This window comes from Eumetopias jubatus, unplaced genomic scaffold (assembly GCF_037043125.1).
Source record: "Eumetopias jubatus isolate StellerSeaLion01/CBP00866 unplaced genomic scaffold, mEumJub1_p1.0 scaffold_16, whole genome shotgun sequence".
Lineage (NCBI taxonomy): Eukaryota > Metazoa > Chordata > Mammalia > Carnivora > Otariidae > Eumetopias > Eumetopias jubatus.
The window spans coordinates 76,481,712-76,625,213 of record NW_028274822.1 but is presented as its reverse complement, the minus strand read 5'-3'; the positions used below and the strand labels follow the sequence as shown (position 1 = coordinate 76,625,213).

General features: G+C 46.9%; 3 protein-coding genes, 1 non-coding gene and 1 pseudogene across 8 annotated transcripts; 4 read left to right on the top strand and 1 right to left on the bottom strand.

The window, feature by feature from the left end:
- The first annotated feature begins 84,929 nt into the window (after window positions 1-84,929).
- TRNAN-GUU (transfer RNA asparagine (anticodon GUU)) lies at window positions 84,930-85,002 on the top strand. The gene has a single exon. It is a non-coding gene; the product is annotated as a tRNA-Asn (tRNA).
- A 6,478-nt stretch (window positions 85,003-91,480) lies between these two features.
- Window positions 91,481-97,134, top strand: FICD (FIC domain protein adenylyltransferase). Its single transcript, XM_028116520.2, has 3 exons — window positions 91,481-91,565; window positions 93,035-93,387; window positions 94,328-97,134. The coding sequence occupies exons 2-3, from the start codon at window positions 93,087-93,089 to the stop codon at window positions 95,401-95,403; spliced, it is 1,377 nt and encodes a 458-aa protein (XP_027972321.2). The 5' UTR covers window positions 91,481-91,565; window positions 93,035-93,086; the 3' UTR covers window positions 95,404-97,134.
- Window positions 96,377-132,890, bottom strand: SART3 (spliceosome associated factor 3, U4/U6 recycling protein). 4 transcript variants are annotated; one of them, XR_003611312.2, is made up of 21 exons: window positions 132,558-132,890; window positions 123,867-123,993; window positions 122,671-122,775; window positions 119,478-119,662; window positions 118,262-118,367; window positions 117,038-117,162; window positions 113,336-113,491; window positions 112,465-112,603; window positions 111,893-112,000; window positions 111,389-111,466; window positions 111,204-111,262; window positions 110,171-110,280; window positions 106,848-106,960; window positions 105,421-105,497; window positions 104,624-104,792; window positions 102,026-102,480; window positions 101,335-101,487; window positions 100,317-100,507; window positions 99,320-99,569; window positions 97,313-97,406; window positions 96,377-96,882 (listed from the first exon to the last, which is right to left on the bottom strand). XR_003611312.2 is itself a non-coding variant. In XM_028116518.2 (19 exons), exons 1-19 carry the CDS (start codon window positions 132,870-132,872, stop codon window positions 99,395-99,397), a joined length of 2,946 nt encoding a protein of 981 aa, XP_027972319.2. In that variant the 5' UTR covers window positions 132,873-132,890; the 3' UTR covers window positions 98,506-99,394. The 4 variants fall into 4 exon arrangements, 2 of the variants coding, with proteins under 2 accessions (XP_027972319.2, XP_027972320.2); XR_003611311.2 differs by lacking the exon at window positions 96,377-96,882 and having other exon boundaries at window positions 97,096-97,406; XM_028116518.2 differs by lacking the exons at window positions 96,377-96,882; window positions 97,313-97,406 and having other exon boundaries at window positions 98,506-99,569.
- LOC114219235 (small nucleolar RNA U3) lies at window positions 99,680-99,792 on the top strand (annotated as a pseudogene).
- A 1,342-nt stretch (window positions 132,891-134,232) lies between the features above and the next one.
- Window positions 134,233-141,326, top strand: ISCU (iron-sulfur cluster assembly enzyme). 2 transcript variants are annotated; one of them, XM_028116674.2, is made up of 6 exons: window positions 134,233-134,427; window positions 136,200-136,313; window positions 137,191-137,301; window positions 139,220-139,298; window positions 140,786-140,894; window positions 141,066-141,326. In XM_028116674.2, the coding sequence occupies exons 1-5, from the start codon at window positions 134,314-134,316 to the stop codon at window positions 140,869-140,871; spliced, it is 504 nt and encodes a 167-aa protein (XP_027972475.1). In that variant the 5' UTR covers window positions 134,233-134,313; the 3' UTR covers window positions 140,872-140,894; window positions 141,066-141,326. The 2 variants fall into 2 exon arrangements, with proteins under 2 accessions (XP_027972475.1, XP_027972474.1); XM_028116673.1 differs by having other exon boundaries at window positions 134,234-134,427; window positions 140,786-141,326.
- Window positions 141,327-143,502: the final 2,176 nt, after the last annotated feature.

The following is a 143,502-nucleotide window of genomic DNA, read 5'->3' as shown; positions in this document are numbered from 1 at the left end:
CATGAGATCGAGCCCCACATTGGGCTCTGTGCTCAACAGGGAGTCTGTTTAAGATTCTCTCTCCCTCTGCCCCTCCCCACCCCGCTCTCTCTCTTTTTCAAATAAATTAATTCATTAATATCTTTAAAAAAAAAAAAAAGACACCGGGGCGCCTGGGTGGCTCAGTTGGTTAATCGTCTGTCTTTCACTCAGGTCATGATCCCAGGGTCCTGGGGTCGAGCCCCCTGCTACTCTTTCTCCCTCCGTCCCTGCTCATGCTCTCTCTCGCTCTCTCTCTCTCTCAAATAAATAAATAAAATATTTAAAATAAATAAATAAAAATAATACATTTTAAAAAATAGAAAGGAGATTAAAAAAAAAAAAATGACACTGCTCTGTCCTCAGACCCACCTCAGCTCCCTTTATGAAGCTGTTGAGACTGAGTCCCATACCCTATGGGCCAAACAGACCCCCCCAAACACAGACTTTCCTTTCGAAAGAATGACCTGGATTCAAATCCCCTCTCTGCCACTCCCCAGTTGTGTGATTGGAACAGGGTCCTTCACCTCAGCTTCCTTGGCTGTGAAATAGGATGAAATGATCAATTACATGGGGATCAAGAGCAAACTTGGGTGACAGAGTGACCCTAGACTGCCACTTACCAGCTGCAGAACCTTGGACATGCTGACTTACCTGAGCCTCAGTTTCCCCATCTGTAAAATGGGGGACTCATAGTCCCAACCTCATAGGGTGGTGCTGAGGATCCCGTGAGGTAATATAGGAAAGGGCCTGAGCCCAGGGCCAGGCACCTGAATAAGGGCTGCCATTAGCATCAGTCCCAGAAGTTCCTGTCTGCCACCATCATGTTTGCAAAGGATCTTGGAAGATGAAGAGCTGGCCTGAGAAATAGGGAGGTCTGCCCAGCTCCCTTCTCCCCAACCTAGGCAAGATTTGTGACCTCCAGGAAGGGGTGAGCTGCCACCATCAACCCTCTGGGCTCTTTGGAGGTGGAAAACAGTGGGAAACTCCTTGATTTATGCAACACTGAAAGGGCCTGAGGGATGCTCACCCAGTCCTGGCAATGTGTCACATGAGTGGATGATGCACTGGGTGGCACTTTCAGGATTTCTGAGTCAGAAGCCATTCTGATAGGGGACAAATATCCTTGTGGTTGTAGCCCCCTGAGCTCCCTGGGCTGGTCTATTCCCCCTGTATCCATTAGCTACTTATTGAACATTGAGGGTGAGCCAGACCCAGGACAAGTCAGACAAGGAAGTTCCCAGCCACCACGGGCTCAGGCATGGGCTTCTTTTGTTCAGAAGCTAATCACTTTGGGGCTCCTGAGTGGCTCAGAAGGTTAAGTGTCCGACTCTTGATTTTGGCTCAGGTCATGATCCATGATCTCAGGGTTCTGGGATTGAGCCCCGCATTGGGCTCTGCACGCAGCGAGGAGTCTGCTTGTTCCTCTTCTGCTCCTCCCCACCCCCTGCTCATGCTCTCTCTCTAAAATAAATAAAGTAAATCTTTAAAAAAAGAAGAAGCTAATCACTTTGGGGAAACCAAGGCAGCTCAGTGGCTCTAAGGCTTCTGTCTCAGGACAACGTGGAGAAAGCTAAGACTCCCAGTGATGTCCTGGGAAGAAAGGGTCCAGAATGATCAAACCCTCCCGCCTCGGGAAATACCAGATAATTCCTCATCACTAGCGCCTCATCTCCCTGGCAGAAAGTTCTGGTGAGGAGTTAGAGGAAGGAAGCTCTAGATCAATGGTTCTCAAACCTGAATAAACATCAGAATCGCATGGAAGGCTTTGTAAAACACAGATTGCCCGGTCCACCTCAGAGTTTCTGATTCAATAAGTGTGGGGAAGCACCTGAAAATGTGCATTTCCAACAAGTTCCTAGTGATGTTGCTGCTCTGGTGACCCACTTTGAGAACAACAAATGTGGATGAAAGACAAGAAAAACAGGTTAAAATTATAGCCTTGCCATTTCCTGGCAGCGTGACCTTACAAGATCTCCTGGGCCTCTCTGAGACCCAGTTTCTTCATTTTAAAATGGGGTAAATAATGTCCACTTGGCAGAGTTAAGATCAGGGGCAATAAACACTGATACTTAGTAGGTCCTCAATAGAAGGACATCCCAGGTGACAGTTTCCTCAAGATAGATTTTTTTTAGAGAGAGCACAAACCGGGGTTGGGTGGAGGGGTAGAGGGAGAGAGAGAATCTTAAGCAGATTTCACACTCCAGCGTGGACACGGGGCTCAATCTCACAACCCTGAGAGCATGACCCACGCTGAAATCAAGAGTTGGACGTTCAGTCGACTGAGCCACCCAGGCGCCCCCTCCAAGATAGATTAAAATTTTTTCATTGAAAAATGAAGACCACCACCAACAAAACAGCCTCCTGGAATTCATTTTTCTGAACCAATGGTTTCACAGAGCAGTGTTCCATGAAGTCAGAAGTGAGAGCCAGGGACTGCAGAACTCACAGGAAACTCTCCGACATCACACTTAGCAGAATGGATGCCCAAATTTGTCTATGCACACAAAACAGTGTTAACCTAAAGAGTCAATTAACTCCCTGGCAAACAGGCCGTCTAACCCCAGGGCACCCAGCGAGGGCCTGCCTACCCCAACTGCCCTGAGCGCTGTGGGAGCAAATCTTCTAAGTCCTTTTCTCTCTAATGCCGGCGTGATTAAGGACAAGATGTGTCACAGAGCTTCTCAATCAGGGGGTAACTCCATTAACAATCCTCAGATGGCAAAACGTCATTGGCCATGTTTTCCTGGGCAGGGAGGGCCCCAGGTAAATAACACCTGCACTTCATAAGCCGCAGGTAAATGATGTTCTGTTGCAAGGTCATCTTTTATTACAATGGCAAACCCGAGCTCTGGGCCTCAGTTTGATCTTCCCACGCTGATGTTGTATAATGCTAATTACAACAGTCTGAGGCGAAATCAGGAACAGGGCTCAAAATGGGATCAAGAAAGGCTGGGATTTGGACAAGCTGTAGGGACCGAGCTAGGAGGGCAGGTCCACTTCAGCACCACAGACAGCGCCAAGCAGCCCTGCTTCTTTGGGGGAAAATTACTTGAATCTGTGTGAGGACCAAGGTATATATTAATAGTAACATTCACACTGTAGTCTAAGTCAGGCTTCCCCAACCTTGGCACTATTGACATTTTGGGCCAGATAATTGTGGAGGGCCGTCCTGCACAATGTAGGGTGTTTAGAAGCATCCCTGGGCTCTACCCACTCCACCCCCAAGTTGTGACAATAAAAAATATCACCAGCCATTGCCCGATGTCCACAAGGGGGACAAACTCATCCCTCTTGAGAACCACTGATCTAAGTGAACAGCACTCCCTGGAGTTGTACAGTGTACATCCATGTACCTCTGAGACATAGTCCCAATCCTCAAACTGCCTCAAACAGGACTTAAAGAGCCCTCTTCTCTCTTCTGGTAGGAAGTGGTAAGTGGGTTAAAAAACAGGTAAGCAAGTAAAATAAGTAAATAAAATAAAGACTGTAATAAGTGCCATGAAAAAAAAAACAGGGGGTGTAATCAAAAGATAATGAGAGAACATGTGCATTAGACAAGGGAAGCCTCTTACACTGTCGGTGGGAAAGCAACCTGGTGCAGCCACTGTGGCAAACAGTCTGGAGGTTCCTCAAAAAAAATTAAAAAGAGCTACCATATGACCCAGCAATTCCACTCCTGGATATTTATTCGAAGAAAGTGAAAACACTAACTTGAAAAGATATACACACCCCCATGTTCACTGCAGCATTATTTACAAGAGCCAAGACATGGAAGTAACCTAGGGGTCCATCAATGGATGCATAGATAATAAAATGTGGATAAGAAAATTTTATATGTATAAATAAAATAAATTATTATTCAGCCATTAAAAAGAGTGAAATCTTGTCATTTGCGACTGCATGATGGACCTTGGGGGTATAATACTAAGTGAGGGTATAATACTAAGAGACACCGAATGACAAACATTGTATGGTCTCACTTATATATGGAGTGTAAAAACAAAACAAAAAATAAGTTCATGGATACAGAGAATAGATGGGTGATTGCCAGAGATGGGGGGTGGAGGGTGGTAGAAGAAATGAGTGAATACAGGGGGTCAAAATGTACAAACTCCCAGTCGTGAAATAAAGTCATGGGGATGTGATATACAGCATCGTGACTATAGTTAATAAAACTGTATTGTGTGTTCAAAAGTTGCTAAGAGAGTAGATCCTTAAAGTTATCATGAGAAAGAAAAAGATAATGGGAGAACATGTATCACTTTAAATAAGGTGGTTGGGAGGGGCTTCTCTGAGGAAGTGACACCTGAACTGACATCTGAAGGATGAGAAGGAACCACCTGTAGGACTACGTGGAGAAGTGCATTCCAGGCAGAGGAAACAGAAAAACCAACAGCTCAGATGTTGGAAAGAGCCTGTCATGTTTGGGAAATTGTAAGGAAGCCAGTGTGGTTGGAGCAGTGTGAGGAGTGTGAGGTGAGGGGAACAGGAGGTAATGAGGCATGAGCAGGAGACAAGGATCTGACCATTCAGAGTCTTGGCAAGCAGGTTGTATTTTCAACTAAATCCTTGGGGGAAAAAAACTAAGTTTCTAATGAAAGTCTCCCCCACCTGCCCCTGTGTCCTAAAACTCATGGACATAAACCTCAGGCTTTCTCCACTGTGGACAGCTGCAAGAGCCATAGGCCCAGCCCACATTTGCAGCTGAAGGTGAGGCCAGTATCTGTTGGACTGCTCTTCAGGCTTTTATTCCCCCTCTTCTTTTCCGAAAACTAGCAGTGTTTCTTTTTTTCTTTTAAAAGATTTTATTTATTTATTTGACACACACACACACACACAGAGAGAGAGAGAGAGCACAAGCAGGGGGAGCAGGAAAGGGAAAAGCAGGCTCCCCACCAAGCAGGGAGCCCGACATGGAGCTCGATCCCAGGACCCTGAGATCATGACCTGAGCCGAAAGCAGACTCTTAATTGGCTGAGCCACCCAGATGCCCCACTAGTAGTGTTTCTACCACTTATGAAAGGTCCCCATATTTCTAGATCAAGGAGATGCAGCACATTCCACAACATCCAGGCAACAAGGTTTGCCCACCCTTAAGCATATATCTTGCCGTAGATTCTAAGTTGCTAGTAAGCTTTTGAGAGCATCTTGTAACTTAGTAAGATGGTAGGGTGTGGGGAAGGAGAGATAAAATAATAATTTCCTGAGAATAAATCCTAACATAATCTAGTTTTCCTGCCTGGATCTTTGTCTCTTCCCCCAGTGGCAAACTATGCTAGCCACTCTCCAAGATGGCTCTTGTGTCATCCTCTCCTATGCTGAATAGGGCTGGCCTGTGTAACCACCAGGATACTGCAGAAATGACAATGTGCGAGTTCTAAGGTTAGGCCATCTAAAAAAATGCAGTTTCCACCTTGCTCTCTCCTAGATCACTCTTGGGGGAAGGCAATCTATTCTGTGGCAAGGGTCCTGAGGGGATCCTGTGGAGAAGTCCCGACGGCAAGGAGCTGAGGTCTTCTGCCAACTGCCAACACCAACTTGCCAGGGACATGAATGAGCCATTTTGGAACTAAACCCTCCTGCCCCAGTCAAGCCTTCAGATGACTACCAGCCCCAGCTAACATCATGACTGCAACCTCATGAGAGACCCCAATCCAGAACCACCCAGCTAAACTGCTCCTAAATTTCCAACCCACAAAAGCTGCAAGAGAATAAATGTTTATCATCATTTTTTAAAAGATTTTATTTATTTTTTTGAGCAGGAGAGCATGAGTGGGGGAGGGGCAGAGGGAGAGGGAAACAAGCAGACTCCCCACTGAGCAGGGAGTCCAACATGGGGCTCAATCTCAGGACCCTGAGACCATGACCTGAGCCAAAGTCAGACACTTAACTGATGGAGCCACCCAGGTGCCCCAATGTTTATCATTATTTTAAGGCTAAGTTTTGGGATAATTTATGGAATGGCAATAGAGAACTAATACAAATTTCCCAAAGCATGTAACCCATTTCTTGGAACAAACTGAGGCTTAATAAAATAAATACCTGATGTTATTATTACTAGAAAGGAGCTTTGCCCTTGAACAATACAAGACGAATCATCCTCCTCTTGCACATTACTATAAGCATCAAGAAGAAATAGGTGTCATCTGCAACATTCTGCCTGGAAATCTCCTTATCTAGATCACCCAGTAGATTACATGCATTATCCAATTTCCATGTTACCCCAGGGGAAAACATCATACTAAACTCTCTGCTACTGTAAGAAGCACCCCCTTCCCTCTGACTTATCATTTATTCATGCATGCACTCACTCATCAAATCATTAACACTGTTCCTGGCAGAGGGAACAGCACATGCAAAAACCTTGAGGTGACAGTGGGCAAAGCTTAGTGAAAGTGAAGACACTCTGCCTGAATCAGAGAGCATAAGGGGCTGCACAGAGGCGGAGAGAGGAGGAGCCAGATCCTGAAGAGCCTCGTAGACCTTTAGTAGAAGTCTGGGCTTTATCCGGGGCAGTGGGGAGCCATAGAAGAGACTAAACAGAGGAGAGATAGATGCGCATCTTAGGAAGACCACACTGGCGGCAGTGTGGAGCACAGTTGGGGGCGGGGAGGAACAGTACAGACCCAGCATGATCACGTAAATGTGGTCAGCTTGGAAGGGTGAATGGCTGGAACAGTATGGCAAGGTGGACAGAGGTTCCTGCCTTCAACAGCCATGGAGAATCAATTAAATTCTTGGCTGTAATTGTTTTTATAAATGAAGGCATAAGCAAAGGGGAGGATGGAACTGGGGACTTTGGCCTTATGTCGATTTTCTTGTGTTCCCCCTCCTCCCAGGGCTCTGCCTGGAGAGGCCCAGGGGACAGGCTGGCCTGGGTCACCCAACTCCCTCCAGCCACATGGCCAGGAAATAATTGCATTCACCTGCTTCCCAAGGCAGCCGACCCAGATGAGGAAGACCCAGAGGCGGGGCAGCCCCAGTGGCTAGAGGTGCTCCTGAGTTAATTGAGAGCACACGGGATGAGCCACTGCTCTGTTTTCATCTCGATGGATCTAATTAGACAAGCAGCAATCATGCTAAATGGACTGGCCCGGCAGACCGAGGCCACAGCTGGATGCCTGGGGACCCAAGCACAAGGCAGATCAATCTCTGCCAAGATAATTGTCTTTCTTGAAAGAGACCGGGGCAGGGGTAGGGTGGCTGGGGCTTGTTGGGCACATGCAACCGGGAGAAATCGGATTTCCACGGACTCAGTTACAAAGTCATACCATAGTTCACCAAGATCTACGGAGTCTTTCCAGAGCTCCCACTGGGGGCCAGGCACTATGCCTGGTGCTGGGGACACAGCCTATAAGACAGACATGTCCCTGCCCTCCTGGAGATCACATTCTAGCAGAGTGACAAACGTCACAGCCAAAGGATCACACATGAGATGAAATAATCATGGCCAAGCGGCGAGGGAGATTTCCCAGGGCCGTGAGGAGGAGACCGACTGCCTAGTATGCACACATTTTAACTTATTCAATCATTACAACAACCCCATGTGGCAGGTTTTATTATTGGCAGTTCCATTTTGCAGATGAGGAAACTGAGGCCCAGAGAAAGGAAGTGACTTCTTCAAGGTCACCCAGCAGGGAAGTGGCAGAGCAGGGATTTAAAGCCGATGCTCTGGCTCTAGTATCCAGATGCCTAGCCACCGCCTGGCAGAGGGCTGTACAAAGGCCCTGCGGTGGGAAGGAAGGTGAGTGGTAGAAGAACTGCCAGGAGACAGGGGACTGGAGGGCAGAGATGGGGGGAGGGGCAGGATACAAGCTGATGCTAGGAGGAGAGCTGGTGGAAGTTGGGGCCAGACCACTCAGGCTCTGTGGGTTGTGTCAGGGACATATGTCTTTATTTTGAGGGCAATAGGGAGCCACAGAAGGGTTTTCAGCAAGGGAGGGATGTAACCAACTTTGATTCTTACCCAACCCAGCAGAAACAGAAGGTCCAGAGCAGGACACACATTTGACAGATGAGGAACCTGAGGCCAAAGAGATAGGCTGACTCAGGATGGGAGGATTTGGAGGGACCACACCAACTGGGTGACCTTGGGCAAGCTCCTTGACCCCTCTGGGCCTCCACTTCCCTATCTGTAAAATCGGGACATAGGGTGATCATCAAAGACCATTTTAGCTCTGACCTCCTAAAATCACTTGGCTTCTTTCTTTCTCTTTGCGTTCTTCCTTCTATCTAATGGCATACAAAATCCCCACTAAGCGCTAGGCACTGTGCCGATTCCAGCCCCATCACTGACCATCACCTGCTTCTTTCATGTCCCTGCATTGTGCCCCGAATACAGGGGGTACCCTGCACCTGCCAAACTCACCCAGGACTCCCACCTAATGCCAGCCCCGTGCCACCCGCTCCAACAGCTGTGGCCACAGCAGGCCTTCCGTCTCCACTCTGGGATCATTTTTCCCTCTGATGAAAACAGATGGAGAGACTGGAAGGAAACATAGCCCAGACCCCACCCTGGGATGGGAGGAGAGCCAGAGCTAATTCCAACACCAGCTGCCTCATTTGGGCTCCAGGTTCTAAGGCCAGCTCCCCGGAGACTTTTCCTGCCTCTCCGCAGGCCATGGGAGCTCAGATTTCATTTCCTTGAGCTCTGATTGCTCCAAGCCCGGCTCCTCCTTTTGCTGGCACAGCACCATCTCCCTGGCAGGTGCACGGAGAAGCCTCGACTCAGCTCTTTCTCTAAGGACTTCAAGATATGGACAAGGCCCAGCTGCCCTCCCCTCCCGCAGACCTCCATCCGCCCCAAGATCCAGGAACCACGGCCTCCACTTCCTCTGCAGACCCAGTTCAGAACTAACGCTGCTCAGAGGACAATTTGGGACAGGAATTGAGAAACAATTATAAACAGTTTAGAAATGTACAAGCTCCTCATCCCAGGAACATCTTTTCCAGAAATGTCTCTCACAGAAATATTTGCCCTTGTATAATCATGTATCTGTAACTCAAAAATCCAAGAGGCTTTGAAAACTGAACATGTTTCCGTAAGTTTGGAGCCAACACTTGGCTTGACAGCAAAACAGGCCCTGAACTAACGGGAGGCTATCTACAGTGCTCACTGTATCCCACTTAGTGGGGATATTTATGGGTTTCACTGAAGAATTTATCAGTGTGTTTGATTCTAAGGTGCCGCCCCAAGCCCTGCTAGTGGTATCACGTAGTGTGTGGGCTATACGTACCCTGTAATTTGTCTGAAATCCAAAACTCCTGAGTCCCAAAGCACGGGTAGCCCCGGACGGTCTGGATAAGGGATTTGGACCTGCATTGGCAAAGAGTGGAGACAATCTAGAAATCCACCCACGGGGCACAAACAAACACCTGGGTGTCTGGACAGTGGAATAGCAGTAACAACAGCAAGATCACAGCAAAACTTTCAGACCGGACCTGTCATTACTCCCATTTTGCAGATGAGAATACCGAGGCTCAGTGAGGATAGGTCACTTTCTCAAGGAAAAGGACTCTGCTGTGGAAAGAACAAGGTGGTGCTGGCGTGGAAAGAATGCGGAGATACGGCCAAACCGCCTTGTTGATTTTTTTTTTTTTTTTTTTTACGAAGGCAGGTTGTCTGACAATACAGTAAATCCATTACATATGTGTGCGCACATAATCCTATACATATACAATATTGTGATATACGAGAGCAGTTTTCTGGGTCAGTTTGGCCAGGCTACACTACCTCGTTATTCAAAACCAAACCTGGCAGTGGTCTAGGTGCTCTTGTGAAGGCATTCGCTTGTTTTATTTTTCTCCTTACTCTATTTATCCATAACAAAATAAGGGCTCTGAGAATAATTATTTTTTCTTTTAGCAGCAGAACTCTTTTTCATTTGTTTGTTGCTCCACATTTAATCTTATGTGGAATGCCGTGTCGGCCTTTGTTTTTCAAAATGGTTCTCCCCATTTTAGATCCTGTGGGGAGCGTGTCAATCAAGAGACCTTCCCCTCCCTAGGCTCCAGGGTGGCAGGTGTCCCAAGCTCAGTCTGTTGCTAGGAAGGTATTTTGTAGATGTCACTGAAGTTCATAGTCAGTTGATTTTAAGTAAAGGGGATTAGCCTACATAGTCTAGATGGGCCTGATTCAATGAACTGAAAGGTTTTCAGAGGAGAACTGAGGTTTCCCAGAAGAAGAAATTCTACCCATGGATGGCAGCTTCAGCTCTTTCTGGAGGGTTCCAGCCTGCTCTTCCCAATGGCCTGCTCTATGGAGTTCAGACTCACCTAGCCAGTCCCCACAATCACATGACCAATTCGTTGCAATAAAGCCCTTGTCGGAGATCTCCCACTGGCTCTGTTTCTCTGGTTGAACCCTGACAGATACTCTGTGTGACTGAACATTTGCCTCTGTGTCTCAACTCCTCCCACCCGTGGAGTATATCCGGCCCCTTGGAAAATACTTGAGAGGGTGCGCCCCCATCTGAATGTTATAAGTGGGCAGTCTGTGCAGGGCCCTGTGCCAAGGGTTGTCTCAGTCCCTTCTGACTACCACCCTGTGAGGTGGGTACTATGATTAGTCCCACTTTACAGAGGAGGAAGCTGAGTCTCAGAGATGAGAGGCAATTGCCCCAAGCACACACAGAGACACCTATGACTCTATTCTGCCTGACTTCAACACATGTACTCTTTAACTGCCAATTCACCAGCTCAGAAACATCTCCCTAGACAAAAGAGGGAGGGCAGAGGCGGGGTTTTGACTGCCCCCCTCCAACTAGGTGATTTGTAGACAAGCTGAGAACAAGGCAGATGACCAGGGCTTGTATTTCAAGGTGGGGGCAGTAGCTACATTCATCAACTAGCTTTGTCTCCTGCCTGCCCTGTCCCTCAGCCTCCAAAGAGGGCCATGCTAGTGGCCATGTGTCCAGAATCCTGAAACTGACCCCTCTCCCCAGACAGCCAGCAGCAATGACAACACAAATGAATTGGCAATGCTCCATACAGCACCAGCCTCCGATGGATTAGTGAAGGGTCAGGAGCCCTTGCATGGGAGAAAGAAAGCTGGACGAGGACCCAGGACACCTAGCTTCTAGCCTGATTCCACCCCAAAAGAGTTGTGTGACCTTGGTCATGTCACCGGACCTCTCAGAGGCCAAGACTGGGAGAAAGCAAGAAGCAAGCACTTTTATACTACTGAATCTTAAGACTCTACCATCTCTGTCTCACAAATGAAGAATTGGGCTGGGAGGTCCCATGACTTGTTCTCCTCACACAGCCAGTAATTGGCAAAGCTGAAATGCTAACCTCAAGTCACTGACTCCAGAGCCCAAGGTTACAGGGCCCCTGTGCAATTCCATGGGCCCCAGAGGAACTTCAAGGCAGCAGGAATTCTGGGCATATGTGAGTCAGCTTGGCTCATTTCCCTCTGAGTGGAGGGTTTATTGATCTCATTGCAGCTACAGAATGGTCCACAGTTGGAGAATTACTAAACAAGAAAGCACAGCAGCTTCTGATTTATGAGATGCATGGAACCATACCAGGCAAGCCAATCAACTGGCAGACATTTGCATATTAATAAAACCTCATAAATAATGCAGAAGATGACAAGCAGGGTTGATGCTTGCCACCAGGCAGCAAGCAAGTTCTGGCCCTTGGAGCAGGGGTTCTCAAACTTGAGTGTGGGAATCGCCTGTAGAACTTCTTATGATGACACCTTCAGGGTGTCCATTCAGGAAGTCTGGGGTAACACTCAAAAAGTCACATTTCTAACCAGTTCCCAGGTGGTATTGATGCTGCTGCTGGTCCAGGAACCACATTTTGGGAACCACTATTCTAACGTACTGCTGCTGACCCCTCCTTCCCTCCCTATCAGGAAGGGACTGACCCCCACCCCCAAACCCTGCGATGCCAGGTGGAATCCTAGATCTGCTGCCCACAAGCTGAGTGACTCCAGGCAAGTTCTTGAAGTCTTTGGTCCTTAGTCTCTTTGTCTGTGAAATGGGACAATAGTGCCCACTCCAAGGAGCTTCTGTGAGAACAGAAGGAGAAGAGGTACAGAAAGTGCTAGCCCAGGGCCTGGAATGTAATAAGAATAAAAAAACAAAAAATGACAGCTTTTACAAAGGAAATGTCCAGCTATGACTCACAGTTTTTTGACTATTATATTACTGTTTTAAGTTTAGAAAAATAATAATTCCAGACATACAGAACAATTGCAAAAATAGCACCTAGCACTTTTGTGTACTTGGCAGACACCAAGTGCTCAACATTAATTTAGGGACAAGTCAGCATCATGTATGTCCTGATATGATGTACTGAGAAGGATACAATGTCAATCTATGATATTTTCCCCCCAAACGTACAACTTGAGTCTAATCACAAGGGAACAACAGACAAATCCACCCAGAGGGACATTTTGCAAAGTAACTGGCCTGAAATCTTCCAAAATGTCAAGGTCATGAAAGACTGAGAAACTGCACCAGACTGAAGGAGCCCAAAGAAGCATCAGGAAAGTAATATTGTACATAGGGGCGCCTGCGTGGCTCACTTGGTTCAGTGTCTGACTCTTGATCTCAGCTCAGGTCTTGATCTCAGGGTCATGAGTTCAGGCCCTGTGTTGGGGCCTTTAAAAAAAAAAAAGTAAAGTAATACTGTACATATGTGTATATTTACATATACATGTATACCTTTAGAGAGAGAGAGAGTGATACATGTATACCTTTAGAGAGAGAGTGACAAAGCTAGTATGGGAAAATATTAACATTTGGGAAGAGCATGGGGAATTTGTCACAAAACACAGTGATGACAAGTTGCCATGGACCTGGAGTTACTATAGAATGAATCCCGAGGTCAAGCAAAGCCAGATGCATGGGAGCCCATGGGTAATGCTCGGCGCTGCTGTCTTTATGGTTCTCTTTAAATTTTTTTTTTAAGACTGACTGATTGATTTTAGAGAGAGCAGGGAGTAGGAGCAGAGGGAGAGGGAGAGAGACAATTCAAGGGGACTCCCTGCTGAGCACGGAGCCCTACGCGGCGCTTGATCTCATAACCTTGAGATCATGACCTGAGCGGAAATCAAGAGTCAGATGCTTCACCCACCCAGCCACCCAGGCACCCCTCACGTCTTTACAGTTCTTATACGTGGGCTATTGCCTCCTCGTATTGTCAGCTCAAACACGGCCGTGACAGCATCTATGCATCTAACACAGCCCCAGGTAGGCAGCAAATACTCACTGAAGTCAATTCAATTAAACTGGTATTTATGGAGCAGGTGCGGGCCTGGGTGGTGGGTGAACAATGGTGATGAGGACAGACACTGCACCTCTGTGCACAGCCCATGAGCTAGAGGGGAGCGTCTTCAGCTGATAACCTACCTCTGATCTGGTTAGACTGTGCTCACTCCAGTAACCGGCAAGTTGGAGGGTGGAGTATGTCACTGTTTTCTAAGATTTAAAGGTTCTTTGGATGGGGGTGGAGGTGTGGGGCACAACACACTGACAGTCGGAGAGATGAAAGGCAGAAGTCTTTGTTACTACGTCTCCAAATGGGGAGAAGCTGTCACACACGGCTACGTGGGGAGTTGCACCCAGAGGCAGGGTAACAGTAGGCTGGAGCTATAGGAGCTTATGTGTAGCAAGGAGGGTTGAAGGTAGCTAGTTTCCAGGCTCCCTGTGGGTTGTCTGATTTGAATAATTTTGTGGGCTCTGGGGCATAGAGGTGGTCCCTAGTTGTCTGGTACCTGGCCCTGGCATGATCAGTGCAGGTGCATGGTGACCCCAGGGCATGAAGCCCAATAAGGGAACTGGTCGGAATGTGAACTTAATTATCTGCTCACAAGGTGAGCTGTTACTCTGAGAGTATCACAGGGCCTGAAGGAACAGCCATGCCCTATCTCTAACCCTTCCTCACCATGGAGCATTTGCTCTGTGAGTGGATTTCAATTTCTTTCTTTCTTTCTCTGTCTCTATGTCTGTCTCCCTCTCTCCCTCCCTTCCTCTCTCCCTCTTCACCCCAATCCACACGTAATGAACACGTGCCATCCAGGCGTCTAGGCACTATTCCTGTTTGAGGAAACACCAAGAAGGGGTGGCTGAGCCACACCCCCCACTATAAAAACTTACAGATGGAGGACAGTTCCCTTCCCACCAGCACACACCTAGAGAATGGTCTCAGGACTAGAGCATGGCCTCGAGACTTGACTTGACGGATCATCTGGCCTTGCCTCGGCTTTGAATCTTGGAAGAGAGGCGCAACTGTCCCAAGAGGCAGTTGGGTCAAGAGCCCATTGGTTGGCATCGTGTATCCATGGTATTTGTGCCACGTGTGGCCCCCACAAACAGGTCATCTCAGTAGCTGATCTTTGGCTGTCCACTATCTCTCTTCTCATCTGGACCTGCAACCTTCCCACCAATTCAGGGAGCAGCCCAATGCCCTTCCAATAAATTTATTTTCTGTTTAAGGTAACAAATGTCAACTTCTGTCTCTTGTAATCAAGATGCCTAGCCTGTCCATACGAAGAGTTGAATTTCTGGAGGTTAAATATATGGAGTGACTCCAGTAAAAGTCCTGGAGGAACCCCTCCCTCAAGGTGTTGGGAAGTCTGGGGTGAGGTTTTCTCCACTTTGCCATTTCTCTTCCCATGGAGATACTCGTTCATGAGCCCCATGAGCCGACTACTTTCCAGCTGTTAATAATTATGAGAAACCTTTATTGAGTACTTAATTATGCCAAGCACTGTCATAGTGGATCCTCATTATTCATAGATTCTGTATTTGAGAATTTGCCTACTTGCTAAAATGTATTTGTAGCCCTAAAATCAATATTTGCAGTGCTTCTGTGGTCATGCAGAGTAGCAAAAAATTTGAGTCACCCAACATGCATGCATGTCCCCAGCTGAGTTGAACGAGGCGACACTCTGCCTTCTTGTTTCAGGTCTCGTGTTGCAAACAAGTATCCTTTTCACAGTCTGTTTACTGTGACGTTTTTGCATTGTGCTTTTTGTCGGTGATTTTGCTGTTCCGAATGGCCCTCAAGTGTAGTGTTGAAGTGCTGGGCAGGGTGCCTCAGCGCAAGAAGGTGTGATGTGCCCCAGGAAGAAAACACACATGTTAGACAAGCTTCACTCGGGTGTGAGTTATAGTGTTGTTGGTCATGAGTTCAATGTGAATGAATTAACAACATATATTAAATGAGGTATCATTAAACAGAAATACACATAAGAGAAGGTTATGTACTAACTGATTAATGAAAATTTTGTAACCAGGGGCTTGCAGGAACCTAATCCTGTATTTCCTCCAGGAGCAATTGTTCAGTGTCTGAGTGTTCATAATGATTTACAGAACATAACTACTGTGAATAATGGGAAGTAAGTTCATGAGAGCATATGTTTGAGAAAACCTGAAATGCACAATTCTGACCTCTGGAAGAGATTGAGAAATCTGCACACAATTTAGCGCTTTGCAAGACACCAAGGGAAATAAGTGAGGAGGAAGCCCCAGACTATAGATCACCACCCTCAATAAGGAGACTAGGAAGAACTAAGACCCCTTGAGTCCATGGGGGTATCTGAGTCCCCAAGGAAAGCTCCATCCAGAGGATACATTTGCCACACACATGAACACAAGGAGCTACTGACATTAGGGGTCTGTTTTAACAGCAGCCTCCAGACCAAATGTCCATCTGTGCTCTGTGGTCCGAATGATCCCTAGCACTATCCATACGGCCAGGTCTGTATCCTGGAGCCCTCTAGGGGGAAGATCATTTCTATGTTTCTCCAGATGCTCCTGACTTTTCTCTCAGCTGCTGGAATACCACTCAGATGCCCATTTCCTACCCCTTGCTAGGTCATTTGCTCTAAAACCCGTAGCAATGGAGTCTTACTGCCAACAGCAAGAATTAGTTCTGACCCTCACCCAAACCACCACATCTTCTTCTAAGCCCTGGTTCATCCAATTTATGTTGGTTGGATCAGGACCTGGGTTGAACATCTGGCTCTACCCATCAATAGCTGTGTGATCTGAATGAAGACATTTACCTTCTCTTGGCCTCCATGCCTCATCTACAAATTGAGATGGGGTTGGAACAGATGCTTTCTAAAGTCGTTGCCAGGCGAGTTCTACAACTTGTCTTTTTCCATAAATTCTAGAAGTTACTTAAATACCAATGCAGATGGCCAGTAAATATTGCCCTTCTGTTGAGGAAAGAAACTTCGAGTAGGGCTGGAGAAAAGAGATAACATGGCTGCTGACATATATTTCATGCCCTCTAAACATTCTTTGGCTGATGGATTGGCCCACTACACAGAAAACTGCAAAACAAGCCCTCTTTATGGCTGACAGTCAGGATGTGGAATGCAAAAGAAGAGGGGGATCATCTAGAATACAAATGTCCTCTTAGATTAGAAGGCAGGAGTCATGTTAGAGTTTCTTGAAATGATGATGAGAATGCAGCTTAATTCAGTTCAATTAGTGCTTAATGTTCTATTTTGTGAGCGAGTCACTTGCATCAACTAATAAATGAAGTAGATCTCTAACTCAAGGTTTTCAAGATCCCAGGACTGATATTGCCTTATGCCAGATTTTGTGACTCAAAAATACCAAATCCCAATAATCCAGGACCAAGCAAAGACTGATGAGTGAATGAGATCAGTCTCATTCCAATTTTGCGATGGGTCATCTGTCTCCCAGTGCATGACCAGAGACAGTAACTTATGGCTTCCTTGTTGCCTCTTTGATCTCTCAATTCCCACCACACTTCAAAGTAGTATGAAGCCCACCTGTATCCAGGGAGGAGAAGGTTTACAACATTGTGGGTAAGCTCTGGAGTCAGACTCCTGATGGGTTTGAGTCCCATCTCTCCTCACTCACTCTGTGGCCTTAGCCATTTTAAGGAACTTTCTTTTTTTTTTTTTTTTTAGATTTATTTATTTATTTTGAGAGAGTGAGAATGAGAGAGAGAGAGAGAGTACATGAGAGGGGGGAGGGTTAGATGGGGGAGGGTTAGAGGGAGAAGCAGGCTCCTCGCTGAGCAGGGAGCCCGATGCGGGACTCAATCCCGGGACTCCAGGATCATGACCCGAGCCGAAGGCAGTCGCTTAACCAACTGAGCCACCCAGGCGCCCCTTAAGGAAATTTCTTAAGCCTCAGTTTCCTCATCCATAAAACGAGAATAAGAGAGGGAAGCACCTTCCTCTCCGGGGGTGGAGAGTGGTATTTCTCAACCGCACCTGAATCATTTGAGGACCTTGTGAAGTGAAGATTCTAATTCAATAAAGCCCAGAGCTCTCTTTCCGGTGTAGCAGAGCTAGATCTAACCATGCCACAAACAACAACTATAAACTCTGAACCAAATACAAAAGGGCAATTACCTTAGGTCTCTGGAGAGTAGGAGGAAAACAGGGAGATTTCAGAGGGAAGTCCAATCCTGGGAAAAAAAGGGACTAGCATTGGATGAGTTTCTCATTTTTGCTGTTTTTGTCTGAAGGCAGGGCCACAGCTGTGGTCCAGCGCAGGGCAGCTAAAACTCCCATAGAAATCTTGCCAACTTTCTGACCTGAGGGACTGGCAGATGCAGGACAAAGCAGCCAGGGTCATAATGAGGGACAATCCTAGAAAGGAGAGAGCAGAGAAGGGGGACCCCAAGTTCTGAGTATAGGCTCAGTCCGAATCTCTAGCGGACCCCCAGATTCTGCAAGCACAAGAGAGACTGATAGCAGCTTATAACCGCTTCTAACGGATCAGCCCTATAGCTGATTTTAACTGCTGTCCACACAGGTGAGATAGTTTGCAGTGTAACACACTTAATTATACCTGCTAAAACAAAAACAGCAGCACTCTTTGGAGCAATATAACAGAATCCATAATCTCACAACAAAATATTCACAACATGCAGGGTAAAATCCAAAATGATTCGACGTGCAGAGAACCAAGAAGATGTGACCCATTTTCAAGGAAGGAGATAATCAATAAAAACCAGCCCTGAGATGACCCAAATATTGGAATGATGTGACAAGGAGGTAAAGCAATTATTATAACTAAGTACTCTCATGTAAAGAAAAATATGCTCATAATGAATGAAAAGTTGGGGGATCTCAGTGGAGAAGTAGGAAATATGAAAAATAACCAAAAGGAAATGTAAAAACTGGAATACACAAAAAAGAGGCAGTGAATCTGAAGATAGATAAACAGAAATTATCCATTCTTAAGAAGAGGGAAAAAAGATAGAAAGAAAATGAACAGCCCTCAGGGACCAGTGGAACAAAATGAAAAGATTTAAAATAAGGGTAATTGGAATCCCAGAAGGAAAAGAAAGAGAAATTAAGACAAGAAAAAAAATATATATATATATGACAGAATCTCAGCTCTTTCTATAGCTCTACCGAATCACCCATTTGGGAAGAAGAATGGGTGATTCAGTAGAGCTATAGAAAGAGCTGAAATTCTGTCTTTCTAACAGAAAATATCTCCTAGTTGATAGTGATGGTCTGTCCACACTTTGAGTGGACGGGGTCTAAACCTGCACTGTCCAACAGAATGTTCTGCGTTGGTAAGAACATGCTATTTCTTCACTGTCCAATATGGTAGCCACTAGCCACACAGAGCTATTGAAAACTTGAAATGTGACTAGAGTAACTGCAGTACTTAATTTTAATTTTAGTTAATATAATCCTAAGTTTAAAGAGCCACATGTGGCTAATGGCTGCCATATTGAAAGGTACAGGTCTAGAGAATGCAATAGGATGGTACTCATAAAGAACTCACATGATGCCCAGCAACCTCCTCATCATCAAGATCCATCTACTTCACTGCCCAGCTCAGTGTGCTTTCCTCCTAACAGCAGGGGACAGGGCACTGGTCCTCATGGCCCCCAACTCCTTCTACCACCTGGCATAGGTTTGTTTTCGTTTTGTTTTTGTTTTTGGTTTGGGGTTTTTGTTTCATTTTGTTTTGTTTTTGTCTCTTCCACTGTTTTCATCTGGTAGGGGTTCTGCTTATAAGGTTAGCCCCCTTTGAAGGAGCTGGGACCACTCACTATACATACTCCTTGTACTTTAAAGGACTCTTTAGCCCTTCTGCTGAAATGGCCTGAGGTTGTTATTCTTTGCTTGAAGATCGGTGGAGACATGACTGCACCCGGGCTTTGGGGAGCACTTCTGTTCCATCTCCGCTGCGATCTTGTCAGCTCTCACACCCACTCAGCCTGCACGCTTGCGAGGATCAAGCCTGGATGTGAATGTCTATTAGCTTTATGGGGAGGAGAGAAGATCATCATAATCAAGCCATTTCTGTACAATACTGGAGCAGAACTGCTGGGAGTGCCTCTAATTGGCATGTTCCCACTCCAGCTGGAAAGAGTGCAGAAGGAAGGAGGGAATGCAGAGTAGCAACATTCCCCTTCCCCTAGAGTGGGAAGAGGGGATTATCTGGAGGTTACTTCCTGGATAATATTCCCGATAACATCGACCACAACTAACATTTATTGGAGGCTTATTCTGTACCAGGCAACATGCCAAGCGCTTCATAATCCCTAGCTGCTTTAATCTTAATGGCACCCTCATAAGGGAGGTTCTATTATGAACCTGACTTTATAGACAAAGAAGCTACACCTCAAGGAGTTTAAGACATTTGCCCAAAGGCACACAGCTAGTGAGAGGAAGATCCGAGATTTGAACCCCAAGCTGTCTCCGAGCTCTATATGCATACCCCACTGTGAAAGTCTTCCAAAGGCCCATGATAAGGCTTCTCTCCTGGAATCTTCCATTTCAGTATGTGGAGGGGGAATCCAGCAGCCTCAAGTGCTAACCCATAACCTGTCCGGGGTTTTCATTCCTGGCTGCACGTTAGAATTACTTGAGGGGACTTTTAAAACATATCAATGCCCCAAGCCAACCACAGACCAATTAAATTGGAATCTCTGGGGGAGGGACCCCAGATCTCAGTATTTTAAGCTCCCCAAAGCATTTCCCATTTGCAGCCGAGGAAGAGCATCGTTGGCTTACAGCCTGGGCTCTGACTGCTCACGGAGAAGGTACAAAAGGCCAAAGGACCCAGCAGAGAGGCAGCCAACACGAGAGAGGTGTAATGTGTAACTACCAAATGGTAGTTGCCAGCCCAGGCTGACTCCAGAAGCCCCTCTCCCGGGCTCATCAACATCATCATTGTATAATCCCGACGTCTCTTTATTATCCGTGCATAATGGAGCCTGACAAGGATTAAGATGGGGATGTAATAATGGAGGTTAATTGGGAAGAGGATTTCTCTGGGCGTATAATTACAGTCACTAAATGCCCAAGGTTAAAGATCCTCTTCCTGCATCTCATCAAGATGTTTAGGAAACAAAGGGAGAGGGGAAGTCCTAGGTGACAGCTGTAGCCACATTTCCCAGGACTGCCTCTGGCAGAAGTCTAGAAAACCAGCACTCCTCTGTGGGGTGTGGAGCATTCCGTGAAGGAGCCAGAGGGCCTTAGTGGCAAGAGTGGGGGATGGGACAGAGTCTATGTACTCTAACATGGTCATTCTGCAGATGGAGACAATCAGCAATCACTTCCCAAGCTCCTAAAACAGCTGCCCCAGACCCCCAGGGCATCCTGTGCATCCTAGGAAGGCCTCTATGGTGGACTTCTGCTGGGTGTTGCCCAGGTGGCACCTTTCCTCTTCATCTACTACCCGCATCTTCATTTTTTAAAAAGATTTTATTTATTTATTTATTTTGAGGGTGAGTGAGAGAGTATGTGGCATGGGGGGCGGGGAGGGGCAGAGGAAGAGAGAGAATCTCAAGCAGACTCCACAGCAAGCGCGGAGCCTGATGTGGTGCTTGATCTCATGACCCTGAGATCATGACCTGAACTGAAATCAAGAGCTGGACGCTTAACCAAATGAGCCACCCAGGTGCCCCTGAATCTTCATTTTTATACCGGGATCTCTCCCTGCCCCATTCCCAGTGAATGCAGTTCTTTGGGAGCTGTAGATTAAAGTGCCATATCTTCTCTTGGCTGAGCGGCAGGCATGTGACCCAATCTGGACCAGTCAGCCCTCTCGTAGGTATCTGAATCTGAAGCAGAGTGAAGGCACATTGGAAGAAGGTAGAGCTGATACCTAATTACCACCAAGCCCTGTATTGGTTTCTGCTGCTGCCTGGATCCCCTGGGTGCCAAAGCTTTTTTTTTTTAATATATTTTTTAAAGATTTATTTATTTTTATTTGAGAGAGAGAACGTGCACGCGAGTGGGGACAGGGGTCAACGGAGTGGGAGAGAAACAGACTCCCCGCTGAGCACAGAGCCCAAAGTGGGGTTCAATCTCTTGAGCCTGAGATCACAACCAGAGCTGAAACCAAGTCAGACGCTCAAACGACTGAGCCACCCAGGCGCCCCCTCAAAGCTCTTTTCATTCCTGGAAACTGTTGCTCACCTATTGCTTGGTTCTATGAGTTCTTCCTATCAATCAGTTTTTGCCCAAGCTAGCCAGGAGCTCGATTATATGGTGTCTAGTATTTCATAAGCCAGAGCCTTCTAACAAAGCAGTAGAGTAGCCAAAAAGGCTTTCTTTCCATTGTCCCACGGCTTTGAACTCATAGCATGTGAGAAGGAGAGGGGGTTTTACTGACCAGCTCCCTCCCTGCTAGATTAATCCTGTAGTACCTGCCAAGTCATCGTCCAGCCTTCTAGTGGCAAGTCCTCGGCCTCCTGATGAAATCTGCTTTAATGGGTTTTGACCAGCTCTGCTGCTTACCAGCTGTGTGATTTTGGACAAACCACTTAACTCCTCTGAGCCTCAGTTTGTGTGCGTTATACTGTGGTGTGTTCTAAATGAGATAATGTATTTACAATGCTTTGCACGTGGTGAGCACACAATTACACACAGTTACCATAACTTGTATGGAAATGAAATCTACCTAGTCCCAGAGCCACCACTTACGGCCTAGAATCAACAGTCTTTGACAAGGGAGACACTTCTGGCTCTGTATGTAGCTAAGAAGACAGACCCAGAGAGCCTCAAGAAATACCCCCAGATCACACAGCAAACAACTATGGTGCACAGCTTACCTTTCATGGTCTCTTGCTAGCTGGCTGGTCTATGAGCCACACCTCCAATGTTGTCTCTAGGGACCAAAGGAAGCGCCAAAACCACCGAGACAGTCAACAGTCAACAAACAGAAAATTGTTTCTTGTGGCAGGAGAAAGAAAAGAGGAAATTATTTGGTCCAGTGCTCCAGATCCCATCTTGAATGTGTCCATCACCTATCACCTCGCTGGGTAATTGCACACACAAGTTACTAAGTTACAGCTCAAATTAGATGCTGTGCCCTACATTTGGGAAACAAAATAATTCACTCTGCTAAATCTGGCATTGGGATTCTGCATTTATAAATCCAGCCCAGCGTAGGATCCAGAACAAATAAAACTCTATTCCCTGGACAGGTTCAGATGAGGCATCCATTCTTAATAGCAACCCAATTAAAGCTCCCTACCATCACAAGACTTGTGAAGGGGCAGCGAGGCATGTCAGAGATCTCAAACTCAAATGCCAGCAGAGGCCAGGCAAGTAAGAGCATTGAATGAAGACTTCCAGGCAGTACTATAGCAAACCAAAGGGCCCATGCGTCCTCTAGAGGAGGTCACTACTAATCAGCCAATAATTGCCACTTGGGGAGGGGGGGCACGTTCTGGGCCCGGGGGCTGTCAGTCTCAGCTCCGTCCCTTCCCAGCTGTGTGACCTAAGTCTAGTCACCTAACCTCTCTGTGACTCAACTTTCTCTTCCACAAAATGGAGATGATTGTAATAATGCCTACCTCTTCGGGTGATTATAACAACTAAATGAGTCAATCCATCAAGTACTTAGCACACTACCTATCCCATAGTAAGAACTCAATAAGGTTGGCTGCTAAGATGAAGTCGATGGTTTTAAACAAGAGATTCTTGGGGCGAACAGTGGGAGCAAGAGTATTCAAGCTATTCTCAACATAGAGAGGCTAATGGCACGGAATTAAGAGCAGGTTGACGAATGACTTTCTTGTTTTGGCTGGAATGCTGGCAACCCCAAAGAGTCACACTGGCACTTGCTGTCTGATCATAACCTTATTCGACTCTTGCTTATGGCCTTAATTTACTACAATTTGGGCAACTAATTAAATCTTATTGTACACAGTGGATTTACTGAGCAAAATATTTGGGGATGGAGTAGCAGGATTCCTAGTGACAGGAAATTTGGATGCCAGTGTTCTAAGACCAGAATGTAGATCTAGCTGTGATATCAAATAGGCCTAAATCCTGGACTTTGTAACAATATTCAAAAGGAAACTCACTGGTTATGGATGGAAAATGCTGGTGAACAAACTATCCATTGTGGAAACAGAAGATCAGGAGAAAGAAATAAGCATCTATCCTGCTTCTCCTAAAAGAACCGCACCTCACGCTAGCCAAATAACAGATGATACTCCATAGATATATTCCAGATGATAAATGGGCACAGAATTACAGAATTAGAATATCACCCTTTTGCAACCCCTATAGAACTAATATATCTAGGTACTGAGCATCAATAACTACTATACTCTCTCTCTATCTCACACACACACACACATAACTGCTATGAAGTAGGCTTACAAAAAGAAATGAACATAAATCTGATAAAACCTCTAGATCCAACCACCCAATGCATGGAGAAAACAGAGAGCAGAAGGATACTTTAAAGAACCATAAAAGTACAGTAAAATCAAGACAGGGAGGACCCCGTAGGAAAAAGAACTGAGTTTCTTCAATAATAAACTGCAAGGATAAAAAAAAAAGTTACAGCAGAGAGATCTATGGATTTAAAAACAACTTAAGAGATGTATCAACCAACCACAATATGCGGACTTTATTCGGACCCTGCAGTGGCAGAATCATGGCCTCCAAAGATGTCCATTTCCTGATCCCTGTGTCCTGTAAATATGTTACCTCATACAGAAAAAGAGGCTCCATAGACGTGATTAAGGCTAAAGCCTTTGAGATGGTGAGAGTAGTCCGGCTTATACAGGTGGGTCCACTCTAATTATGAGTCTTTGAAAGGGGAGTCTTTTCGGGCTATAGTCAGAATGAGATGTGACAACAGGAGAAAGGTCATAGAAATAGGCAAGGAAACAGATTCACCCCCAGAGCTTCAGAAAGGAATACAGTTCTGCCAAGGCCTTGATTTTAGACCTGTGAGATCCGTGTCCGACTTCTGACCTCTGGAACTATGAGATAATTAATTTATACTGTTAAACCACCAACTTTACAGTGATTTGTTACAGAAGCAATAAAAAAAAAAACTAATACAGGTTGTTCTGGAGCATGAATTATGTTATAGAAATGGTCCCGCCTAGAGGCAAGGATCCTGGATTTTATTCCCCTGTGTCAGTCTATCATTAGCTATCAACTGTTCCCAGGTGCCAAAGAGGTTCCTATTGGCTGGAGTCAGTTCAACAGAGAATGAGGCGGCCATGAACCAGGCAGCCAGCAATCACAGCACCTGGAAGATGGGTTCACCAGCCCATTAAAAGGACCTGAGACGGACAGCAACCCTGCCTATTGCAGTCCACCCCTTTGAACTGTTCTGATTCATTGCGTGTCACATTAAGTTCATTCCATGTAGGCACAGCCTCTACAGAACTCTGGTTGGTCACAATTTGGGAGAACTTTTAACAAGGGTGAGGTTAGCAGGATGAACTAGAGCCCCCACTACCGAAGCTGGTCTCGACACCAAGCTAATACTCACTGTCTCTCTTCTCCACCCCTCATTCTAGGTTGCCCTCCCCTGTTAGCACTTCTGCTGGGCCGAGTGGCCAACCTAATGGGGTGACACAGACCTTCATCCTGAAGAGTCTGAACCCCTGGTTACCAAGCCCTTAGCAGGCAGTGGCTGCTTACTGCCCATTTTCAATTACAGTTAGGCATGAGGGCATCAAGAGATGCCCCTGGTGATCCAGCCGAGCAACAAGAATATGCTTCACTATGTGAAGCATATTCTTCACATAGTGAAGCATATTAGGGAGTGAAGCATAGGGAGCCCTACCTCCCCATGGTGATCAGGTCAAGTACTTCTGCTGGGATGGTGATTTTGCCTTCTGGTTTGCCCAAAATGCCCAGGTGGCAGACGTTGTTTTATGTTTATTGAGACTCTTACTGTGTCCCCTGATGGAAGCTGACCCCCTCTGGAAACTAGGACCTCTAGAGTCACAGCACCTGGGGACAAATGCACAAATCCTCCAAGTAGATCACTGGGAGTTATGGAGGGTAAGGCAATTCCTATTTTTACCTCTTGATTCTAGAGCCATATATTCTACCTCTTAGTGACATAGCAACATATAATGGCCATTGATTTAAGGAATATTCTGCATCCTAAGGATAGTGTGACAACCTCGCCAGGTATCATCTCCACACTGACATATCAGCTATGCCTTCCAGAGCCATTCCACTGCTCTAACAGATACAACCACTGCCGGGTCATGTACAGTATGGTAAGACCAGTGGATTCTGCGCCCACTGCTGCATCATTTTACCCAAAGTTGTATTTTGGAGTATCATATGATGGTACATATATATGAATCCTTAAACAGTGCTGCTGGCTGAGGTCCTGAGAGCAGGGAAGGCAAACACATACCTAGAATATATGTCAATTCCAACCATGATGTCCATGATGTAATGGTCTGATATAATCACTTCGTTACAAAGTGATGTGGTTTATGTCCTGAAGGGATGATACTGTACTGGGGACATAGCATCATTCTCTGTTGTGGGCAGGTCCTTGGCAAGAGGAATCTATGCTATTTGGTCTGTGTGCAATCCCTATCTCTGCCACCATGCCTATTCCACTGTGCAAGCATCAGGCAGGCCAGGGATTGAGGAGAGCTGACATCTACTGACTGAGTCACCCTGTCCGTATGATTTTTTTAGTGTCTCTTTTGCAACAGTTAACGTCAACATACAATATAAGAACCCTCAATGCCTGGTGCCTGCTCTCATACCTCTATCTACATGCCTTATTCATAAAACTCTTTACCCCATTTTCCAAAATTTCTCCTCCTGGGCCCTTGACCACTCAACCAAACTGTTTGTCATTTTCTACGATCCCGTGTATATTCTCCACTTGGGCCAATTCTGTCTTCACCCAGAGTGAATGGCATGGTATATGCCTGAAGATTGCCCACTGGGAGGAGTTCCTCTCACCGGCCTTTTAGAACCAACCCTGAAAATGGTGGTAATGCTGCCAACTGTCCGTTTTTGGCTTGCACACACAGACTAGGTGAACCCATTTGTGAGCTAAGCTTATTCCTCTTCCATCAGCTGGAAGCTCTCCATGAGGTCACAGACAAGAGCTGAGGGACAGGTGCTTGTACAACGGTAGTGAATAAATGGGAGTCCTGGCCACATGCCCATGCAGCTTGTGTTCCCTAGACCTGTGTGAGCCCAATCCAGTATGTACGACCTCCACTTTACAATGAACTGCTGCTGGGTCCACCTAACCTTGGGCCCTTGTGGGTCTGACAGTACCCAGTTCCTGATGAGCCCAGCAGCTTCTAACGGCATGGTCATTTGGTATCATGTGGCCGCACACTCGGTTGTCACCAGAGCCCAGCAGCATGCTAGGCGCTGCTTTGCAAATGGTGTACACTTCCATGTTTTAGATGGAGTACAGGTCTAGATTTTAGATGGTGTATTTGTTTCCAAGGGCTGTCGTAACAAAGTACTGCAAACTGGGGTCTTCAAATAGCAGAAATGTATTCTTTCACTGTTCTGGAAGCTAGGAACCCAAAATCAAGGTGTCAGGACAGTTTGTTCCTTCTGGAGGCTCTGAGGGAAAAACCACTCCTATGTGTCTGCCAGTGTCTGGTGGTTGCTAGTAGTCCTTGGTATTCCTAGGCTTGTAGATGCATCCCTCCAATTTCTGCCTCTGTCTTCACATGGTATTCTCTCCCTGTGTGTTTGTGGGTGTGCCTCCAAATATGCCTCTCCTCATAGGGACACAAGTCATTGGATTTAAGGTGCACCCTAGTCCAATATGACCTCATTTTAACTTGATGACATCTGCAAAGTTCGTATTTCCAAATAAGGTCACATTCACAGGTACCAGGGTTTAGGACTGCAGCGTATCTTTTGGAGGGGTCCAGTTCAACCCACTACCAATGGCAAGGCCTTACTCCACACTCCAGCATCCTTCTCTACCAAAGATGCCTGTAGTTCAATGATATCTGCCAGATCATATGGCTCAGACAGCAGGGCTGCTCATACAGCAACCTGGACCAACTCCAGAGCCCTTTCTTGCCCTGGGCTCCCCTTTTAAAAAACTAGCAGCCTTCTATGTCATGCAATAAACGTGCTGGAGAATTATTTCCCAGGGCAGAATATTCTGTCTTCAAATACCCAAAGAGGCCCACCAAGCATTGTGCTCCTTTTTCAGTGGTAGAAGGTGTAAAGTGCAGTTACTTGTCCTCATCTTATGAGGGAAACTACTGGCCCATTTGGATCACTGGACCCCTGCCTGAAAGCTTCACTGATATGGCAAGCTCCTGAATTTTAATAAGCTTTCTCTCCCACCTTCTGGAGCAAATCTGTCTTACCAAGGCATCCAGGGTATTTACCACTTTTTGTTCATCAGATCAGATAAACTCACCCAAAGTCATCAATATAGTAGACCATTGTAACATTCTGCAGAATTTCTAGGTGTTCCGAGTCCCTTTGGACTACATTGAGGCAGAGAACTGGAGACTTAATGTAGCTCCAGGGAAAGGAATCTATCTGTTATCTGTCCCACGTAAGTGGAGACTGCTTCGAATTCTCATTCCTGACAGGTATTGAAAAGAAGGCATTCACCAGATCAGCAACTGCACATCACAGCAGAGGCTGGGATACTCTCCTCCAGCAAAGATCCTGCAACCAGCCCAGCAATAAGATCAGGGCTGCTACTTGACTGCATTTGAGATTATCCAGTCATCTGCCATGACTACCTGGTCTTTGCAGGGGCCAGACTAATTAATTAGAAAAGAATTGATGAGACCCACACTTGTGCTTCCTATAAATCCGTGGGGGCGGTATTTATTGTCATCTTCCCCCTAGATTGGAATATTTTTTACTTACTCTCTTGGCTGGGAGAGAGCAGTTTCAGGTGCCTTCCACCTGGCCTTTCCCACTACAATAGCTCTTATTTCACTGGTCAAAAAACCAATGTGAGTGTGAGAATCATGCCAACAATTAAGTACATTCATTCATTGGATTGGATTTCTTTGGATTTCTTTCTGGAGACTCTGGGAATGGATCTGCTTCCAAGCTGATTCAAGTTTTTGGCCAAACTCAGTTCCTTGTGGTTGTACAACTGAGGTCCTATTTACTTGCTGGATGTCATTTGTCACTCCTGGAGGCCACCTACATTTTTTGTCATGCTTTCATGTAGCCCCTTTCTAGCAATGGCAGAAGGGGGCCACATGCTTTGAATCTCTCTGACATTTCCCTCTGCCTTCGCTCCTGCCCCCAGCTAGAGAAAGTTCTCTGCTTTCAAAGGTTTATGTGATTAGTTTGGACCCGCTTGGATAATCCAGGATAATCTCCCTATCTTAAAATCTGGAATCTTAATTACATATTTAAAGTCCTTTTTTTAATGTAATGTAATGTATTCCTAGGATCCAGGGATTATGGCATAGACATCTTTGGGGGGTTGGGGGAGGCCATCATTCTGCCTACCATCCCAGTATACAAATACCTGAGTAAATAGCCACAGGTCATTCTTCTGGGGAAGAACTAGGTAAATCACTACTGTACACACTGCCATGATGTTGCATGTCCTTTCTCAGAGAGACTCTGTCCTCCTTCTCAGTCTATGGGAACTAGTTTGGGAACCAGTTTCAAGCATGGAAATGAGGATCATGGTTTTCCTTGGGGATAACTGACTTCAGTCTTCTGCTCATCCATTCTTGATCTTCTTTGGTTACGAATATATAGCAACACACTTGTTGGCTGACTCTCTGTCCTGCCCAGGAACACCATGCTCCATCAGCCGTCTCCATAGACCCCAAAAGATCAAGCCACCCTGGCTGCCATTCTGGCTTGCTGCCCATGACGGTCATTGTGCCCTCCTTGCTTCTGATGGTTAAATGCTGCCATGTGGCCTCTGCCACACCCAAATCCCATCATTCCCATTTTAACCAGGATACCAGCTGAGGCAGCATCTCTGCCAGCCCCGTTCTCAGAGGACGCCACCACCACGGAGCTTCCCAATGACCCCAGTGCTCCCTCATCAGCATATCCCTTATGGCCTTGGTAAAAGGAGGGTCCACCAGACCTCTCCAAGGAATCTAGTCAGCTGGTGATTTTTCTGGTCTTAAGTAATAGATCCCCTCTAGCACTTCCACTTCTCTGAGCCTCTGGATCCCTTCCTCTACTCTGTTATCTTTAATTCATTCAACGTAAGCCAGTTTTCTAAGCCTCCCAGCAGCGAACCAGGACTGGCGCCTGAGGCACTTAACAGGAAGTTAGATTCTATTTAACAGGCCAGAAAGAATGCCCCATACAAACAAACTCTCTTTCTATCTTGCCCCCTTGATCCAGCACCCTCAGGAGCTGCTCCAAACCTCTCTCCCAATTCCAGGTTCTGCAATTCCATTGGAGTTTATTATCTCTCATCCCTTAGCAGATCCACCAGCACGTCTGTGGTGAAGCCATGCTGGTACTTAACCTTTCTTACAGGTCTGATGACCAAATGGGGAGGAGAGGCACGTGCTGGGAAGGGAATGCATTATTCTATAGTCAGCTGTCTTGTTTGAGTTCTACACAATCTTCAAGCAAAGGAAAGCTGGTATCTTCTAGGAAAGGGAGGTGGCTGCTTCTGCAGGCTCAGAGCTCAGGAAAATCAGGAAATTTGAGGCTCTCCAGTGCCTCTTCCCAAATATCCTCACCCCAGTTCCCAGGGTCTCCCACCCTCCCTACCAGGGCACTGACTTTGACGTAGCAGACCTGCCAGTGCTGAGAGGTCACCTTTCTCTGAGGTTCAGTAACTTTCACGAGTGAGTCTTTTGCCTGATCTTCAGCTCGGTCCTTTTAAATGTTCCCAAGGAGCTGCTCTGACTCTCACGTTTGGCTTTAAATTACAATGAATAGATCAGAGCCTGTTGTTTTCTCTGTTCCATGAATCCAGCGATTCAGTGGAACTTATCAAGAGCCACTCACCCTTATAATTCTTATAGTATTTTCCCCGTGTCTTTTTTTTTTTTAAGATTTTATTTTTAAGTAATCCCTACACCCAACGTAGGGCTCTAACTCACAACCCCGAGATCAAGAGTAACATGTTCTACCTATTGAGCCAGCCGGGCACCCCTACCCCATGTCTTTCAAATGCCAGGGAACTTCACAAGTTACCGCATCTCCTCCTACCATAACCCATCCCAGGTCACCACAGGTGCATCTTGGCAACTATCCTGCTAGACACCAAGCCAGAAACCATCAATACTCCTCCTACCACCAGTGATGGGTTTCTCTTGTCCCTTAAGGCAGCAAGTGCTCCAAGTCCAGAATCCCATGCTTAGAGTCGGTTTCCTAGGGCCACTTCTAGTCCCAACTATCCTAGAGTGGACTCTTTAGAAGCGGAGCCTGAGCCAGGTATTTGCGCAAGGGATTTATTAAGGAAGTAAAGGGACTGAGGGAGGCAGCATAGGGCAGGGTGCGGGGGAGTTAAGCAAAGATGTGGTCTCAGCTGGGGAGAGACAACATCTCTCTATCCCACAGGGATAGAGAGCATGAGTTTGTCCCACCTTGATCAGTTCATGACAGGCTGCCAGCTGCCTCCGTGGTCAGAGGCTGACCTCCCAGGGGAGGCAGCTCTCATCCAACAAAGGCAATTCAGTGGAACATGGGGCAGCTGTGAGCCATCAGCTGCTAACAGTCACAGCGGTTGGGAATGAGTATACCCAGGGAGGCGATGAAAAGGGGTTTACCAGGCAAAGAAGTGGAAGGGGGATAGATATTTCAGGCAGAAGGTAGCTTAAGAATTATCCTGTGTAGCAACTATGTGCCTTTCTTATTTAAAAAAGTATTTTTCATGCCTATTTACTTCATTTGAACCTCACAAATATAAACCCTGTGAAAGAGTGTTGGCATTATTACACACAGCGGCATGGGTGAATCTCAAATAATTAACGTGGGATGAAAGGAGGCAAACAAAAGAAGCACATACCATATCATCCTATTTACACAGCGTTCTAGAAAATGCAAATCAGTCAACAGTGGCAAAAAGCAAACCAGGTGGCTCCTTGGGAGGAAGTGGGGAGCCCTCCTAGGGAGGGCAAAGAGAGAGGACAAAGGGGCACAAAGACACTTTTGGGGGTGATGGATAGGCTATCTTGGTTGTAGTGATGGATTCGTGGGTGTAAATGTGTCAAAGTTCATGAAATCGTACACCTTAAATATGAGGACTTAATTGTAGGTCGATTGTACCTCAATAAACCTGTTCTTGAGATACCCACACTCTCACCCCCTCCTTTGGGGGGGGTCAAAGACAGGAATCGCTAAAGAGACTATACTGGTTAGGGCCTCCTCCAGAAGCAAGTCACAAAACCAGTGTTAAGCTCTAAGGGAATTAACTGGCCCATATGTGCCCCTGGTAGGAAGGGCAGGGGAGGGGCTGCCTTCAGGATGCTGACTCCATGCTCACTCTCTCTCCCCCCTCCCCCTTCCATCTCTGATTGCCTCTGCACTGACAGTTGAATTTTCTCAGACTGGCTCTCTCCATCACATTCACAGCAAGCCAGCAGCAGCTCCTGGGTGCACAGCCCCTGTGGCTGTGAACCATGGAGAGCTAGGTTCTTCTCATCCTTTCCTGCCCCCACACGGTTCCAAGGGAAGAGCTCTGGTTCACTGGCCTGGGTCACGTGCCCACTCCCAGACCGATCATCCGCTGAGGATGGAAGAAGATGACCTCCCCCTCATCAACTCCATCTCAGTGGGTGGAGTCAGGGAGGAGGAGGAACAGAAGCCCCCAGAAACCTCTGTCTGGAGAAAAAGAATGCTAGTCAGACAAAGGAATAAACGTCCGCTACAAGAGGGTGCAGACACCATGGCCAAAGAACCAGACAAAGTTAATGTACCCGGTTGGGCCTCAAACCTCTGATCTTGACTGTATCCCACCTGGTCACCAAATCAATGAGCCAACAAGCTAAGCTGCCATACAAGTGATCTCTCTCTCTCTCTCTGGGCAGGGGGTCCCAGGACCCCATGAGAAGTGGAAGAGAAAGCCCTCGGCTTTGGGTCTTCCAAGAAGCAGATGCTAAGAAAGGATTCAATGTGTAATTATTGAAGGAAATGCCTGTCAAGGCTGAGGGAAGGGAGAGCAAGGCAGACAGGAGAGACTTCTGGCCGAATTCCAGATCCAGTGCCTATTGGAGGAGGCAGGACAGCAAGGACCGGATCAGCAGATGCCTGTGCCAAAACTGTCTCAGCCAGAAAAAAATGGGGAGTCCTTGAGCAAAAGTTGCCCCCTGCAGGGTGTGGGAGACTGAAAAACAGTCCCCCAAAAATGTCCACATCAAATCCCTGGAATCTGTGAACATGATCGTATTTGGAAAAGGGGTCTTTGGAAATGTGATTCAGGATCTTGAGACTGGGTGGGGGGGTTATCCTGGATCTCCAGGGGGGCCGGAAATCCAATGACAAGTGTCCTTATAAGGGAAAGATAGAGGGAGGTTTGAGACAGACAGAAGAGGAGCAGACACAGAAAGAAGAGACAGAGATGTGAAGATGCGGGCAGAGCATGGAGTTATGTGGGCACAAGGAACGCCGACAGCCATCAGAAACCAGAGAGGCAAGAAAGGCTTCTCCCCTAGAGCCTCCTGAGGGAGGATAGCCAACACCTCGCCTTCGGACTTCTGACCTCCAGGATTGTGCGGGAATACATGTTGGTTGTTTGATGCCACCAGTTTGTGGCAATTTGTTGGCAGCCTCAGGAAATGAACGCAGAGCGTCCCATGTTGAGCAGGACTGGCCGGGCTCTATTACTCCGTGTGCTCAGTCTTTGGCTAGGAGCACTGGGGAGAAGCACAGCCTGGCACACACATCATGGTGGACCCACAGACGCAGCAGTGGAAGGCTGTGGGTCAATGGCGCTCCCTCAGAGGGAGGTCTGAGCGGCAAGCCTCTGCAGCCACCACGGAAAGCCCGCACAATGTCTAGCACACAATAGGTACTCAGCTCTATTGTTGGATGTTGACTGTAGACTAAATGAACACTCATTCTGTCCAGACAGTGCAGGGCAGCCCAGTGGGTGAGAAAAACAGGGAAGCAGATTTTAGCCTGGTGTCATGATAGCAGCCCACACTAGGTAGGAACGATCTGCCATGCACCGTTTTTGCATTTACTTATATGCCATGCACATAAACACACATGTATGTACCCATGAATACGTATGTATATACACACATATGTACACACACACACACACACAGTTAAATCAGTGTAAACTTCATTTAAACTTCACAGCAGGGGCGCCTGGTGGCACAGTTGGTTAAGCAGCTGACTCTTAATTTCAGCTCAGGTCATGATCTCAGGGTCGTGAGATGGAGCCCCACATCAGGCTCTGCACTCAGCTGGAAGTCTGCTTGAGAATTCTCTCCCTCTCCCTCTGCCCCTCCCCCTGCATGTGTGCACATGCTCTCTTTCCTCCTTACAGACAAGGAAGTCGAAGTCTATCATCCTTCCGCCACACAAAGAATCGGGGGCGAAGAGAGGAACCAGTCACGGGGAGAATGTCTTTAGGCTTTAACTCTTACAACACGAGCAGCAGTAGCCTTTCATGGCCACCTTCCACGTGCCAGCCTCTCTACCAATCACTTCACGTACATCGTCTCCATCTGCACCATACCCTGGGGAACAGACATGAGCACACCCATTCTACAAGCGAGGAAACAGAGAATCTTGGGAGTTTAAGCAACCTGCTTCTACGTGGCAGAGCAGGATTCAAACCTAGATCATCCCAAGTCCGAAGTCTGTGCTCAACCATGATGTCATACTGCCTTCCCGAGGCGGGCAGGAACACGGAGTTCAAAGGAGCAATGCTCTGGTCAGCTTGTGCTAGGCACTTACTTCAGTCACTTTAAGGCCAAGGATCCCCTAATCGGTACCCAGTGTCACCAGGTTTAGGCTCCCGCCCCCCCTCAAAGCCCCGTGCATCCTTCCCCTCCGTGGTCCCCGAATCCCCTGGCCAAGACTTTGGTGTTGGCTGTCCCTCCTCAGGGGCCTCAGGAATGATTAGGAGGGGGTATTGTGAGGAGAGAAGCAGCAGAGGATTCTCTCTGGAAACTTGAGTCTTATATGTGCGAGAAAAGTAGTCTCTAACAAAGAAGTGGAAAAGGAAGACAGAGACACAATTGTCCTTGATACCGGGGTTGGAGGATGGGCTGTTGCCAGGGCAACAGGGCATCAGACAGCAGAAATCACTGGCTGTGCCACCTATGTTGAGAATCACTGTTCTATAGTGTGATGGGGAAAATCCTGCACTTCGTATACTTACCAAAAGAGAAAGACGGTCACAACATTTTAAGTGAATATCATAGGTTGAAAAAAACGCCATGGATACTTTATTAGTTAGGATTCATGGAGTAGTTTGTGACCTACCCAGTACCATTCCATCCATCCCCTTCTTCCCTACTCCTTCCTTCCTTACTGTGATTTCGCACTATTGAACAAGTATGTTCGGCTCCAGAGGATGAGATAAGATTTGTCTAAGCCAATCACAGCGTGCCCATTTCCCCTCTTCCAGCAATTGGTCTGGACATGGGCAGGTCGCCCAGATCTGACCAATCAGACATAAGGGAAGTCTGCTGAGAGGCTTTCAGGAAGTAATCTTCCCTCTGCCTCCCAACAAGAGAGGTACATGTGAGAAAAACTCCCTTCCTGCTCTAGTTGTCTCCTCGTCCTGGTTTAGGACACTATCGTCTGAAGATGTGATTCTTGGAGCTGCCGCAGCCATTTTGTAACCATGAGGGGATTTACTGCCCATACTCCAGGGAAGGCAGGAAAAAAATATAGTAAATACCTATGCCTTTAATGACAATGAACCACCCCAGAATTACTTTCCCCCAGCCCTCTTGGTAAATAAATAAATGTCTTTATGTTTTAAGTTACTGTTAGATGTCTGGGTTGCTTGTTTGTTTTTTCCTGCCACTTGCTGCAGGATTCTTGGCTGCAAGTAACAGAAACCCTTTCAAGCACTAAAAAAGGTAGGTTTGTCATCAGGATAGTCAGAGAACACAAGGGCACGATAGGCTGGATTATCTGAGTCATCTCCTCTACTCTCTCACTGCAGACCACTCTCAGCTTCCAAGCCTACACCACAGTGCACCTTTGCCCATTCTAGACACCCCCCTGCTCCACCTCAGGGACTGGCCAGTTTGAGGCTGGAACTGCTTGACCTCCATTCCATGTTCCCAGGCGAGGCACTGACTCGGTGTGGGTCAGGTGCCCACGCCTAACTTAATCCATCACAGCCAGGACTGGGGTCATGCTCCCCAGGCAGAGCTTCTGGGAGCCTGCCGTGGAGCAACATGGATAGGAAGATGGCCAGTTGCTAGGATGGGAATGGTACCGCTTGGCAGACAAAAAAAAAAAAAAAAAAAAAAAAGCCCGCTGAAAATTCCAGAAGACTTACACACCAAAACTTAACAGTGTTTTGCCTATGTGTGGTTGGGTTATAACTTTTTCTTCTTTACGCTGCAGTTTCTCACGTCCCCACAGCAAGCATGTAAAAGGAACCAGCCAGGTCTGGTTGCACCATTTACCGAGATGCATGACTTCCACTTTCTGAACCTCTGCTTCCTCATCTCTAAAAATGAGCACCATCCTCCCTACGTCAGCAAGTGGCAGGGAGGATTCAAGGGGCTATATCAGCTCATCAGTCGCATATACTGTAAGGTGGGAGGCGCCTATATATTTGTGTTTATACGCTGAATATATTTGTTTCTCTTATCTCCCCTACTTGCTGCTAGCCCCCGGGGAGCAGGCACCAATCCACACAGCGGTTTCCTGATAGTGCTTGTATTGGGTTGAATAGCGTCCCCCAAATGCCCTGTGCACCCCGCACCCGTGAATGTGTGACCTTATTTGGACATGGGGTCTTTGCAGATGCTGCCGAGTTAAGATGAGGTCACGCTAGGTTACAGTGGGCCCCAAATCCAACAACTGATGTCTTTATAAGGAAAGGGAGATGCAGGAACACAGACGGACAGGAAAGACAGAAGCCGAGACTGGAGGGATGTGGTCACAAACCAAGGAACACCAGCGCCACCAGAAGCTGGAAGAGGCAAGGAAGGACCCTCCCTTCGAGGCTTCAGAGGGGGGCGTGGCCCTATCAACCCCTCGATTTTTGACTTCTGTCCTCCAGAACTGTAAGGAAATAAATTTCTGTTGTTCCAAGCCACCTAGTTTGGGGTGATTTGTTAGCACAGCCCTAGGACACTAATAGAGTGCTAACATGGTACCTTGCCCATGGTCGATTCTCGATAAATGTTTATGAGTGAGTGTGTGAGAGAATGAGTGAAATGAATTAGAAAAGGAGTCTGACAGGGCTTAGCTAAACACCTGTGCCAGCCTCTTTGGCAACCACAGCTAACGTTCAACGTTCTCTCCCAATCCTGATCCATTCATTCGTTCATCATTTAGCATTCATATTTCTTAAGTTCCTAACTTGGGCCAGATACTAGGTACTGAATAGCAACCCCATTTTAACCAGAGCAAGGATTTGGTAACTGGTCTCTTTTTCAGTCCCCACCTCCCCATGTACCTGTGTTTTGATCGATGACTCCCCAGAAGCCACCCAACCGGGCTTGCACAATAAAAGGAGAGAAGAAAATTTAATAAGATTCCAAATTGCCTTCCCTTGAATTCAAATTGCTTCATATATTATGTTCATGATAACTACTGTAGTCCCTATTTTTTCTTAACACCCCCCCCAGTTCCTTTCTAATACAAGACAAGTTCTTGTGTTAATGAATTCTAGACTTTCATTTAATAAATGTTGTGTGGGAAGCTTCATTATTTGCAACTTCATCAATCTAAAGCGGACACATAAATGCCCTCTTTCTAAGTACCTGGGATCAATAGAGCATGATTCTCACGTACTTGGGCCCTATGCACTGCCACCAAGAAGAATTCAGTAATTGAAAAGACCTTATGAATCAATACAGCCAAATTGAAAACTCCAAGAGAACTCCACATCATTCACTGAGGCGCTTGTTAAGACTTCTCTTTACTTTCAGAGGGGGACAAAAAACAACACTGGAAAAAGGTTGAAGAGGGGGCAAAAGAAAACAGATATTTCTATTCAATCCTAATCACCTGGCAGAGGCGGTGGAGCTCCTCCTTAGCATGTGGATTTAATTTAGCTTTGATTACTTGTCTTGATTAGCCTTTTTTTTTTTTTTTTCTGTCTTTGCCTCTATTCAAACATAAGGTCTCTCCCCTCCCGACCACGTAGGGATGGCTTCTGAGTCTTCTCCAGGGAGGCACTGAGAGAAAGACAGAATTCCAATGCTCACCAGTAAACCTGCCATATAACAGGTACTCAGTAAGTGTTGCGGGGACGCCTGGGTGGCTCAGTCAGTAGAACGTCTGCCTTCGGCTCAGATCACGATCTCAGGGTCCTGGGATCAAGCCCCACATTGGGCTCCCTGCTCAGTGGAGAGTCTGCTTCTCCCTCTCCCTCTGCTCCTCTCCCACTGCTCATGTGCGCATGCTCTCTCTCTCAGATAAATAAATAAAATTTAAAAAAGTGTTGCGCATTTCAATTGAATGGCATTGAACCAGCGACCACTATCCTACAGTCTTTAAAGAACCAGAATAAAGCAGAACCCCTTTCTCTCTGTTCCCTTGCACACACCCCTCGCCTGATAATTCTCTACCATGGCTACAAGAGTTGAACGAAATTTATGTTGAGTGCCCACAATGCAGCTAGGTTGTTTCCCCCCCGCCCCCACCGCCATTTACTTCCTGATTGTGTGAGAAAATCAACTTTAGTCATTGTAAATTACCCACCCTGCAGGTCAATAATCTGTCAGTTGATGGTGGTGTCTAGATGTTTGGATGTTTCAGAGATGCCTAAAACACAACCTGCACAAACCTAGACTGACCATCTGCATCCCTACTCTGAACCTCCCCCTACCCTTCACTCAGGAAGTGGAGCCTCCATGTATCCATGGGGTTGAGCCATTCCCCTGTTCCCCCTCCCCACATCCAATCCACAGCCAAGTCCCCATGTCTACGCTCCTTCCCGAACGTCTCTGGATTCCATCCACCTCTCCCCATCTCCATTACCACCACTCCACAGCACACCCGCTCTTTCTTATGTCACTGCCTCCTCCTGGATCCCCCCTCTCCATTCCTGCCCGAGGGATCTCCCTGAAACTCCTGTCTATGTCACATGCCTGTGCTAAAACTGATGATTTCCTATTGATTTTTGGATTAAAGACAAATTCTTTACACTTTATACAGAAAGATCTGGTCCCTGCCCATCTTTCCTGCCTCATGTTGTTCCATCCCTTACCCCCTCCCCCAACCTTGCTCCTTGCCCTGCAGCCACACTGGCTACCTTTCTGTTTCTCAGACAGCCCCTTCCTCGCTCAGGGCCTTTGCCCTTCCTCCCACTCTTCTACTTACTAAGTCCTACTCATCCCTCGGGTCTGTTTCATTGTCCCCTCCTCGGAGGACCCTCCCCTGACCCCAAAGAGCTAGGTTTGACTTTATTATGTATTGTTGAAGACTCCCCCCTTTTCCTGATTTTATAACACTTACCACAAGTATAGGTACAGTAGTCCCCCATCCTTTTTCGCAGTTTCAGCCACCCGCGGTCCACTGTAGTCCAGAAATGGACGATCCTCCTTCTGATGTATGCTCAGAAGGTCCATAGTAGACTAATGCTATGTCATGGGGCCTACGTCACTCACTTAACTTCATCCCCTCACAGAGGCATGTTATCATCTCATGTACCACAAAAAGGGTGAGCTCAGTACAATAAGACATTTTGAGAGACTACATTCACAGAAATTTTTTTTCATTTTTTTAAAGATTTTTATTTATTTATTTGACAGAGAGAGACATAGCGAGAGAGGGAACACAAGCAGGGGGAGTGGGGGAGGGAGAAGCAGGCTTCCCACCGAGCTGGGAGCCGATGGAGGGCTCGATCCCAGGACCCCGGGATCATGTCCTGAGCCGAAGGCAGACGCTTAACGACTGAGCCACCCAGGCGCCCCAACATTCACAGAACTTTTATTACAGTATCTTGTTATAATTGTTCTATTTTTTTTTGTATTGGTCGTTGTTGTTAATTTCTTAGTGTGCCTAATTTAGAAATTAAACTTTGTCATAGGTATGTATGTTGGTTGTTAAAAAGAAAACCACAGGCCCAAAGTGGAGTCATTCGGGCCAAGTCTCCAAACAGGGACTTGATATCTAATTGCACTTCCAACCTCCCCCAGAAATGAAGTTCTAGTCAGGAGTTTTCTGATCCACACTAACGAGATCATCTGTCACATGGGCCCTCTCCATTCCTTAAAGGAAGATGAGGTGAGCCACCTGATAAGACCCACTGCCCTTCTCCCTAAGGGAAGGTCATCTTGCCTGGACCAATCCTTTCTTTTCTTTTGCTAATAACTTCCTTACCCACCCTCCTTTCTAGAAAAATTTTCCAGTGTGTACAGCTCCTGGGAGCTTCCTTCTCCTTGCTAGACAGAATGTTGCCTGATTCATGAGTCACTTAATAAAGCCAACGAGATCTCCAAATTTACTCAGTTGAATTTTGGTTTTTAATAATGCATATGAACAAACATAGTGTATATATAGGGTTCAGTGTTATCTGTAGTTTCAGGCATGGTGCTTGGCGGGGGTGGGGGGTGTCTCAGAATGTATCCCCCACAGTTATTGGTACTACTGTGAGGGATTTTTGTGTAATTGCTTGTTTAGATAGTTTTTGTCTAGCTAGACTGTAAGGACCATGGGGCAGGGCCCCCTTCTCTTGTGTTCAGCACCTGAAGAGTTTAAGACTCAACAATATGTATGGCTTCAATACATAAATGAACTTGTTCCTGACAAATTGAAAAGAATGTTAATTATCAAAATATACTCATTATATGTTGCCAGGGCACCTGGCTGGCTCAGTTGTAAAACTGAGGGTCATGACCCTGATCTCAGGGTCGTGAGTTCAAGCCCCATGCTGGGCATGGAGCCTACTTAAAATTAAAAAAAATACACACACACACACACACACACACACACATATACACACACACACATATATATATATATTCATTGTATGTTGTTCAAATTAAAAAGCAGTGGAAAAGGGGCGCCTGGGTGGCTCAGTCGTTAAGCGTCTGCCTTCTGCTGAGGTCATGATCCCGGGGTCCTGGGATCGAGCCCCACATCAGGCTCCCTGCTCGGCGGGAAGCCACTTCTCCCTCTCCCACTCCCACTCCCCCTGCTTGTGTTCCCTCTCTCGCTGTGTCTCTCTCTGTCAAATAAATAAATAAAATCTTTTAAAAAAATAAAAAATAAAAATAAAAAGCAGTGGAAGGTACATATAGAAAAAGACTAGAATAATATATACCAAAAGGCCAAAAAATTATCTTCACTTGGGATAGTAGGATTATGGACCATTTTAGTGTATTTTTTGGTTCTTCCTATTTTCTGACTTTCCAGCGATGGACATGTATTATTTCTTTAATAATAAAAATAATAGTTATTTTTGTTCTTTAAAAATCTTTTTTCCTAATCTATCTACCAGTATGTGACGGCACTGGCTGGCAAGCGGTAAGGGTTTATCTACAAGGCTTAGGGCAAACGTTCAACGAGAAAAATATTGACCTTACAGGGGCTTTGGTTTACTCAGACATGAGGGGGTCAAAATATCTTAGCTGGGAATTAAAAGTCTGGGTTCAAGTCCCAATTCCTACCCTTACCTTTTTTTTTTTCCTCTTTAAATTTTTTATCGTTATGTGAATCACCATACGTCATTAGTTTTTGATGTAGTGTTCCATGATTCATTGTTTGTGCATAATACCCAGTGCTCCACGCAGAACGTGCCCTCCTTAATACCCATCAGCAGGCTCCTACCCTTACCTTTCTTGAGCCTCAGTTTCCTCCAGCATAAGATGAGGACAATGAACCTCCCTCACAGGAGGTCTGTGTGAAATGAAGTAATACAGGTCCAAGTTCATGGTTGGGCTACACAGCACTAGCCAGATGTTAACCTTGAGGTAGGAGGCATTGTTTGTAATGGTTAAGAAGGAGCAAGATGACAGTAGGTGGAGGCCTAGCCCAGCCGCCTGCCAGCTGTGTGGTCATCATCAAAGCAGTTCATCCCTCAAGCCTTTGGTTTTCACATTTATAAATGGGGTGATGCTAGTTCCAACTTCACAGGGTTATGGTGGGGATTAAGTGAGGTCATGCATCTCAGGTCCGCAGTGCTGTGCCTGACACATGTGCATTTTGTATGCTAATGATTATTTCTTATTCATTTCACCGTGTTTCCACCACCATTTCACTCCCACCCATTCCAAGGCAGCGGAACTCACACCCGTAATCCTGACCTATATACCTGTCTTCTGCTTCTGATGGCAAAACCACCAACTCAGGATGTCCCTGGGGCCCTCAAAGCTCTTACCCATTTGCTCTGCCAAACCCACCAGCAGCCAAGCCCCTGGAGAAATCATGAAGGTCAAAGGCCAAAGAACACCACCCACCCTCCTGAGAGCCATCTTCCAACTCACCTCAAATACAGCTCGGAAAGGAACCCAGTCAGTAGCCACAGCTTGGGTTATGCTAACTACACCTTCGGCCTGAGGACTCGGAGCAGGAAAGGAATTGCAGTCAACCAGGTTCTCCCAGACAAAAAGAACCATGGTTTGGGACAGTGGGAGGGAGTGAGATGGTGGGTGGAGTCCAGAAAAAGGAAGTGGTTTGGGAGTTGAAAAAATAAAGGAAATCCAAATTAAAACATCAAAAGGATATCCTTTTCGCTAATCAGATCAGCAAAAACAAAGTGCTAGAAATTGCCCTCCATTGACATTGATGGGGTAGAGTTGGAAGTTACCGTGACGAACACATAAATGAGCACCACCTATCCCAGGGCAACAGCCCACTTCCATCAAAATTCCAAACGTGCATAACCTTTACCCTCCCAGCTCTCAGATGAATGTTTTGTACAAAAATACCTGCACAGATATGTATGGACAAGAGTGTGCATGAAACACACACAAAAAGCTAGAAATAATTAAAGAGCCATCAACAGGGACATGGATCATATTCCATTGGAATATTCCATTGGAGTGTCAAGTATCTCTTTTAAAAATGAAGTAGATCCTAGGTGGCCCAGTCGGTTGAGTGTCCGACTCTTGGTTACTGCTCAGGTCATGATCTTGGGGTCATGGGATCGAGCCCCGCATAGGGCTCTGCGCTCCAGACTGCTCGGGATTCTCTGCCTCTCCCTTTCCATCTGCCCCTCCTCTGCTCTCTCTCTCTCTCCAAAAAAAAAAAAAAATGAAGTAGATCTTGCGCTCACAAGACCTATTCCTAAGTTACAAAAAGCGGGTTCCAGACTTGTAAGTATTATATGATAAGTATCATTAGAAAGAAAGAAACACAAAACTGCATTTAGGACCATGCACATAAACAAGTTGTAAACAGAACAAGTTAGGGGTCCCTGGAAAAGAAAGATGAGAAGAAAAGAAAAGAAAAGGAGAAAGATGAGAGAGAGCTTTCTTGACATAAGAAAAGTCATATTAGGCCCCCACCATCTTGTGATCTACTTGCCCAAAGAGCATTTCTTACAGAATTTCCTGGGTATGTTGAAATTGCAGAACAGACCCCACAGATAATGCTTTTAAGGGAGGTGGGGAGGTTGGGTAGAAGGGACGGTGGGGGTGGGGGGATCAGTGTTAAGAATAAACAGCCACTGTCAGGCTACCTCCTCATCACATCAAGACAATAAACCAGAGGTACTAAAAGTGCTGGTTCAAATATAAAGACTGACCTGAGGCACATTCTTGAGTCATCTCTGCAGGATCTAAACCACTCTGAGCACTCAGAGGCCAGACCAACTAAAGCCAGAGAATTGCTGATGTTGACTTCTACCTGGACTCTGTCACCTTAAGATTGACTTTTGCCCCAATTCCCTGCTGAAGCCCCTTCAAGAATATGTACGCTCTTAGCTTAAAACTTCCCTAGCTTTGTTGTTCGAGGAGACACGGCTCTGGGAGATAATCCTGCTCTTCTCCTTTACTCGTTGCAAGTAAAACCCTTCCTTTTCCCAGTCTTTGGCTAGGTTGTGTCCTTTGACTTGACAACTCACCAAAAGGGGAATCCAATTTTGGGTAACAAGGTGTGCAAATGCTTGGGAGAAATCCTGCCAGAGTGTCCTCCACACTGTTAAAAAGTGGGTACCGAGGGATGAGTAGGTGGAGCGCAGGGGATTTTTAGGGTAGGGTATCTGTATGATACTAGAATGGTGGATACGTATCATTTTAAGTTTGTCCAAACCCCCAGAATGTACACTACCAACAGCAGGCCCAAATATAAAACTATGGACTCTGGATGATAATGACGTGTCCATGTAGGTTCATCAATTGTAACAAATGTCCCACTCTGGTGCAGGATGTTGGTACTGGGGGAGCCTGTGTGGGAGGGGTGGGGGGCATGGCATACATGGCAAATCTCTGTACCTTCCTCTCAATTTTACCATGAACCTAAAACTACTCTAAAAAATAAAGTTTGGGTGCCTGGGTGGCTCAGTCGTTAAGTGTCTGCCTTCAGCTCAGGTCATGATCCCAGGGTCCTGGGATAGAGCCCCACATTGGGCTCCCTGCTCAGCAGGAAGCCTGCTTCTCCCTCTCCCACTCTCCCTGCTTGTGTTCTCTCTCTCACTGTGTCTCTCTCTGTCAAATAAATAAATAAAATTTAAAAAAAAATAAAAATTTTTAAAAAACTAAAAATAAAGTTTATTTAAAAAATAAAATAAATACGAAAACATTTTTAAAAAGTGGATATCTCTTGATAGAGGGAAGAGAGGAGAGAGAGGACTTGTGTTTTCCATCCTATACAAAAAAAAAAAATACAGAAATAAGGGAGGTGATAGTTTATCAGTTGAAAAACCTCCGCCTTCTAACACCATCTCCCATCCCTGCCACTCTTAATGAAAAGATAGATGTAAGTCCTGATTTTAAATATTCAGAAGGCTTTCAGACATATGCCTTGCTTTGTCTTCTCTGCCTGCTTCCCTTGCCTAAATCTGGTTGGCATCCAATCCATGAAGGCCTCCCTGTGGGGCTATGCTCCCCGTACAAGGGGCCCTAGGCACAGAGAAGGTCTAGGCAAAATTTACACATGACGCAGTTACAGTCTTGCATAATTTCCCACTTGTGTCTTTTTGTAAACCTTGATTTAAATTTCGTTCCCTTAGCACATTCCCTTAGCACATTCTCTACCCTTCCAGATATTTCTGCAAAGGATATTGTGCTCTTTAAGACCTTCTGGGTTGCAAATAAGAGAAACTAAATTAGCATAAGGTGGCATTTATTATAAGTGTTCAGTAAATGTTTTTTGTTGCTGCTGCCGCTGCTATTATTTAAGACAGGACTTGGCTGGGTTTCAGGAACAGCTGGATACAGCAACGGTACACCATCAGAAATTTCATCTCCCTCCACTGCTCATCTCTGGTCCCATTTCAGACTGGTCTCTTTGACTCGTAAGTGAAATCCAAGTCAAACCAGCTTTAGCAAAAAAAAAAAAAATTGAGAGGGGGGCACTTATTGGCTCATACAACTGTGTCTTCAGGAACTCCTTCACACAGGTGCTAAAACTATGTCAATTACATGCTCATCCAGGAAGACAGTATGGAATCAGGCCTACCCAACCCACATGAACTAACAGTGAGGTAAGGGTGGTTTGTGCCACGGCAAATCAGGGTATTGTCACCAAAAAATGTAGAAGAGATGTTAGGTAGGCAGAAACTACACACATCCAACACAGCTCATCTCTGTCCACATTCCTCTCTCTGTCTCTTGTCTCTGAAAACTGGCTTCTTCAGACACTGATCTTTATGGTAGGAGATATGGCTGCCAACAGATCCTAAATCCACGTGGCCTGACTCTCTCAATCCCAAGCCTAAAAAAAATCTCCATGAAGATCTTGTAGTAGTTATCTGCTGCTGTATAACAAACTATACCAAAACTGAATGGCTTAAAAGAGCAACCACATTTATTATCTCATGTAGTGTCTGTGGGTCAGGAATCCAGGGGCAGCTTAGCACTGTGGTCATGGCTCAGGGTCTCTCCTATACCAGAAACCATTTGAAGGCTAGACTGGGGCAACAGAATCCATTTCCAAAATAGTTCATGCCCATGGCTGGGGAGTTAGTTCTGGTTGTTACAGCTTTTCACCACATGGGTCTCTCTATAGGCTGCTGGAGTGTCCTCAATCAGTGGCAGCTGGCTTCCCCCCAAGGTGAGTGATCCAGGACAGAGAACATCTGTCCTTTTTATGAACAGCCTCAGAAGTCACATACCATCATTCTATTCATTAAGAGCAAGGCACTAAGTTCAGCCCATACTGAAGCGGAGGGAAATTAGGCTTCACTGTTTGGAAGAAAGCGTATCAGAAAACTTGTGGATATATACTGAAACCACTAGAGAGCTGATTAGTCTTTCTTGGGTCAAGTTTTCCCCCTTGAACTAATCAACTGTGTCCAGAGGCAAGGTCATGCTGTAACATGGCTGTTCCTTCTACAATTGTGTGGCTATGGATGGGAAAGAAATTTCTAGAAAAAGGAGCTGCACAACCAGAGAAGAAAGAGCTCTTTTCCTCCAGCTCCAGAGAGAAAAATCCCAGAGAAGGTTTCTGATTGACTCAGCTTACATCACATGCCCCGTTCAAGAGTCATCCAACATAGTGGTCAGGGGGCAGAGTCTGGTGCCACAATAAGGGAATGGAGGAGGGCTCTAGAATGGTCATGCACGATAGTGTCTAGACCGTGTGACTTTAGGTGAGCCGCTTAGTCTTTTTATGTCTTAGCTTCAACATCTCTTAAATAGGAATGAGAAGGCCTTCTGTATAGAGTTGCAACAACTATTAAATTGGGTGATATCTGTAAAGCACAACGTTTAGCCACATGAAAGTCTATTAAATCCTTACTGCTACAAGTCTATAAAACTTACCTCAAACTCGCATTTTTAAAAAGTAATATATAATTGGAAAGTCTCAGGGCCCACTCGTCATTTCTAATTCTCTTGGTTCTTACTTCTTCACTGCGGTTGACTTCTTCCACAAGCAGGCTTTCCTCATGAAAGCAAAATAGCTGCAGCAGCTCCAGGCCTCATGTTTGAAACCCACACAATCCACACCCACACAAAGCATGTCTTCCTCCCAACAGCACAAGCAAGGATCCTGACGTTCACTCTGATTGGACTGACTTAGGTCACATGTCCACCTCTGAACCAATCAGTGTCCAGGACAACAGATTGTGCGGATTGGCTTAGGCCAATCAAAATCCACCCTGATGGCTGGGGTAGAGTCAGTCTTCCAGGAGCACAAGGGACAGGTGGGGAGAGGAGGAATAAAAATCAGGTACAATTAGAAAAGAGGGTAAGAGAGAATGGATGCTGTAGGCCAGGGTTGGCTGGCTGGCGAAATCAAGCCCACTGCCTGTTTTTTTTTTTCTTTAATAAAGTTTTATTGGAACATAGTCACACACGCTGTTCTACATGGTCTATGGCTGCTTTTGTGTCACAACAGCAGGGTTGAGCAATTGCCACAGAGACCGTGTAGACCACAAAGCCTAAAATATTTACTTTCAGGCCCTTCACAGAAAGTTTGCAGACCCCTGCATGTAGGCAAGCATACAATTTCCATTGCAATAGTACTCAAAAAATTTTTTTATTTCACTCCCCTCTCCTTTTTTTTTTTTTTTTTTTTTTTGAGAGACATCGTGACAAACCAGCAGAGCAGGCATGTGTAGGCAGAAGAATCTTCCTAGGGTCCATCAACTCCCACCCCATTGGCAATGACTAAACACGAAGCCACAGAATTCACATCAGGCAGAGGACTGGGTTGAGAAGAGCTTTCATGGCTGCTGGAGCGTACAGACTCTGACTCCATTACCCATTGCAGAACTTCACCACTCAAAGATCAATGACACAGCCTAGATGATGCTGGCAGCCCACGGGCTGCAGATCCCAATTTTTCCTCTATGATAAATGAGTAGCAATCTCCAGGAGCCCTAGTCTGAAATACAGACCTAGTTAAATTACTTTATCGCCCAGCTGAGAGATGGCCAGCTTGGAGAAGAGGTACTCAGGCAGCATGCTAACTAGAATCAACATCAGCACACAGGCCCTTTCTTGGAGCACCAGACTCTCCTCCCTCCTCCTTCCCAACAAAGCACAGAACTCCACCCTGCAACTGGCCTCTGGTAGCCACTCTCCTGCCACTCCATTGTGAAAAAAGACTGGGCATCTGTAAAGAATATGCTCACCCTACATGCACACGTCCAGCGAGATCACCGCTTGCATGCTGTTGAGTGGCAGAGAACTTATACATCATGGTGTCCTTGCAGACACACTTGAAATGCTGGTATATCAAGCTTAAAAGAAACTTCTAGAGCTGTGGCTAAGTGCACAGGTATCAGAGAGATTCAGAATAGGGTTCGAATCCCAGCTCCTCAATTCACTATTTATCACGGGCAAGTGTCTCAATTTGGGATCACTTAGAAACTTCCTCTGGGACAAGGGTTCAAGTGCAAGTAGTTGACTTAGAAGGTGACCTCTTGAAGCACCAGCAGGGTACTAGGGAAGAGATAGAGCCAAGCAGGTGTATATTAAGGAAGCTAACCCAGGTGGGCAACTGGAATTGAATTCTGCTGGGGACCCTTGGGAGCCAGTGCTGAACACTGCCTCAGTGGTAACTCACCCAAGGAGCAAGGGAGCTGCAGTATTTATGTAACAACTCCTCCTATAAATCATTATTTGAGGGCTGCTCCTGGGGGCATTAACTCCCTGCCACTTCTGGCCTGCTATGCATGGGGACCCTGGTGATCAGTGAGATCCCTTGGGCAAAAAGCTGCAGATTCTGGGCATTGGTTGGAAGTCCGGCCCATGAACCCTGAAATGGTAAGACCCCAGGGAGTAAGTGCAGAGGGGCACCAACAGCGTACACCTCAACAAGCAATCTAAATGCCCTGTTTCCTTATCTGTAAAATGTAATAATACCTAATATCACGGTCTTGCTTTGAGGGGTAAAGGCAATACCACAAGTTACAAGAGTCAGCACAGTGCCTGCTGCAAGTACCCATCCAATATGTGGCAGCTCTCTTTACAAGCCCCAGGTTGCAAAATCAAATATGCAATGAATGCCATGCTCAAATTTCTTAATCAGTGCTGACAACCTCCCCCTCCCCCCCCGTCCACCAACAGACACACACACACATACATCCTATGGGGTTGTTGAGAAATTCAATCTCCATATTTTGGGGTGGTCCTTCCACCTTTCTAAGGTGGCACTGGAGTCTGAGAGGCTTAACGTGGGGCTCAGGAAACAAAGGACAGACCTCCGGTCTTCAGTTCCCTGTGTGTGGCTGATGGGCAATCACCCAGCTCTACAGAATTGGCCACAGAAATCTTTGTGCAGACTGAAAGCCCCAATATCCAGGGTCCATCTTCCTTCGGGGTATCCAGTCATTCCACACCACCCCATCCCAACCACCAGTGGGGTTCCAGCCATCCCCTCAGGATCCTGCTGAGCATCTTGGCATCAGCAGAGTGCCAACCAACGCCCTTCTGGCGTTGAGGAGTCTCCTCCCTCCACTCTCACTGCTTATCTGCTGTTCCCCTGCTCCTCAAAGGCACTTGTCTCCCTGTCTTTCCCTTTGAGACATCGGCATCATTTGGGCTGCACACCATCGTTGAGCTATGAATGGAGACAATCTGTGACAAGCAGTGAAATCAGAGCCCTTCACTCTCCTACAGCAACCCTGAAAGCTCTCATTAACCCAGTCCTCTGCCTGATGTGAATTCACAGGCTTTGTATGTAGGTCATTGGCTCTAGAGTAGCTTTTGACTCCCCCTGGGACAGTGGTGCCTGAGGACGACTACTTACCCAGTTTGTCACAATGTGTAACAAGACAGAAGAGGAAAAAGAGAAGGAAACATTTATTGAGTACCAATGGTTGCAGACATTGCACATCTGTCTGTCATCCTCTTTCCCCCTTTCCTAGCAGTATCCAGTACAGAGGAGAATTGACAAATAACTCCCCCCTGCATTCTGATTCTTTTCCTGTAGCAAAACAAAACACAAATTAATATCTCAATGAATTATCCTGCCTTATAAAACTTTGTGCTAAATCAATTATCATCTCATGCCAAATTCTAATATAAGCCAGTAGCAAGGGCCAATGATCTAGTGGGGAAAGAAAAAGCCAAAACTATAAATTCTATTCATTTGGGGTTTGGTTGGGGTTTTGTTTTGTTTTGCTTTGCTTTTTTTTCTGTGAATCTGAAACAAGTTAATTTCGGTAAAGGAGAACGCCTAGTATACAGTAAGTACTCAATACATGTTCAGTCCAGCACAGCAGATGTGACATTCTGGAGACACGTTCACACCTTGAGAAACAGAATTGTGTTATTTCTCTGGGAGTGGCCAAATGTCTGCTTCTCAAAACAAACAAAATAGTGATTCTTCCCCAAGGGGATGGGAGAGTGATCCAGGAAAATATCACCTTGCCTCCTCACCATCAAAGGTATCAAATGCATGAAAATTTAATACAGATAACTTGCATCTATTTGGGACTTTTAGCATTTCAAAATGGTCTCACCTCAGTTGCTATATTATGCAAGACTTCACAAGTATCAGAAATCTGACTCACAGTAATTAAGCCTAAAGGGGAATTTACTGACTGGTATAACCTGGAAGTTCAAGTGTGGCTTGATCCAGGTACTCACAAAACAGCATCAATACTTGGTTCTTTGCTATTTTGTACCTCTGTGTTGGCTTCACTCTTATGTTGGTGCTTCTTCTCCCCACCCCCACCCCCCCAATAACAAAATGACTAACGGCAGCTCCTTGCTTACATCCCACCAGCTAGAGTGCCCAGCAGAAAAACAAGACCGCAGTATCAGGATCTCTCGCCTCAGTCCTGGAATGCATTCTGATTGGACCAGCCCTGCAGTCATGTGCCTCACCTGAGCCAATCATTGTGCTGGGGGAATGCGGTGTGTACTCTCTGGTCGGCCAGGCTTCATGTTAGAATGGGACTAATCCAAACCCCACTGACTCGAAGGAGAGCTGGCTCCTCACTATATATCAGAGTGATGTTACCAGAAGACGGGAAAGGTATGCCAGGCTGGCATGCATAACGGATGCCCCTGCAGCAGCCACAGTTACCATGTAATTCTCAAGGGGGCCTATGATCCCCAAAATGATCATTTGGGTTTTTTACTCTTTTTTAATCTCAAAGTCATACATATTCACTGTAATAATTACTTTTATTTTATAGATGATCTGCCCACTGTCTTTTCTTCCAAGGTCCATTTACAGGCCCAGGGCTCATTTTCAGGATCGTCCAAACTCTTCTACCGTATGCATTAACCAAAGCAACCAAAGAGTGTGCCTCATCCCTCACTCTCACAACCCAGGAAAAGCAAACTTCAGGAAACCACCCGCAGCCACCTGGAAGGGAACTGATCGCTGAGCCGGTAACTCTGTGTTGGGTTAATGCAGCAGTCACCTGGGCTCTCATTAAAAACAGTGGATCCCTAAGCTCTACCCCACACACTGTAAAATCAGACTCTCTCAGACTGTGGCATCCAGCCTCCAGGATGGTCTCTGGTGATTCCTGCCTCCCAGTGAATCCCTGGTACTTGCATCTCATGCATAGTCCCCTCATCCTTGACTAGGCCTGTCCTTTTGTCTTAGTTAGCTTGGGTGGCTATAACAAAAATGCCGTATGATGAGGTTGATGTAAACAATAAACTATTTCGCAAGTTCTAGAAGCTGGGAAGTCCAAGATCAAGGTGCCAGAGCTCACTTACTGGTTCAAAGATCACCACCTTTTTGCTGTGTCTTCACCTGGCAGAAAGGGGCAAGGGAAATCTCTGTGGTCCCATTCATGAAGGCCTTCATGACCTACTCATCCCCCAAAGGCCCCACTTCCTAACCCATCCCATTGGAGATTAGGGTTTCAACATATGGACAAACACTCAGTCCATAGCACCTGTGTAACCAGTAGGATATTGTGGAAGCTGACTTCTGCAGCTAGGTCATAAACTACATCACATCATCTACGTTGCTCTCTCTTGAATCACTTGTTCTGGGGGAAGTTGGCCACCATGTCATGAAGATACTCAATCAGCCTTCTGGAGGCTTCTGTATGCTGAGGACCTGCGTTCTGCTGACAGCCATGTGAGAGAGCCACCTTGGAAATGGGTCCCCCAGCCCCAGCCAAGATCTGGCCCACACCCTGACTGCAACCTCATGAGGGACCACATGCCAAAACCAACAGCTAAGATGCTACCTGATTCCTGACCCTCAAAAGCTATGTGAGGCAAGAATTCATTGTTGTCTTAAGCCCCTGGGTTTTTTGTTTTTTGTAATTTGTTAGGTAGCAGTAGATAGTTACTGTACAGAGTGAGCCCAGAGTCTGCATTTTTTATCAGCTTCCTGGGTAAGTTAGATGCACATTTGTCAAAGCCACTGCAGCCCCAGGATGTTCCTGCAGCATCGTATAGACAGTGACATTGGGACTCTCCAGGGAATTAGGAAGCAAATTATAGTCCACCCCCAAATTATAGGCAGTGATGCAGAGTACACGGCTACCTTATCTTTTTTTCAAGGAGGCCCAGTATGATATCGTGACACACTGAATGAAAAAGCAGTTAGCAGATACTATGCCATCCTATTTTTGTTTTACAGGTAGTATTATTATGTAATCCCTCATGCCCCAGGAGTCACCAACCTGGAAATATGTAATCAAGTCTTTAATTCCTTAGAGTTCCCTTTACTCCTAGATTATCAGGGCACAAGCCCGCAGCAGCCCAATTGCTTAGAATTAGTCCCAGCTGTGTCTAAGGGTTCCCCGAGAATCTCTTCACGACTGAGTTCAGGAATGAGTCCACACACCCTTTGACCTTGGCCTCCTGCTGTCCCATCTCTGTGTTCTGCTGGGATGACTCCCACCCCTAACCCGGGAGGCAAGATGCTGTTCCCCCACCCAAATTCCCCACACAGCCCTCAAAAATATCCAAGTGAAACCAGGCTGTAGGGTTGGTTTATTTTTACACACATGTAATACATGAAAATTCCACTGTAAAATTTAGTTTGAAGGGGGGATGGGGCAGGTAGTGAAGGTAATAGTGCCGAGTGGTTCAAATCCTGACTCTACCTCTTAAATCGGCACCGTTGACTCATTTCTTTGCTGTCCCCCTGCCCTGCACGATTCCAGGGCCACAGCTCCTATTGTTTTCTATGTATATAGCACCCCCTGGAGGTGTGCCCTTGTCTCTGCATATAAAATAAAGGATCATAATCATAATTCGTAGGGTCGTTATTAGGATGGAACAGGTTAACTCATTCAAATAAAGCCCTTCAACAGTGTGTGGCCCAGAGCGAGCACTCAGCACGTGTCACCTGATATTTTAATTGCCATCATTAGTTTCCACATAGACTCCACACACAGAATTCTACTGCCCTCCTTAGAGGTCACCCCGCTTATTGTGTAAGCGGGCACACTTGCAGAGTTGTCTGTGCACTTACATACATACGGAAACATGCTTTTGCATTGGTTTTCTGTTTCCTGAATGAATGGGACCGCTCTCTACGGATCGCTCCCCAGCACTGTGTGAGAGAGAAACATCCACATCCACATGTATGGATCTGCCTCACTCTAATGGGATCATACCATGGTTCGTCTAATGGTCCCTAAGAGATGGAAACCTAGCTTATTCCCAGTTTTATGCTATTACAAACAACCCCTTTAGTTCGATGCTGCAAAGAACGTCAATACATGTCTCTTCGTCCATCACACCAGTATTTAGACGAGATTCCTAGAAGTGGCATATGGGGGCCAAAGGGGATTTGCATTTCAAATGTTGACAGATCCCCAGACTGTGAAACTACAGATGGCAAGATACGAGGAGAGACATAGTAACATGGAGATTAATTTTGAACCATTGTTAAGAAAGTTTCCTCTCTTGGGGCCACCTGGGTGGCTCAGTTGGTTGGGTGTCTGCCTTTGGCTCAAGGTCATGATCTCAAGATCCTCGGATCCAGCCCTGTGTCAGGCCCCCACTCAGTGGGGAGTCTGCTTCTCACACTGCTCATGCTCTCTCTGTCTCTCAAATAAATAAATAAAATCTTTTTAAAAAGAAAGAAAGAAAGTTTCCTCTCTCTGAATCGTGAAGAGAACACGACATCTAAGCTCCATGGCAAGGAGCTTGCTCACTTGGCACTAAAGATGCTCTGGGGGGAGGGGGTGGTCTCTGCTCCTTCAAGTTCCCACCCAGCTCCTTCTGGGCCAAGATAGGGAAGAAGACTTCTTGCCAGTAGACCAACAACACTTCCCCATGAACCAGAGGAACATATTCCCCATGGAGAAGTCCTACCGTGGCGTGCAGTGAGCCTCACGGCCCAAAGAAGACAGCCACGTTGCCTGGCAGGACACTTCCAAGTGTGTCTGTTGAGTGTTATACATCACCACTGGGAGGGAGACCAACACTGGAGACCTGGGTCCTCCTTACCAAACTCTCCCTTTCACCTCAGCCTCAGGTGAGGGGAAGATCAAACCCGCACATCCCTCCTGCCACCATCTGGCCCTCAGTCCCCAACACCGGTGAGCAAAGGCTTAGAGGAGAATACGCACACCATCTGCCAAGAGCAAACAGGCACATTCAGGCCTGGGGCAGCCCACCTCCAAGTTTGGAAACAGATTTTTCTCCAACACTGCAGGGGCACGTTCTGCTAACACACATGCAGTTTGCATTAGGTTCTCCTGAGAATACTTTACAGCCCCGTCTCTGGCTTTAGCATTTGGCTTTCAGGTTCTCCCCAAGAACTGTAGATAGATATTTTTCTTATTTTCTGTTCACCAAGTGCTCACACGCAGAATCAAAGGATGTTCCTTCTCAAAGGTAAACTCCAGTCTCCTGCCCAGAATGCAGAAAATATAATGTAATGTTTTAAAATTAGGGTTTTCCAAGTGTCCCTCCAAAATGTGCAAGTTGACTCTATTCCAGGATCCCTATTCAATATGCATTTATATTTTTCACTCCTTCCACCATATTTCCTGAGCGCACTACACGCCAAACATCAGCGAAGGTGCTGAGGACCCAGAAGTGGGAAAAACAAGCCAACATTCCCCAAGGATTGACTTCCAGGGCATGCAAACATAGGGGGAGAAAAGCCTACAAAATATTTTTAAATGATAATGGTTATCCTGAGGTTTGTGAAGACAGCAGACCCTTTTTTTTTTTTTGATGTTTTGTGTTGTTTGAAACTTCTCTGTTTGAAAAAAAAAATCATGGTTTAGAAGAATATCTTTGTGGGTGTGTGCTCACAATCTAGTGCTGCATAAAAATCACTGACTACAGAAGAATATGCAAAGCACTATTTTTGGTAGTATGGTGTGCGTGCGTGTGTGTGTGTGTGTGTGTGTGTGTGTGTTGCTAGTGGAAATTTGTGACTGGAGGAGTTATAAAGGAATCTGTTATTTCATTTTCTTTGTGCCCGTGTTGAAATCAAGAGTCATGCACTGAGCACACACAGCTCTTATGAATGGGGGGAAATGTTATTGAACACCAGAATGGCTGCCCAGCCCTAAGCTACTCTATCTATCGGTCTATCAGAATGCCAGAATGTCCTCCATTAGAGTCTCTCATATGATTAAACACTGTGTTCATGGAGGAAGAGGAATAGCACGCTGGTCTCCGGGAGAGCTAACACTGTGAGGTGAGAATGTGAACAAGCGGATGGAGAAATGAACTGTTGCTTTGGAGAGCAGGGAGGTCTCCCCGGGCTTGGTGAGCTGGGACAGAGGGAAACCGATGGAGAAGTGGAGACCAGCGTGGCCAAGTAGGAAGGAGGTGGCTAGCCTATGGGGAGGGGGGGGGACTCCTGTCCATGCCCCTCCACCCACCCCTACCACCCCAACACCTAAGAGTTATTCTGGAAGCGAGGTGAGCACGAATTAGCAGACTGATGAACAACCTGTTCGCTGCAAGGAGAAAGACATCTATTTGTGAGAGGTTTTCTCAGGAGTGAACGGCTCCAGTTTCAGAAGCTCCAGCTGGGGTGACGTCACTGTCCCCGTCACAGCTGCCAGAGCTGAATGTCACAGCAGCACCCAAAGGACTCACTCCCCCATCTATCTCTCTTTCTCACTGTATGTTTTCATCCATGTCCTGTTTGGTACCATCCGACAAGAGGAGAAGGGGGTCCTCAGAACCACAGCGGGAGAGCAGAGGGGAGAGAGGGCCAGCCAGCAAAGAGATGGATCCTTCCCGATGGAATCCTGCCAGGCACACGTCTGCTCTACTGCTTCCCGCACTCTGGTTGTTCATGGGACCTGCACCCAAGTGTCCCTCAAAGCCTCCCTCTGCTGGGACACCGTGATCACGCCCACCTAGGGGCAGGGGGTAGGTTATGGGGGCTGAGGGTGTGATTTAGCCAACATCATGGAAGGAGTCGGTAGCCGAGAGGGCGACAGGCCAGATCTCTGACATCACTTCACTCAGCCTTCCTTAAGGCCCGTTCCTCCTGCCGCCCCCACCCCGGAATCTGAGGGCCAGTAATTGTAATCATCCAGGGAAGCTTAATATGACAATAGCACTGCACCCAAATTAAGACAGACAAATTCAAATCTATCACCCTTACCCCAGTCCTAGCAACCTGTCAGCAAGTCTTGTTGGCTCTTCCTTCAAAATATATTGGGGATCCAGTTCCTCCTTTCCACGGAGGCCCCCCGAGGGCAAGGCACCAGGAGTGGGTGGCCGAGTGGGAAGGAGGCGGCTAGCCTCTGGGGGGAGGCGCCTCACTGCTCTCCCGGCTTCTGCAGGTCGTTCACACACAGCAGTGAGAGTCCTGTCTTGAAAACATCAGTTGGATCATGTGTCTCTTCCAGGCTTGGAGCCTCCAGCAAATGACTTCCAGCGGCACTTAAAATAGAACCTCCAGCTCCATCTCCTGGTCTACGAGGTAGGACATGATCTGCCTGCTCGTCCGACCTCATGTCCCACAGCATGGCCCCCCTCGAATCCTATCCTTCCTACTCTTGGAAAGCCCCCGCTCTCCCTCCACCCCACCCCCTGGGCTTTGCACTTGCTGGTCCCTATCCCTGAAACTCCCAGCCCCTAGGTGTCTGCAACAGCTGGCTCTTTCTCCCCCTTCAGGTCTCGACTCAGACATCACCTCCTCCAGGAGGCCCTCGCCGAGTCTGTGTAAAATCCCCCGCCCCTAGTCATTCACACCTCATCAACGGAGCCATTCTCTCAAAGAATTTCTCACCATCTGAAATTACGTTGTTCACCTATTTGTTGACTGTCTGTCTTCCCAGACTACCACACAGACACCACTGGGGCAGGGCCCAGGTCTACTCTGCTCAACTACCCAGTACACAGTAGGTGCTCAATAAATACCTGAGAAGAAAGGAAGGCAGGATGGGGGAGGGCAGGAGGGGGGGAAGAGAGAATGGGAGACCTGCCTAAGTTCCTCATGCCCGTATCCATGCTGCAGCTCCAAACACTCAAGTAAGAGTCAGCTAACCCGGGCAGCAGGCCCAGAGCCATTCCCACCCTCCATCAACACCACCACAGCGGGTACTGTGTGTCGCTTGACATGAGCCCCCATGAGGCCGGTCATGGCTATTCAGAAAAGCCGGGGCCTCTACTGATGAAGTGAGCCGGGACTCGGCAGCCACTTTCTCCAAAGCTTGTACCATCACTGAGAATGCTTCTCTCTGAGTCAGGTTTAGGGCTCTTACCTTTATTATTAACATTATAGGGTATAATAATAGGTCTGCGAAAAATAGCCAACATCTATAGAATTCTGCCTCCCAGCATCTGGCCCTGACCTTGGGTCCTGGGGTACAGAGGTGCCCATATCACAGGCTCAGGGGTCCACACTGAGCTGGGGAGAGGATCCGTTCTGCCCTGTGTGGAAAATCCCTTCCCCTTGCTCTGCAAGGAGTAGGGGCCCAGGTCAAACCAACCATGGATGATTCCCCCTAAATCCCACTTTCTCCTTCTGGCAAGAAGAAAGCAATATTGATTCTGTAGGCTCTGGGGATGGTAAATTTGCCCCTGTCAGGCAGGCTCTGCCAGACTGGGGAGAAAATAAACCACTCCAGTACCTAAATCTAGTAAACCGGGGAGAGGTGGCAGCCAGGATTGCCGCAGGGAGGGGAGGTAGGGGCCGGGAGAGATTTACGGGGCACCAGCAGGAGAGAAATGTGGGTGGTTGAGCCCATTCTTCTGTCAACCCCAGATTTATACACTCCAGGCCTAGTGCACTGTCCCCATGGGACCTCGGGGACCTTTTGGCCTCTCCTCCTAGCCTTGGGGAGATTAATGATACAGAGAGGAGGTTAGTGTTGGTGTATCACTGTAGGTGTGGGTGTGGGTGTGCCTGTGTGTGTTTGGATATATGTATGAATCATGTGTCTTTGTGTGTTGGCCTCAGTGCGTTTGTGTATTTTGTGCGTGTATGCGTTCGTGTTTCTCTTTGGCTCTGCCTTTCAAATATATGCTATCAGTATCCCTTTCAAATACCCTTTTGGGAATTTGCTACGAGGTCCATGTTCCCCTCCTCTACTGGACATCATGAAGCCTCATCTTCCTTTCCTGAATGTCGAGGCACCATTTCCCATGCTGACCACAGAGCAAATCTTGGAGGTGGTCTTGGGTTGTATTCAGGGATAAATGAAAATCTGTGTTTGCCATATGCCAAGAAAATGAGATGGGTGGTCTCAAGCCTCTATCTGGCGAATACCCTCCCCCTTCTTTCCTGTAAGTCAGTTCTGATTAGAGCAAAGCTTTTAAAACCCTCTGTCTATAGTCTTTTTTTTTTTTCTTTCAACGTGCAGCCTTTCAGTTCTCTCTTCCTCTGCCTCATGACCTGGACACTACATAATGAGAAGGCAGCATCAGAAAATGCAAAGCAGCCTGAGTCCTTAAATTATTACATGAAGGAACACCACCTAGAGGGTCGACTAACCTCCACCAGAATTCATCTAGGAGAAGTAAAGCTTTGTTGTGTGAAGCCACAGAGACTTCTGGGTTTGCTTGTTACTGCAGCATTAGTGGGCTTATCTTGACTAATATATCCCTGGTGAGAAACACAAAAATACTTTGCAATATGCTGGACATATTTTCAAGATCCTACTCACCTCCGAAACATAAAGATCCTAACCTCTTCGGGCACCTGGGTGGCTCAGTCAGTTAGGCATCTGCCTTCAGCTCAGGTCATGATCCCTGGGTCCTGCGATCGATGCCACATTGGGCTCCCTGCTCAACGGGGAGCCTGCTTCTCCCTCTCCCTCTGCCACTCCCCCTGCCTCTGTTTGCTCTCTCTCTCTCTCAAATAAATAAATTAAATCTTAAAAAAAAAAAAACTAGCTTCTTATGATTGCATGGCCCTAATTCTTTCCCCAGTCATACCACTGGAATCTCTACAAAGATGAAATCTCATCCTGACATTGCCAACCAACCCTCCAGAGGGTTAGGAGATAAGTCTAAAGATACTGTCAGGCCCTCCCAGAATGGTAAAGCATGAAACTGAGGGTTGTTTTTTGTTTTTTTGTTTTGTTTTGTTTTTTACTGTGACCATGAGGCTTCTATATTTACTACCCACCTCAGAACTCAGCCAACTGCATGTCACCCTGCGCTGGGCAACTGTTCCCAACCCAATCCAAACCCCTTCTCTCCAGAGGCCTTTCTATGATCAAGACTCTCCCAGTTAAGGAAATCACTTTGAAATTAACCAGAGAAGAATCCCCAGAAGTGCCCCTTGGTTTCACGCAAGCCAGGTGCCTGGAGGGGTTTATCCTGGCTCTTATCCAGCTAAACTGGTCTCTCATATCTAACTGGAGTGTCAGTGACCTAGGTTCAAATCCCCACTCTGGCATGTCCTAGCAGTGTGAACTCTGACAAGTTTCTTAGCCTCTCTGGGCCTCAAGTCCCTCATCTGTAAAATGTGGACCATAAGAATACCTACCATAGGGTTACCTTGAGGAATTACAGAACATGAAACTAGGGCGCCTGGGTGGCTCAGTTGGTTAAGCGACTGCCTTCGGCTCAGGTCATGATCCTGGAGTCCCTGGATCGAGTCCCGCATCGGGCTCCCTGCTCAGCGGGGAGTCTGCTTCTCCCTCTGACCCTCTTCCCTCTTGTGCTCTCTCTCATTCTCTCTCTCTCAAATAAATAAATAAAATCTTTAAAAAAAAAAAAAAAGAACATGAAACTAGTTCTCCAAGCTTAAATGAATCAGAGTAGCCCTTTGTGTAAGCAGAATGGGGAAATACACTGTATTCAAAAATCCTTTTCCTCCCTGATCTGGCAAAGTGTCAGTATTTTTGCCATTAGAGTCACCAGTTTGTGTTAGGATATTGCGTCTAGAAATAAACTTGACCTGAGAAAACAGCCCTTTGACTCATTGTTGCTCTCTAGCTAAGCCTGGCTTCTCGGGTGTGTCACTGCTATTGAGAATGGGAGACAATGAGACAGGGGACGAGTGGATTTTGATGATGAGAAGGACAACCCGTGCTTGGGCATTGCTGGAGAAGCCCTGGTTGAGTGATAAGAAGCCCCAAGCACTAAAGAGACAGCATGAAGGCAGGGTATGAATCATATCTCCACTTGAGGCCCCTGTTTCTTCCTGCATAAAAGCCACAGGATGCATTGAGAGTCTAAAGTGGCTGCACACATTTTAAACTGTGGTGGACTTGTTATCACTGCTATCGCCATAACCATTACGATCCGCCCTACCCACAAACGTCCTTCTAAGACCACCCCTCCCGCAGTGCTCCTCACACCTTCTGCTTCCTGGAGCCCCAGACTATGTAGCTGGATGAATCAAAACCAACACTCTCCAATTTCCGGTCTTCTCCTGGAATCGTTGTTTGTTCTCCAAGAGGGTGGGCTTTAATTCCTTTGTAGGTGAAAGCCTGGCTTCCATTCCCTCTCTGCTGTCATGGAAACCGGGGCACTGGCAACTTGGCACGGAAACAAGAACGTGGCTTTCTTCTTTCACTGAGCAGAGGAAAGGCTGAGACAACTTCAGCGCAGGAGGAGGAGAACTTACAGTTGATTTGATCTCCCTTTGTGAAGGAACAGCCACCCAGAAGTGCCAACAGAAAGAAGGTGCCACCCAGAGCTACTCACCCACGGAGCCCTGGAACTGACTTCAGAACCATGGAAAGCTCCCTAAGACTTAAAGGGTAAGCGAGGAGGCTACAGCATATCTTGACTTCTACAGAAAGCAGAGTATTCAAGATGGGGACTGGGCTCTGTTTAAGAGTGCCAGAACCACAGAGAGGAAATGTGAAGTATCATTTAGTTCCCAGTTCCTAAAAGTGTGCTCCGAGGGCCCCGGCATCAGAATCACCTGGAGCACTGTTCCTTCTGACACCTGAATCATTTTCTGCAGGGCGGAGCCCTAGATTGTGCATTTTAACACATTGTCTCAAATAATTCCGATGCACCTCAAGGCTTGAGGCCAAGTGATCTAGTGCCACACTCATATTTTTCAGATGGGAGAATAGGCTAGTCAAAGTGAAGTACATTGCCCCAGTTCAAACAGCAGGTTGAAACGAGAATCCATGTGTCCCAATTACCAAGATTTCTCTAAACCATCCAGCACTGCTCTGGGTCCCACCTCAAAACCCTACCCTAAGTATCTGTGCTGATGGCTCTGGCAAGCACATGAGCAAATCAGGCCTGTGGTCATCTCTCTGAGAGTTCTCTTCTATGACACAAATTCTCCCAGGGAAACGCAAATTGTCTTACCATCATATTCATATCCCTGGAACCTAATGCACACACAGTTGCTCAGTACATGTTGGCTGCACTAACTAATCGATCCATGTACTAATGGATGGATGAACTGCTCAACAATGGGGTGGGATGTCTCTTTAGTGCTGCTATAATAAAAATATACATTTATTGAGCAAGCCTTATATGCCTATTACAGGGCTAGAAAATCAACATTCATAGGCCCGTTGAGTTTGCACAACAACCTAACAAGATAGGCACTATTACTGTCCTCAGTCCAAAGATGAAGACATACAGCTTAGAGAAGGTTAGTAATTTACCCACAGGGCACAGAGCTGTGGCAGAGCTGGGATTCAAACCCAAGTGTACTGAATCCAAAGGCAGAGTTCCAAGCCACATTTTCTGGACACATCAGGAAAAAGCAGTTGTCCTTATGAATGCACTGGGAAGAAGGTGAAACAAAAGACCGTCCAGGCCCCTGTGATGTGTTTGGTCCCTAGCTAGAGCCTCTGCTTGGGTCTTACCAAAGAGAGGTTAAATCCATCCATCCATCCATCCATTTCTTCATTCTGCAAACGTTTGTTGGCCACCTCGTATGTGCCAGGCCCTGTTCTAAAGACTGGGGTAGAGTGGTGAACAAGATAGACAAGGTCTCTGTTTAGTTAAGGGAGACAGCACACAAAGAACTAACGGACCCTGTGATATCAGGCCGCGACGAGGGCTCCGGAGAATAGAGCGAGGCAAAGGGGATGGAGAGTGCCCGGAGAAAAACAGCCAGGAGAGCCGCCGACGCACAGCAACGGTGTCTGCAAGAACCCCAAACAATGAGCTAAAGAATAACAGGCCAGGCAGCCCACTGTTCAGATCAGAACCACCCAATCTTCTCAGGGATTTCTCTCCACTGAACCAGGCTTACGTCATCTTGTTTTTTCTCTTTTAACAGAATCACTGCTGCATCGATAGGACTCGAACCTGAGAGCTGGAGGCTGTGACCGACGCTCCATCCCAGGGCCTGGCCTGGGCCTTTCTTCTGGCCAAGACAGCACTGCTGGGAACAGTAGGGCTGGCTGGAACGGACGCTCGGGGCTCAGAAAGAAGAACAGAGGCCTGTCCGTGGACAACTGTCAGCTGGGACTCTCTGGAGACAGGGAAGAGAAACTTTTTAAATCTAACATTAGGAATAAAAGGGGACATGCAAGGGTGCGGAGTGTTTTAAAGAACCCAGGGTGGGGACAGGCCAGGACTGAGGAGAGACCTGAATGAGCAGCAGGAGGCTCTCAGGATGCCCGCTTCCTCTCCACCTCTGCCCCTCAGGCTCTTTCTCTCCCGGCACGTGGGCTGTCCAGTTTATGTGACAAGCTATAGGATAGCTGTCTACAGCTCCCGACTTTTATTGTTTTGCTCAAAATCATCCTTTTGACACTAAACCTTCACAGTCCCAGTCTCAAAGAGAAGAGGTTGGATTTGTCCCATCTGGGGCTAGGGGCTTCCACTTTGGCCAGTCAGCTCTGGACAGGGAGAGGGGAACTTCATTGAACAATTAGGGGGAACCTGTGTATCAGAGAAGCAATGGGGGAACTGTTTTCAGGAATAACAGAATCAGTGAGAGCTCTGCAGAATCTCATAGCCTTGCCGTGACAATTATACATCCCAGACCCTAAAAAACAAAGAAAATGCATACTCCAAGGGCTGAGCAATGTGACCAGGGAAGAACTTGGGGTCCATCCTTCATGGAAGCCAGTGATGGGGATGAGAGAGTTAAGTCAAACCCACAAATTTTGAAAAGCACCCAACTTCCACTCAGTAGTCATTGAAATGGCCTCCATAAAGCTCTGAGGCAAAATTATAGATCATCATTTTAATTGAGTGCAATTGGCTATACATTAATATTCATGATTATTAGAGCAGCTAATTTTCCTCTTTACAGAAAGTGAGTGGGGGATCATTTCAGCTGCTACTTACTTTTCCTCCCTTAGATTTCTGTGGGGGAGGGTGAAAGAATAAAAGGCATGGCTCTTGAAATCAGCCGTCACTTTCTGAATGTTGGGTAATTATTAAAGATTTTTAATTGCTCTGACCTCTTAGAAGGGGACTGGAGAGAAGCATCTTATGAATATAAAAAATACACACATCCATGAGTCTCCAGAAGTGGCTCCTTCGGCTAGATGAAAGCAGATTGTCTAAATGAGAATCCTATCCATTCCTCAGCCCTACTAACCTGCCAGGGCTGATGGTAACAACGACAGAGATGACAGTAACAGTAACGATCGCCATCAGAGCCCAAGTAGGGTAAGGACGGGAACCGCCTGAGGGCTCAGCCAACATGGGCTAGGAGAGAACAGGCAGGGTGACAAGGGCGTCCCTGCAAAGGCAGGGGTGGCAGCCTTGACAGGACAACTGTTTTGTCGGCCAGACAATTAAATCTATTGAGGATAATGGCAGCCAGATTTCTCATCATCAGAAGGGAGTTAGATCAGAAGGGAGAAAAAATCAGGATGAACTCTGCCGTGACAGATTAGAATCAGAGGTATCAACGTGACTTTATGGTTTTCAATATATCGGGGAAAAATCTAGAAACAAATACAGATGTAAACGTGTATATGTGTGCGTTTACACAGGTGCACACACATGCGTGCACACGCTCGCACGTCCCCTAGCTCTGTCCCTGGAGGGGCTCTCAGCACTGTGACGCCCCAACAGCAATACACACAGCAACACCAAAATCTTTACTTCTAGATATTCTGCACTAAACTGACCCAGGGCCCCCTTGAGAAATGGCTGATTCCAGGGCTGGTGCAGGGAGAGTACAGGATGAGCCTAGAGCATCTTGCTTTGCCAGAACGCAGCACAGTGCGCAGGGTAAAATGGAGTTCATATCAAGGGACACAGAAGGCAGCTTTAGGAAGGGACTCTCACTGGCCAAAAATGAGGCAATTGGAGCACTAAAATAAATGATGAGAGTAATGGATTAAATCCACTGAGTAAAATAGCAAGGAATGAGTTCTTACTGATATGAAATGAGTGAACGAATGAAGTATTTGGTCATGACATGTACATAGTTTCAAAGAACCTTTCCACAAAAACACTAAGAGGGAGAGAGTAACTTCACAGCAAAGAAACTCGGCAGAAGCCACTTTAGTCACTGACCAAAGTGAACACACCAGTAAGGGGACAAATGGAAATCACATGCCACCTGGCAGGATTCAATGAGGACACAGCATCGCTCATGTGCCAGTCCTGCCAAACATGCACAACCTGAGCTAATCTTTTTTTAAAAAGATTTATTTATTTGAGAGAGAGAGAGACAGAGAGAGCATGTACATGCACACGCAGAGGAGGGAGGAGGAGAGGGGCAGAGGGAGAGGATCTTAAGCCGACTCCCCACTGAGCGTGGAGCCCAATGTGGGGTTCGATCTCACGACCCATGAGATCATGACCTGAGCCGAAACCAAGAGTCAGACAGACGCTCGACGGACTGAGCCACCCAGGGGCCCCACAACCCGAAGCTAATCTTGAGGGAAAGTCAGACAAACCCAAACTGAGGAACATTCTACAAAATGATGGACCTGTCCCCTTCAAAAGATTGAAGAATGCTTGGACTGAAGGAGACTCAAGAGACGGGACACCTTCAGGCACCCTTCTACTACAAAGGACATTATTGAGACAACCAGCAAAACTGGAATGGGGTCTGAGGATTAGAGGTTAGTAATGTATCAGGGTTAACATCCTGATCCTCATAGTTTTATTGTGATTATCCAGGAGGCTTCCTGTTTTAGGGAAATAAATTCTACTATATTCAGGGATGATGGGTCATCAGGTTGGCAGCCTTCTTTCAAGTGGCTCTGGGGGGAATAAGTTACTTGTATTGAACTTGCCGTTTTTCTATAATTATAGTAACTACCAATTTGAGTGCCTACTGTATGCTGTGCACTTTTTTCCTTTCTTTTAAAGATTTTATTTATTTATTTATTTATTTATTTATTTGAGAGACAGAGAGAGAGTGAGAGTGGGGGGCCGAGCAGCGGGAGAAGGACAAGAAGACTCCATGCTGAGTGCAGAGCCAGACGTGGGGCTCTATCCCAGGACCCTGAGATCGCAGCCTGAGCCAAAATCAAGAGTTGGACGCCCAACCAACCGAGTCACCCAGGCACCCCTGCCATGCACTTTTCATCACTCTGTTTCTACCTTACAAATACTCTTAGAAGATATTTCTAGGTTCCTTCCCATTTTACAGATGAGGAAGCGGAAGCTCACGGAGGTTAAGCATTATGCACAAGACTGTGACTTCTTTCATTCTACAAGTACCCACTGCATCTCTGAGGGCTGTGCCAGGCACTGGTACATATAGCAAGGAATAAAATAAGCATGCCCTACCTTCATGAAGCCTCCAGTCTAGGAAGGCTATAGGCAATAACCAGGAAAGCAAACAAGGAAACAGTTCCAGGAGGTGACGAGGGCCATGAAGGTACCAACAAGAGGTATGAAGGAAGGTAATGTTGGGGAGTAAAGGATGATGAGCCAGGTCATGTGGGCCTTTATAGAACTCAGATTGGATTCGAAATCAATGGGAAATCGTGGACATGATTTATGCAGGGGAGTGACAGGATCGGATTCATATTTTAAACGAACTCCCTGATCGTAGAGAGATATTAGATGGAGCAAGAAGAGGAAATGTAGGGGCTAAAGAGCTGCTAAGTGGCAAAGCTGATGTCCCCCTGGCCCCACCAACATCTCTCTGACCTCACTCTCTTGTCACTTAGAGCAGGCACTCTGGGTGCCCTTCCATATTCTTCCACACTTAACATATCCGGACACTCTGGCCCAACTTCCAACTGCCATGCCAGGTCCAGCTCCTTGCCTTGGGCTTTCTCCAGCTTTCTCCAGCTGCCCAGGGCAGGTCAGCAGTGCCTGGAATCAATGCTGTCCACGCCACTTGGGAGAACATCCCTCCAGTGATGATTTGTTAGAGTTAGCAGATAAATACCACAGCTCCCTGGCTCAGGAAGAATTTAGCAAAATGAGCCACTTCATAGCAACTGGGGCAGTCCATGTTGCATAGAGATTAAAGATGGGGGGGTCCCTCTGGAATTAAATGAGGTCTGGGTTCTAACCCCAGTTCTGCCACTTAGTGGGAGATGGAAGTGAGAGGTGTGTAGGCTCCTTAAGCTAGAGCCGGTGACGATCCCCCTCCTTTATGTTGCTGGAACATCTTCGGTTTTAGGTCTTCCCGACAGGGAGCACCAACCAGCAATGGCCAACAGAATTTTCTGCCATACGGGGAGCATTCTTTATCTGTACTATCCAGTATAGTAGCTACTAGTCACATGTGGCTGTTGAGTACTTAAAATCTGATTAATACAGTTGAAGGACTGAAGTTTTTGTTTTGTTTTGTTTTGAGGAACTGAAATTTTCATTTTACTTCATTTTAATTAATTTGAATGCAAATAGCCACATGTGGCTAGTAGCTTCCATATTGGGCGGTGCTCTCTACAGGCTGGGAAAAACGCTAGGGCACATCCCGCTGGAATGGGCATCCGCACCCAGCTTCCGAGCTCTCCGGAGAAAGGCAGCGGGTGGGAGCAGCAAGCCACACATCCAAAGACACGTGACCCCCATCCTTGGGTCCCCAGGATCACCTCCTTTGTTGTGTCTACACAGTGCTGGTTTCTTTACAGAGATACACGCGAATTTTCATGAGAACATACAGTGCTAAACTGCATCTCTCTCTCTCTCTCTCTCTCTCTCTCTTTCTCTCTCTCTCTCTCGCCTCCTGACACAATTCTCCCTCTAATAAGATTTTCCCCTGCTGGCCCATTTTCGCAGCAGCTGTGCTAAAAAGCCATCTTCTGATTGAGCTGCGACTTACGTAAGGGAAGGGCGGGAAGCCTGAGGCAGGAAGTCAGAGGGACTCAGGTCTGTTTTCTCACCTCTGGGGACAGCCAGGTGATATAATCCAAAGACCATTTCCCTAACTCCCACTGCGAGGCCAGCTGACAGGCACCTGTCGGGGCCGCTTGTAATCAACAACGTTGCCAACGGGCCGCGCCTCGGCCGTGGGACAGGCAGGCCTGGGGCCCTTGCTTCTCTGGAGTGAACTTTCTGTTGCCCTTTAGGAGGAGTGAAAACAGAGACCCATGTCTTGAGAGAAGCTGGGCGGAATTTATTCTCTCATGGGAGATTGTGAGAGGCACATTGGTGGTCTGAAAGCTCTTCAGGCGAGCCGAGCAGAGGGGATGCTTTTCCTTCTCCCTTCATCCTCCAGCCCTGGTCTCTGTAGCCCCCATAGGTCACGGACTCCATCCCTTTCTCGCTGCCTCCACACCATAGACTCCAGCCCAACCAGCAGCTTCACCTCGCAGCTGGAGGATTGAAATCACCTTCTGCGTGCCGCCCACCCCGCAACTCCCAATCACGCCCTACACAGAGTAACCACCGGTGGGCAGGACAGGCCCTGTCCCGGGGCAGTAACAACCAATCCCCAAAAGTTAGTTACTCAGAACAATCAGGGTTCAGGTCTTGCTCAGGTTCCATTCAGCTAGGACATCGGCTCCACGTCCCCACATGCAGGATGCCACCACTGCCACACACAGCGCGCCCCCCCCCCCCGCCCCCGCCAGGCCAGGCTGGGACAGAGGTCAGGAGGCTGCAGAATCTCTAAGGGGACAGATCACCACTTCTGTGGATTGCATTTAAACAGTTTATGTCCGGAAGAAAACCGCGGCACACACACACAGGGACATGCCCTCCCTGATTTAGCAAGTGGTCTATTCCTTCTCCCCTGGGGCCAAGAACGGCGACAGGGAGTCCTCAGCCCTGACTGAGGTTTTGCTTTATAGTTGCTAGGATTGTGGAAAGGAGGTGTTTGTGGATAGGCCTCACTGATCTTTTACTGTTGAAATGAAGATTTCACAGCAGGAGCAGAATCATCTGATAAACAGGGAGGAGAAAACTCCCTGACCTTGCCAGTGCGTCTTTCGCCCCCTCACGGGCAATTTTCCTGGCCAGGAAGAGAATAAAAAGGTGGCTCTTTTTTTTCCCCCCTTAAAGCAGCGTGAACCAAAGCAGGGGCCTGAGTTCCTGAGCTTCTCTCTAATATGGGAAGAGGAAGGCAGTGGGGGCAAGCCAGGGGGCCAGGGTGTGGGCAGTAATCCCAGTTCCGCCAATTAACATCTGTGTGTGATTTGGCCTCGGTCTCCCCATCTGTAAAATGGGCATACAAATAAGGTTGTTTGAGGATTAAATGGTAGGGTGAAAGCAAGGTGCCTTGCATACAGGAGGCGCTTGATATTAGGAAGAGTTTTTACAGTTGGGGGTTGCTTTGGCTCTTGATGTGTCTGCCCCATGCCTCTACAAAGCCCTGATTTCTTCGTGTTTCTCGCTGAATCCAGCAGGGGTTGGACGTACAGCTCAGTACCATTCCCAGCGCTCCCTCTCTTCCTTGATCAGTCTTCAGACCAGCCTTTGAGGGAGCTTTTCGGTGCAAATTAGGCCCTGCCCCTGTCCTGGTTAAAATTTTTCAGGGACCCCTGCATTCCAGGAGATAATGAATAAGTCATTAGCACCTGTGGCCACGCCCCCCACCTCTGCCACCCCACTCCTGCCCTCCCCACCCTCTGACCCGCGCCTCCAGCCAGGCTGAGCTCTCTGCCCTTGTGAATTTTCCAGACTCCATCCTACAAGCTGCTCTCTGCTTTCCTCCCCTCTGCCCCTTGGTCCACGGCCGCCTATTCTCCTCTTCTCTGTCCTCACCTCCTTGAGGGCAGGGGCCTTGCCTGCCTCCCTCCCTGCCATGCCCCAGGGGCCTAGGATGGCGCCTGGCACAACAATAGGCACTCAATTACTAAAGGGAATGAGTGAGTGAATAAGTGGGCTTCTCCTGCCTCCGTGGTATCTACAGAATGGGTATTACAAATCGAGCATGGCTGGCAGGAAGAGGTAGCGCAGACCAGGAGACACCCTTAAGGACACTCACCCCAGAAATGGAGGTGATGGAGAAGAAATCAGGCACAGACCCATGCTACAAAGTGCATGGGCCTCAGAAACGCTCTGCTAAGTGAAAGAAGCCAGACACGAAAGGCCACAGAGTGTACAATTTCATACATATGAGCTGCCAAGAATAAGCAAATCTGTCAAATGGAAAACAGATGAGCAGATTAGCAGTTTCCAGGGGCTGGGGGAATGGCCTGGGGAGGGGAGGGGGGTTGCTAATGGGAAGTGGGCCTCTCTTTGGGCTGGTTAACATGTTCTGGAATTAAAGAGTGGCGATGGCTGTACAACCTAGTGAGTATACTAAAACCACTCAATTTTACACCTTAAAAAAGGCAAGTGTTATGACATGTGGATTATAGCTCAATAAAAAAGATGATAGATAGATAGATGGATAGATTTTTTTTTTTTTAAGTCACACCAGCTCTTTGTCTGCAGTTGATGGTGATTGGTATGTTGAGATCCTTATGCTTTGGTGAACATGTTCCTTCCCCTGCAATAATAGCAGAGGATTTTCTTTATAAATAAACCTGAAGCGTACTCCTTTAAATAAAAAAATAAAATAAAATAGAAAGGAAAGGACCAGAGTGGTTAAGGCAATCTCCCCTTCCTACTTCCCCAACAGCAACGTACTGTTAACACTTTCACCCCCTTGTGAACTACACCATCCTCGGTTTTAACCCCCATATTATCACTCACAGGGCAGCCAATCACGGCCACACAGCTTCAAGCAAGGGACAGAATGAAACTCTGGCACCTTTCCCCGGATACTCTCCCAGCCTGCTCCAAGCCCCCATCCAGAAGCAGGATTGGCTGAGAAAATCCCAGCCCAAGAGTCCTCAACTGTAGACAGAGAGCACAAGAGGAAGATGGCAGATTGGCCCCCAACTTCCTCCTCCTGCGCCCACACCCTCAGCCACGTTCCTCCCACTAGAGGCAGTGTGTCTGCTCCACTGAGGTTGAGCTTGGTCATGGAATGTGGACTAGCGCCAACGCTGTGCTAGTGGACATAGCAAGTGCCAAGTCCTAAATACGCTTTTGCAGTCAGCTGGCGTCTTGTGCTCCAGCCAGGGGCCCGGGAAGAGAATGGCCTGGGTAGCCCACTGGTCCCAAGAAGTCACAGGTGAAGGGGTGGAGGAGTCCGGAGCGTACTCTGCAGGCTGGAGCCCAGCCCAGCTGAGCCCCACTTCAACTGAACCACAGATGAGCTGCATGAGTGAGATGTACGTTCTGGTGCTAAGCCACTGTACTTCGGAACGGTTGCTCATGCACTGTTGTGGGTATTGCTGACTAGTGCTTCTAGGCCTCTGGGGTGGCACACCCTGGCTTCCTGAAAGACAAGGGCCTTCGGTCTGGACATCCAAACTGGCCTCAGCTCCCAGGAGACAGAGTGGCAGGTGCTGTCCCTGGGCTCCAATCCTGCAGCCCCTCAGAGCCTCGGCCCACTGGCTGTGGGGGAGGAGGTTTCTCAGGCAGCAGTAACCCCCTGTGCATCTCAGCAACAGTGCAGTGGGGACTCCTCCCCGCCACCTGTGGGGAAGGAGTGGACAGGGGCTGAGAGGGCCTCTCAGGTCCCCTTCTCTTGAAGGCTCTGGGTCAGGCAGAAACCAGAATGAAGGACACATGCTTTCCTCCTAGGGGCCCAGGACCCAGCACTGTGGGCTGTTTGGGTGATACTGCTCTCAGGAGGGCTCAGAGCTCTATCACGGTCCAGAAGGCAGGAGGCAGCCACCAAGTATTTGCTGAATGTGTGCCAAACTGCTTGGGTTCAAATCCCAGCTCCATCCCTTGCTACCATGTGACCTAACCTCTCTGTGCCTCAGTTTTCCCATCTGTAAAATGGGGATTTAACAACAACAAGAACATAGCATTTGTCCCATGGAATTGTTGTGAGGATTAAATAAGCTGGATATATGTCAGCACAGTGCCTGGGACATACTGAGGGCTCAGTCTTGGTTACTATCATTATTATTCTCAATGTTTTGAAGGGAACAAATGGGTGATGGGATAAAGAAAGAGAGCAGGAATATATTTAGTTAGGCTCGTCATAAAGAGCTGTACGAAAACTCTCATTTCGGATGAGACGTGAAAGATGAGAAGGAGCCAGTCGTGTGGAAGAGCTGGAGGAGTGGGCATCTCAGACTGAGGGAACAAGTGCAAAGGTCCTGAGGTAGGTAGGACAGAGCTTGATGCTTCTGAAAAATGGAAAGGGGCTATGGATGGAGCAAGGTCAGTTCCTCCCACCTCAGGGACTTTGCATATGCTCTTTCTTCACGAAACACTCCTCCCCTCCCTGTCCCCACCCTCACCTCCAGCCCAGCCCCTTTTGCCAGTATGAACTGTTACTTACCCTACATCTATCTGCCAGTTCAAAAGTCACTTCCTCACTGATCCTTGTGATTTTCCAGATGAGGGCAAAGTCTGTTATTACCCCTGTACTCATCTCCTGGGGCTGCTATATCAAATTTCCACAATTGTGGTCGCTCCAAACAACAGAAATCCACTTTCTCACAGTTCTAGAGGCCAGAAGTCCCAAATCAAGGTGTCAGTAGAAACTTGATCCCTCCAGATGCTCTAGAAAAGAATCCTTCCTTGCATCTTCCAGCTTCTGGTGGCCCCAAGTGTCCCTTGGCTTGTGGCTGCATCACTGCACTCTCTGTCTATCCTCAGATGGCCTTCTCCTCTTCTCTCTTAGAAGGACACCTCTCGTTGGATTTAAGGCCTAGCTGGATAATCCAGGATCTCATCTCGAGAGCTGTCATTTAATTACATCTGCAAAGACCCTTTTTTTCCAAATGAGGTTACGTTCCCAGGTTCCAGAGGTTAGGGAACAGACATATCTTTTTGGAGACCACCATTCAACCCACTTGACCTCTGCCTGTCATCTTAAACCTCCCCTCAGACCCTTAACCATAGTTGGAAATTCTGTAATTACTTGTGACATCATTTGGCAATGCCTATCTTCTTAAGAAGCTGCAGGCAACAGGAAGGCAGATCGACATCTGTAATGCTCACTCCCAGCACCCGGTGGACAGCGGGCGCGCCTGGTATGTGTGTGTTGACCAAACGGACCGCTGAGCCCCGAGCTTCTGGAGGATGCTTCTTGTCAAGGACACAGGCCGGAAGCCATAAGCAAGGCCTCCAGCCTACAATGTACTTAAGCCTTTACAGCCTCATAAATCCCCTGGCTGGTGGCATGATTAGGGACTGAGTCAAAATGCAAGAAATTTAATTTCCCAGTGCTCAGCCTTGTAAACTCACCCCCCTAAACCAAAAGCCATAAATGTTTGATAAAACACCATGCGGCTTCTGCTTCCCAGAAATGGTCCCTGGGCCCAGGGAAGAAGCCACATTCAGCCTGCGCTAGATGCCATGTGGGCATTGTAATTAATGTTTGGTAGAGCTCTTCTTAATGGCCTGGGCTCTTTGTGGCCATATCAATAATAATGACAGTCATCCAGCCAGTCTGCTGATGAGTCCCATCCAGAGAGGAAAAGAGAAAGGAGAATCTCAGAAGCAACTTCACACACATTACAGGGTAAAGGAACATGGCCATGGATTGATAGAGGGCTTTGGGCTTTTCATCACACAGCCGCGTCCTTGATCTCACTTGATCCTTGCATTGAGTCTATGAGAAGAGCAAAGCAAGAATTGCTAACTCTCTTTAATGGAAGAGAAAAGTGAAGCCTAGAAAGGAAACTTTCGGGTCATGTAGCTCATAAAAGCCCCAGGAACTGAACCCGGGTCTCAGAACCCCTGGTCCCCTCATAGACCACCAGTGGTGATGCCGGAAAGGACAGTATGCACCTAAACAGCAGCTGGAAGGAGAGAGGTCAGGTTTGAGGACTTTCCTGATCAAGAGCATTCTACAGCACGTAGCCATCTGCAAAGGCCTTCTGAAGGACACCTGGATCAAGCCAAGCCTGAAGCCAGGGCTCTGGATTTTTCAGTCCGTTGAGCCAGCATATTACCTTGCTTCAGCCAATGTGAACAGAGTTTCTAAGGTGTTCAATCAAAAGAATACGGATTCAGACACTCGGGATTCTATCCCCAAGAAGAAGGCAGGGAATTGGAGGAAAACCCCCTCTCACATTCAGACATGTTGGCAAGGGATGTTACTGGCATCAATAAATTCCAGAATGTCAGAGCTGGAAAAGTCACTTCATTGTACAGAGGAAGAAACGGAGGCCAAGAGAGTGGACTTGACTTTCCCAAAGCCACACAATACAGGGACCAAAGCAGGACTCATATCCGGTTCAGAGTTTCTTCCTTTACAAGCAGGCAATGAAGGCATCACTCAAGGAGCACAAAACAGCATCTCCGAAACACAAATGATCAAATCAATCAAATCACCAGATCAAAATGACTTCCTACTCCCAGGGCCACCATTAGGGACCCATTCCCTCCTTGTTTTCTGTCTCTAAGATGCATCCAACAAATGCATAAATGAATTCCAGCCAAGCTGACTGGCAGAGTGATATAGTGCGAGAGGTTGTGGATTATCACTGGGTTACTGCAGATGGGGAAACTGAGGCTAGGAACAGGACCATGAACAGCCTTCCTATCTTCACAGAAAGATCTGCCTACAGCAGGCTGAAGGCAGAGCACACACCTCTTTGGGAATGACACCCAAGGGGAAGAAGTGGTTAGAGCCCAGGGTCAGATGGTGCTGACCCCCCCAATTCGCCTGAACTGACATGGGCCAGCTGGAAACATGAGGACCGCCATCGGAGCGGGACACAGACTCTAGATCCAGCCCCCCTCCCTCTAAGAGTCTAAAGAACACAGCAAGTGGGCGCCTGGGTGGCTCGGTCGGTTAAGCATCTGCCTTCAGCTCAGGTCATGATCCCAGGGTCCTGGGATTGAGCCCCGCATCAGGCTCTCTGCTCAGCAGGGAAGCCTGCTTTTCCCTCTGCCTCTGCCTGCTGCTCCCCCTGCTGTGCTCTCTCTCTCTCTCCCTCTCTCTGTCAAATAAATAAATAAAATCTCAAAAAAAAAAAAAAGAACACAGCAAGCTCTAGTCACTCTTTCTCTGTAGTGAGAAGAATCTCATATTTTGCCCTTAAGAAATGGGTGTTGACATCTCTTTACATTATTAGAAAAAAATGCCCAGCCAAGAAATAAACCACAACTTTATTTACAGTATATTTCCCAGAACTCAGAGAAATGCTGTGCTTTTCTGCATAGACTTCAGACCAAAGCATAATTTATCACAATACATCAAACTTTACAGGACATAAAACTCTCCCTACTTTATAAAAACATACAAGGGTTTGCTCACTCTTTACATAAATTACTTAAGGACATCCCAGCTGTACACATCATTTTGAAAGGGTTTCCATTACTGGCAAGAGCCGATTCTCTTAGTGGCGATCTTTGCCGTGGCCGAAGGAACAACCAAAATGGGAGTGATGGAGGTTGTAACAAAGCATTCGGCGGGAAAGACACCCATCCCAGATCAGCCTAGAGCAGTGCGTGTTGTCCTAGCCACGGAATAAGGCACCTCCGCATTGAAGTTCAGGCTTGCAAGGTAGGTGACAGAGATAGGAGCAAGATTATAAACACCCCAAGGATAAAGACCGTATCTAGTTTTGGTCACCAATGTACCCTAGCACATAGCAGATGCTCAATAAATTCAAATTGAAGCGGGGGGGTAAGGAGGAAAGGGGCAACCAGACTACCCCAGTAATGACACCCAATTCCCAACCACCCTCGCCCCAAACCGCACCCCACATTCCATGATCTTGAGCCCATGGAAGAAAGAAGAGAAACCACGATTCTACTGACCCCATTCTCCATATGGGAAAAGTAGGGCCCCAGTGTCAGGCCCTTCAATTAGTCGTATTTATTTAAACCAGCTGTTGCAAATCTTAATACCTACAGGGACAGGCAAGATCTTTACTGAGCCACACCAGGCAGGGAATGGAGTGAACTGGAAGCCCTTCCCCAAGGGCGACAAAGTCCTCGTCAGAATGCCCGGCCCAGGGCTGCCAGCCACTGATTATTTCAAAAGAAGCTGGAAATAGCCCTTTTTAAGCAAAATCATATTTTCAAAGTTAACCACTATTTTTTTTTAATTTTAAACATATTCTGGGCATCCCCCCCAGATGTACTCTGTTCCCCAGCCCAGGATACCACCTGGAATGCGGCACTGGTTAGAAGGAAGGACCGGCAAGGGGAGGGGGCTGAGGAGCGGGAGAGAAATGCACATTTACAGCATCTGCTTACCCATCATGTGAGATTTCTACACGCATGGTATGGACTGAATGTGTGGTCCCACGCCCCCTGCAAATTCATATATTGAAGCCTTAACCCGCAAAGTGACTGCATTTCAAAATGGGGCCTTTAAGGAAGTAATTAAGGTTAAATGAGGTCATAGCATGGAGGCCCTGATCCAATAGGGCTGGTGTCCTTGTAAGAGGAAGAAGAAACACCAGAGATCTCTTGCTCTTCCTCTCCCTCCCCCTCTCTCCCTCCCTCCCTCCCTCTCCCTCCCTACTTCCTTCCCTCTCCCCCTCTCTCTCTCTACCTCTCTCCCTCTCCACACCACCCTCAGCACACACACACACACACACACACACACAAGCACAGGAAAGAGCCATGTGCAAACCAAGGAGGCCCTACCAGAAACCAACCCTGTTGACACCTTGATCTTGGACTGGCAGACTCTCTGGAACTGTGACAAATACATTTCTGTTGTTTAAGTCACTCAGTCTCTGGTATTTTGTTATGGCAGCCCACCTGACTCATACAATACACAATCCCATTCCACTTAAAATACAGAACAAAGATATGACATAAATAATCCCCAACCCAGAGAAAGGTGAACACCTTACCTTTGTGCGGTATTTTTTAAAAAGCCCTGTGGCCCGGGGAGGGGGGTGTTGCAGATGATTGCCTCCATTTTTCAGATGAGAAGACCAAGTCAATCCCTCTTTCCCATATATCCTAGCATCTGGTCTGGCCTGGACAATATCGGTGCTCAGACCAAATCCACTCAGATCCTTTCGCTCCTTTTCTGTGAGCCCCACTGTCCACCCCAGCCTCTGGGTGCATTCACCTCCACCAGCCAGTCCCGGGGACCCTTCTTAGAGCACCGCCCTTGGCTGCTGGGGGCTCTCTGCTGGCACTTGCAGGGGACCACAAGCCCCTGAGCTTTCCTTGCAGGCAGCCCTTACCTGATGCCCATCAGCTGCCTGTGTCCAAAAGCCCCGCTCCCTCCCCAGGCATGGGCTAATTCCGGGATGTGACTCACCCTTCCAGGGCACCCCTCTGCGGGATCAGGTTGAGAATACGCTCCACAGGACTTTGCCAAAATCATACCTCGTTTGGTTTCTTCCTTTTCCCTGCCCTCCCTCTCCCTTCCCCTTATTCATCTCCCCTGGGACATACAAGTCCTTCTCTCAGAAGGTCTTCTTCCAATACCAGGTTTCCTGGAAGATGCATGCCCTACAACAAGGCCGGTTTTCCCCGGGGTCCCGATGCGGTGGGAGCCAGGCAGTGCCCAGAGCCCGAATGAGGACTCACACCTCCAGGGAGACCCGGAAGGGAGCAGCTGGGCAGCTGTGGGGACAGCTGTCGGTGGGGGTGGGAATGACAGCAGGAGAGAGAAGAGAATGAGACCCTCTGGCTTTCCTTGACCTTTAGTATTTTATTGTTACGCAACTTCTACATATTCAGTGTACAAAAAACACTTCGAGGCAGATTTTTTTTTTTAAAGATCACCCAAAGATAAAATAAGCAGTCAGCATATTGGGGTATCTCCAGCCAGACTGTGTGCATGTGCTTAAATAAAAATAGGGCCATCCCATATATAGAATAAGTACGGTGTAGAGCCTCGCTGGAGTGTGGGCTCTGGAACCAGACTACCAGGAGGTGGATCTTGACTCCACGCTCACTAGCTGTGGGACCTGAGGCAAATAAGTCACCTCTCTGGGCCTCAGCTTCCTCAGCTGCAAAGTGGGGAGGCTAGTGTCACCCTTAGAAGGTGGTCTTGAGGATTCACTGAGTTAATGCACCCAAAGCACTTAGAACCGTCCCTCACATACACAAAGTCCTGGGAGAACACTGGCTGTTCTCTCCAGCAGCAGCGTTACAATTGGAGGTCGCAAACTCGCAGCTTCCGGCAAGATCCAGCCGGCAGATGTGTTTTGTTTAATCCGAATAATGGTTTGGGGAATCTGTTCGGTTTCAGTGTGGGAAGGCACCATCTTAGAGTTGAGCGGGTCAGAGGGCGTATGCCTCCCCCTCACCTCTCAGTCATTGCTGAGTCCCAGCAAAGTGGATTCTGGCCGTCTGAGGGCAAAGCTCCAACACAGAGAGATGCAGGTGCTGGTCGTGGGGGAGAGAGTGCATGTGAACACAGTAAACACAGTGCCCTACAGGCAGGGCACTGATTGTGTTCGCTACAGAGGGGTTAGGATGTGTGGGGAGGGATCTATTGGCTCTGAATGTTGGCATCTGATACCAAAGGACCAGGAAGGCTAAACAATGTACCATGCCTTGCCCGGTCCCACATAATGAAAAATCGTCCCACTCCAAACATCAAAAGCAACCCCAGAGATGAACAGTTCTCTAGTCCCTCATTTGACAGATGGGGAAGTTGAGGCCCAGAGAGGGAAAGCGACTTGCCCAACGTGAAACAGCAAAAAAAGCCACAAAGCTGGGGGGTGGAACACTGGTCTCTTCTCAGCTGCCCTTGAATCCTAATTCGTCCCCAAACCTAAAAGAGAACATTCTAAGCCCCAAGTGCAAAATCCCTCCCAGAGTTCTGGAAGGGGAAGCCAATCCCCCAGTCTTCTCTGGGTGGAGTGGGGAGAAATCAAACTTCAAGACAGTCTGAGTGCCAAAAGCAGATGTGCAAACAAAGATAAGGAAGGCAGGGTTTTCACCAGACAAATTCGTGCCCCACTCAGTTTAGACATTAAAATGAACTAACTTAATTTCATGCCATATGCAAATCCTTAGCAGCTGTCAGCTCTGTAATCACAGGAGACTTAATGTAATAACTAAACAAGAACAAAAACGCAGCAAATACAGGCTCTGGGCAAGTCCATTGACAGCGGGTTTTATGTTCCTGGGAACTCAGCAAGTGCAGAGCATTTATGGCGGACATCTGGAAGCAGTTATGTGCCCAAACGGCTGCCATCTCCTTAACAAAAATGCTGACAGCGATAATAAATAATGGCTAAGACCTGATCCGGGCGTTGCACACCCTGAGCCCCCATGTGCCATGAACGTCTCTCTCTAGACCCTACAGCCTCTCTGCACTTGTCAGGGTTCAGCACGGCCTGGCTGCAATCTGGACTGAGAGCTCAGAAGCAGCCAAAAGACATCCCAGGTTCACTGGGTTTGGGTCCCCCCACCCAACGTGGAACCAAAGAAGTGGGAAGATGCCCGCCACCAGTGGCTGAGGAGGGGTGGTGCCGTGGGCCAGGAGCCAAATGAGCTGCCTTCTGTGCATTATCTCAGTGTTTCCCAAAGCGTGGAGGATGATTTAAGTTCATCCAGTCATTCAGTCAACAAACATTTATTAAGCACCTATTATGTGTCAGGCACTGTGCTGGAAATAGATCAGCAAACAAAATACATACAAATCCCTGGCTGTGTGAGGTTTGGTTTCTGGTGGGACACATCTTTAAAATACAGCTGGGATATGGGTTAGGAAAAAGACACTTTGCCCTAGTTATTGCCTTAGGATGAAGTTCTAGGTTTAAAAGTTGATTTTAAAAAGCATTAAACGGGGCGCCTGGGTGGCTCAGTCGGTTAAGTGTCTGCCTTCAGCTCAGGGCATGATCCCAGAGTCCTGGGATCGAGCCCCGCCCCAAATGGCACTGGGCTCCCTTCTCAGCAGGGAGTCTGCTTCTCCCTCTCCCCCTGCCCCTCCCCTTGCTAATTTGCGTGCTCTCTCTCTTCTCTCTCTCTCAAATAAATAAAATCTTTAAAAAAACAAAAAAGATTTTCTAAGAAAAGCACTAAATAAATAATAAAACAGGTGTTTCACAGGTGGCTTAAAAGCATGATGGGGTTTCTTCTCCTACACGACCCTGATATAGGTATTATCGTTAGTCTCGTTTTATAGCTAGGGAAACTGAGGCTCAGGGAGATGGAGTCATTTGCCTGAGGTCACATGGGACACTGTAGAGTCCAGATTTGAACCCAGGTCCATCTTCAGAGCCCGTGTTTTAACCACCACTCAGAGCCAAGGAGATACATCAGGTGGCCCATTTCATCCCACCACTTGGCTCCCTTCCACCAGCTCCCCAAATCACTTTGCACATGGCTTATACCCCCTCTACAGAAATCCCACCAAGGGGTTATGCCATTTCCCCTTGCTCATGGTTTAGGGTTAAGGAGGATTCAGGGCAGCCCATTTCGCATCCTTCCTTAATTTGGGAGCCAGGACGGCCCCCCATTCACACAACAGCCTAGCTCAGGGGCCTGTGGAAACAACCAGAGACCCACTACAGGGAGGGAAGACCCTCTGATGACCCGAAGCTACTTCCCCAGCCCTGAAGGGCTGATCTCAAGTGTGATCACGTCTGGGACCAACATGCAAAGCTCCCATCACCCCCAGCAGGAGAGCAACTCAGAACATCTTCATCTCCAACCGCAAGCCAGAGGAGCAAGACCATCTATGCAGAGGAGCAAGAACATCTCCCAGGTGTCGCATGCCAAGAGCTCAGTCACTCCTCCAACAACCTGTGTGACAACCACTGTGATCATTCCCATTTCACAGATGAGAAGACAGAGCCAGGGAGAACTAAATAACTTGCCCAAGGTCACCCATCTGCTCAGTGGCAGTGCTGGGTTTTCAGCCCCAGATGGTCTGGATGCAGACCCTGCACTCTAAACCAGGGCCCAGAAAACTTGTGTTATGAAGGGCCCAGGAGTAAATATTTTAGACTTTGTGGGCCATACAGCCTCTGCTGCAACCACCCAAGTCTGCCAGTGTAGACTCAAACAGCCATGGATGACACATAAATGAGTGGGCACAGCTGGGTTCCAATAAAACTTTATTTACAAAAACAGGCAGTGGGCCACATTGGGGCCACAAGCCATAGTCTGCCAACCCCTACTTTAATCCACTGCACAGCACTGCCTTTTGTCATCTCTAAAGCACATACCCTGAGCCACCCACTGGGGATTTGTACCATAGAAAAAGCAAACAAACGATAAGTTCGTCTCGAAATCAGAAGGCGAATCCTGTGGGACCCTACGGAGACCGTGTAACCTCCTGGTCCTGTTTCCTCTATCGTAAAATGAAAAGAATACCCACATGGCACACACAGAAAACGCACACATGCACACACACACACACACACACACACACACTCTGCAGGCTTATTAGGACAATCCAGGGAGGAGGTGCATGCCAACGGTTTATAAGATCACCCCTGTCCAAATGCAATTATTGTTATTCTATAACTGGGGCCTCCAGGAGGCACAGAAAATATTGGGCATCATTGTCAAGAGGCTCTCTCTACTACTTCTGAGGGCCCCTCGATGCCTTCCCATCACACCGGAAACTCATTTGTCCTCCATTTCCGTTGTGATTGAGCCTCTTAACTCCCTCCCTATTGAAAAACATAAGGGCCAACGTGTGAGATTTAACACTCCATTCCCCGAGTCATTAGATCCAGCCACATAAAGTGAAATGTTGAACAATTAACTTCTGTGCAGCTCCCAGAGGCGATGTGGCAACAGCACCAGCAACCCTGTCCATAAACCACTCTTTTGTTCTCTCCTGGAGCCCTGAAACCACTCATCTGTCCCCTGTTGACTGCCCATTTTCAGGACTCCAGGATCGGGTGAGCAGAGGTCAACACCCCAAGAGAGACGCTTAGGCCGGTGAGGGGGAGCCACAGGGAAGATGTTTATAAATGGAAGCAGCAAGGTTCAGTAAAATCTAATCAGCCCTAAAACAAGATGAGCTCTTGACGCTTACAAGAACTTCCATTCATGCCGGAACTATCTGGGGGTTCGTGCTGTGTGTTGTCACCGCTGCAGACAAGGGCTGCCCTCCAGAGTCCACGGGCTGACACAGATACGGTAGACAAATAATTCGGTACAAGAGGGACTGACACCCAGGGAGAGGGCAGGAAGTCCTGACCACATACAGGATGCCCTGAGCTAGGGTTTGAGTAAGCGCCCCAAGAAAGGAGCTGAGATGCTCTGTGGTGAGCAGGACTTTGCTACGGGAAGCAGAGATGTGGGAAAGAACATTGCAGGCAAAACGACAGCGCAGCCGTCCTCTGGCTGGATGGCCCTTGGTGTGTATGTGTAGTCCCTGAACTCCCTCCTGGATTTTGTTGCTACTTGACATCATCTTGTACATCACAGGGGCTCAAAAGACCTCTCTCGAAGTGAAATGGATGGTCCAGGCATGCTCCTTTTGCTCCTCCCCGATAGGCTATTCAGGGAGAGACTCTGAGCTGGGGAGCAGGGGCATACAGCAGGTAGTTCTCCGACAGAATCGTAAGACAACCATCAAAATCAAGCAATGGGGGCGCCTGGGTGTCTCCGTCAGCTAAGCGTCTGTCTTCGACTCTGGTCATGATCCCAGGGGATTGAGCCCCGCATCAGGGCTCCCTGTTCAGGGGAGAGTCTGCTTCTCCCTCTGCCCTTTGCCCCGCTCGTGCGCTCTCTCTCAAATAACTAAATAAAATCTTTTTTATAAAAATCAAGCAATGAACATCGATGTATTATCATCAATTAATCCTCGGACCCCAATTAAGTTTCACCAATTATTCCAATAAAATCCTTTATGATAAAAGGACATAATTCAGAATCGGGACATATTTAGGTGCCCACATTTCCTCAGTGTCTTCCAGTCTGAATGGTTCCTCGGTCTTTCTTTGGCTCTTAAGATCAGGACACTTTTGACAAGTACTGGCCGAATAGTTTGTAGAATTTTGCTCAGTTTGGATCTGTCCAGTTAGGTCATTCAGTTAGATTGTCCATGGCACACCCACCACCACAGACCAATAAGCTGCCCCCAAGTGAGCTTTATGCTTACCAAAAGTAGCTGTTTGCTCCCAAACCTGTTTGTGTCCTTTGTACTTGCCATTATAATTACATATTTTAGATAAAAAGTGGACAGGATAAAATAGGAGGGGAAAAGGAAGTTGTACCTGTGAAAAGTGAAGTGTTTGGGAAAGCCCTAAGAAAATCAACTTTCTAAATAGGAACTGATGGGGCGCTTGGGTGGCTCAGTCTGTTGAGCATCTGCCTTGGGCTCAGGTCATGATCTCAGGGTCCTGGGATCGAGTCCCATGTTGGGCTCCCTGCTCAGCAGGGAGCCTGCTTCTCCCTCTGCCTCTGCAGCTCCCCCTGCTTGTGCTCATTCTCTCTCTCTCTGTCAAATAAATAAAATCTCTAAATAGAAACTGATAAGGAATTAGTTATAGAGGTAGACACTGTAAAACACAGGGCAGCGGCGGCCATTAAAATCGGGAAGGGTCCTATATTCTGCTCTGCAAGTGTCTTTAAATTCTCATTACACTGAAGTAAGCCAAAAGAGATAATCATCTGATCTGTACAGGAAAGACGAGAGGAGACCTGAATCAATTAACCCCTCATCGATTAATTAACCCAATATTAATTAATTACGTAGGTTACTCAATTGACCTAATATTAACTAACCCAATATTAATATTGGAAAATTAGTGTACAGAACACAAATTAACATACAGAACACCGGTGCGGGTACGTTAATATAAAAGAGAAGATATTCTAGGATATAAAATCTGTTTTTCTGCTTTCACCAACTTTTCCAATTAGTCTCCCCAGACACTAGTCAATGGGAAAATCATATCATGATCCATATCATAGGTCATCAGGGAAACGCGAATTAAAACGAGACGCCACCACGCACCTAGGAGACTGGCCAAGATCGGGAAGACAGACAACACCAGATGCTGCCAAGGATGTGAAGCAACAGGAGCTCTCACTCAGGGCTGGTGGGGACGCAAAATGGGACAGCCCCAGTGCGGGACAGTTCGGCAGTTTCTTAGAACACGAAACATCCTCTCACCGTATGATCCCCAGCAATTGCTGTCCTTGGTATTTACCCACAGGAGTGGAACACTTCTGGCCACTCAAACACCTGCGCACAGATGTTTAAAGCAGCTTTATTCACTGTTGCCCAAATCTGGAAGCAATCGAGATAAATAAACTGCAGTCCAGCCACACAAGGGAATATTCAGGGCAAAAAAGAAATGAGCTATCAAGCCACGAAAGACATGGAGGAAACTTCAACGCATATGACGAAGTGAAAGAAGCTGATCTGAAAAGGCAAACATACCGTAGGATTCCCACATATGACATTCTGGAAAAGACAAAACTACCGAGACAGTAAAAGGATCAGGTTGCCCTGGGTTGGGAGGGGATGGGAAGGATGAACAGGCAGAGCATAGAAGACATTTAGGGCAGTGAAAATACTCAGCATGATACTGTGATGGTGGACACCTGTCCTGATGCATCTGTCCAGACCCACAGAACGCACAACACCGAGCGTGAACCCGGATGTAAACTATGGACTCTGGGTGATGATGATGTGTCCGTGTAGGTCCATCGATTACAACAAGCATTCCACTCTGGGGGGATGCTGATAAAGGGGGAAGCTGTTCCCCGAGGGGTGGGCAGGGCGTATATGGGAAATCTCTGTAGCTTCCTCTCAATTTTGCTGTGAACTTAAAGCTGCTCTAAAAAAATAAATAAATAAAATCTTTAAAATTAAAAAAGAAATGATAGCAGACTAGCATCTCAGCTGTACCTTGAGGACATGGCCAAAGTGGACACTAGGAATGTTATTTGGCCTCAAAAAGGTAGGAAACTCTGACCCGGGCTACCATGAGGATGACCCCTGAGGACACTATGCTAAGCTGAGACAAACACTCCACCTAGAGTAGTCAGAATCAGAGAGACAGAAAGTAAAAGGGGGTCTCCCAGCCTGGGGGGAAGGGGACTGGGGAGCTAGAGTTTCAGTTTGGGCCGAGGAAAAGAGTCCTGGCGATGGATGGGGGCGTTGGTTGTACAACAATGCAAATGTGTTTAATGCCACTGAACTCTACACATCAAAATAGTTAAGATGGTAAATCTTATGGTATGTGCATTTTAACACAATAATAATGCTAGTCAAATATCTAGACCAGCGCAAGGCAAAAAGTGAGATGATTTCTACCTGCATTGTTTATGGCTGGAAGATAGAAAGCAGATTATAACTTCAGTAAAGCAGGTGCACGAAGAGGTAGCTTTGAAGTGAATCCCACAAAAAGAAAAGGAGGGGAAAGAAAGGTCTGGAACAATGAACTAATCCTAACATGCATGATGCTTGCACGACGGTGCCTGGCACCCAGTAAGCACTTGCCAGTGATGATAACTATCCCACCGTAAGAGGGAGTCGTGGGGAAGCATGTCCACTCGCGCAGGCAGGACACCTGGCCAGCTGTGTTCCGGAGGGGCCGCTTGCCCCACTACAGTCTCGAAGCAGCGGGGAAGGCTCCAGATGGGACATTCCGGAAGGGCCAGCACTGGTGGCCCCAGAGGAATCTGCTCCCCTCCATCCCTCTGGAGCCCATGGGCTAATTTGGCAGCCGCACCCCCAGACAACCGAACTGTTCTCAAAGAGAGTGGAGACGCCTTTGTCAGAGAGACTGTGGAGAACCTTAAGGAGGCAAAGAATAAAAATGCTGAAAGAAGCCAGTCACCAAAGACTACATATTCTATGCTTCCATTTATAGGGAGAGGAATCTATATGGAAAGAAAGTAGGTTGCCAGGGCGGAGGGCGGGTGGTGGCAGAGAAACCTAAAGGGTGGGAGGTTTTTTTGGGGTGGGGGGAGATGAACAGTTCTAAAATCGACTGTGATTATGAGTGAATTGTATGGTATGAGAAGCGCAGCTCAGTAAAGCTGATATTAACAACAGGAGCGCCTGGCTGGCTCAGTGGGCAGAGCATGAGACTGTTGATCTCGGGGTTGTGAGTTTGAGCCCCACATTGGGCGTAGAGATTTCTAAAATAAACAAATAAACTTTTTAAAACAAACACACACACACACACACACACACACACGACAGTCTTCTTAAAAACAACAGCAAACAAGAGAAAGCTGCATTGGCTCTAAACTTCCTCCTCGGGTTCCTCTAAGAATGCCAGAGCCAACACCATCCCTCTAAGGGCTGTGCTCGTTTCACAACAATTCATTAAAGAGCGTTTCCTCGATGCCAGGAAAAGACCCTTTGATGTCCATCCCTAGCCCTCCTCAGAATTCATATCTAGTTAGAGGAGGGGAATGCACAGTAAAGACTCTGCTTTCTTGCCTAGCCGGGCACCCTTGCTAATTTCCTTGTCTCCACGTTACTATGGCAACAGAAGGCTTCCACCGAGAGCTTCTGGGGCGTGTCCAAAGGGACCGCAATCTGGACCCAGGGTGGTTGCAGCCCCACTGCCGGGTAGCTCCCGGGCGCTGGCTGGCCCAGTGGTGGGTGGGACAGCCCGTGATCCCATGAAGCATGGAAATCAGAGAAGGGGAAGGAGGCAGACAGGGGATCCTGTAGGTCCGCACACCAGGCTGGTCTAGTGGCCACCCTGAGTCACCATCACCATGCAGGAAGAGGAGAGGGTGTTAGGCACATCTTTTAGAGGCTGTGATCTAAAATGGCATCTTGAGCTCCTGAGCTGGTCTCCACTGTCGGCATGGCCATATTTTTAAGTAGGAGGAGGCAGCTTCTCTGGCCAATGAGAGTAACACAGCGGGAAAGCTTTCATGAAACATCTGGGGGAAAGGCAGTGGGCAACTGGGAGCCCAGCGTTGTGGCAGCTGAGTCTCACACCTGCAGAAGCTTCCTACCCCCGCAAGACTTGGCCAAAGGGCCCTGAAGTCCAGGCTGCTGGGCTGTCGGATGGAACCACTGGGTTTGAGGAGGGGCAGGTGCAGTGGGTGCTGGATAAACAGCCTCCAAGATGGCCCCTAATGATTTTCACCTCCAGCTGAAGTTTAGGCATTCCCCTTCCACGCTGTACCTAGGTTGCTCTGTGTTGTGACCCATACAGTTCAGACAGTATGTGACTTCCAAAGCTATGTCGTAAAGGACGTCAGGCTCTCGGATCACTCATACTGGGGGAAGCCGCCACGTTGGGAGGGCACCCAGACATCCCTAAGGAGCGACCCACATGGAGAAAAACTGAAGCCCCTGCCCACCAGCCAGCACCAACCTGCCAGCCGCCTAAGCGAGCCACCTTGGAAATGGCTCCTCAGCCCAGTCAAGCCTTCAGGTGACAGTAGCCCCAGCCAACATGGTGACTGCAATCTTGAGAGAGAGCCTCAGTGAGAACTATCCCACTAAGCTGCTCCTGGATTCTTGACACACACAAACTATGTAAAATAATACATTTGTATTGTTGTGTTAAGCTGCTAAATTTGGGCACTATTTGTTACACAGCAGTGGATAATTGATACAGAGTAGATCCAGCTGCCGCTAGGATAGCCAGAAATTGTCTTGAGAAGAAAAGATGGTTTTATTAAGATTTTCCCTCCTTGGGGCGCCTGGGTGGCTCAGTCATTAAGCATCTGCCTTCAGCTCAGGTCATGATCCCAGGGTCCTGGGATCGAGTCCCGCATCAGGCTCCTTGCTCAGCGGGAAGCCTGCTTCTCTCTCTGCCTGCCACTCCCCCTGCTTATTCTCTCTCTCTCTCTCTCTCTGACAAATAAATACAATCTTTCAAAAAAATTTTTTTTCTCTCCTTGCTCCCCATGCCCCTCCCCAAAGTAGTTCTACAAAAGAAAGTGATGTGTTGGTGAACAGAGTCTACACATTTGGATTTGTGTCCAGGCTCTGCCCTTGCCCTCTATCCACCTTCAGTTTCTCCACCTGTAAAAGTAAAGAGCTAAAGCATAACCTGTCAGTCCGGAAATCATAGGGTCTGAGAGTGGTTAAAACCATAAGTTTCAACTCAGGAAGACTAGTTGTGAACCCTGGCTCTGCCACCTGCTTGCTGTGTGACTCAAGCTAATTACTTAACTTCACTGAGCCTCAGTTTCACCTTCTGTAAAGTGGGTGTAATGATCTCTACTTCATGGCATTGTTACAAAATCCAATAAAACAATACACATAAATTACTTAGTACACAGTAAGTGCTTAAAAAGTGGTCGTCACCACTACCAGTAATGAGATAGTGGGACAGGTACAATTATTTCCCCTTATAGTCAAGATACATGAGGATCGGAAAGATTGGAGGACTTTATTGGTCTAGAGCAGGCCCAGGTATGGATGTTTTTTTAAAAAGCTCCCCAGGTGATTGATTCTTTGAGAAACTCTGCCCTAGAGAAACTTCCACACGCATGCCAAAAAATCATACAAGAATTTCACTGCCATGTGTTTGTAAGAGAAAAGGACTTGATTTTGGCTCAGGTCATGATCTCAGGGTCGTGGGATTGAGCTCCCCACTTAGCATGGAGTCTGCTTGAGATTCTCTCCCTCTCCCTCTGCCCCTCCGCTTGTGTTCTCTCTCTGTCTCTAAAACAAATAAATAAATAAATAAGTTTAAAAAAATAGATTATATTACCCATGCCCTGAAGCCTTAGTCATTCTCTCCCCTGTCACTTTCCCTTCCTTCCCTCCCAGAGATAATCACCATCTTGAATTTGTTGCTTATTACATCCATACCATGGCCTCTTGTTTTTAACCATACGTATATACTCCTAAATAATAGTGATGTTCTGCATGCTTTTACATGTTATATATACATTGTGTATCCTCCTGCTTTTTTTTTTTTTGGTTTGGCATTATATTTTTAGAGAGTTATATTCATGTTGATACAGTTAGTTCTGGCTCAGTAATCATACACTGCTGTGTCATATTCCACTTCCAATTTATTTCCCATTTACCTGTTGATAGGTATTTGGATCATTTCTAGTCCTTTTCTTTTTTTTTCCTTTTTAAAGATTTTATTTGTTCATTTGAGAGAAAGAGAGAGAGAGAGCACAAGCAGGGGGAGAGGCAGAGGGAGAAGCAGACTCCCCGCTGAGCCGGGAGCGGGATGTGGGACTCGATCCAAGAACCTGGAGATCATGCCCTGAGCTGAAGGCAGACGCTTAACCGAGTGAGTCACCCAATATGATATTTCTTAAACTGGGGGGCAGGCACACAGGTACCCATTTTATTATCTATGCCTTCTGGATGTCTGAAATACTTCATAATTTAAAAATAGACGTGCATAAAAAATATCTAGTATAACTGTGCATGGGAATTTTTTTCTTATTGTTTACTTGTACCTTCTTATATCTGTGATCCCATTTTGCTTTTAGGAAATAAAATAGTTGTAATTACACTGTAAGGTGACGGACAGTAACTGCACTCTCCGTGGTGACCACTGAGCGATGTCCAGAATTGTCAAATCACTCTGTCGTGCACCCAAAACTTATATAATATTGTATGCCAACCATACTTCAATTTAAAAAAAAAAGAAATAAAGTAGTTGGTTATTTTGACTATTTAACAAGAAAAGAAGCAGTTATGTTTAATTTTTTTGAAAGTAAGAAAAATCACTTCCCCACGTGATTTGCTCTGGAAACAACACTTATTTGCATGTCTGAGATCATCCTGAATCCAGAGCAGGAGCCCTGGGCCCAAGGACACCTCCAGGTCAGTGTTCCCCCAAACCCTGCCTCTTGGGGATGCCCCAGGCCCTGGGGCCTGACCCAATTGGGTATGCAAACTGAAGATGTCAGTAGTCAGGGAGAAGGACTGCGGGGGGCTGGGAGGCGCGGGGGGCCTCTTTGACAGCAGCTCTAAGGTAGAAGGAGAAAAAAAAAAATTCAGGCCGGCTGGGAAATTAGATGCACCTGGGAGTAGGGAGGCGGGGACCAGTGTGGTGCATTTTCTTTTACATGAAGTTGCGTCATTCCGGAGCCATTTCAAGGCAATAGAACCTCCAGTTGGGGAGTTTTGTGTTTCTTAAGCAATAGAATCCGACTCTGCCAGCAAGCAGCGCTTGACTGCTGTTTCTTAAAGATGTACAAGGGTTTGTTTGGTTTGGTTTGGTTTTGCATAATGGACACATTTCCCAAGCAGCCACTTTCCAGGTTGTCAAGTGTCAAGATAAGCTTTTAGAGAACTCCTCCGTGGGCCGCGAGGAGACCATTTCCACCCAATACGGAATGCTTAAGGTGGGGCAAGCCAACTTTTGACTATCGCTTCAAGGACCAAAGTATTTTGTGCATTCAACGCAGCTGAACGCAGACGAGAAAATTGAGATCTCCTGACAAAGAAATTGTATGGGGAACTGATGCCCGGTGAGCTACTGCCCCCTGGTGGCCATAGGCAGTGGTGCGATCATCTGCCGAGAGAGGCATTTGTGATGCTCCTTCCTGTGTTCCCCGCCACCATCTCCGGCCCCTTTTAAAAGCCTAAAACAGGGATTACGATCTGGCAGCCCTCCGTAGCCAGTGGGCAGATATAACAACTGTTTAAAAATGTGGAGAGTATGCTTAAAAATCTAGGCCTGACATTTCTTTTGAAAAATTAGAAAATCTGCCAACTTTTGGACATAATACATTTTGTTTGTTTGTTTACACAATAAATGTGGGCTAGAGCTTAGAAGCTGCTGCCCACTTTGGATAAGGCAGGTACTGTCACCTTCTCCACACTCCCCACCTCCCCCTGTTGTCTCGTGCCCAGGTAGTTTAACTCGTAGATTGTTCTTGTGTAGCTTCTGGGTTTGCTACCTATCATTCTAAGCTCATTGAAGAGGTGACACTGGCACCTCGGAATGTGGAAAGTGGATGCTGCCTTTATTTCTTTTAATTCTTTTCTTTTTTTAAGATTTTATTTATTTGAGAGAAACAGCGAGTGAGCACAAGCAGGGGTGAGGGGCAGAGGGAGAGCAGGGAGCCTGACGCCGGGCTCGATCCCAGCACTCTGGGATCGTGACCCGAGCTGAAAGGCAGATGCTTAACCGACTGAGCCACCCAGGTGCCCCCGGATGGTACCTTTATAAGCAGATGATGACGTCACCTTATGCCTGGGAGAGGCAGAAGTCCACAAGCCCCAGGATAGCCAGTTCAGTGGAGTAAGTGACCTGCTCCAGGACACACAGCTTGGGGAACGGTTACTGGATACAAACAGGAAGCACAGCCAGAGCTGTTTGGTCCTGCACCTTGCAATGCCCCCGCCCCCGTCCCCCCATGGTGTCTTTTCCGACAGCACACTCCTGGCTGTAGGTCAGTGGCTTCCCTAAACTGGAAGCAGACTGAGACATGAAAGGACATGGAATCATTCCCCAGTGACTGGAGCCACCTGTAGCTCTGACAGTTTATTCTGTGAATAACAAAACAGCAATGACTTTGTGTCTTGTCTAGGAATAACTGCAACAGGAGATACGTATCAAATGTTTGCTTTGTGCCAGACATGTAGGCTCTCACTTCCCCCTCACACAAAACCCCATGAGGAGGTAGTGTCACTGCACTGTCCCCGTTTTACAGAAAAGCAGATGGCACCAGTGACATCAAGTCACTTGCTAAATGTAACTCCGTTTTCAAGTGGCTGAGCTGGTACTAGAACCCAGGGCTGTGTGGCTCCGGTGGTGACACCCACAACCACTGCCTGATAGCGGCTCCCAAGGGGAGTGTGTGTCATGGAGGAGGTCAGATCTTGAAGAGTCGGGCCTTCCGCAGATCCTGAACTTGAGGCCAAAGGCGAAGTCGGCTGTTTGTCCCTATTTTACAAATGGAAAAACTGAGGCTTGGAATAACACCCAAGGTCACACAGAGCTTAGGTGACAAAGTCCACATTGAAGCCGGGGTCTCTCTGCCTCCAGAACCGATAGGGCTAACATCTTAACGCTTAGCATTCCTGCATGTTGCATTTCAATATTTGTGAAAGAGGTTGGAGGTTTCAGCTCTCTGCTTCAGGGAAAAATCCCAGTCTCTCTGGGAAGATAATAAACCAGCCAGTTCCTTCTCGAGTGGATGCAAATTAAAAAGTTTGGGAGGAAAGGGAAAGAAAGGTGCGAAAGAGGGGGAAGGGTCAACCCTGGTATCAGAGAGTCAGGACTAAGAACAGGAGCTCTGAAGTCAGACTAACAGGGTGCGGAGCATCCTCATTTTCCACCTAAGGAAACGGAGGGCCAGGAGAGTGGCCCCCAGACGAGGAGCAGGACAGCACTTCACGGCAGGCGGAACTGCGAGTTTCCGGTCGCGGAACCTCTGGAGCCCCCAAATCGCCGCCGCGCGGGTTTTCCGCCCGCTACTCCCGCCTGTCGCCGGGCCCCGCCCCTCCGGTTGCCTATTGGCTGCTGCGGGCACGAGACCAACACAGGAGCCAGCCAATGGGGGTGACCCACGGCGCGTCTTTCCCGGGGAAGCAGACACAGGAGCTAGAACCCGGAAGTGCGAGGGGAGGACAAGTCGGGGAAACCAATCCGCCGCGACGAGGATGGCGGGTCGACCAATGGCGAGTCGCCGGGGGCGGGGCCACAAGGCCGGCGGCGGCGGAGGGCCTGGGAACGGGTGGCAGCAGAGCCTCCAAGTCCCTGGAAGGCGGCGGCAGGGTCGGGCAGCAGCGCGCGGTAGGAGGGGGCGAGCCCTAGGGGCTCGGAAGGAACGAGCTGGGCAGGGAGCAGCGGGGAAGTGAGCCCTGGGCGGGATTCAGAGGGACCTAAGTCGAGCCACATCGCCCCTCTGGGCCTCAGTTTTCCCCTTCCTAGGGCAGTGAGGAGTGAGACGTTCGCATCTCGTGCCTCCCCCCGCGCAGACCCGGGTCCCTGGCGAACTCCAGTTCCGCCGCGGATCCCGTCCCTCCGGGAGCCTCCCAGGGCACCTGGACGAAGCAGTGACCCATACCCTCTTCTAAACCCCCACAGCACGCCCAGCGTACCCCGGTTAGAGCGCAGACCAAGCCATTTCAGGTGTATCAACGAGCCAGGCTCCCCCATTAGACTCTAAGCCCTGGGCGATCAGAAACCTAATCAGTCTTTTCTGGGTCTTGGAGGCCCAGCACCAGGAGCAGGCTGGAGCAGGGATGCATGGGCCCTGGTTGGGAATAAGGTAGAGGTTAAGACCTGGGTACTCTTCCCAGAAGCACTGAGAATTCATTCTTGATGCTTCTGTTTACTAGCTTGGTCTTCTAGAGACTGACTGACTGTGCTTTAGTTTCTCTTGTCTGTAAAATGGAGTCGGGGGTAGCTCCTTCATAAGGTGTTAATGATTGAGATAATGCGTGGCTAGCACTCAGCTTAGTGCTCAGTACACCATAGTTGCCCAATAATTGCTTACTGTTAGCATAATGGTGCTTGCATACCTGATCCCTCCAGCCCAAAGCACATGCCCACTGTCATGTGGAGGGTGAGTGCTCACCCACTCTGGCCCACAGCTTGAGTTCCTTTTGAGATGCTTGGACTGCCCAAGCTCTAGGTAAAATCCTTACTGGACAGGTCAGGGAAGGAAGGCCAGAGAGGGGAGCAGCACTGTGGCTAATACCAGGATGTGGGCACGAAGAGGGGACCACCAAACAGTTGTGCATATCAAAGGCTAGACCTCAGAACTGCCTTGGCCAATCTGGATATGTGTGTGGGCACAGATCTGTGGTCAAGGGAGGGGACTTTAGAGCCATGGGTTCCTGAATTCAAGTCCTAAGGCTATCACTTACTCACTGGGTGACTTTGGGCAAGGGGCTTCATCTCTCTGAGCCTGTTTCCTCATCTGGAGAAGTGGGATGACGGTAACATCAGCTCCTGTTGAAGACTGCAAGAGATAGTATGTGTGAGGTCCTTGGTGCTTACCAGGGCCTGGCACACAGTAAGCGCTCAATAAATGTTGAAGGCAGTGGCATTACTTTTCAGAGTCACGGTGCCCTGGAAGTGGCACCCGTCCTCCAGGCTGGCCCCTCCCCATTTAAATCCACTTCCTGCCTTGCCCCAACCCCTGGGTCATAGTGAGATAGGAGGTGTGGGGGCCTCCAACCCCCCGGTGAATTCAGAAGCCTATCTTGAACATGTCTCCTTCCCCTGCCTCATCTACAACTCTTGGTTCCCCGCAGAACCTGCTCTCAGGCAACTGAATATGTGCAGGGGACCCACCCCTGAGTCCAGATGACACTCATGCTGATGGCTTCAGTGATGGCAGTGACTGAACCAAAATGGGTCTCCGTCTGGGGCCGCTTCCTGTGGGTGATGCTGCTGAGCATGGTGTTGGGGTCCCTGCTGGCGCTGCTGCTGCCGCTGGGGGCCTTAGAAGAGCAGTGTCTGACCATGCTCGAAGGCTTCTACCTGCTCAGGAGCAAGTTGGACAGGGTGCAGCATGCCGTCACCAAGTGTAGCAGCCCATCCACAGAGCTCAGTGTCACCTCCAGGGACACGCCACCACTGGCGGTCAAGACCAAGGCCTCTCCAGGTAAGGCAGACCGGCCAGCTCTCCTCACCACTCCTTAAGTGGGTAAGTCCGCCCCAAGCTCCCAGCCTAGACAAGCTGACAACTGGCTAAGATAACAGCATCACCAGCGCAGTGGTGGGAAACCGGACACACCAGGCGGGCTCCCTGGAGGGAATGCCTGAGCTGAGACCCCAGTGTAAATAGGAAAATGACCCAAAGGAAAAGGCATGAGAGGCAAATGCACCAGGTGGAGACCAGAGGATGAGAAAGCCTGCGCATGTGACGAAAAGCAGCCCCTTGTATGGGTGGAGGGGCTGATGACGGAGGGCTAGATCTAGAGCAGTTTCTCTCCCTCCACACGACACTCCTCTGGGTTGCACTGTAGGATACTGAGCAGCATCCTTGGGCTCTACCCACTGGATGCCAGTAGCACCCCACCCCCCCGCGACAACCCAACATGTCTTCAGACACTGCCAGCTGTCGCCTGGGTGGGGGGGTGGGGGGTGGACAAAATCACCCCTGGTTGAGAACCACTGGGTTGAAAGATTTAAAGAACAGCCCAGGGATGGGGAATCCTCTGGAGCCTAGCACTAGGGGGCAACTGTTACCAGCCCATGCCTGAAGGGCCAGGGGCCAGGGCCAGCATCACCAGGACTGAGCCAGGACTGCAGAGAACTAAGAATATGGGAGAGCCACCTAACAGGAGCTGCGGCCGCAGCCACTCACTCGGGCACTCAGAAGGCAGGGGGCCAGGGAGTCCAGGTGGTACTTCCAGGGTACAGAGAATGGCTCCGGGGACACACAGACAAAAACCAGCTGCAGGGCACAAATGCATCCATAGTGTAGAGTGAGCAGAGGGATTGGAATGAGCCCCCCTGAAGGGCCAGCACAGGGGACAGCTCTCCTGAACATCCTTTGCCCTCCCCACTCCTGCGCCAACACTACTCTGGCTCTTTTCTAGCTGGTAAGTTGGAAGCCAAAGCAGCTCTGAACCAAGCCCTGGAGATGAAACGCCAAGGCAAGCGGGAGAAAGCCCACAAGCTCTTCCTGCACGCCCTCAAAATGGACCCAGACTTCGTGGATGCACTCAACGAGTTTGGCATCTTTTCAGAAGAGGACAGGGACATCATCCAGGCGGATTACTTATACACCAGAGCGTTGACCATCTCGCCCTACCATGAGAAAGCGCTGGTCAACCGGGACCGGACGCTGCCACTGGTCGAGGAGATCGACCAGAGGTATTTTAGCATCCTCGACAGCAAAGTGAAGAAGGTCATGTCCATCCCCAAGGGCAACTCCGCGCTGCGCAGAGTCATGGAGGAAACCTACTACCATCACATCTACCACACAGTCGCGATTGAGGGCAACACCCTCACCCTCTCGGAAATCAGGCACATCCTGGAGACTCGCTATGCCGTGCCAGGCAAGAGCCTGGAGGAGCAGAACGAGGTCATCGGCATGCACGCAGCAATGACATACATCAACACGACGCTAGTCTCCCGCATCGGGTCTGTCACCATCAGCGATGTGTTGGAGATCCATAGGCGGGTGCTCGGTTACGTGGATCCAGTGGAAGCTGGCAGGTTTCGGACGACCCAGGTCCTCGTGGGACACCACATCCCTCCCCATCCTCAAGATGTGGAAAAGCAGATGCAGGAGTTCATCCAGTGGCTCAACTCCGAGGACGCCATGAATCTGCACCCAGTGGAGTTTGCGGCCTTGGCCCATTATAAATTGGTTTACATCCACCCTTTCATCGATGGCAACGGAAGGACCTCGCGCCTGCTGATGAACCTCATCCTGATGCAGGCGGGCTACCCACCCATCACCATCCGCAAGGAGCAGAGGTCCGAGTACTACCATGTACTGGAGGTCGCCAATGAAGGCGACGTGAGGCCATTCATCCGCTTCATCGCCAAGTGTACGGAGACCACTCTGGACACCCTGCTCTTTGCCACAACAGAGTACCCGGTGGCACTGCCCGAGGCCAAACCCAACCACTCCAGGTTTAAGGAGACACTGCCTGTGAAGCCCTAACCCTGGAAATCCTCCCTTGGTGACAAGGGATGTCCCAAGGGGGGGGAAACCCTTAGCATTTCTAGAAACCTAGTTGTCTCCTAAAGCAAATGGAGACAGAAAAGGAACTTAAAACGTTCTTTACCTCCGAATGTTTTAGTTAAAAAAAAAAAAAAAAAAACCTAAATTATTAAGCCTTATCTCTAAGGTAACTTATAGTTCAGCCCAAGTTATTATTTATTTTCCTCTTTGGGGCCAGTAAATGTTGTGTGGCGTCTGTCTGCACTGGTGTCCCTAAGGAGGGAGGCTTTGGGAGCATCAATGCTGTGTGTGTGACCAGAACACAGGTTCTGGAGCAGAATTTGCACTCAGGTGGGAAGAGGCCAGAAGTGTGATAGGAGGTCCAAAAGCCATAGGAGGAACTCCTCCAAATGTCCTGTGACTTGACCTGAGAGGTCAGTACTCTTGGGGAGAACCTGGTCCCGGTTTTGAGAAATGACTGAAAGCTTGCTTCTACGAAGAGGTTGGCGTTGTGACTAATTCTCACTGGTAGACCAGCAAACTTTTGAGAGATGAAATAAAATTAATGTTGACAACATTTCTAGTTAGATACCTTTCTCATTTCAAGGAAGTCCTTAAGTCATAGTTAGCTTGCACACTCTAGTGCCAGAGGCTGTTATGTTCCCTTATCAAGAATGTTTTTCTAATTAAGAGAATAGGGGAGTGGCCAGCTTGGTTTTCTCTGTGTATGAAATGTTTCTCGCACTTCGTTTGCAGCAACTCAGACCAGATGTTTTAGTCTACAAGTTCTCTGGGTTTGTCACGCAACTAAATCCTACTGCAGATCAGGTATTGTTCAAGTAGCCAAGTCTGCCCTCACCCCCGACTCTTGAGTTGAACATCTCGTGTAGGCAGACATTCAAGAACACATCCGAGAAAACAGTTGCCACGTCAACACCAAATTAGCATTTTTGATAATGAATTAGAGGGAGTTTCTACCAAACCAGGAAAAACCTTTCAGCCAGGCAGGATGTGCCCCTTTTGTCATGCAGTCTTCTCCACTTACTGACTTGACCCCCACCTCCCCCAGCCCTTGTACTGTCCCGTGTCCCCTCGGGGAAGCAGAAGAGATTGCCTTGGAGTGGCCTTATTTTTCTAGCATCTTGTAAAATGATAAAATGTCCTATGTGATACGGCCAAGTTTCCAAGTCTTCATTCTATGGGAGAAGACCCTTTATCAATAGCATGTCGGTCCAGGTGCCGCGATGACCACTGCTGTGCTGCTCAGAGTCCAAAGGGCCACGGGTTCCTTTGCCAGTGACAGGGCCCGGGGACGTCCAACGCTGTCGTGCACTTTGTCAGGGTTGGAATGGTGGTGAACACATACAAAGTGTAGTCTCTGACTTGGGAAGTCATACCCTGACAGGAAGGAGGTCACTCTTCTGAGGTAGCAGATGTTTCTAAAGTTATTTAACTGTGTAACAGGCACAGAGTAGCTTTCTGAAAGATTAAGAAATCTTTGTGAAGTGGCCCCAAGGGATAGTTATTCAAACCTTTATGAAAAATATTTGCATACTCGTATGCTGCCATACGAGTTCAGGGCAGAGGGCTCTCTGCCCCTGAACTCTTCTATCGTCTTGGTTTTATAAGCACACCGAGGAAGCCTGACAGAAGTGCGTGATTTGTACGAGAGAGAAACGTGCACTTTAGCTCTGTTGTGAAGGATGTTATTTTAATAGATTACTGACTCTAATAAAGTATTTTATTACATAAAGGCCTGAGACTTTGCTGTCTTATTCAAACGATGTTCCCATCTGTCACAAGGATGAAGGAAGAATCCTTTCGGAACGTTAAGCCCTGTTTGTACTATAGTATGAGGCGCTCATTTCGACAGGGAGGTGAGACGGAACTGTGGGGGTAAGCGACCTACCTGCGCTGGCAGGCCTGAAGCACTGGTCTTCCGCTAACACGCCAGTAACGCAAATGGTGATTCGTGCTTCTCTCTACCATCAGTTCTTGATTTCCTGGGGAAAACACATAAACCCACTCACATGTTCCTGACAGTCCGTCTCTAGGACCGTCCACACCCTGAGCTCAAGTCCGAGCGGGTTCAATTCTGTAATGAGCCTGTGTTGACACGAGAAAGCATGAAGTGAGGGTAGAAGACTGGCCAACCCTGAGAGGAACGGCGAAACGTGCAGCAGCAGGAAGGAAGCCACGGCAGCCTGGACAGGTGAGGAGATACTCAGGGTTCCTCGGTGGCAGTTCCTGCTTGTCCCCAGTCCGCTCGCCCAACCAACAGGCTTCCAGGGGGCAGGGCTGAGTGCCCATTCCAAAGAACACAGGAGGGATCAGGGTTACAGCACACTTCTTCTGGCCACTACGTGAATTTAATTCACAACTAACACCTAACAAAAAATATCTTGTGAAACAGACAAGGTAGACGGGAACCATCAGATTAAAAGACTTCAGAGGTTTATCAACCAATCCTAACTTCCTGGGGGAGGGGGGATGCACTTACAACAGGAAACTAGGAATTTGGATAGTTGAGGACTTGAAGGCATTATTGCTCATGTTTCTAGGAGTAATGATTAAACTGTGGCCTGGAGGGCCTTATCTCTTGGAGGCACTCGCTGCAGCCCCCCCCCCATGGGGGGGGGGTGCTGCTGCCACCATGTCTGACACAGCCCACGACGTAACAGGGAGGGCGGGGCGGCAGAGAAGAAGGCCCCTGTGCTAGACAGGGATGCTGAAGCTCAAGGACGGGCACATGAGTTCCTTTTGCTCTTCTGTCAATCAACACTTTTGGATGACACTTCCAATTTCCCGTTAAAATGTAGTAAAAGCCTGGTGCACAAAAACTTAAAAACCAATTGAAGTGGGTTGATTTCTAGCACACATGAAAGCATTTCCTGATTTCTTCCCCCAGAGTGTCTTTATAAAAAAGTCCTTTTCCCTACTGAACTGGCAACATGGCTTTTAAAGCAATAAATATTTGATAAGAGATGAAATGTAAAAAAAAAAAAGCCTAGAAGCTGAAGGGCCAAAATGCAGCAAAGTGAAGTTTAAAACTGAAGAAGACCCATCACAACTGACATGATTTAAATCAAAGGGACAACAGGATTTGACTTACAAAAGTTCTATTTACACATCTGTCAGGTAAGACAAGTGCACCCATTTCAAAATACATCCATGTTTGAATGCACATCTGAGTACCGTTCAGCAAGAAGTTTTGAAGAGAACTTCAGTTTAATAAACAAAGCTAAGTGGGGAGAATTTCAGTTTGCACTTGACATGGTATTTAAACAAAACCAAAGGGCTGAAACTCAATATTTAGACAAAGAACACGGTTCACTAATCACTAGGCAAAGAAAATGGTCCACAGCAGGTGGCACACAGAACTCCCATATAAAACAAAGGTCACAAATATTTTGCTTTCAGGAAACATAAAACAAAGGATTGATGTGTCATTTACAAATACATAATATAAAAACGCACAGCCCCCCCTTGAACAAAAATCCATCAAATGTTTTTTATGTGATTTCCCCTATCCCCACCACCCCTTTACTAAAATAGGCCATTCTGGTGAATTACTAGCATCTGCCATTTTGTCTTTTAAAATTAAAAGAGTGACGGGCACATGAGCTGTGCAGGCTGTAAGAGAAGTGTCTTATAAAAGAGAGTCAGAGCTGGCCGAAAACATTTGGACAAGCGGGTCTCAAAACGGTGTGTTTGAGTTTCACTTCTGTTTCTCACTCTATAAGACACAAAAATAGCTTAAGAAACTACACACTGGGCCCAACCCATGGAGTGATCATTTTCCTCCTATTGCCCTCAATATGAGGGAGTGCTTCAAGCCTCCTTCCTTGGACACCTCATCCCTTTCTAACCCCGAGGAAAATACGTAGGAGGGGTGCTGCCCCGGGCCCTTCCATACCCAGAGTATAGCTGGGTGCCGGGTGCTCTTCCTGGCCAGTGTGCAGTAAGGCATTTCCCTTCTAAGGAGTCACGTTCACTTTCTCAGAAGCAACTTGGCAAAATCAGCATTGGACATCTTGGGTGCCTCGGCTGCTGAGGCGGTGACCACCGGCTGCGGGGCAGGGCCGTTCTCGGCCTGGGCGGCTGTCTCGCTCGGGCGCTGCAGGGCTCGGGGCAGCAGGGAGAGCTGGGTTCTCCCCTTCCCCCGCCTGAAAGAACAAACACTGGATGTACGCTTGCAAAGCAACCATTCACGGCCCCTGGCTTTATTTGCGAAAATAAGCCAGAATGGTCTTTAACCACCCAAAGCTACAAAGTGAAGACCATACTTTCCGGGCTCATTTCTGTAGTTTGTTAGTAGAGAAGTTTCTCGAAATGTGCAGAGTACCAAGTTAAGAGGTGAAGAGTAAAAACCAGAAAAGGGAGATGATCCCTGTTCTCTGTAACTCTAATATGCAAAAACCAGTTTAACAAACTGCCATTTTCACAATCTTGGCAAAGACCAGCCCTGTGCAACAGTCACACATAGGGTGGACACAAATGCTATCCTCTTTTCAGACCTCACCAAACCACCTCACGATTTTGCAGTCTCCTTCCTACCAGGTGAAAAGCTAGCTCTTCTGATTATAGCCAGTGTAGACTACCCCGGCAAGCATGCGGTTGTCAGGTTCTGAATCCACACGTATGGATTCTACTGCCAAAGAAGACTTTAAAATAATCATTGCCTAGAAACCAACTGACCTCAGATAAATCACATGTGTAAACTGGCAAACACCAGGAAGGGTTGCACTTCCAGGCTTGCACTCTGCAGGGAGCTGCTCTGGGGAGTGACAGTGAGCATCCCCAGGAACAGCAGGCCCTGGCTTCCCGCCCCAGCTCACTGCACTAGCAGGACACGAATCCACCGCGGTGCTGGCCAGGGCCGAGTTCGGGCAGGGTAGCATGCACACACTTACGCTCCATAAATCTGCCGAGGCACCATGGCGCCACCTGGAGCTTTCCTTGCCTCTGGCTTCTCTGGAACCTTCCTCTGAGGGGGATTGCTGATGGCCACTTTGATGACATTGTCTTTGATAGTCATGCCATCCATCTTCAGTACAGCCTGTGATGCCTGGGACTCATTTTCATACTCCACATAGGCCAGGCCCTGTAGGAGGCAAGATCCAAAGCCGGATCAGGTGTGGCCGAGCCAGGACCCAACTTCCTGCCTCAGTCCAGAAGCCAGTACCCGGCAGGCAGCCCAACATCAGGTTCCCTTCCCCACCACCACCATCCTTTGGCTATAGGTTTATGCACTGGCCCTACCCTTCCTCCCTGTTTCTGCAACTGACTGTAACTTCACATAACCTTTGTGAGGTCAGCGTACCTTGTGCTTGCTCCAAAAAAAAAAAAAAAGGAAAAGGTAAGAAAAGATAGGGGAAGTGGGACAGACAGACCAGTATAAATGCAGCAAGAGCAAACGAATGAGGCAGCTGGACACAGGGTGAGCCCTCATGTCTGGGCCCTGGCCCCTCCTTACTTCATGCTCTTCAACTCTCCATCAACCCAGAGGGCTGGGGGAAAGGCAGGTAACCCAAACTCATGCCTAAACAACTACTCAGAATGTGGTACGAAAAGGATTTCACAGGACACTGAGGGGAGCTAGCGGGAGGACGTGATGGGGTCTCAGACTGGAGGAGGTGCCTGGAGGCCTAGTGAAGAGGCAAGTCTGGGCAGGAGGGTGCACACAGCTAGCGGCCTGCACTGTGGCCCCTGCTAATTCGTGGGAAGTTTTCTTTCCCCCAATGCCCTATTATTTTTAGTATAATTAGAAACAGGTTAATCTGACTCCAAATGCACATAGAGCCAAGTGTCCCTATTGTCTGTTGTTTCTCAGCAAACAAGGAAGCCACTCAGAACCTAATAATCTGAACAGATGGAGAACTAGGTTTGCCCAAGCCTCAGGAGGCTAACATTGTCTGCGCAGACGCTGACCTTCGGTTTGCCTGCCCGGTTGGTAACCAGCCTGATGTCCTTCACGGTGCCATGAGCCTTACAGATCTCTTCTAGTTCCTCTTTAGTGCAGGAAAAAGGCAGGCCTGATACAAACAGCTTGTGTTTCTCCAGGGCAGTGCTGTACCTAAACACCTACAGGAAGAAGGGAGGGAAACAGTCAAACTCCCATGGCCCGGCCCAGCGCACCATACTACAGCCGGTACCAGACTCGGCCACAGGCCTCACCCCAGCCAGAGACCAGAGCCAACTCTGGGTGCTGCAACTGTTAACAGGGTCACCCTGGGCAAGTCACTTAACTTCTCAAAGTGCCCCCTTTCTGCCCCGGAACATGGCAGGGATGAAAGCCACTATTCTCAGAGTTAGGGTGAGAATCTGACAAGGTAATAGAGTAAATACTCCGCATGACCCCTTGCCACTCCCTCAACGTTCAGTGGCAAGTAGCCATCATTGTAATTTCTAATTTTCTCATCACTTGTCAACTAGGGCAAGCTCAAAGTGACCAAGCCCTGAGTCAGGACCTCACCTACCCAGCTCAGAACAGACCCTGGTTAACGTGTGAGTCTAGTTCTTAACAGACTACAGATATTCCATGTAGATTCTAAATGTTAGCTGCTGCAGGCAAAAAGCATTCAGGAACCCGACATGAAAGGCGTTTTCTGCACAGACCCACCTTGAAATCAGGATTTTTGCTCTTATCCACACAGGGGGAAACAAACATCGGCCTCCCTTCTACAGTCTTCCGGTCCAACTGCAGCGCCTGCAGGGCCGACTTCTCCTCTTTAAACTCCACATAGCAGTAGCCTCGGAAATCGCCCCGGTTGCTGAAGATGGGGCGGATCTCTGCCACCTCCCCACAGGCCTCGAAGAGCGGCCGGAGTGTCACAGCCGGCTCGCCCATGCTGTAGGGCAGGTTGCTGACGAAGACGGTGATGCTGTCCTTGCTGCTGTCATGGGGCACCCTGGGCACGTCCCTCTTGAGGGCGGCCGCCCTCTCCTTCTGCTTGGAGGGGGGGTCAACGTCTACAGGTGCACTCTTCCCAAAGAGTCCTGTTTCTGCCTCCAGGCCCTGTGCTTCCCCGGCTGGAGGAGTGCTGTTCTCCACCTTTCTGCGTTTGGAAGGCTGCTCTACAGGGTGAAAGAAGAAAACCAGCAACAATTAATGAACTGCTTCTTCTCTTCAGTGAGCGGCTCGGTGTAAGCCCTCCCCGTACTGCGGGACAGTGGGCCTGCAGTGGCTGCACATGACACACCCGTGCCTGCCTCTGGAGCCGGGCACACACCACGCCCTCTGTCAAGTCTTGCCTGACCCACTCACCTTGTCCCCCCACTTTCTGGGCCCCAGGTTCATTCGGGTAAGTAGACTAAATTAAGTGAAGAGGTAACATAAGCCCCTGCTATCCACTCTTAATTATACAGCTGACCGGGTTTGAGATGATAAACATAATCTGTATTTTCTCTTCCTTGTGATTTTTGCAATAAAGTTTTCTTTACTCTATGGTAAGCAAATGACACATAACATATAAAATAGGTGTTAGTCAACTGTTTACATTATCCTGTTAAGGCTCCCAGTGAGCAGTAGGCTGTTAGTAGTTAAGTTTTTGGAGAATCAAAAGGTAAACGTGGGTAAACGTGGATTTTTGGCTGTGTGGGGGGTCAGCACCCCTAAGCCCCAAGGTTCACGGGTCAATTGCATAAAAGGTCAGGGAGTCTCAAAGTTCAGACGGCAAATTCTAGTACCCCTCTCCTAGAAAGCCTGGGGCAGCAAGGGAGGGATGGGGCCTGGGGACTTGCATTTTTTTGGTCTTTTTTGAAGATTTTATTTATTTGAGAGAGAGAAAGAAAGCGAGTGTGTGTGCAGGCATGCAAGTTGGGGGAGAATCTCAAGCAGACTCCGCACTGAGCACGGACCCCGACATGGGGCTCGATCCTGCGACCCTGAGATCATGACCTGTGCTGAAACCAACAGTTGGACACTTAACCAGATGAACCCCCAGGCGCCTCTGGGGACTTGCATTTAAACAAGCGCCCTAGGTGACTCTGACGTATGCGCTCCACAGGCCACACTCTGTGAAGCACTCTAACTCCTCTATGCTCACTACTGTCTTGTGTCCTTCAGCAGTTTAACATTCTACTCCAACCCATCTGCCCCACTGCCTCCAGAGGGTCAGTACTGAAAGCCAGTTGGCATTGGCCCTACTTCCAGACCTTTCCATCAATTCCTCACTGCTTTCCTAATGCAGTCCAACCAATGCACACCGCATTCCAGAGTGGCCCTGAGTGGGCCGGCTAGCCAGCTACTCCAGCCTCACCTACCCCAGCACACAGCCCTCAGCATGCATCAGGGCTCAAACGGTCATTTGCTGCTCAGAGAAAATTCCACAGTGTTCTGTGCCTCATGCCTTGCTGACAGCGGCGCTGTCCGGTTTACCCTTGCCTTCCTTTGCACTTGAGAGTCACCCACTCCTGCCTCCAGATGCTGAGGTACATGAAGTCTTTCCTGCAGGGAGCTGACCCACCACGGCCTCCTCTGGCCTCCACTATTAATCCAGACTGTCCTCTCCCACAGTCCCAATCATATGCCACTGTGGTCACGTCACATCTGCCTTCCCCGCTAAACCTGGAGCCCTAAAGGCCAGTGAGCTACCCAGCCATGGTCATTTCTGACGGCCTCAAAAAGGTGCACAAGAAAGGTCTCGTTGTTTGACACCTTTGTGCCAGGAAAATGCATGGAGTCTCTGAACGTCTACCAACAATTCTTTCCCTTGCCGGACCCTGCTGAAATAAATCTGACCCACACCTGTCCACCCCTGAAATGGCAGAGGCAAGAGAAGCCCTAGTTGGAAACTCCACCAAGTCAAAAGCACCCAACGGGCCAAGCGAGGCAGGTGTCCGTGCAGGCTGCAGGGTGGGATGCTGGAGCCAGAGGCGATGAAGGGCAGGGACAGGGTCAGCCGGGCTGTGGGAGCCCGGGCAGGGGGAAGGGGAACCACACAGGGGACAGGCAAAGGGGGCAACGGCACAGTGGAGGGAGCAGAGCCCGGCTGGACAGGCGGGAGCGGCTGCAGGGCAGTGCCAGGCTCATGGCGGGGAGCCCGAGCAGGGGGAGGACGACGGCCATGTGGATGAAGGGCAGGGACAGGAAAGGGTGACGGGGCACCATGCGAGCAACGTATTCTCAGCTGGTTCAAGACCCAGGTTCTCTGTACGGTGCGTGTAACTTCCCTGGAAGTCACAGATGTTCCCAAATAACATCTCCAGAAAGCTCTACCTTCTTCATCATCGCCCCATTCCTTCTCATCATCCTCTTCTGCTCTGCGCTTGTCGGCGCCTCGGGTCTTTTTCTTCTTTTTCAGCGCTTTTTTCTCAGCCCGCGCTCTCTTCCGCTGTTCGGCCTTTTCTTCTTCTTGCTGGGCGAGGGCTGCTTCCTTCTCCGCAGCCTGAGAAGACGAGAACATGGACGCGTCACCAGGACGCAGCAGCCGCGGGCACGCCACGGGCCCGGGACAAGCGGAGAGGAAAGGGGATGCAGGGGAGGGGAAACTGGCTACCCCAGGGGAAGGGAGGGGAAGGGAGGGGAAGGGAAGGGAAGGGCAGGGCACGAGGGGGAGGAAGAGGGCGCGCTCACAACTTTCCCTGCTGGGGCATATTCAGGCTTTTTAGGGTTCCGAATCTCACGTCTACAGAATGTTCTGCAACATCCCCAGTAATTACTCACCAAAAGAAAGAAAAGTATAAAACTGGGGCTCTAATTAATTTGGATGTGTTTACCTTCCACTCACGGGGCTAAGTAAGGCTCCGTTCTTAGCTTTCCCATCTGTATCTCAGGAAACTTTAGGTCCCAAAGTCCCCAACTACATAAAGTTTTTATTGTCAGGGCTAAAGTTCTAAGCCAATCCAAGAAAATGATACAAGATAGGCTTAAATATACTGATTCAAGTATTTCACTAACATTTTCTGAATAAGAGTTACATCTTAGGAAGACCTCAGAGGTTTTGACAAGAAATATTCATACCAAACAGTCCAAATAGCTAGCAGAGCTTCTGAAGACTTTAATAGCATCATTACCTTAATTCTCTGCTCATTAACACGAGCTAATCGAGTTTCGGTTTTCTGAACAGCTATATCCCAATCTTCTAGGGTACCTTGATAGAAACAGAAGCAAATTGTCACTTTTTAGAATTTTAAAGGATAGAACAATATGAAATTTTCTTAATTTCCCCCACACCTCCACAAGAGATCTCTCCCATGAGAAATAAGAACTGGAGAGTTGGCTCTCCATTTTCAGATTTCCTTACTGTAGGCTTGAATTTTTTAGAATTCGAACAGTTCGTCCAGGTGTGTTTATTTTTTTTAAGATTTTATTTATTTGAGAGAAAAAGTGAGAGACAAAGCATGAGCGGAGGGGGAGGGGCAGAGGGCCTGGGAAAGGCAGACTCCCTGCTGAGCAGGGAGAACACGGGGCTCGATCCCAGGAACCCAGGATCATGCCCTGAGCTGAAGGCAGCACGCAGACGCCTAACCAACTGAGCCACCCAGGCACCCTCTTCTAGGTGTATTTAAAACATCCCTTCTCCTGGGGCATCTAGGTGGCTCAGTCAGTTGAGCGTCCAACTCCTGATTTCCGCTTAGGTCATGATCTCACGGTCCTGGGATAGAGCACCAGCGTTGCTCCCTCTGCCCCTCCCCCCTGCCCAAGCCTGCTCCACACGTGCTCGCTCACTCTCTCTAAAGTAAGTAAATAAATAGGTCTTAAAACAAGTTTTTAAAAAATCCCTTTTTAAAAAAACACTTGAAAACCAGAATATCACCTATCACTCTCATTAGGGAAGATTATGAAGACATTCTAATGTAAAAGGTACAAGACATTTATGTGAAGACTGAGGATTTTAAGAGCTGCTCAAATGATAAACGTTGGGATGTTTTTTATTTGCTGTTGTTGCTTGGGTGTTTTATTTCCAGTTCTGAGGAGTTTACACCCAAAATCCAGATCAATGCCCATGGATAAATTCACTATTTCCCTATTGATAACTTAATACCGAGGCTCTAAAATTTACAAGGGATGCACACACGACCAATGCCCACATTTAACCCTTTGCCTCTCGGCGTGCCTTTGGTGTGCATGACGCCGTGCTAGAGCACAGATCCTCAACTAGAGCGATCTGGATCCCCAGGCACCAAGTCTGAAGATGTTTCTGTCATGACTGGAGGCAAGGGAGGAGTGCTACTGGTACCCAGCGAGTAGACAGAACAGCATCCACCACAAAGAATGAAGAGAACCCTGTGCCAGAGCCACGTCACAGACAGCCCTCCTTGTATTTGGAGACTCCGAGGAGAGGGGCAAGGGGATGTGGGCTCATTTGACAGTTCTAATCACAGAGCGCCACTCGAGCGGCTGTACCCGTACACAGTCTGTCCTCACAGACTATGGTCCTGAGACCAAAGGGCGGAGGGGACAGACTCCAAGCCAGCAGCAGAGAGCTGAGGGTTCCCACCTTCTGTCCTCTCCATGGTGAGCAACACTTCACAGACGTGCTCCGGGTAGTCGCTGGTGCACTGGACAGCCCGGTGCAGGGCCTTCCTACAATGCTGGGTGTCACCGTGTGCCCTAGGACAGAAAACAAACCGTTGCTGCCACCAGGACACAAAGCAGAAGGCACACAAAGGGAGGGGCGCAAGATCAGAAGCTCTGCGGCGACTCTGGCTTCCAGAACTATCCACAGCTATTTGTATTATTGCTACTTACAGCGTTTTCTTTTTCCTCCAGTCAACACTAAGGCTTTCTTCTAAGTCACTCTTTTCATTAGCAAGGGGATGCTACTAGAAAATGTACCTGGGACAGTAGTCTGCGACCAGGTGTCCCACCTTTATAGCCCTGGCATCTGCCACACAGGCGGGGAATCTAAGAAAGCTACACTAACTTGATCAAGTCCTTAGAGAAATTCTGGGATGCTGTCCTATCCAAGGGGAGAATCACCCAATCCAGAGGATGGTCAGATTTCATGCCCAGAGTTAGACGTTCTGATACTCATGGAAAGATACACCGCTAATCACAGTAATTATAAACAACGTTGTCTTACTAATAACAGTTATGAAACGCTATGTTCCCATTTCTATTTAAAAATAACTTATAAATATACATAAATATTACAAACACATGTTAGAACACTGGACAAAAACTTATAGCAGCGGTTCTCAGAGTATGATCCATGTACCCCTGAAGGTCTCTTAAGACCTTTTAGGTGATGTGCAAAGTCAAAACCACTTTCATTATTACTGAACATTAACTGACTTTTTCACTGTGTTGACATCTGCACTGATGGTGTAAAAGCTGCGGTGGCCCTTAGCACTCATCAGGGCTACACACGTACTTTTCAAATTCTGTGCGACATAAGTAGATATACACATAAAGCAATGATTGTCCCAAAGAAAAGCCTATCTTTTTGTTTGGGGTGCAAGCTCTACTAGTTTGTTTTTTCCTGGAACACCATTTTTACTTGAGAAAATAGCTGAGTGACAAAAGCTGTGGTTACAGAGACCTGCGTATCTGGAGACATTTTTGAAAATTAATGAAGTCCGTCACCTCAAGGAAAACCCCTGGCTGTATTTGTTGCCATGATAAAATGGCAGCTTTTAAGTGAAAATCAGAATTTTGGACAATTTGTATCTGCCACTTTGAGTTTGACAGCTTCCTACCTAAAAGACTTTTTCTACTGGGGTGCCTGGGTGGCTCAGTCAGTTGAATGTCCGACTCTTGGTTTCAGCCCAGGTCAGGATCTTAAAGTCGTGAGATCGAGCCCCGCCCCCACCTGGGTCAGGCTCCATGCTCAGTGGGGAGTCTGCCTGAGTTTCTCTCTTCCTCTCCTTCTGCACCTCCCGCCTGCATGCACACACACTCTAATAAATAAATCTTAAAAAAAAAAAAGACAAAAAAACCTTTTCTACTAACATCACTGAGGATATGAACAAGTGTAATTTTTTTTTTTTAAAGATTTTATTTATTTATTTGACAGAGAGAGACACACCGAGAGAGGGAACACAAGCAGGGGGAGTGGGAGAGGGAGCAGCAAGCCTCCCGCGGAGCAGGGAGCCCGAGGTGGGGCTCGATCCCAGGACCCTGGGATCACGACCCAAGCCGAAGGGAGACACTTAACGACTGAGCAACCCAGGCACCCCCAAATGTGATTTTTTAAATACTGTATGATGAAATGTGTTGATACTGAGAAGAGCTGCATGACTTAGTGAATGAGTATTCTCCAAATGAACAATGCATGTCACAGATTCACATGTGGGTAAAAGGTCTATTCAAAGTACAAAACAGACCAATGGATATTAATGTAAGAGTCTGAGAAATTCAATGATAAATGGTTTCGGAGTCCACACTGCACCTATTTAAGAAACTACCACTTGTTGAATTTTGCTCTAGTATGAAAGAATATCCACAATTATCTGAAAAGGTTAAATACCCCTTCCTTCTAACCGCCTATCTGCGTGAAGCCAAATTTTCTTCATGTTTTTCAATGAGAATTCACAACACAGTGAATGCAGAAACAGACAACAGAATCCAGCTGTCTTCTAAGCCGGACTTCAAAGACACTTGCAGAAACAAAAAACCATGCCACTTTTCTCACTAAATTATTTTGGGGTTTGGAAAAGTCATAAAAAATATATTCTTCATGTTAAACGTAATGAATTTATTATCTTGACAAATAATTTTTTAATTTCTCCGTTTTCTAATATGATGACATTAATATTTATTAGTATTTGTCAATGTTGCTAATACGGTAATATTAAATACATACAACTCACACAAACAAAAGCTTTTCAGGGTTCTCAAACTTTAAGAGTATAAGGGGTCCTGAGACCAAAAAGTTTGAGAACTGCTGACATCAGAGGAATATTCAAGAAGATTTGTTTTTTTTTAAAGATTTTGTTTATCGATTTGACACAGAGAAAGAGAGAGCACAAGCAGGGGGAGCGGCAGGCAGAGGGAGAAGCAGGCTCCCCAACAAGCAGGGAGCCCAGGACCCCGGGATCATGATCTGAGTTGAAGGCAGACGCTTAACTGACTGAGCCACCCAGGCGCCCCTTCAAGAAGCTTTCATAGTGGTCATCTCTATGGGTGAGATGGTAATAAACTTTCACTCTCTACCACATAGTTTGGCAAATGTTCTACCTTAATTTGAGCACAGTGTTAATTTTTCAATTGGGGAAAAAACGAAAACGTTCAAAAAAGAAAAAAGTATATAAAAATGTATTTACTGAGATGCAGTGTTCAAGATATAACGAATAGAAAAGCTGGTCATATTCTTTACATCTTCCCCTGTTATAAATATTATTGGTCATATTTATTTAAAATAGTTTTAGAGATTTGTAACATGTACACTATCACAGAAATATCTCAAAGAATATACCCAAACCATTGGCTAATAATAGGGGTTATGTCTCCGGGTCTGTCGCTGCAGATAATTTGGGGTTTTTCTCTTCACTTTTAATACTTTCCACTTTTACAGACAAAACAAATACAAAAAACAAATAGTTCCCCCAAAAAGTCAAATAAAACATTCATATCCAAAAATCAAAACAAACCAAAATAACAAACGGAAAGAAACGTATGGCTGTGCGACAAGCCCGGGCACAAATTACTAGGCTTAGTCCCCTAGCCTCGCCCAGTACACACAAAGCCACTAACGAAGGACGAGCTGCTGGAGGCCAGCGGCCCGTGGTAAGGAGCAAGCCCAGGCTGGCAGGGGTCAGCTGGGGCTGAAGACAGCTTACCCCCAATAGGCACTGCCAACCCCGCCCCCAGGCCAGTTACCTTTCCAGGTTGTAATACTCGAGCCACATGTTGGCATACTTGGCATTCCCTTTGGTCATGATGCTGTCCCAGAGTTCCCGAGCTTTCTGCATATTATTGCACAGTCGAGCCTAAAATGCATTAACAGGCTCCGTTAGGAGAGACTCAAACCTTAGGACACTGGCACCCATTACAAAGCATACTTTGAACAGAAATGCCTTAAACCCCCCCCCCCCCACTGACGATCCGTGTTCCCTAACTCCCTGGACATTTCCCAACCACCATCCACAGCGACAGGCCCAGCTCAACCACTTCAGGCTTTCAGAGGTGACAAGCATCAAGCTGTCTGCCTACACTGTTGGAGAGCAAAGAGCAGGAGCCCACAGGTACCTACAACAGAACTGGCTAGTCACTTTTTTATTTTTATCAAGCTTAACTACAAGTGTTTAATCTGAGGCCAAAGACAGACTGATCTAGAAGTAGGTCCCCACTCTGCCATCTATTAAGTGACTTGGGCAAGTGAACCTCTCTGAACCTGACAGATATTGGTGCTTTGACCTGCCTTCCCTCAGAAAATAAAACAGGATTAGAATTTCACAATTCTGTGAGCTGACCAAGGGCAAGTTCCATACCTTACTCACTTGAGGCCCTTGGTCCGACAATAACATTCAACTCATTATATCCCATCAAATTTCTGTCTCCACACGAGATCAAAGACTTGGGAGCAGAAAGCAGGTCTACCTCATTTCCCCGGCACACAGTAAAATGCCTGGCAGACGGTACACACCCGGGTTACTCTCACAAACGGGGCACCAAGGGGAGGGGGCAGAAGTCCATGAGTGAACTCCTGGCATTCTGACATTTGCTGCCTAACTTCTTACCGAGTGCTAGTGTTTTCTCTAAGATACAGATGAATGTGCATCAAGCTAGATATAGAGCAAAATCATTTAGACCCTAGACCATCACCCAGGATTCTGACTCAACATCAGCCACATCATTACACACAGGTCCTTCAAAGGTGGATGTCACTGGCAGGTCCGTCAAAAACACTTACCTCGATCCTAGCCCAGTTCTGCATGATCATACAGCTTGGATCTCCGCTCTCATTGAAACCTGTTAAGAACAGAATTAGTCAAAATTAGAAAAGAATTTAGAGACAAAGAGCCTCTGACTGAGAAGGCACATCCACCAAGAAGAGGAAAGACAAGTGCATCAAGGAGGGAGTGAAGCCACACTTACGCTCCTCGACCTCCTGTTTCAGATACTCCAAGGCGCGAGTGAATGCAGACCTCAGCTCTTCCAGCTCTTTACTGGAGTCTGTTAGAAGTTGCAAGAGAGATTCGGCTTCATGAAACCGCATACCATGTCTTTTTTATTTTTTTTAAATCCTACAGTGAAACTCCTGGGAGCCTGCTATGCACCTGGCATCATGCTGGGGACACAGAAATAAAATTGCCAGTCCTGCCCCATCACGCAGTTGCAGAGACAGACACTGGAACAAACAGCACATCATGGACAGTGCTGGCAGGAGCCGGTATAGAACATAAGGACCCTAAGTCTCTTCCCTTACAATTCACAGGACTTAAGGATTTAAGTAGCGAAAATTTCTGGGGGAAAACAGTTGCCAGTGGCTGGTCTACATCATTTGCCTAATCATGATGTTATTTGGGCAAGCGGGACATCTCACTGAAAGACATGTTAGGAAAAAATTCAGAACTGAATTTGACATGTGAATTTAAATACCTTGTTTGAAATCAACCCTTCTCCTCAGGTAATCAAGGTACGCCTGCCAAATCTCCACATAATCAGTGGCTTGAATGAAGCCAGCACTCAAAGCTTTCTCAAAGGTCACTGGAATTAAAGAACAAGCCAGGATTTGTTACCAATTGAAAAGGAAGTTAATATAAATTATCAAGATGGTTATAAAAACCTCTACTGACCATCAAATACTATATGACTTAATGACAGGAGGCAACAAAGTGAATGAGCTAGAGAGAAATGTTCAAAAGAAGTGCTCCTCCAGGATTTGCACGAACTGTGTTCTAGAAAGGGCACGTTCCACAAGATGCCCTGCACTAAAAGAATTGCAGATCAGTAAGTTTGGGGAAAAGACCCCAACTTCTCAGAAAATCATAATGAATGTTAGCATGTTAAAAGCTTAAAACCAGTTTATCTCCCACTTAGGGCCCTTTCTGTCACTAACACCCAATGTCCCAAAGCTAACACCCAAGGAGAGGCTGAATTAATGACTGTCACAGCACTAGGTTTCTGGCCTGTGACAGAAAGCTTGAGTCTTCCCCCAAAATCATTCGCACCAGAAATCACTCGATGGTCAACTCCATGTCTTTCCATGGCCAAGAGGTAACGACTCCATAGGGCAACCGTCCACGGGCAGTTTCTAACAGCACGATTATGTACAGATAAAACCAAATCCTTTACTTTCAGCTGCCGATCCTATGATAAAGAAGTCCAGAGTTAGGAGATAAAATGCTACCATTACAGACTTTACTATCCACGAGAGACATTTCCAGCACAACCAGCTGACAAAAGAAATGTCTTTAGAAATGCCTCTCGTGACTGGTTTCTTCAACAAAGAAAGTGCAAGGGGGAGTTGGGATAGAAGAAGAGAGGTAGAGAGGGAACCTACAGATGAAAACAGCCTACGAGACATCAGCCAACCCTAACGGATGGACCTAGTCTGGATCCTGATTCAAATCTTTTATATATATATGTACTGAAATATTTACCAATGAAATGTGATTTCCGGATCTGCTTCAAAATCACATGGAAGAGGAAGAAGGTTAAGGATAGAGACGAAATTAGACTAGTGCCGTGAGTTCACTGTTGGAGCTGGGTGATGGGCCCATGAGGTTTCACCTTACTCCTCTATATCCTAGTGCTTACATTATTTCCCATCATGAAAAGTTACAAGAAAAAAAATTAATCTGTCACGAAGTCCTCAATAAGAAGACTGTGCAAATTTTTTTACAGTTAGTGATCAGTTTGAAATGACCTGAAATCCCGGAAGAACTCCCGAATTGAGCTGGCAGAGGGGAAAGGAGGATGAAAGGAAACTGAGGAAGCAGAGAGAGCACACAACCAACCCCAGGCACTCCTGCTCGTTTTCCTTGAACAGGTTCTCAGTTGGTAAAAAGGAGAGAAGGGAGAACAGTCAAGTGGTCTTACTAGGTACTGACTGTAGCGGATCCACAGGTCTGGGACAAGGCAGTTCTCGACCAGGGCACGCTCGAAGATCAACTGCACACGAGCAGGGTCACCAATTTTCATCTCAAAATCAATGTACGCTTGATATTCAGCCAGCCTGGGCGCCTCTGCTTGCAACTAAGGCAGAGGGGAAGCATAATGAGGTTGAAATGAGCTACCTGACACTGTTAGGAAGCACAACATATCTTCATATTACATTCTGGCAAGACTGGCTACATCAGTAAGAATCCCCAGTCCCCACTCTCAGAACCTCTGGCATGCCGGGGTCTACAACATGACAGGCAGAGTAAGAGTCCACAGTGCCTCTTCATGGCAACAGTTACAAAGGCCCCATAAACCCTTTTCTGAACCCATTCTTAGGCCACAGGGGGTTTCTGATGGGAGCATCCATCAGAAACTGAATGAAAGAGAAACATCTTTGCCAGTGACCATGGCCAGCCATCCCTCCAAAACAGAAGTCACTTTCTCAGCCTACTGAGTGGAATGAACGCAACCACACTGGAGTGATTCGCTGCCTTCATTCTAAGGCTTCTCATTCCAAATATCAGCTCCTGCCAGCGCACAGGTACATGCAGAACATGAAAGAGGCTAGGCTGAATGTTTACTGATCCAAAGACCTACAATCAAAATTCTTTTCAGACAAAAACCCCTACTCAACTTTCCTCTTCAGCCACACTTGACTAACAAAATGAACTAGCTGAGGATTTCATTAATGAGGCTCTGAGAAATACAACTGCATACCAACCATTTTCACGTGGAAAAGGGAGAGGGAGCACCGGCTGGCCAGCAGGAGAGCACGCATGCTCTGAGCAGAAGATGACATCTTAGTCTCAGTTTCTAGTTATACTGACAAACTGGTTACCCAGACAGACTGCCACTGAAAACAACTAAAACTGCTGGATTCAGTACGAAAAACGTCTTGAAAATCATCAGAAAGCTGGCAAAGACACAAGAAATATTAAGGACAAAATCTAGGTGAAGGTTAAGCTTTTGCTGGTGTAAGATCTATTAAGGATTTGATCTTCACAGTGAGGTGTCATTTTTATCCTCACCTTACATCTGAGGTGACTGATACACACAGCGGCTAAGGACGAGCTCAAAGTCAAAGAGCCAGTAACTGGCAGAGCTAACATCCAAACTTGAAGCAGCCTGGCTCTCAAAGTCACTATTCTTCCTATAAAACAAGATACCAAAAAGAAAGCCAAGAAGCCCAACCAACCACGAAAAAGATAAATACAAAGATATCCACCCCTGGACCTACTGTACTGAAATTATGGGACACCAAACAAAACCAGTGAGATTTTAAAATGGGCCAGAGAGAAAACAAGGATTGCCATCAAAGAAGCCGACGTCTCAACAGCAACAACACAAGCCAGAAAGACAGGAGACATAACTGTCAATCTAGAATTCTACATCCTGAGAAATGAACTTTCAGGAAGAGCAAAGTGAAGACCTTTTCAAAATAAAACTGAGAAAGTCTGTTACCAGCAAATATCCAATGCAGGAGACTCTAAAGGGTATAACTGAAGCAAAATAAAAATGATTCCAGATGAAAGCTCCAGGATGCAAGTGAAGAAGAGCAAAGAAAGTGGGAAATGCATGTACTGAATGTAAGCAAGCTGGGGCTGTATAATGCAAGATTAACTTGACGACGATGCCTTTCAGGTCAAACAGAAAGGCAAGAAATACAAGAAAACACGAGTGTTAAGTCTGAGGCATGGTAAATGAAGTTGAAAGGATTCTAAGACCAAGAGAGGTAGAAAAACGCCACTTACAAACCATATTATGGTCAAAAAACAAATATTATGGTCAACACGGAAAATCCAAAAGAATCTATTGGTCATTAATAAGAATTAGAAAGTTCAATAGACAAAAAAAGCCAGTATAAAAAACAAATTCAATTTATATACCAAGGACAATTAGAAAAGCAAATCTTTCAAAAAGGTGGCATTTTCAATAGGATCAAAAATAACTTAGAAACAGATCTAAAGAATGTGTTCAAGGGACCAGATGAAATTATAAATTTATAAAACTTTACAGAAAGATAAGGCCCAAATAGCAAAGGCTTACACCACATTCATAGATTGGAAGACTCAGTATTTATAAGATGTACATTCTTCCTCAAATTGATCAATGCAATTCCAATACAAAACTCAACAGGTTTTTAAATACAATCTGAAAAGCTGACTCGAAATCCAAGTATTAAGAGCTAAAAAAAGAGAAGACACTCTTGAAGAGGAACAACATGGATGGGATTCATGTCACCGAAGAGCAAAACTTACGGAACTATCACTATCAGGACAGTGTGGTATCAGCCAGTGGAGCAGAACAGAAAGCCCAGAAATAGACCCACACCCCAATGGACAGCTAATCTCTGACAGATGTGGGCCGACACACCAATGAGGGGAGGATGGAATTATCAGAATCAGTGCTGGGACAACTGCTTCTCATATGGAAAAATGAAATCGGACCCCACCTCACGCCATACACAAAAATCAATTCCATATGAAGATCTAAACATGAAATACACAGCTATAAACTTTCAGAAGAAAACAGAGCTAACAATATTCATGAGTTTGGAACCTGGAGAGATTTCTTAAGTGTAACAAAAGCAGGAACCGTAAGAGAAAGAATGATAAAATAATGATAGAACAAGACTGAGAACTGCTCATCAAAAGATGCCATTAAAAAACTAAAAAGACAAACCACAAACGTGGGGGAAGCTTCTGCAATACCTACAACCAAAATAAGGATTAAGATCCAGGATTCCTATGAATTAATTAGAAAAAAACAATGAGTCAAAGACTTCAACAGGCAGCTCACAAAAAAGGAAATCTGAATGGCCAACAGATGTGAAAAAACACTCAACTTTGTTAGTCATCAGGGAAATGCAGATTAAAATTACAATTTCAGATCCATCAGAGCAGCTAAAATTTATGTCAGTATCAAAGGCTGGCGAGACCAAGGAGAACCCTCAGTTCAGTGAGAACTCCTGGGCAGGAGTGTCAATTGGTAACACAGGAAACAGTTCAGCACGATCTTATGATCCAGCAATTCCTCCTAGGGATAGACTCTGGAGAAACCCTTTTCATATGTGCACCAAGAGACACGCACAAGAACAGCCAGAAACATGCTGCTCCTCCTCGCAACAAACTGGAAAACGAGCCAGCCGGGAACACAGATATATGAACTGTGGCGCACACATACAACTTCACGGCCACGGAAACAGACCATACTTATCAACGTGACTACAACCCAAGGACATGTTCAGGGAAATACACAGCATGATTCCATTATATAAAAGCTCAAAGACAAGCAAAATTACACAATATATTAATCAAGGATATGGTCATAGATTGTAAAACTATAAAGAAAAGCAAGGGAACGATTATCACAAAAGTCAGGAAAGTGATTACCTCTCGGGAGAGGGAAGAGGAGGCAATCGGAGAGGGGCACATAGGAGACTTCTAAGGTACTGGCAATGTTCTATTTCTTAACCTGGGTGGTGGGTACATGGATGTTCACTTTATTATTAGTATGTAAACTGTACGCACATATTTATACACTCTATAGATTTCACAACAAAACAAATTTTAAAGATGCAACTACTGATTAGGGAAAAATTTGCAGCGAGAAGTTTACTGTAAAGAGGCCAACACTCACCAGTGCTTCTTCATAGGGTTTGTAACTCTCCAACTGCTGTAGTGCTTTGTTATAGTTCTGAATCACCGACTCTGGTATTGGGTCTTCTGACCACTCTTCATACTCTGCAAATGTGGCCTCCATATCTATTGAAAGATGGATTCAGCCCCGTAGGTCTTGCCACTGAGTTTTATCAACCCAGAGATTAAACCACGAGACTTGGATGATTCTAGCCCCTCCTGCATCAGTGACCACAGCAACTCTTATGCTCAAATCTTCTACTGGGCCCAGGCCTGACGTTAGATTCTGTCTCAAAGCAATTCCCCCAGAAGCCCTACCAGTTAATAAGAGCAAAATTTACCTAGGGCTTCCTATGTTCTAACACTTTCCATCCACTAACTCATTCGATTCTCCCAACTCTACGGAGTAGGTTCTAACATGATCCCCATTTTGCAGGTGAGGAAACACAAGTAGAGGGTTACATCAATTGTCTGCAGTTCACAGTAGAGCAAGGCCTTGAACCAGGCAGTCTGGCTCAAGTACATGCTCTACTCACTGTACTATGCCACGTCACACTGGTACATGAGATGAAACCCACAGGCCGCTCAGTTCCAGCCTTTCTGCATGTCACCCGAGGATTCAACTGGAAAGCCACTTTGTAATTTGTTAAATCAAATCCAAATAAACCACGAAGTAAAAAGAGAAATTACGTCTGGGCTCAAGCAGTTGTCCAGAGGAGCCAAGAGTGTACAATGTATAACTACGCCTAAAGAAGAAATTCAGATATGAACACTTCCAATCAACAGTGCTCCTGAACCAAATCACCCCCACAGAATGATATAAGCCTGTGGAAAATCCCCATTCTGATACGGAAGAGGTTACTGCTAAAGAGAAAATGCTCACAATGGAACTCTTACTCAATAAAGTTTCCCCAGAAAATACAGGCGGTCAGCTTCCCTACTCCTTATAGTAACTCTACCCTCCAACAGTGTCTTAAAAGAGGAAACTGAGAGTCAGCAAGTCTGGCTTCTAGTCCTGCTGGCTGACTCTCAATCCTCTTGACCATTTACAATTCAAGGTATGTTTTTACCAAGGGCCTTGTCCACAGTGACCCTGTCCAGTGAGAGTAAGAACACCAGCAACATCTGCCTCACAGGATGCTGGGAAAGAGCTACCGACAGGACATACCCCAAAGCATTTTAAAAACCACGGAGGGCCGGCTGTCGACAGGTCAGTTTCTCTTACCATAGAGTGGGATCGCCAGCTGTCGCCGAAAGAGACTGTGGACTTTCTCCAGCTGTGAATCAAAGGTTTGTTCCCAGTCAAAAGGGGAAAGGAAGCCAGCTATGGGCTAAAGAAGCAAATTTGTAGTAAATGATAAACTTTGTGGTCCTTCCTACTTCAAAAAATATTTCAACCAATTTTTTAGTTCAAACTAAAAATATATATATGACCTCTGATACAAAAGGTATTGTGTCAAATGCTGCACGAGGCACAAAAATAAACATTGCCTCTGCTACTATTTATGATGGGGTGAAAGCAAAAAGGAACATAGAAATGTGTATATTGACCATAAATGCACAGATGACTACAATGAAGCAGAATATAAACATCACGAAAGAAAGGATCACAAGTAGCCAAGTACCATGCTTTCAGCCAGTTTTTAAGGCTGCATTTTGTTACGAAGGGAGGAAATGAGGCAAGATGCCCACAGGAGCTGGCATTTAGGGTGCATCTGCAGGTTCTCCCGACATCGTGAGCGGAGGAAAAGGACTCCCAGTCGAAGGAACAGTATTAAGTACAGTAGCCAGCAAGTGCACGACTGTGGAGGGGGGCAGGGTTACGTCCAATGCTAGAGGGCCACAAATGTCAGCCGAAGGAGTTCGTCCCGATGCGTTGGGATACGCTGAAGGCACCACTGCAGACTTTTCAACAGGGATGTAATCAACAAGGGCTTGGGCTACTTTACTAATAACCATCTAACTACTACTGCAGGGCTCCATCCACTAGGTACCAAGGGTAACTCTGCGCACACACACAAACACCGGGGCGGGGGGGGGGGGGGGGGACACACTGGGAGGGGACTGTAAAATCCTTGAGTCAAAGTTTTAAAAAAATCCAATTATGATGGAGTCAAATCTCTTATCTCTTGCAGTTATTACTGGACACGACTGATATACATACATGTGTATTTTTTTTTAGTGACATAGTTATTCTTGTATATTCACCTGGAACCAGTCACTGAAATAGTATTTTTAAATATCAGAAAAATTACAGGGTCATCTCTGAGTCAAAGAAATCAATCTTGCTGTTCCACAAAGACTACTGATTTTACTTTACTGCCCACCCACTAAGGGACTGGCGAGGACCATTTTGTTAACTGTGTTCTTCCAAGGCCACTTACAAAGATAGCCCTGACTACTCGAAGGCAAGCACCGGTCACAGAGACCGGGGCACTCACCCGGGCAGCTTCCACAATGGCACTTTCAAACTCCCGGTAAGCCTCCCAGATGGCGAGTCCTTTGGTCATATGTAAGCCAACTGATGAGAGCGCCCTTTCAAACACAGAGCGGACTTTCTCAAGGCCACCTTTCTGACCAATTCCACCGACTGAGTACTGGCCATACTCTAGCCAAATGTTAGGACCTAAGAAGGAGAAGCGCTCTATTAATTCAGGATATGAAATACCCAAAAATCAAAACTTTTGTTCCAGTGCATCACGAAAGAAATATGCCCACCAAAACAGTACTCATTCATGCAAAAAGGCAAGAGCACATCAACAAGCATCCTAATGTATGTACAAGATCCATTATGACACATATAACACCTATATTATACATTATACATATACCATATATTATATATACACATATATAGCAATACACAATATTACTAATACTGCACCTGGAAAAGAAAGTGTATCTTAAAACAATGACCCTACTAGGTTACAATTATTGAGATTTTACTGCATAAACAGAATATGCCAGCAGGTAATATGTAATACGCTCATGATTATAAAGCCTATTTATTAAAATGGAAGGAATTCAATGAAAATAGTTACTAATCTGAGTCAATTTTCGGAAAGATTTCAAAGCCTAGAATTTTTTAACTTTTGAACCTTTTTAATAAGCCTTCTGGTCAAAGTCAAAGAACAAATTAAAACCAAATCCTATAACCAGAAGTCTGTATTTTAAGTTTCTCTTTGTACTGATGTTTAAACAGCAACAACAGAGAAGATCTGGTTGCCCTGTTTTTTGTCACTTTCTTCTTAAACTTTATTTACTCACCCCTACGGCTTTAAGAGCAGACTAATGAATTAGACTCTTTAGGAACGCAGTGGTTCCCACTGTACACGTTTTGCCTATTAAGTCACTTTTCAAAGATCTGAAATAATTTCACAGGCCTTATCCATTAACCTTGTAAAATAAAAATACTTAAAAGATAAGAAGTCAATTTGACAATTACTGTATGTTTTCCTGGGGCTTGTTTTTTCTTTGAAACAGATTTATTTCAGACAACTTAGCCAAAGTTTGTTAGCTACTCTGTTTTAGCTCACCAGTACAGAGCTGCCATATGGGCTGCAAAACAAAAAAAGAAGAGAGGGGCGCCCGGCTGGCTCAACTGCTAGAGCATGCGACTCTTGGAGCAGGCCAAAGTGGCTTCCGAACATTAACAAAACAAGGGACATAATTTCCATGCTCTATAGCTCCTGAAACTAACACAAGAACTCCATGGGTCCCCATTCAAAACTACTTTTAAAGAGACCTAATCTAAGAAGCATGATTATCTGGCTTCCAGACCCCCAGCAGCCCTGAAGCAGCTCAGGGATAGGAAGGCACGCTGACCTTAGCACTGACAGTGGAGGCCCGACAGCAGGGTGACTCAGACCATCAAGGACTGAAAAATGTTACAGTCTGGGAAGGTGCTGTTAATGAGGACTCTGAGACCTTCACAAAGGGGTGACAGGATCATCAGAAAACATGGGAGTGTCACACCCTTGGAACCGTCAAGAGGTTCTAAGAAGCCACATGGTGGATCGGAGCAGACACACAAGAATACTAGAAGCACATATGGTGTAATTTCATATTCACAAAACACCTGTAATTTGCAGTATTCGGATTATAAAAACTAAAAATTGATCAATTCTATTGGCTGGTAAAAGCACATGAAAATTTCTCTTCCCCGGGGCAGTCTATCTTCAAGTTCCAGTGCTTCTCACAAGGGGAAATGCCCACAATGGGGAGTGGGACAAAACAGCTATGGAAGAAAGATGTTTAACTTAAAAGGAGGAAATTCTGGGGGGCACTTGGGTGGCTCAGCCAGTTGGGCGTCCGACTCTTGATTTCAGCTCAGGTCATGATCTCAAGGTCAGGCTGAGCACGAAGCCTGCTTGTCCCTCTCCCTCCACTCCTCCCCGCCCTCCAACCCCCACTTGCAAGTGCACTCTCTCTCAAATAAATAAAATCTTAAAAAATAAAAAAATTTTTAAAAGGAGGAAATTTTTTAAAATATTTTTAAAAAATTCTTTGTCCATAACATTCTGATGTGTCCTATATGTAGGTAAAAAGAATATTTAGAGAATCATACTACCAACAGGGGAGGGTAAAGAAATTTAAAGGGAGAGAAGGTGTCTACACTCCACATGTGCTGACAAAATATCAACACGAGCAGACAATGCACAACACAGACTCCTGTGCTGATGGGGGTTCCTTATCTGCAGCGGTGGTTACCAAAATCTACACGTGGGATAAAATGTCACAGAAGCAGACACGCACATTGTACTAAGCTCAACTCCCTGGTTTTGATTTTGTAGAGTAGTTACAAGATATTGGGGAAAGCAGGATGAAACAAGCATAGGACCGCTCTATACTACTGTCCTATAAATCTATAATTATTTTATTTATTTATTATTTGAGAGAGAGAGAGAATGAGAGAGAGAGAGCATGAGAGGGAAGAGGGTCAGAGGGAGAAGCAGACTCCCTGCTGAGCAGGGAGCCCGATGTGGGACTCGATCCCGGGACTCCAGGATCATGACCTGAGCCGAAGGCAGTCGCTTAACCAAATGAGCCACCCAGGCACCCCAATCTATAATTATTTTAAAATAAAAAGTTTTTAAAAACATTCTAATAAAAAAAAAAAAGAGAGCGCTCTGTCAAAGGCAACCTTTAGTCATCTGGAAATACCATGTAAGTTCTCCCTGCCAAAAAAATGGTGGGTGTGAATATATTCACTCCCTTACTACAAACATTTCTTCTAATTGTATTTTAGAACCAGATATCCTCATATGAAAACCACAGACAGGGGCGCCTGGGTGGCTCAGTTGGTTAAGCATCTCCCTTCGGCTCGGGTCACGATCCCGGGGTCCTGGGATCAAGTCTCGCATCAGGCTCCCTGCTCAGTGGGGAGTCTGCTTCTCCCTCTGCCCCTTACCCCGCTCTCATGCTCTCTCTCACTCAATCTCTCTCTCAAATAAATAAAATCTTTAAAAAAAGAAAAGAAAAGAAAACCACAATGAGAATAATAAGTAAACTCAAATCTTTCTAATGACCAGACTAACACTCTCCTTTCTGAGGAGCAACACCTCACAATGCAACCCAGGGCATCAGAGACAGATGCATCCACAGACCCCTCGAAAAAGCACACAGGGAACTTACAAATATAGTCCTTCACAGCTTTCTCAAAGAGGTCGTACACGTGCTCTCTGTCCAGGCCGTCCAGAGCCATGCTGACCTCGTCATGCAGCCACTCCAGCCAGAGCTCTGCAAGACAACAGCACCTCCTGCATCACCATCTCCTTCACCAAAGGGCAGGATGAAAGCAGGGACTTTACTGCGAGTCATGAGCACACAAGCGTTTCACCCCTCTTATACAGCGATTCTTCAAACTTGTACTGAGCATGTAGAAGGTTTATGCTTCCAAATAAGATCAAATAATTAAAATCATAATATCCTACACCTGTTGGGCATTTTATATTTTTGCTAAGTACTTACATCTATGGATTTCTTATTCAATCTTTTTAAAACTCCTGTAGTTGACAGTCATAATAATGAATAATGATGGCATCTATCTAAGCATTTACGACATGCTAGGGCATTTATTACATGTTGTACACAGAATACCTCATCCAATCCATGTACTATAAAGTAGAAACTACTGCTAGCCCCATTTTACTGCTGGGAAAACTGAGTCTCACAATGTTTACATAATTCGCTTAAGGTCTCACAGCTAGTAAGATGTACAGTCAGGAATGAATCTGGGCAATCTGATTTCAGCTTCTATACTCGGCAGTTATGCTTTTGGGCAGGGAGAGGGGGACAGAGCTGGATCTGGGACCAGTGTTTTCCAATTCCTCCCGAAAAGATCAATTACAAACATTCATGAAGACTGATCTACAAGAGGCACAGTGGAATTCTGTTTCAAGTAAGTAAGGATAAATAATCTAAATGCCCAACTACTGTGTAACAAACAAGGTATGAAACATTTACATGAAAATTTGTTTATAAAAGTTTAATAATAATACAGTTATCTGGTGCTGAGAAAACGAACACCGGAATGGGAAACAGAAAAATATGGGACAAGTTTAATCATGACGTAGGATTAAAAAAAAAAAAAAAAAAAATCAGGATCCAAAACATGAGTCAGTACTACACGATCATGAACTATGTTCTGCAAAAACTGAAAGATGAAAAACTAGAAATCACTGACACTGGATGACGGGCTTTCTTCTTTCCACTGTATTTATATGTTCCACACTTCTGTAGGAACACGTCCCAGTTTCAGCATTGAAAACAGAATGTATACTCTTCAGTTCTCTGTGTTTATAAAAGCAGCCCGACTGCTGACGCGTTACCTTCAGTCAAAGGAAAGATCTCACTCATCTTCTGGCGAGCCATCCTCACTTTGGTAAGCTCCCCCTCCAACCGGAGCAGCCGGATCAGGTCCACATGGCAGTTGTAGTCATAGACATTGATAGACAGCTGAGGGGAAGAAAGCACAAGGTGAAATTTAAAATGCCACCATCAAAATAACTTAGCATTTTTCACCACTGGTGACAACGCACGTGTCCGCTACAAACAAAATAGATGGGCTATCTGGGAGAGCCACTGAAACAGCAATGCAAAATATACCCCCAGGAAGAGGAAGAAAAATCAATGAACGGGGCTTTCTCTAATAAATGCACAGCACCTCCACTCTGTTCCAGTCCCTATCAGAACCCAGTTGGGCTGTTCTCTGAAATACAGAAATATTCTGATGAAACAAACACCAAGTGTGACCTAAGGCAAGTCATTAACTTTGCTAAGCCTCCATTTCCTCATCTGTAAAATGGGGATACCACTACGGTCTAGTCCTTAAGGTTCTTGTGAGGATTTTACTTTTTATTTTTTTATTTTAATAGTTTTTTTTTATTACGTTATGTTAATCACCATACATCACATCATTAGTTTTTGATGTAGTGTTCCATGATTCATTGTTTGGGTATAACACCCAGTGCTCCATGCAGAACGTGCCCTCCTTAATACCCATCACCATCTTGTGAGGATTTTAAAATGTGATTAACAACATGCTTTAGCACCTGCCAGCTATGTAGGTTAAGAGCTCTTTTCTTTTACTAAACAAAAACAATAAAAACAAAAACCCCTACTGGGAGGAACAAGAATGGCAGCACCGTTGAAGCTGATAGGCACGTAGAGATTTATTTTTATATTTGAAACTTTTCAAACTAAAAGTTAAAACAAATTAAAATAACTGCTTAACAAGCTTTCAGACATCTAAGACAACAGAAAACGAAAAGAATCTGTCAATAGCAGACTTTCTCTTAAAGACAGCTAAAGGAAGAGAAAGGGACTGATAAAAGAAATCTTGTAGCATCAGGAAGGAAGAACTGGAAGAGCATGAAATACAAGTATCCTGGATGGTCCTTCTCATGAGTTTTCTACGTTGTATGTGATTAACTGACACAAAAATTTTAAGACCACCTGATACTCAAAACAATATTTAAAAGTGAGGATGCTAAAGTGACCTAAATGGAAGGACAGTATCCACACTTCACTCCATGGTAGAACACAGATACCATGTAAGTCAAATAAACTCTTCCCAAGGCAACCACTAAGAAACTATACAAAGCAATACACTAAAAGTCACTATAAATAAATCAAGACAGAATCCTAAAAAATGTTCAAGTAACTCATAGGAAGGCAAGAAAAGAGAAACAGAAGAACAAGAAACAGAGGAAACAAATAGAAAATAATAAAATGTCAGGCTTTAGACCTAACATAGCAATAACTATCTTAAATGTTTATGCTCTTGGGACGCCTGGGTGGCTCAGTCGGTTAAGCGTCTGCCTTCGGCTCAGGTCATGATCCCAGGGTCCTGGGATCAAGTCCCACATTAGGTTCCTTGCTCAGAGGGGAGTCTGCTTCTCCCTCTGCCTGCCACTCCCCCTGCTTGTGCGCTCTCTCTTTCTGACAAATAAATCTTTTAAATGTTTATGGTCTCAACACACTAATTAAGGGGCGCCTGGGTAGCTCAGTCGGTTAGGCATCTGACTCTTAATTTCGGCTCAGGTCATGATCTCGGGGCCATGGGACTGAGCCCCACATGGGACTCTGTGCTCAGCGGGGAGTCTGCTTCTCTCCCTCTCCCTCTCCCCTTGCTCACTCTCTCTATAAAATAAATGTTTAAAAATATATATACTAATTAAAAGGCAGAGAATGGCAGAGTGGATAAAAACACAACCCAACCATATGCTGATTACAAGAAACTCACTTCAAATTCAAGGACATAGGAAGGCTGAAAGTAAAAGGATAAAAAAAAGATATACTATGTAAACATTAGTCCAAAAAAAGAAGTGGCTATATTAATATCACATAAAGCAGATTTCAGAGAAAACATAACTACCAAGAATAAAAGGGGCATTACAAAATGATGAAAGGATCAACCCACCAGGAAGACAAAGCAATCCTAAATGTGTATGCAACAAACAACAGACCTTCAAAATAGATTAAGCAAGACTATTCGAGCTAAAAGAGACACATACATGCTTACAATAGGGACTTGAACATCCTCCACTTCAGCAACTAAGAGAACTACTAGATGAATAATCAGCAAGCATACAGAAGAAACTCAGTATCATCAACCAAAAGGATCTAATTAACATATACAGAACATTCCATCTGATAGGAATGAATACATCTTTTTATCCTCAAGGGCCCATGGAAGATTTACTGAGACCAAATCATGGGCTGTAAGACAAACTGTAACAAATTTTTAAAAAGTGAAATCATACAGAGTATGTTTTCTGATCACAACAGAATTAGAAATCAGTAATGGTAGGAAATCTTTAAACATTTGGAAATTAAGTGATACACTTCTAAAGAATCCATGGGTCAAAGAGAAAGTCTTGAGGGAAACTTAAAAATATGTAGAAGTGAATGAAAATGAAAATACAGCAAGTCAAAATAAGGGATACAGCTAATGCAGTATGGAGAGGAAACTTACAGAACTAAATTCAATGTATAAAAAGAATCATACACCATAACTAAATGGAATTTGTTCTAGGTACATAAGACTAGTTCATAGTTCAGTCTTTGAAAAATCAATCACTGTAATCCAACAGATCAACAGGCTAAACAAAAATCATGGTATCAATTGATAGAGAACATGCATTTGACAAATCTAACAACCATTCAACCATGATAAAAACTCTAGACTGGTTAGGGCCTTATCAAAATTTAAACTTTTTGCTCTATGAAAGACTCTACTGAGGATGCAAAGACAAGCTAAAGACTTCAAAAAAATACGTACAAACCACATATCCAGCAAAAGACTACTATCTAAAAGATACAACTCCAAACTCAACAGTCAAGGAATTCAATTCGAAAATGGGTAAAAGACATGAACCAACAGGCATATGCAAAGAGGACACACAGACAGCAAATAAACGCATATAGTAGTCAACATCATTAACTATCAGGGAAATGCAAGTTAAAACCACAATAAGGTATCATTACACACCTAACAGAATGACTAAAATAAAAAATAGTGACAATACCAAATGCTGGAGAAGATGGAGGAAAAAAAAAAACCAACTGGCTCACTCATACATTGCTGATGTTGCTGATGGGAATGTAAAATGTGTATGGCAGCTCTGGAAAACAGCTGGGCCGTTTCTCACAAAATTCAACACACAATTACATCACCCAGCAAGTGCACCCTTGGGTATTTTTCCAGAGAAGTAAAACCTATGTTCCCACAAAACCTGTATGCGAATGTTCATAACAGCTTTATTCTTAGTAGCCCAAACTGGAAACAACCCAGACATCCTTCGATGGTGAATGGTTAAAGTAACCGTGGGGCACCCACACTGTGGAATACTACTCAGCCAGAAAAAGGAAATGAAAACCAAGTACCCCACTTAGATTAACTTTTTTTTTTTTAAGATTTTATTTATTTGACAGAGAGAAAGAGAGAGAGAGAAAGGGAGCATAAGCAGGGGCGAAGGGAGCAGCAGACTCCCCACTGAGCAGAGAGCCCTACATGGGGCTGGATCCCAGGACCCCGGGATCATGACCTGAGTCAAAGGCAGAGGCTTAACCAACTGAGCCACCCAGGGGCCCCGAAAGTCAGATGAATCTTAAGGGAATTATGCTGAATAGGAAAAGCTAATCTAAAAAGATTACATACTGTATGATTCCACTTATATAACATCCTTGAAATGACAAAATTATAGAAATTGAGAACAGATTAGTGGTCGCCAGAGGTCAGGAACTGTAACTATGAAGAGACAACAAGAAGGACCCTTGTGGTGACGGAACTGCTGTGTTGACTGTATCAACGTCAACATCTGGGTGGTGATATTACACTACAGTTTTACAAAAGGTTACTGTTGGGAGAAACCAGTAAGGCGTACACAGGATCGCTGTAGAATTCCTTACAACTGCAAGGAAATCTACAACTTTCTCAAATTAGAAAGTTTAATTTTTTCAGAAAGCTTTCATATGAGTTGGGGTATAGGGTTCCCTTAAGTCTATACACAAACACTAGTGTCTACTCTTCCAACATCCGCCACAACATTTCAGCACTAAGTATTTCCCTCTCCTTCATTCAACTAACACTCTGACAATGTACTCAATAATCTAGACACTAGCTACTGCATTAAAATACAGAGGAGGATTTGTCTCACCAGGTAGCAAGTTTCAGTAACAACGAATTAGGCCGTGGAATTGACACGGGATTGACAAACTAACAGAACAAAAAAAGCCCCGCAGACAGAAGACATATAACAGAGCAGCACCGGTTGTGTCTATTAAAATGAATTCATGGGGCGCCTGCATGGCTGTCAGTTGGGCGTCTGCCTTCGGCTCGGGTTGCGATCCCAGGGTCCTGGGATCGAGGCCCGCATCAGGCTCCCTGCTCAGTGGGGAGCCTGCTTCTCCCTCTCCCACTCCCCCTGCTTGTGTTCCCTCTCTAGCTGTGTCAAATAAATAAAATCTTAAAAAAATAAAAATAAATAAAATAAAATGAATCATGACCCATGACCACGACCCCAGCTTGAAAAACACTCAGAGAAATCTTTATACATGTTGAATAATACCACATTTCAACAGTAACAATGTTCCTTGTAGCTTGCTGATAACAGGACCAAAAAAAATAAAATAAAATAAAAATAAACTGTGAGCAATCCAAATGCTAGAAGAACCGATAAATGGTGGGACACTCACCCAATGGCGTACTAAATATACAGTAGACAAAATGAACGAACTGCAGCTACAAGGAACACAAGATGAATCCCAGAAACGCACTGCTGGGTAGAAAGCAGTCCCAAAAGATTACACATAGCATGATACTCTTTCCAAAAGCTCAAAAATTAGCAAAAGTGGGCAAATATTATTTAGGGACACATATGTAGGTGATAAAACTATACATGTTTTAAAAGAAAAGGAAGCACACCAGTTCAAGAAAGTTGTTACCTGGGCTTTTGGAGGGGAGGCAGGGCCATGGAGAAAGCGCAAAGCTGATTAAGTATGTGCAACACTACTGATCAAGTTCTAACTCTTAGACCAAGTGGTGGCATAAGTAGGGTTTATTTCATCACCACACTTCACAATTTACAGATGTGAAATTTTATGTGATCAAATCACATGCAAAAAGACAATAAAGACTCAATAATAGGCAAGAGTCTGACCTCTAATTTTTTTTTTAATCTTAAGACTTTTAGCAACGTTCTCCTGCTCATGATATATAAAACTGAACAAGCTGAGCCCATCCCATGATTACATGATGGGTTGAAAAGGGACTGGACTAGGTCAGGACACAAGCGTTCTATTCACCCCTGGTTCTCAGCTTCCTCCTTTATACCAGGAAGGAGCCGGAGTAAACCTTTGCTTCTCAAGCGGGCTGCCATGACACACTAATGTTTCAAAACCGACTGTCAAGTGTGCACCCGAGTAACACTAACTAAAGAAGTGAAGTTTGCCCAAAATGTACTTTTCTAGTTAGAGAAGAGGCAGAAGCTCTCCCTGTCACCCACTGCTCTCAACTCACTTGGGTCTGAATGTGGTTTTGGAGCATGAAAGGGGGTGGGAAGTCCTCTTAGTGTACTGATGTCTATACAAGTGCCCCTTACATGAATACCATCTGTAGGTCAGAAAAAAAAAGGTATAAAAGTCAATGAAGTAGAGAAACTGCCTCCCAGGATGGCTTTTGGTCTAAATTTCTGATTTCTAAGAAGGCCCAAATAATAAAGACACTATATAAGAAGAGGTGCTCCAAAAGTATGTGTATTAAATGCACAGAGATGCACTTAAAAGACATTTCAACAGAGTTCGCTTAGCACCGACAAGTGAGCACATACACTGGTCTATTCTGGTCTCAGAACATCAATAAGAAAGGAAGATTTAAAGAAAGAGGCGGCTTAAATCAATGCACAAAATGACGTGTTGATTTCCTGACCCCAACAGCACAACCTAGACCCGGAGCGGTGGTGAAGAAACAACAAGAGGTCTGGTCCAAAAGACACAACCCCTGCAATCACGGAAAGGCTGGGAATGTACAGAGCGGGCCATGGCACAGCACCTACTATGTGTCAAATTTGCCAGGAGCTTTGTAAGCGGCAGGTCGCTTAAGCTCCACAACAGCCCTGTCTGTGAGGGAGGCACTGTTACAACCCTACTCTCAACCACCTAGGACACGGCAGGCTCAGCGAGCTGGAATAACTTATAAGGCCCATGAGGTGCCACTTTTCGTTTCAGGACACAAACACAGATAACGGGAAATCTTTGCTTTTGTTACATGGACAGACACCGCAACTAACTTGAGGTTTCCATAAAATACACTCAGAGACCTGGAATTTGCAAATATGACAAGGCTGAGTTTTTCACAGGCCTAAAAGTTTTCCAACATTACACTCCACCATAAGAGCAGTTACAGCAGGATGAGGTAGGAGGGAGGTTTGGAAAAATTGGAAAAATCAATCTCTAGACCCCATGACAATGAGCTTGATAGAGCCAGAGGCTCTTCAATTCACATCACTGTGTAGTCACCGTCTGAGTCCAAACCACCTTCTGTGACCTGAGGTAGGGCAGGACACCAGTAGCCAGGAGACCTCTGCTCTGACCCATCCTGCTCTCTCGCTAGCTGGTTACCCTCACCAAGGACTTAATCTTTCTGCTTCCAAGCTTCCCCTTCCGCTCAAACAGCTAATCTTTATTTCCCCTGACTCACAGAAGAGTGAGCTAAAGGCTCGTGGAAAAGCCCAAGGCTAGAAGTCAGAAGCACAGATTTCCATCAGGACAGGGACATCGTCAGCCTGGCACCCTATTATTACACTGCATTTTCTGAAAGAATAAAACACTGAGTGAACACTGGCGTACCTATTTCTAAAAAAACAGGAAAGGTAACCACTTCCCTACCCCAACTGGGCTCCTCTGACATTCAAATGTGATGACAAATGAAACAAGCGATACCGATGGATATCATCACTATTTCACAACAAAAAAATCACTGCTAAAGATGACATTATAAGGAATCTCACACCCAGCAAGGTTAAGTGAGTAACGCAGGTTAACAGCTTCACATCACTAAGTGATTTCCTATCAGTGTGGCTTTTGGTCCACAGACAACCCTGATAAATTCAATTCCCCTTGTGAGTGACTCTGAGCAAATTATTTCATCATCTGTTCTGAGCCTGTTTCCTCATCGCTAAAACGAGAATGTGCTTGCCCTTCCAATTCTTTTTTTTTTTTTAAAGATTTTATTTATTTTTGCAAGACAGCGAGAGAGAGAGAAGAGACAGCGAATGCACGAGAGCACGGGAGCAGGGGTAGAGGGAAGAGGCTCCCTGCTGAGCAGGGAGCCCAAGGCAGGACTCGATCCCAGAACCCTGGGATCATGACCTGAGCAAAAGGCAGACGCTTAACCGACTGAGCCACCCAGGTGCCCTGCCCTCCCAATTCTACTTCCCCCTCTTCTCCCTGTTCTGTGTCCTCTTGTGTGGGCCACATCCGTGGGGTCTCTGGCTCTCTTGCTTCCAGCAGGGTTTGCCCCGCAAAGGGCACCTGCAGAAGTCTGGAGAGAGGAAAACAGGTCAGGGCATTCTTCCCCCACCCCAATCCCTGATGGGAAGCTGGGGCTGCACCCCCTGACCAAAGGTCTCACCTGCTCTCAGGTGCCCTCTCCACACAACTATTCAGAAACTGGCTGGTTTTCTCCCCTTATCTCTTCGGGGCCTAAACGTGGACACAATGTCCTGCTGTCACTAGCCCTGAGGTACTGCACCTCCACTTCTGATCTCTCTGACCACGCTTTAATAAACACAGTAGTCCCTTTATTAACCTCCTCTCAAATTATCCTAATGCTGAGACCCTGGGTTACACAGGAGTTACAAATTAGAGATCACGGTACCAAGAGCGGCCAGGCACCGGGCTATTAATTACTCTTACGACGACTACATCATGCAGAAATTGTTGCTCCCAATTTACAGGTGAGAAAGCGGAGGCTCAGAGAAGTTAAGAAATGTGCCTAAGCTCACACAAGCATGGACTAACTACAACTGGGGCCTTAGCCTCCAGACGCTGAAATTTCTCCCGTCCCGTTTCTATCAGCATCGTCACTGCTTTGTCTATCACACCGTAGTTCATCATTGTGGGCATCGCTACTGAAAAGAAAGGAAAAAAAACCCACTCTCTGAGGAGTACAATTTTATTGCTACTGCTGACCATAGTTTAACGGTGTGGTTAAGAGCGGGAGCTCTGGAGTCGTTTCCGAGTTCAAGGCCTGGTTCGCCACTTGCAGAAGTGTAACCCTCAGCTACAGAATTCCCTCCACGAGGAGCCTCGATTTCCTCCCGTAAAACGGGGAATACACTACTTCCTTCCCTGGGTCGCTCGCTGCAAGCGCGTTCAATGGGATAACGCTTGCAAAGCGCCCGGTGATTAATAGCGGTTCTGCGGCCTTGGCGGCTTTATTATCGCCGGAGACCGGCGAGAAGGGCCGGGGCCTGGGACCCTGATGAAAAGAGCCCGCCGCCCAGCCCCAGACGCACCTGCTCCTCCAGCCGCTCGATTTCCAGCTGGTTCTTCTCCTCCTCTTCGTCATACTCCCATTCGTACTCCCCGGGGGAGCTCTCCGCGGAGGAAGCCATGGCGTACTCCTCGTCCCCATCGCTCTCACTCACACCTTCCTCCGGCTGGTCCCACCCGGGCTCCACGGCCTTGTACGTCGCAGCGGCCACGGCCCGCGATAACACCTTCCTCCTCGTCCTAGCCGTCTTAACGTCATCCTCCTCGCCCTCTGCGGTGGGCCCGGCCTTGGGCTCAGCCTCCGTTTCTGAAGTCGATGTTGCGGCCGCCGTCGCCATCTTGCGCTTCCAGTGACTCCCGGGTCTTCTCGCGGCCGCCGAAGACCCGCTGAAATAGAAGCTGCCCGCGGCGTGCGCCTGATCAAACCCCCGCTCTCCCTACTACCGAAGGAGAAACTGCGAGCCTCGAATGGCGGGAAAATCTCGGAATGCATGAAACTTCGTATTGCTTTTACATAGGTGTAAAAGTTCTCTCAGAATAAGAACACCCCAACACGGCATGTGTCCCGTCGCAACTTCGGACAGATGTTGGGTCTTTGCACAGGAAGTGGAGGCCGTAGAGGAAGTCAGGGAGTGATGACTGAAGTGAAGGGTTTGGCGCCATCTTGAGAAGGTCAAAAGGAATCGGAATGAATGCCTTCCTTAGCGCCTAACACGACCTGGCGCGTGGTTCAGTCTCCCCAGCAACTGAGCCTCAAACGCAGAGAAAACTCTTTTAAGTCCCCGGGGAAGGATCGATTGCACCATTCCCGAGAAAAACCTAGTTCCCAAAAAGACTCCTCCCCTTTATGTAATACCTGGTGCCTAAGTAAGTGTTAAATACAGGTGTGTTTTCTGCTTTTTATAAAATCATATTCTGCGAACCAATATTAATAAATTTCATTACTAAGCGTTTGGAAACTCTTCATTTTCAGGCATTGTCATATAAATATGTCAGTTTGCTGCTTTATAAAAAGAAATACATGCAGACATATACATACATACTTTAAAAAAAAATCGGGGTATGGCCTGTTCGTTTCCTCAGTTACGCTCCCATTTTTGAGGTAGGAAAATATTGTTTATTTGTTGCCTTTTTCCCTCATTAGCAAGGTTAGTCATGTAAGGAATTAGTGTTTTTCTTTCTGTTGGATCCCCAAAGCCTAGTATAGCACCTTGACACATGACACTTGCTCAATGAATTGTCCCTGAATTAGTACAAAAGCGAGGATCAAGGCTTAAAGAGATGCTGTCATTCGCCTAGGGCCACACAGCCAGGAAGGAGCAGAATCCGGATTCTAACTCAGGATTGTCCTCCTTAAGTCCCAAATCAGTCTGTCTGGGACAGACGTGGACAAGTTACTAAACCTCTCTGACCTTCAACTTCCTAAGCTGCAAAATCGGGTTGAGAAAAGTAGACTGGTTGACCCACTATGCCGCATTCTGGCGGTGGGCTCTGTGAACGCAACCTTGGGTCCCCACTCCTGCCTGAGGCCCCCTCAAATCCAAATCCTGCACTCCGAACAAACCCTCCAACTTCAGTCTTTTAGTTCAGCGTCCCGCCCACCCCGGAGGGGCGTGGTCAAGACAGGGACCTAAGGCCGACGCGTGCACGGAGGGGAAGGGCGCAGGCGCGAAGTCGCGGTGGCGTAAAAGGGTTGCGCGCTCCAAGCCGAGAGCCGACTCGCGGGCGCGTTCCTCTCCTCCGGCTCGCACTCGGCCTGCGCCTGCGCAAGCCCGGAAAATGGCGGCGGCTGGAGGAGGCCGTTTGAGGCGGGCGGCGTCGGCGCTGCTGCTGCGGAGCCCGCGCCTGCCTGTCCGGGAACTGTCGGCTCCGGCCCGGCTCTATCACAAGAAGGTAGCGGCAGATGAGGGGATGCGCGGGACCCGCACAGGCAAGGGGGCGGGGGGCGAGCACCGCGTAAAGGACCCAGGTATGCCGGCGCTCAGCGGAGGCCCTATCTCGAGACGAGTGGCCGTGGGGTTGTGAGCGGCCTTGGGAGCCCCCCACTGCGGCGGGGGTAGGGGCCACCCCCTCACTCGACTCTGACTGGACTAGGTTTCCTTCGCTGCGCAGATAAAACTAACCGCTGCGCGTGGGCCCTGCCGCTGGCTACGATTTCATGCCTCAAAACCCAACAGCCCAGGAAGGAAGGCCCTGTTATGACCTGCCAGCCTGACTCCAGGGACAGACGCACACTGGCGCGGGCTCCGGCTTCAGCGAGGCCATTGCCCTATCCAGATGACCTTGGGCAAGTCCCTGCTCTGCATTGAACCTGTTTTCCCCATTTGTAAAATGGGGTTCTTAGCATTTCCCTACACGAGATAGTGTTTCTGGATTTCTCGGCATGGTGCCCAGCACATGGAGATCATTTACGGTGCAGTTACTGTTGTAGGAACTCAGCCTCTAATGGAATCAGACACGTAATCATCAGTCATAATGTTTTAATTTTGTCCTTTTTTTTTTTTTTGCCGGAGGGCGGGGAGGCGTTGGGGAGTAGGGATAGGTGCATAGTTTGCAGCCCTTGGCTTCCGAAGGCATAAAGTTCCCACTCGGAAACGACTAACTAAAGAATCAACATGGGGCAAAAAGTCCAGACGAAGTACTATCTTGTAGGTCCTTGGGCTTGGAGTCAAAATCCGTGGTCGGATAAGTGGGTAAAAAGAGACCGGAAGATCCGGAGACTTAGACTAACTAGGAAACAAGCCTCAAGGTTACATTAAAGCCCTCTGTGTGCCAGTTTGAATAGATAACTATTCTGTTCTGGCTTCTGCGTCGGCCTGGGACTTCGCTCCTCCCCCGCCTAGGGATGTGTTTTGTTGACATACACGCTCGACGAACGTGGGCTAGCAGCCTTTCAGCCACCAGGGTGCGCTGCTCCCCCAGAGTGATTTTCGGTCCTTGAAATCGAGTAATAGGACGGTTACTGTTTTATCATACACAAAAGGACACATTCCACAGCATTGTTCCTCGTGTAACATTCTCCTTGAGGCTTCCGGGAAATCCTTCGATTGCTGGACCATACTTATTTTTAAAATTCTTAATACTAATCATCTTTTGAGGATGGATTTATTTGGAAATACCAGAAATGTTATTTGAGCCTAAATCTGGTGACTTAGGTGGTAAAGATCAGGCAATTATTTGTGATCAAAAACCCTATGGAGGGACGCTTGGGTGGCCCAGTCAGTTAAGCGTCTGCCTTCAGCCGGGGTCGTGATCCCAGGGTTCTAGAATAGAGAGCCCCAGGTTGGGCTCCCAGCTCAGTGGGGAGTCTGCTTCTCTCTTTCTCTCTCTGTCCCTCCCCCCCATTTGTGCTTTCTCTCTCGCTCACTCTCTCTCAAATAAATTCTTAAAAAAAAAAAAAAAAAAACTATGGATTTAAGACATGACTTTGCTGATTTTTCTCCAGTAACTCAAAATCTCTGAAGGTAGTTGGAGAAGAGGTACAAAAAGATTGGGTCATAAAGCCCTGTTGACATAAGTGTAAGCCTTCTTCCCCAGGTGAAGTATGATGCTTAGTGGCTGCCTGCCAGGTTCAGCTTGCTGACTTAAAGGAGCTTACCGTCAGGTAGGGGAGACCAGTAACAAAAAAGGGTGATCATAGATTTCTCTTAACCTTCTCATTTCAGGTTGTTGATCATTATGAAAATCCTAGAAACGTGGGGTCCCTTGACAAGACATCAAAAAATGTTGGAACTGGATTGGTGGGGGCTCCAGCATGTGGTGATGTAATGAAATTGCAGGTACCACTGGTTTTCATCTTTGATGGTAATGACAGTGATCCCGTTGCTCATACAGTGCTTCGTTGTTTACAAAGCATTTGCTCACACAGCTTTCCATTTGGGCTCTGTATGGATTCTTGTGAGATGACGACATGGTTCGAAGTTAACAATTATTAGGGCAGAGACTGAATCGTAGTTCTCTTGTATACTGTGCTGGCCTCTTCCGGTGTTGCTTTTCTACTCACTATCAGCTTAAATTCCAACTTCAGCGAAGTAGAAAGTTTTGTGAATTTTACTGATCAAAGGAAAACCACAACCATTCAGTTAGCAATCCCCAGTGAGACAGGAAATGCCACATGTCAAGCCTCCCCCAAATTGGAAACAACACAAAGGTAGTGACTGGTGCTTTGAGTAAACCGTAGCTTTGTCGACATCTGCTTCATCGTGGCGAGGAGGCAGCTTGCCAGAGGTCTTCGTGCCTATCTTGGAAAACAAAAACAAGGCAGGAGAAACCACTAGATGTCATTTCATGCCAAACTAAAAAGCACTAACCAGAGACCTTTATTGCAGTCTCTCCCAGCATTTAAAGATGCAGATTGACAGAGCAGCTAGGAGCAGAACTTCATAGCCAAAAAGCAGACTAGTGTTGCAAAATAAAAGGGGGGGGTCATATCTTTCAGCTTATCTTTACCAGGTAGGCCTGTATCACTCTGATGATCATTCCTACATTTAACACTTCATCACCGAGCCCTTTGTGACAAATCAAATTCAGTAATGTTAAAACTTAGGATGTGGAAAGCAAGACCAAAGCCCTTGGGGAGAGCCCCAGTGAACCCCATAAATGCAGGTTCTACAGGGCAGCCCAGGAACCACTGCTTACCTCCTTTCTCTTTTCTAGATTCAAGTGGATGAAGAGGGGAAGATTGTGGACGCCAGGTTTAAAACATTTGGCTGTGGGTCTGCTATTGCCTCCAGCTCGTTAGCCACTGAATGGGTAAAAGGGAAGACGGTAAGGTTGCTTGCAGATTGACAGAATTGAATCACATTCCTGACAAACCTGCCTCTGAGTTAAGGGAAGGGTCTAGTTATGGGGGGCTGATTTTTTTCAAAATATTCTAAGAATTTTTTAAATTTCTCCTCAGGTTTTGATTAAATTCTCTACATTGGGGATTATGGATAATTTTGTTAAGTGTTTCGTATTTTGGAGGTTTTTGTCAATCATTTTTATTTGGGGGTTTGGGTGGTGTTTTGTTTAGGGTTTTTTTGTTTGTTTTTATTTTTAGAGGAGGAGGAGGAGGAGGAGGGGCAGAGGGAGAGAGTCAGAAGCAGGCTCCACACCCAGTACAGAGCCCAAGGCAGGACTCAATCTCATAACCTTGAGATGGTGACTGAGCCAAAATCAAGAGTTGGGTGCTTAACCGACTGAAACACCCAGGCACCTCTGTTTAGTTTTGATTTTAATTAAATAGAAAATAATCTTCACCTCTCCCTCTCTACAAAGAAATCTATGGCTTTCTCCAAGTTTGCTGATTAAAATTTCTTAGGAGTCTAAGGGTGGGAGAGGTTGTATTGTGGTTTGTGTTCTTATTTATTTCCTTCCATCATGTTTCAGGAAGGATTGCAGGTGGCTTGTAAGGATTCATGAAATAACTAGCCTGTGCTAAAAGAGGGATTAAAGAATCAAAAACAGCAAAGATGGAGGCAAAGTGAACAAATAAACCAGAACAATGATCCAGGTGGCTCGTTGGCAGGCCCTCTGAGGGTGGAAATGAGAGGAGCTGGAGCATCTTTTCTGTTCTTTCTCTGCCAAAGCCTCTTTCCCAGCAGCTGCAGAGGTAGAAGGTCCCAAACCCAGTGAAGAGCTGGAGTTTCCAAAATCCAGTCATTAAAACTTCTCGGAAAAGCCAAAATACAGGGCTGCTTATCTTTGCAGCCCCAAGGGACCAAGTTCAGGAGCTGAGTCACGGAGGTGTGTGCTTGCGGAGCTGGGCAGCTCTACAGCAATGCCTTGTGCCCCCTGCTTCCTGTGGCTCTGGGCCTTCTGGCCGGTGAGCTTCTCTGGCGAGCACAGACCTAACCTGATTTGGAGGAGGTGCCTCTGAAGTGATCTGTTAAGACCTGTCCTCAGGGAAAAGGGCAAGTGAGACAAGGTACCTGTGCTCCCAAAATCTGGCCTTTGAGTTGTGATCAGAAAGTGGAGGAAGAGGGCCTTTCTTTGACCTTGAGGTCCTCCCATCTGAGTTACTAGGAACAGAACATGAAGCCTTACCCTTGAAGTCAGCGGAATTGGGAAACTGGGGGACAGATGGGGAACCCCGGCTCTCCTTAAGGCAGCAGCAGGGCTCCATTCCACGTGCATCTGCCTCCCATGCCCTTGGGCACTCGAGCAAACTCAGGCATCCTTTTTGGTCTGTTTCAACCAGATAGATTCTCTTTTGGGCAGAGGATGATCCCAAGACCGGTCTGTGCCACTGCCAAGTGCTGGAGTGCCACTGGCCTACTTGCCATCTCTCTGACCGCCCTGACACCAGTCAGCACTTCTAGTTGAAGGGATTTATTCTAAACATTTGGTAGAAGGACATCAGTGAAGCTGATACTCACAAAACCAGAATAGGAAACCACTGCTTTTAAATTTAAAGAGAGACTCCTGTCGCTGGCCTCAAGCAGACCCCTAAGAGACGTCTCACTGGCTGGCTTGTAGAAGTGTCTCTGCCGGCCTTGCTTACCCAGCCAACTGGTGGAATGTGTATACTCCATACTGGACCCCCCCAGCTGCAGCCTTGACGCATGAGTGAGCGTCCTTTGGGGTTGTTAAATGGAAAGTCATCCCCCACCACCCTGTCGTCAGGGCCTCTATGGCCTTCCTTTTTTATTGCCTGTTCCTCAAGCTAGACTAAAACTACTCTTCTCTCACATATGCCTCTCAGGTGGAGGAAGCCTTGACCATCAAGAACACGGACATCGCCAAGGAGCTGTGTCTTCCCCCCGTGAAACTGCACTGCTCCAGTAAGTCTCTGCTCCATAATGCCAACGCGCTTGCACAGTTGGGAGTTAGTTTTGTAATGCCATCAACTGGCATTTGTGCGGAGTAATGGCGAGTCCGTTTTGGTTGCAGAGTCCATAACCCTCAGATGGTTAAAGCCCCCGGGTCTCACAACCTATCTCCAGGAGGGTCTTACAGGAGGTGGTGTGTGCTGGGCGTCAGTCGAGCACTTTGTGGTATCTTTTCTAAGCCTCAGAATTGTCCTCTAGTCCACAGACGGCGTCATCATCTCTCCCTCTTACCGGGAAAGCAGGGCTCAGCTTAAAGCACGCCAGTCACATGGCTTCTAAGTGGGAAAGCCAGGCCCTACACCCCAATCTTTGATTCCAGAATCTGTGCTGTTCCCACCCTGTTGGGAAACAAGTTTGGACGAGTAAAGGAGAAAATTCAGCTTCTGCCATAATCCTATCTGTCTCATGTGTTACCACTTCCTTCCCAGGTGCTGTTACTGTGTATACAGTCTGCCTCCATGTGTACGGAATGACTAAGCCCCGTTGTGCAACAGTCCCCTGTACACTGTCCTAAGAGAAAGCCCAGATGCCTTAAGACTTACACTTGGCTTTCCAGTTCAGTCTCTGTCTTAAATCTAAAGCTTTTTCCACCTTCTCTCAACCTTCTAGGGGAAGGAGGGAATGAGAAACAGTAGCCTTAACTTACTGACCAAATTAGTTAAAAATCAGCAGAGAGCCAGGCCTCTTGCCAGAGTAAGACTCACAGGGGTACTGAGGGGCAGGGACGTGCTAACACAGTTGTCAGGAAGTCTGCTAAGACCCAAGTTCTTTCCACCTGAGCTGGGATTCCAAGTACCCAGGAGTAAAGGTCATAGCTTGTCAACATTTTCAGAAACCCCCAGCCTTTTCATTTGGCCTTCTTGGGCACTGCAGCCTTTAGCTACTGCTCTCTGCCACTTGCTTACTTTTATTTTCCCACATAGCCTCATTTTAATATTGACTCCAAAGTAAGAGTTTTCAAATTTGGGATCCCTAAGGAGGATGTGGCAGATGCCACCTGTCAACAAAGTGGCATGACCTATGTTATGGCAGCTTAAATAGCATTCACTTCATGTATTCCTGACTTCCGTGTGAGCAGATGAGAACTAACTAACCACTCCTGTGGCCTTCCGACATGTCACTTTATTATCCTCACACTATCCTGGCAAGGAAAGAATGTCCCAGTTTTATAGAACAGAAAGGGGATTCCAGGAGGCTGAGGGACTAGCCTAGAATCCCAGGTATTTAAACCGTAGTCTGCCTCCTAAGCCACGGGCAGGAGTAATCGGGCTCAGAAAACAGCTGGCTGGCTTTCCAGGCCTGCTCCTGACCCACAGCACCATGGCCAGGGGGCTCTGGTAAGCCCTTCCCAGCACCGCTGCCCTCCAGTTCTTAAAGATGCGATTCCCAAGACCCTCTCTGTACAGTCTATGAACTGTCTTTCCTTGTGCTCCTTCCAGTGCTGGCCGAAGATGCAATCAAGGCTGCCCTAGCGGATTACAAACTGAAACAAGAACCCAAGAAGGGAGAGGCGGAGAAGAAATGAGCCCTCAGCAAAGCTTCCAGCAGGTCAGACCTGCTATCTGTCCACCCACTGCGCAATCACTACAGATGTTCAAAAGCCCCCCACGCTATAGTAAAGGAGCTCTGAGACACGCACAGCGCTTGGTGGTCACCTGGGGGCTGCCATGCAAGCAAAATATACAGTTTACTCATTTCAAGTCCTGTGCTTTCTTTCAGCCCACTCTTAGCGCCTTAACCCTGTTTGTGTATATTTTGACTTGGATGCATGGCCTCAAAACTGAAATTCGTCACGAAGGCTCAAGTGTGGTAGTCCACGAAGTGCACAAATATTAATTTCACCTAAAACTATCTTGGTGAAGATTACCAATAGAAGGCCATGGTATGATTATTTGATAGAACCAATTATTGTACATAAAACAGATTTGCATATATATAAATATATTGCATATATATATAGAATAAAAGAATGTAAAACCATGTTTTTCTCTGATAAGCTTTGCCTCTTGGATCCCTCATTCACCCCAGGGTTCTGCCCATAGCCCCTTGAGGCTCCCAGGTGCTGGACCATGATGACGTGCGCACCTTTCTGAGCAAACTGGACAGTAAAGACCATGGACAGAGCCAGCCAGATGTGTGTCACGTTTTATGGAATGGGGGCAAAGGTAAAAGGAGAGAGCCATCTCTTCGTTGTACTTTACAAAATAGATTGTCAAATCAACAGGAGTCCAGAAGAATCTTTTTGTAATTTCACTGGATTGTGAAATGCTAAAACCTGAGAAACACTGGCTCTGTCAATCCCCTAAAGCTACAGAGCAGCTAGGGAGCGGGGAGCGCCTGTGTCTGTGGTGGTGGCCTTGTCACCTTCCGGTAGAGGGGTGGAGTTGGTGGCCCCCGGGCTGGGATGAAGTGTGCTCTCAGGGTAGCGAGGCCAAGCCAGGGCCACGGCCATGGTAGCAGCTGGACCGCCCTCTGGCGCGGGGGAATTTGCAGAACCTTACATCTTGCAAGCCCCGAAGCACGTGGAGCCTCTGGCAAAACAAGCTTTTCAGAGTCTACCAAAATCTGCCTTCAGTAGTGGCCACCGCAGAGGTGGGTCTGGACCCCAAATAACAAAATGGGAAGCAACACGAACACAGGCATAAAGGCCTACTACCACCACTAAAAGAGAAAGCCGAGCTGCTCACCTACGAATGATGCTTTTAAAGTCACCCAGACTGGAGGATCTCCGAACATAGCAGCCAGAATGGATAAAGCTGAAGATTTTTCTAGAAGGCGAAGCTAAAAGAACAGATGATGAATTTGAAGTTCTTACTAGTTTGCGTATAGAGGTACCAGCTTTTTATACTAAAATGCCTCAGCTACAAGTCTTAAAAATGATTTAGCACAGGCTACATCAGAAGCCTTGGTGTCAGTTTCTTTGTGAGGATTTTCAATCAGATTATAGAATATTTGGAGATTAATACTCAGTAATTATGGATAAATATATACAATTTGAATAGAAACATGTATATTACTCATGTAGCAAACAATTTGGTACCTACTTCATAGCAAATGAATGTGCCCGTCAGCTCTCAAGGGGCCCCCAATCTAGTGCAAGAGTGATAAGCTGGTAGTTAAAATCCAGTGTGATGAATGTTGTGATGGAATTAGCACAGGTCGTTGTTCCTCTCATTGGGAGGAAAGGCTGTTGAGGTTTTAGAGAACTGGCCCAGCTGCTTGGAACCCTGAACTTAAAAATGAATTTAGCCACAACTTTGACCCAAGAAGTTTATCTAGGTACATATATATCACTGATGGGATTCAGATTTCATACATTAAAGGCTGTAACAGTATGACTAAAAACAAACAAAAAAAACACCTAAGGGATGAGTTGAAAATGGAGATTTCTAGGCCCGGGATTTTTGGCTTAGGTCCCTACAGGTGATTCTAATGCCAGTGACTTCTGATGGCTGCCTGGATGGTTCTGGGTAGCGGGGGAGCCAGGCCACAGGGAAGAAACTGCTTTTGTCCATTCTCCCGTCCTGCCCTGCACAGGTGTGCGACTTGAGTAGTTCACTCTGAACTGTCTCTCCAGGTACAGTGACGTGAGCTTTAAGGACCATCCACCCCTGGCCCCTGCAGGCCTAACCTACCCACCGTCCCTCCTGACCCCCATCTGTCCCCCAGGGTTGTGGGTATCATTCTGCGAGGTACCCATGGTCTTGCATCAACCAAGTCCCACTTAAAGGAGGCCCAATTTTCTAGCAAAAATGTCTTAAAGTACCAGCTAACCATCTCAAATCTCCTTCAACTCTTCAAAAGTAAGATGTGTGTTTTCCGATGGTGGTTTTTTGTCCAGGCGTGGGCTGGCTGTCTCTTCTCTTAAATATACCTCCTTTGTTTAAAAAAAAAAAAAAGAAAGAAAAGAAAAAGAAAAAGAAAAAAGTCCTCTGAGTCCCGGAGAAGTCCTGAGTCCGGAACTTCAAAGGGCCATTCCCTCAACAGCCTGTGGAAAGGGCCACAGAACAGGGCCTCATAGGAATCTCCAATTAGGGCCTCTGGGTGGAGTCATGTCAAATTGTCCTGTGTGGCACATTCTACTATTTAATTCACAATCCCTCTAGGCTAAGCTGGTCTCATTCCCTTCTTCATTATATATGGCGACACTGCAATT

What these genes read in the sequence shown, in the direction of transcription:
- SART3 (XM_028116518.2), bottom strand. Translation starts at nt 132,872, where the DNA reads ATGGCGACGGCGGCCGCAACATCGACTTCAGAAACGGAGGCTGAGCCC. An exon ending in TCGAGCGGCTGGAGGAGCAG is followed by an intron (nt 123,994 to 132,557) that starts GTGCGTCTGGGG and finishes TCTTCCCCTCAG; the next exon opens with CTGTCTATCAATGTCTATGA. An exon ending in ATGGGGCGATGATGAAGAAG is followed by an intron (nt 102,481 to 104,623) that starts GTAGAGCTTTCT and finishes TTCACCCTGTAG; the next exon opens with AGCAGCCTTCCAAACGCAGA.
- ISCU (XM_028116674.2), top strand. Translation starts at nt 134,314, where the DNA reads ATGGCGGCGGCTGGAGGAGGCCGTTTGAGGCGGGCGGCGTCGGCGCTG. An exon ending in CCCGGCTCTATCACAAGAAG is followed by an intron (nt 134,428 to 136,199) that starts GTAGCGGCAGAT and finishes TTCTCATTTCAG; the next exon opens with GTTGTTGATCATTATGAAAA. An exon ending in CGTGAAACTGCACTGCTCCA is followed by an intron (nt 139,299 to 140,785) that starts GTAAGTCTCTGC and finishes TGCTCCTTCCAG; the next exon opens with TGCTGGCCGAAGATGCAATC.
- FICD (XM_028116520.2), top strand. Translation starts at nt 93,087, where the DNA reads ATGACACTCATGCTGATGGCTTCAGTGATGGCAGTGACTGAACCAAAA. An exon ending in CAAGACCAAGGCCTCTCCAG is followed by an intron (nt 93,388 to 94,327) that starts GTAAGGCAGACC and finishes GCTCTTTTCTAG; the next exon opens with CTGGTAAGTTGGAAGCCAAA.